General features: G+C 39.3%; 1 protein-coding gene across 3 annotated transcripts; it reads left to right on the top strand.

The window, feature by feature from the left end:
- The first annotated feature begins 29,190 nt into the window (after window positions 1-29,190).
- PTPN12 (protein tyrosine phosphatase, non-receptor type 12) lies at window positions 29,191-135,512 on the top strand. 3 transcript variants are annotated; one of them, XM_025380064.1, is made up of 18 exons: window positions 29,191-29,645; window positions 63,206-63,314; window positions 73,226-73,302; window positions 75,732-75,827; window positions 77,722-77,760; window positions 84,637-84,708; window positions 90,621-90,680; window positions 93,768-93,910; window positions 100,403-100,469; window positions 103,602-103,679; window positions 103,781-103,879; window positions 111,518-111,603; window positions 119,464-120,434; window positions 125,449-125,526; window positions 129,120-129,187; window positions 130,362-130,392; window positions 134,059-134,166; window positions 134,659-135,512. In XM_025380064.1, exons 1-18 carry the CDS (start codon window positions 29,547-29,549, stop codon window positions 134,718-134,720), a joined length of 2,343 nt encoding a protein of 780 aa, XP_025235849.1. In that variant the 5' UTR covers window positions 29,191-29,546; the 3' UTR covers window positions 134,721-135,512. The 3 variants fall into 3 exon arrangements, with proteins under 3 accessions (XP_025235849.1, XP_025235850.1, XP_025235851.1); XM_025380065.1 differs by lacking the exon at window positions 29,191-29,645 and adding an exon at window positions 30,032-30,104; XM_025380066.1 differs by lacking the exons at window positions 29,191-29,645; window positions 75,732-75,827 and adding an exon at window positions 30,032-30,104.
- Window positions 135,513-144,179: the final 8,667 nt, after the last annotated feature.

Raw genomic sequence — 144,179 nt, 5'->3', positions numbered from 1 at the left:
TTAAAGATGCTATTAATTTTACATTTCCATTAACAGAAGGGAATAATAGTATTGTGAATCATCCAGAATAGCATAATTTAAAAGTCATTTACGGTTAGCTTTAGAATATCTTAAAGTATCAGATAATTTCTGAGCAAATATAATAATTTTTGTTGTATTTTATTTTAATATTAAAATGATTCTCCATTCTCTAAGTGGCATTTGTAGGCAATATGATAAACCTGTAAATGTTTTGAATAAAAGAAAAAAATGTAGAAAGTTAAAAGTTGACTCAACCTAGAAATGTTATTACCAAAAATTGCAAATACCTTGTTCAGTGTTGAAACACCACTGTGAATATATAGATAGTGCTTCATGGTGATTAACAGCATCAATGTTACTGTCAGACAGACCTGAAGTTACCTCATGTAAGTTATCTAAGCTGTTTGGATTTTAGTTGCCATTTCTAGAAAAGGGGACTGAAAAATTATACCTGTTTGTAGGAGGTGATTTGTAACAGGTGATTTGAAAATTAAATTAAATTAAATTTTAAGGCTGGGTGCAGTGGCTCACCACTGTAACCTCAGCATTTTGAGAGGCCGAGGTGGGCAGATCATCTGAGGTTGGGAGTTGGAGACCAGCCTGGCCAACATGGTGAAACCCTGACCTACCAAAAATACAAAAATTAGCCAGGCGCAGTGGCACACACCTGTAGTCCCAGCTATTTGGGAGGCTGAGGCAGGAGAATCGCTTGAACTTGGGAGGCGGAGGCTACAGAGAACTGAGATCCCACCACTTCACTCCAACCTGGGCAACAGAGCAAGACTCTGCCTCAAATAATAAATAAATAAATGAGATAATATAAGGAAAGCACACAGTACAGTGTTTGGCATATAATGTTTGCTCAAAACAGCTGATTTCTTTCTTTTTTTTTTTTGTCCTTAAACACAATATATACTCGACTCTTCACTTACAAATAATATACTGGTATATTGTTTGGTATATGTTGTAAATCAAAAGTATCATAGGCTTTATGATTAACAGTGCAAATTCTAAAATTTAAATGCCTGTGTCCAAACGTCAAATCTGCCACTTGCATACTATGTGACTTTGGATATCTGTAAATTAGGATGAATGATAACTAATTCATAGAATTGTTATATGTATTAATTCAAATGAAATAATGCATATAAATGATCAAAAATGTTAGCTACTGTTACCATTCATTAGCTATAGAAATCAATCATCTAATATTGCATTTAGTGGCAGACCAACATACAAGAGAACATTGTTCTCTTGCTACTTCTTCATCACTCCTGCCTTATTTTGGTCTGCAAAATATCCCAAGGTGGAGGTACATCTTCATTAGGCCATGGGATCCTTTCTTTAATGGGACTTTAACAAGCATCCTTAAAGAAACACTCATGAAACTAAGTTTATAACAATGACTTTTTTTGTTAAGTGATGAACCCAGGAATATCTGTTTTGCTGCCTTTTTAAAAAGTCTAATGAGCTTACCTGTAGCAAATAGAAGCACAAAGAGCTGACCCAAGGCCATCGAAGGCAACTTCTCAACAGGAAAATCTAGGCAAAAATCACTGTTATTATTAGTATTATTATTATTGAGACAGGGTCTCACTGTTGCCCAGGCTGGAGTATAGTGGTGCAATCTAGGCTCACTGCATTCTCTGCCTCCCAGGCTCGGGTGATTCTCCCACCTCAGCCTCCCCAGTAGCTGGGACTACAGGCAAGCACCACACACTCAGCTAATTAAAAAAAATTTTTTTTTTTACAGAGACAGGGTCTCACCACGTTGGCCAGGCTGGTCTCAAACTCCTGGACTCACGCAATCCACCTGTCTTGGCCTCCCAAAATGCTGGGAGAACAGGTGTGAGCCACTGCTCCCGGCCTCATTCTAATTAATTTAAAAACCTCATCATATTGGCAGCATTCTTTTTCAAAAATGATAACCTTTCTGTATACCAAATGTAGAATAATCCATTCATTTATTATTCTCTTTTTACAACCTATATTATGTTAGTAGATTCCTACCCATTTTTCAAAGCACAACTAAGATAATATCTCCCCTGTGAGACTGGCACCAACATTTCTTCCATTTCCCAGAAAGAACCAGTCCCTCCCTCCATTTTTGCTTAAATGGTAACTCAGAATTAGTAGTGTTTATTTATACAGCACTTAACACCAACAATCATTTCCTTGTTTGTTTGTTTTCTCCTGTTGGGATGGAGCTTACAAAGGTCTTATTCTGCAGCATATTCTTTGTGTTTAGTTTTGGCCCAACTAATTTCTGTTTTGTGCTTGGCCTGCCCTCCTTTGTAGAGTCTATGCTTTTCTCATTTGGGACATCTTTCCCTTTTTTGAAAGAGATTGAACCTACAATTTGGCTTCTTGACTCTGTCAATTACATGGCTTATTTATTCATTTTCAACTCTTCTTGCTCTTCTGGCTTCTTAGCACACATTTACTTTAGATGGTGACTTTTTTTCTTTGAGACAGGGTCTTGTTGTGTTGCCCAAGCTGGAATGCACTGGTGTTGCAGCTCACTGCAGCCCCGGCCTCCTGGGCTTAAGCAGTCTTCCCACCTCAGCCTCCTTGAGTAGCTAGGACTACAGGCATATGCCACCATGCCTGGCTAAGTTTTTATTTTTTATTTTTTTGTAGAGATGGGTTTCATTTTGTTGCCCAGGCTGTTCTCAAATTCCTGGGCTCAGGCAACCCACCCACTTCAGCCTCCCAAAGTGCTGGGATTACAAGTGTGAGCCACCACGCCTGGCCTGATGGTGACATTTTAAAAAGCCTCTTGGCTTTCTTTAGTTTGGAAATTGAGGAAGAGATGGTGAGTTGACTCTTACACTCCCTCCTTTATATGACAATAGAAACCCCAGTTTTCAGTGAGCACATGATGTCCCAAGGAAAAGACTACATTTCTCAGCAACTCCTGCAAATGAGTATGACCCTATAACTAATTTATTGCCAATGATAGATGTGTGTCAATGCCCTCCACCCAAAAACCACAGGACTATGCTAGTGGTTGAATAAGGTGGGTTTACTGCTTGTTGTTATAAGAGAGAACACACACCATGGGGAACTATGGGTGTTTCAGTAAAGAGGGTATTAGAAAGGCTTTAAATAAGATTTGCCTTGCTTTAGATGATTTTAGGAAGGGCTGAAGGAACCAGAGCTTTACTCCGGATTGGATGCCATCAGGAAGCAAAGGCAATTCTATGATTGGGTATGTTAAAACATTTGATATGAAATGAAACATAGTTAGAGCTATAATTGGTAACAAACCATATTAGGCAGAACAGGGAGATATTTGGTCACTTTGCAGTTTGGACAATGTTCATGTTTTTGTCTGTATTCAGGTATAATTATGGTGTAGTTTTGTGTTTATATTGATCCATCATGATCACAGAATGGCTTTGTCAAATGTTGGTATTCTTTGCAGTTGCATATATTTAATAGGAAAACACCAAGTTTTACTGTGACTGCTCGGGCAGCTCTTAGATGTCAGATGCTGTTTTTCTCATTCGTTTTTTGAGACAGGGTCTCGCTCTGTCATCCAGGCTGGAGTGCAGTGGCATACTCATAGCTCACTGCAGCCTCGACCTCCTGGGCTCAAGTGATCCTCATATTTCAGCCTCCCCAGTAGCTGGGACTACAGGTATGTGCCACTACACCCAGCTAATTTTTGTATTTTTTGTAGAGACAAGGTTTCACTATGTTACCCAGGCTGGCCTTGAACTCCTGGGTTCAAGTGATCTGCTCACCTTGGCCTCCCAAAGTGCTGGGATGAGCATGGTGAGCCACCATGCCTGGCCATGCTTTTCTCTTTCTTACGGGTAAGCAAAGTATGGCAGTTCATGGAAACCTTCTTTATAAGACAGCTGATGGGTCCTTTGCCCCTGATTATCCTTTTTTTCCTTCAGACAGACTGGAATGTGGTTGTGATGACTGGAGTAGTCCAGTTGAAACATGAGGTGACTTTGGGAATGGAAGCTATAAGAGTCCTGGGCCACCTCAGCTCTAGACTAAGCCATTGTTATTTCGGCTTTTTTACTCACAGCTGAAGCTATTCCTGACTGATACAGGGATCCAGTGGTAAGTTATTTTTTCAGTGGGTTTAAGATTGGTCTCGTATCTTTAAGCTGGATAGATTGTCAGATAACTGATTTAAGTGTCAGAACTAATTACCTTTGTACAAATGGAAGGACATCATAAATCTGTATCATTGTAAGTTAAAATACTATGACTTGATGATGACTATTTGCTGAGATACTGTGACTTTTCTAATATGTAATGATAATAACAGTAATGCCACTTTTATTCTCCATGGCGGTTGAGACTAACACTTTTGGCCATAGTACATTGATTTAGGTTTTAAAACATGACACTAAAAAGACAAAAAAAATTAATTTAATTAATAAGTTTAAACATGAGAAAAAACAAACTAGTTAAATTTACTCAATTTGGTCAAAATGTCTGTTTTAAATCTGCTATATCCCTTGATGGTTTTCTGTTACCTGAAGATATTTTCAAGTTGTCTTTTTATTTTTTTAATTACAGACATACATAGTTGTTTCATAGTCTGTGGATCTGTTTCTAATATCTGCTGTTTCCTTTGAATCTTGCTTACAGGACCAGATTTCCTTATGTGCCTGAATATCTTTGTGCATTGCTCATTGTACTTGAAAATTTGTTTTATTTTTATTTTGTGGGGGTTAGGCTCCATTCTACAAAACAGAATGAAAAGGCCAAGAGGGGCAAACTACCTGAGGTCAGAAGTTTGAGACTAGCCTGGCCAACATGGTGAAACCCCATCTCTACTAAAAATACAAAAATTAGCCAGGCATGGTGGCAGGCACCTATAATCCCAGCTACTCGGAAGGCTGAGGCAGGAGAATCACTTGAACCCAGGAGGCAGAGGTTGCAGTGAACAGAGATCACACCACTGCACTCCAGCCTGGGCGACAAAAGCAAGACTCCATCTCAAACAAAAAAACAAAAACAAAAAACCAACCCCTGCCGGGCACAGTGGCTCACACCTGTAATCCCAGCACTTTGGGAGGCTGAGGCGGGCGGACCACGAGGTCAGAAGATCGAGACCATCCTGGCTAACATGGTGAAACCCCATCACTACTAAAAATACAAAAAATTAGCCGGGTGTGGTGGCACGTGCCAGCTACTCAGCAGCCTGAGGCAGGAGAATTGCTTGAACACGGGAGTTGGAGGTTACAGTGAGCTGAGATCACACCACTGCACTCCAGCCTGGGTGACAGCACAAGACTCCATCTAAAAACAAAGCAAAACAAAACAAAAACCAGAATGAACGCTCCCTGAAAAAAATTATTTAAAGTAATAATTTGAGGCCAAGGACAAAGGTATCTTCCTCTAGAGAGGATTTCTGTTTATTTCTGGTAGGGCCTAAGGCTCCTGCCGATTGGAGACCATCTTAATTCAAGTTCAAGGCCTGAGATTCCACAAAATTATCCATTTGATGTAAACCTAACTGGTGTACGGAGCAGTGGTTTATCTCTGGTTTACCTTGCCCAAAAAGGGTATTTTTTTGAATCTCAATTTACTATGTGAGTCTAAATTGCCAATTAAAGTGCCTGTTCTGTTCGCCAGGCACTTTGATTTCTCTGTCCCTGGTCCCACAAGGCTATCAAAATGATAGTTCAAATTTACTAGGGATCAGCACATGCCTTTAGCAAATGGCTTCTCTCCTCACCAACTTCTCGGAGTTCCAATTTTCCCAGGTCTTCAATGTTTTTAAACTTCTACTTTATATTTTTTCCAGCATTTCTAATTACTTTTAGTAGGAAGATTGGTTCAGATAACTTGGCCTACCATTATCAGTCAAAATATTTACTTTATAATACTAAAACTCATTATTTTTTGCTTATTTGTTTTTTCTAAATTTTCTGCAAGTACATACATGTATTACTTTTTGAATAAGAAATAATCAAGGTATTATAAAAGCTATAATGCTAGCAGGGTGTGGGGGGGGCATGCTTACAGTCCTACATATTGGGGAGAATGGCTTGAGCCAGGAGGTTGAGACTGCAGTGAGGCCATGATCATGCCACTGAATTCAAGCCTCTGCCACACAGTGAGACCCTGTTTCAAAAAAAAAAAAAAAAAGGAGCAAAAATACTGTAAATACTCTTAGTCCATTTTATTAACAAATGCCATTTTGACCCCATTGATGGAAAAAATATTACTTCCTTATCATTGGTACTATTTGTCATACTATGTGTATAAGTATATACTTATCATTAGAACTATTTGCCAGAGTAAACAGACAACCTACAAAATGGTAGAAAATATTTACAAACTATGCATGCGACAAAGGCCTGATATCCAGAATCTACAAGGAACTTAAATCAACAAGCAAAAACCAAACAACCCCGGCCAGGAGCAGTGGCTCATGGCTGTAATCCCAGCACTTTGGGAGGCGGAGGCGGGCGAATCACGAGGTCAGGAGATTGAGACCCCTGGCTAACATGGTGAAACCCCTACTCTACTAAAAATACAAAAAATTATCCGGGCGTAGTGGCAGGCTCCTATTGTCGCAGTTACTCGGGAGGCTGAGGCAGAAAGGCGTGAACCTGGGAGGCAGAGCTTGCAATTAGCCGAGATCGCGCCACTGCACTCCAGCCTGGGAGACAGAGCGAGACTCCGTCTCAAAAAAAAAAAAAAAAAAAAACCATTAAAAAATAGTCAAAGGACATGAACAGAGACTTCTCAAAAGAATACACACGTGGCCAACAAGCATATGAAAAACACTCAGTATCACTAGTTAATAGAGAAATGCAAATCAAAATCAAAACCATGGTGAGATACCATCTCGCACCAGTCAAAATGGCTATTTTTAAAAAGTAAAAAAATAACATGTTGGTGAGGTTGTTAAGAAAAGAGAATGCTTATACACTGCTAGTGGGAATGTAAATTAGTTCTGCCACCGTGGAAAATAGTTTGGAGATTTCTCAAAGAACTTAAAACAGAACGACCATTCAAACCAGCCATTTTCACAATAGCAAAGACATGGAATCAACCTATGTCCATCAACAGTGGACTGGATTAAAAAAATGTGGTACATATACACCAAGGAATATTACGGAGCCATAAAAAAGAATGAAATCATGTTCTTTGCAGCATGGATGCAACTGGAGGCCATTGTCCTAAGCAAATAAATGCAGGAACAGAAAACCAAGCCCCAAATGTTCTAACTTATAAGTGGGAGTTAACAATGAGTACACATGGACACAGAGGGGAAAAACAAGTCACTGGGTTTTACTTGAGGGTGAAGGATGGGAGGAGGGTGAGAAGTGAAAAACTGTCAGGTACTATGCTCATCACGTGGGTTATGAAATCATTTGTACCCTAAACCCCAGTGACACACAATTTACCCATGTAACAAACCTGCACGTGTACCCTGGCATCTGAAAGAAAAGTTTGAAAAAAAAAATTTACTCTTACATTGTAAGTCTTGAAATATTTCATTTACTTATATTTTTTGTTTTCTGTGCTTGTATTTTAGAGGTAAAGTTTCTTTCATTATATAGAAAATGCCAATTTTTTGTGAAATTTTTTTCTTTTTTTCTTGTCTCTAATGAATTCATAGACATGAAAAAAAGAACTATTGTCTGACATCACATAGTAGCTTATGTTATTATCTTTTTCATGAATGTGCCTTATTTCCTCTAATCAGTATTAAATGCCTGAAGGAAATCATGTCTTATACATCTTTGCATTCTCCATAGTATCCCACTCAATATTGTTAGGTTAATCGTGTTTCCAAAGTTTTGTGAAACTTTGTGACAATTATTTCAAGCATAAAACCAGTTTAGCAAGAAGCATTGTAAAAAAAGAGAACACACTAATATGTATGGAATAACAGGAAGACATTGCCATGCTATGGTTTTCCTTCCTATATGTACTCTACATTTTGAGTGTGCTAGATACTTTACAGATTGCAGAGCTGATTTTCAGGAAGTTAAGATTATTCAATGCCTGAGTATTCAATTTGAAGACTACGTATGTCTTTTACATATTATATTTCCCATTAATACCTCCAGTGAATGTCAACTGGGAAAATGAGAGGAAACTCAAGTCAGCTGATGGAGGCTTCCTATTAATAACTCTGTAGAAAAGTATAGTAGGGAGTTTGAAATTATTATTGAAGATGAAAATGAGGAAATACCCATAGATTGATTAGATGTACCTGAGACATGTTTATTTAAACATGTACATTCTAATGATAGTATTTTTATTCAGAGAGACCTTTGATAAAAGAGAACCTAGATGAGACAACAAAGTAATTTTTATATCTGGTGACTATACACTCCTGATTTTTCATAACAGTTCCCATTTTAAATATTATGTCTGTTATTAGTGCCCAACATGTCCTACCATGTATCCTGATTTATGACATAAATATGTCACAATATTTATAGGAACATTTAAGACACTTTTGAAAAGTCTCCTGGTGAACTTCATCCAGGTACTTCCAAGAGACATTAAGTGGACTTTAGCAATTGCTCCACAATCCTTCCTAAGAAATTTTACAACTTCATATAAATGTATAGAATAAAACCTCTTGTGCTATCTATTTGGGGTTAATGGAACCACCATTCATTCAGTGGGAAACTGAGAATCATGAGTCCTCCCTCTCAGCCTCTTCACCGAGTAAGTCGCTTATTATGGATTGAATGTTTGTATTCCCCTCAAAATTCATATGCTGAAGTTCCAACCCCCATTGTGATGGTATTAGGAGGTGGGGCCTTTGGCAAGAAATTAGGTTTAGATGAAGTCATGAGGGTGGAGGCCCCATGATAGGATTAGTGCCCTTATAAGAAGAGGAAAGAAAACCAGAGCTCCGTCTCTCTCATTAAGGATACAGTAAGAAGGTGGCCATCTACAAGCCAGGAAGAAAGTCCTCACCAAGAATTGAATCTTCTTGTACCTTGATCTTGGACTTACCAGCCTCCAGAATAATGAGAAATAAATATCTGTGTTTAAGCCACTCAGTCTATGGTATTTTGTTATAGCAGCCTGAGCTAAGACATTTCTATATCTTGTACCATCCCTTCCCAATTGGCCTCACCATTTATCCTCCACAGTAAGCCGGAATGGTCTCTGAAAGAGCAAATACATTTGTGTTATCTCTGCCTTAAGATAATCTTCCGTGACTTCCCATTGCTGCAGCAGCGGGAGTAAGCTCAAATGTCTGCAGGGATAGCTAGGTAACCTAAATATGGAGGGGTGAGCCTGAGGAGACAGAAGACTAGAGAATGTATATCTTTTTAAAGACATTCAAATTCAAGAAGAAAAACCGACACCAAACAAAGAATATTTGTGGGCAAGATTCCTCCTGTGGGGTGAGAGTTTCAATTATTTTAACTTGTTAGCATGGTAGAACAAGTATCTTCATTATCTGGCTCCTATAAACATACATCATCCCCTCCAATTATTCTCAACGGTGTGCTGCTCTCCAAAATTGCCAAGCATTTTTGCCCATGCCACTTCCTCTGTCCAGAATGTCCTACTGGTGAATTTCTACTCATCCTTGAAGGCTTCTTACTTCTGAGAAGTTTTATTTGATATACCTAAGCTGAGATTAGTATTTGTCTTCCGCATTCCAGAACACATATTCATATGCTGTTTAGATATACAACTTATCTCACTGCTATAATTAGCTTTTATGTCTGTTTCATCTAAACACCACACGCATAGCTCATGGTGAGTGTTGCATTCATCTTGGTGTCCCCAGCATTTTACATAGTACCTACGCACAGGCACTTGGAAAACATGCTGGATAGACAGATGGCCTGCTTAACTAAATGAAATGACTGATCCAAACAGTATTTTAGAAGAAGTGCAGTTTTCAACATTTCAAGTGTACAGAGTAGGTCCACCCACCGACAAAGTGTTGCCAAGTGGAAGCCACTGTCAGAAATGTATTAATGACAGACAAGTCTTAGGTGTGATTGGCATACTCATTTATGTGAACAAATGAAGCCAAAGGAAAGCACCCTTAGACCAACCTTCTTCCTTCCCCAGCCACATGGAAAGAACTTGCATGCTAATGGTCAAAAGTTGGAGCTGGGAGTCACAGATTCCCAGTAGAATTTCAGCATTACCATCTAAAAACAGTGAAATTTCAGGCAAGTTACTTAATCTCTCTAAATCTGATCATCTTGTTTATAAAATAAGCATGATAATAGTACTTACTTCATAGGTTATTATAAGGATTAAATGAGAGAAAATATGTAAAGCATTTGGTATAGTATCTGGCACATAGTAAGCACTCGACACATATTGATAATTCTGGTAGGATAGTATTTTGAGATATTCACATTTTTTTCTCCCTTCATTTTCCCCTTTCTTTCTACATCTCACAAAATTCAAAGAGCTAGTCATTTGTTCACTGTCTCAGGGGAGGCATTACAATATGGTAGAAAGAAGACAAGCTTGTAAGATTTCTGCCTTTTATTTCTGAAAGTCCTGGAGAGATTGAGAAGATTCAAGTACAAAGCATCATGGCCAAAAATGAGGAGAATTTCCCCAAGACAAAAACAAAATATCCGCAGGCTGAAGATGAAGGATAGGAGGTTGACAAATAGGTCTGTATTTCTAGGAAAAGAGGAAAGTTAGGCTTTGCTTCCTGAGCAGAGACTAGTGGAAAGGTGCAAGCCCAGTGAAGGAATAGCTACATGGTATGTTGGGGCAAACAGGGACAGAAGCAACCTCACAAGAATTTCCATACTCAAGTGCCTCATGAAACAGCAGGATTCCTGTGCTTCTGGGGTACTATGTAAGCAAAAGACAATGTTTAGACCTAATGGAGCCATGCTTTATTAGTTATATATTCTGTATAACAAATTACCACTTGAAAACTTAGTTAAAACAAGAAACATCTCACATGCTTTCTGTGGGTAGGGAATTCAGGAGCGTCTTAGCTAGGTTGTTCTGGCTCAGAGTCTCTCATGAGGTTGTAGTCAAAATATCAGCCCTGGCTGCAGTCATATGAAGGCTTGACTGGGGCTCGGGAGCCCACTTCTAAGATGGCACATTCATGTGGCTGGCAAGTTGGTGCTGGCTCTTGAGAGGCTTCATTTTCTCATAGGAATCCTTGAGTATCCTCATGAAAGGTAGCTGGGTTCACCCACTGAGAGACATCCAAGAGAACAAGTCAGACATCACCATGTCTTTTCGGATCTAGTGTCACAAGTCACACACCATCACTTCCCTGAATTTTTTTTTTTTTTTTTTGAGATGGAGTCTCGCTCTGTCGCCCAGGCTAGAGTGCAGTGGCCGGATCTCAGCTCACTGCAAGCTCCGCCTCCCGGGTTTACACCATTCTCCTGCCTCAGCCTCCTGAGTAGCTGGGACTACACGCGCCCGCCACCTTGCCCGGCTAGTTTTTTGTATTTTTAGTAGAGACGGGGTTTCACCTGTCAGCCGAGATGGTTTCGATCTCCTGACCTCGTGATCCGCCCGTCTCGGCCTCCCAAAGTGCTGGGATTACAGGCTTGAGCCACCGCGCCCGGCCACTTCCCTGAATTTTATCACAAAGACCAACATTGGTATGACATGCCAGGAGACAACACAAGGGCGTGACTATCAGGAGGTAAGAATCATTGGGGGCTATCTTGGAAGGCACCACACATGACAAATGGGGTGGCAATTGTCTCAGTTCTACTGCTTAATTAGCTGAACAAGATGCCATAATAATACCTGACAACTTGGCCATGTGTAAGGGACCAGAACCTAGAATAACTAGGGGAAGAGAGAAGGCGTAAAGGATTGCTCTTTGTCAGTCTGGTGGGATTATAGGCACAAAACAGAATCTAAACAATTAGAGAAAGTAATGTCTTGTTTCTTGCACATTTAAGTTTATGAATAATGGTAGCAATTATCATTATTATAATAAATGAAGGAGTAACTGTATTTTTGCATCATTTTTCCCAAGTGGTTCAGGGTGACTCCAGTTCCACTAGGTCAGTAATTCTCAATCTTGCAAATATAGTAGAATCAACTGGCAATAGCTTCTGATTTAATTGATTTGGAGCAGAGCCATGGAGCTTCCGATTTAACTAATTTGGAGCAGGGCCTGGGCATCAGTATTTTTTTAAGCCCCATGGGTGATTCTAATATGTAACCAAGATTGGGATCCAATGCCTTATGCAAATTCAAGACCTTCTTGCTACTTCAAACATCTATGATTCTATCAGGAGCTCGCCATATAGGAAGCTGGCTCATTCTCCCTACAACTGCCTGGGATTGTTTTCTTCATAAACACTAGAAACACTTGTCAGTAACATTCTACTTGAGAGAGCGGAGCAAAAGCTAAACTTTGCTAAAAATAAACAAATAAAACAGAACCAAGGGCATCTCAGTTGGCATTGTATTCTCTAACATAAAGCAACTCTGCCTTTTGTCCCTATCATCTTCAGCAACTAGTCAACACTTAAGCCTTGTGCATCAACTATAATCTCATAATCTCTCTCTCTTTCTGTCTCACACACACACACCTCCATGCCTCCCCCTCTTTTATTGTATTCTTACTTGACTTCTTTAAGGTATCTGACACTTAAAATATATTTATTTCCCTGGACTTACAAGACCTATCTCTAGTTCTTTCCCTACTTCTCTGACAACTTCTTACTGTCTTTTGCTAGCTTCTCTTTCTCTACCTGCCTCTTAAATGATAGTGTTCCCTAAGATTCTGTTCCTTATTCTCTTTTGATCCCATTCTATATTGTTTTCCATGGGCAAAACTCACTCCCAGCAGTTCCATCTACCATCTATTTACTGAAACTCCCAGATCTTTATTTTCCAGTCAATACTTTTCTTGTGTTCCAGACCTGCATTTGTAGCTTCCTGTTAATTAAGTTACCTCAAACCCTGAATGCTCCTTCAGGTTCTCCACGCCACCTCCTGACATGCTTCTCCTCCTTTAATTCATATCTTACTGAATAGCACAATACTTCTTATTTTTTAATCTGATGGTTTTATTTGCTTTGTTTTTCCCCCTAGCTTTATAGAGATATAATTGACAAAAATTGTGTATATTCAAAGTGTACAATGTGATGTTTTGATATATGTATACATTGTGAAATGATTTCCACAATCAAGCTAATTAACATATCCACAGATATGTTAATATCCATAGATCCATGGAGAGATCTACTCTCTTAGCAGGCACCATGCTTCTAATCATTTAAGGTAGAAACCAGGAATCACCCAGAACAGAGGCTGCAACGCCTGCTTATTGACTAAACTTGTTTTTATTTGGTCCAGGAAGTACTTTAAAAAACTTCAGGCCAACATTTAAGATTTGGGAGATTTCACAGAAGAATACAGATTTAGGCTTCTCTTTAAAAAACAGAAGATGATGAGGCAACACTACACTACACCCTGCCTGCATGGAACAACTGGCTAGAGATGAGTAGCAGATGAGCTTGTGGTTCACGTAGTCTTCATAGTGACCACAAAGGATGCTGAAGCTCCTTTCATTCATTTATATACGTTTGCCTGGCTCTTGAATATATCTGAGATTGTGACTTCTCTCCTTACTCATACCTCTCACCATACTTCCCTCTACAATTGGTTAGGAAGCCCTACAGATTCTAGCACTTCTCTAATCTGTCTTCCTCCTCTTCATCTTGATTGCTACATTCTTAGTTCAGGATCTTGACTTTGCTTATATGCAGCATGTAACAGTCTACCTCTAACTCCATCACTAATCCATTGCTGATAAACCAGTAAAATGAAGTGATGTTATTATCCTGCCTGAAGGCCTTCACTGGTTCTCTACTACCTACACAATAAAGTTCAAATTCCTCTAGTACATGGTACCAGGCCATCCATGCCCTGACCCCTGCCCACCACTCCAGACTTATCTCACTTCACTTCCATAGTAGGTAGTCTACGCTTTACCCCTGCCAAACAATTCTGCTAGCCAGGTGGATTATTTCAAACCTCCGAATCATGTTGCTCTTTATGCCTTAAAAAAATATCTTAATGCTACCTACCCCCCACTTGGCCCACACAACCACCATCTTAACTTCAGATATTCGGTTCAAGTGTTACTTTCTCTTTAAAGACTTTTCTACCTCATTCCCAATCCCATAGGTAAAATGACCATTACGCTCCCACATCCATCCCCCCACCTCCCTCGTCCCCTGTAAGACTGCTATCCTGGCGACTATAACATATTATTGTATCTACTTGTTACTTGTTTGTATACCTATTAGAATGCAACTTCCTTAAAAGTAGTGGCTATCCCTTATATATCCTTATATTTCTAGATCCATGTTTAGTGCATATAGCTGCTTAATAGATATTGCCTGAATGAATTAAGGATTACTTCAAATGATTACTTGCAAGTTAGTTATTGTCTTAAGTAGGTTGATCATTTTTCTGTAATCATGTTTATACTATATCACTGATCTGCTTTTACTCAGGGATTACACAAGGGTAAATATTTTAGCTCAGTTCAAGCAAATTAACTCAATTTTTGAAAAGGTAGGAGTTCAAATCAATGACATATATTTGTATTAACAATGTTTCCCCAGTTTTATTCTTAAGAAAGATATCATATGTTGCCCCTAATACCTGGGGGCAATATGATTGATAAATAATGTTATAATTTAGGCTATTATACCATATGTAGGAGACATATCAGTGTGACTTATGGGTATGGCTTATAAATAACACTGGGTTACAGCTATGCATTCTCTTAATGAAGAAAAGAATACAACAGAAATTGGCCGGGCGCGATAGCTCATGCCTGTAATCCCAGCACTTTGGAAGGCTGAGGCGGGTGAACTGCCTGAGGTTAGGAGTTTGAGACCAGCCTGGCCAATATGGTGAAACCCCATCTCTACTGAACATACAAAAATTAGCTGGGCATGGTGGTGAGTGCCTGTAATCCCAGCTACTTGGGAGGCTGAGGCAGGAGAATCACTTTAACCCTGGAGGTGGATGTTGCAGTGAGCCGAGATCGCACCACTGCACTCTAGCTTGGGTGACAATAGTGAAATTCCGTCTCAAAAAATAAAATAAAATAAAAATAAAAATAAAAAGTTACCATGGAAAAATATACTTTCCACACTTAAATTCAAACTTAATAAGCAGGGCTGCAACATAGGAAGGTTCTGATGAAATACTTTATCTTGGCTATTTCTGTGATAATTTAGCTCTTGTAATACCTTGAGTTCAGTGTAATGGTATCAGTTCATCATTTGAGTTTTTCAAAATGTAGAAGTTCAGAAAATTATGTTGGATTTGTTTTAAGACTAGAACCTATTACGTTGAATTTTTTTAAGCTCTGAGATGGCAGATAATTTCTTCCAATTTGTCCTGTTCTCTTAAAATTGGAGGATAGTTAATTGAGGGTTCCAGTTAGTTAACCTCAGGTGAACTAAAGTTCTATGTTTAGTGCTTCAAATCTTTCCTTTAAAAATGTCAAAAGTATTTATGTATGAATAAAATGATTTCTGAGGTTTGCTTTAAAATAATCCAGTGGGGAGAAAGTGGAAGGGATTTAGATGAAACCAGACTGATGCTGTATCAATAATTATCAAAGGGTGTTAATTTTACGATTCTCTTTACTTTTACACATTTGATATTTTCCACAATAAAAAGTGTTGTTTTGTTGTTATTGTTGTTGTTTTTGAGACAGGGTCTCACTCTGTTGCCCAGGCTGGTGTGCAGTGGCGTGATCAAGGCTCACTACAGCCTCAACCTCCCCAGGCTCAGGCGATCCTCCTACCTCAGCCTCCCAAGTAGCTGGACTATGGGCGCATGCTACCAAGCCCAGCTCATTTTTTGTAGAGATGGGGTTTCACCATGTTGCCCAGGCTGGTCTCGAACTCCTAGACTCAAGCGATCCACATGCCTCAGACTCCCAAAGTGCTGAAATTACAGGCATGAGCCACCATGCCTCGTCTTCACATTCTTTAAAAGTTTTTTTGTTTTTTGTTTTGTTTTGTTTTATAGTTAGTGTATTTTACTTTAGTTATTTTGTTCACCACAAATATATGTAGAAATTGTGGCCAGGCACAGTGGCTTACACTTATAATCCCAGCACTTTGGGAGGCCGAGGCAGTTGGATTGCTTGAGTCTAGGAGTTCGAGGCCAGCCTGGGCAACATGATGAAACCCTGTCTCTACAAAAATACACAAAAAATTAGCTGGGCTTGGTGGCATGTGCCTATAGTCTCAACTACTTGGGAGGCTGAGACTGGAGGATTGTCTGAGTTTGGGAGGTTGAGGCTGAAGTGAGCCAAGATCGCATTACCGCACTCCAGCCTGGGTGGCAGAGTGTGACCCTGTCTCAAAAAAAAAAAAAAAAAAAAATTAAATGCAAGGTCTGAGATTTAGTATTTTTTGAGAAACTACCATGTATCAGACATTTACTATGAACTTGGGAGAGATTTATTAGCTACAAGGATAGATCTCTACATTAAGGAGCTCACAACCTAGATATATAAACAAACCATTATAAGGCAATGTAAGGGCTAAAATATTGTGTTAAATGTATGAAGTGTTACAGGAGCAAAGAAAGACAGAAATAGGCAAAGGGCTGAGTAGACATTCCTCCAAAGATATACAAATAGCCAAGAAGCACATCAAAAGATGTTCAACATCATTAATCATTAGGAAAATGCATATCAAAACCATAATGAGGTACCACTTCGCATCCAGTCGGATGGCTAAAAAATTTTTAAAGGAAAATAACAAGTGTTGGCAAGGATGAGAATAAATTAGAACCCTTGTACAATTTCTGGTGAGAATGTAAAATGCAGCTTCTGTAGAAAATAGTTTGGTTCTCTACAGAAAACCATGATCATAGGAACACTATTCACAACTCCCCAAAAGTGAACACTGCCCAAAAGTCCATCGATGGATGAAAGGATAAACAAAATGTAGTATATACATATAATGCAATATTATTCAGCTTTAAAAAGGCAGAAAATCCTTTCATAAGCTATAACATGGATGAAACTTCAAGACATTACACTAAATGAAATTGGTCACAAAAAGACAACAAAGTGTGAGTCCACCTATATGAGGTATCTAAAATAGTTATAGTCATAGAAACAAAGTAGAATGTTAGTTACTGGGAGCTAAAAGGAGAGGGAAATCGAAGAACATTGTTTAATGAGTATAAATGTTCAGTTTTGCAAGATGAAAAGGTTCCAGAGATCTGTTGCACAACAATGCAAATATATTTAACCCTAATGAACACTTAAAAATGGTTAAGATAGTAAATTTTGTCATGTGATTTTACCAGAATTTTTTAAAGGCAAGATACTGCTTAACATAAGGTTATACATGCACTGGAACAATAAAAATTCTAAATACAAGATAATGGTTATTTCTGGGGAGAGAAGGGAAGAACTCTATAGGCATCTCAACTCTATCCATACTGTTTTCTTACTGAACATCTGAGGCAAATATGCAAATATTAAGATTTGAAACAAAACATTATGCAAGTGAAAGAAGCCAGACACAAGAGGTCACATACTATTATATATGATTCCATTTATATGAAATATACAGAATAGGTAAATCCATATAGACAGAATGCAGATTGGTGATTGCCAGGATGTTAGGCGGAGGAAGGAGTAGGGAGTAACTGTATACTGGGAATAGGGCTTCCTTTTGGGGACATGAAAATGTCTTAGAACTAGATAGATGTGGTAGTTGCACAATATTGTGAATGTACTAAATGCCACTAAATTGTTAACTTTAAAATGGTTAATTACATATTATATAAATTTCACTTCAATTAAAAAAAAATAAGGAAAGGGAGAATTTCAAGGAGGAATGGTATTCACTGAAAAGGGTCAAATGCTGCACAAGAGTTAAGAAGGATGTACACTAAGAGGTCATGAGATTTGGCAAGTAGGAAGTCCTTTAGGAGAAATGTGCCGGTAGTCAGACTGTTGCGGGTTGCATGAGATGGGCAGCAGTTTGTGGGAGTCCTCAGCATTTTGTAGGATAAGGAGAGTCACTGAAGGGAAAAAGACTGACGATAAAGGAGAGGAGATATTTCTACAGCAAGAGTAGGAAGAGACATAAAAGGATAGAGAGGATCAACAGAATCCTAATAGTGGAGGGAAACGAGTAAATTATAGGGATAAATTTGTGATTTTCCAATTTCACTTGGAAAGGAGAAAATGAGTTAAAACTTGATAACTCTTATTTTTTCTAAGAATGAAGAAGCAGGGTGTAGGGCTTGAAGAGAGTGATAAAGTCATGGGAGCTCACCAAAAATGGATAAAAGGGCTGTCTGAGCAGCTTTGAGGGCTTTAGTGGAAATCATAAATATCTCCCTCGCACACACAAACCCACAATTAGAAAGTTCAACTGTTAAAGGCATTGCATGATTAATAGTATGTCTCACAAATTGCTCATTAAAAATAAAACCACTGCTTAGACTCAGCTGTATGACACATGATACTGGATTTGTGAAATATTATGAATATACTTAAAAATAGTATTCATGTAACACATAACAGAAAGATCACTCAGTGAGAACTACGGAAAGAGAGCAAATTGGAATCTACTGAAGAAATATTAAATACCAAACATTCAGCTAGAAAAAGAAATGAAAAAATCTGTAGGAGACAACTTACTACTGAAGAAAGATATAAGTAAATATTTCACCAGAATTTTGAAATAATTGAATTATTTAAAAATTGACAAGGAAAGGGCAGTTAATGATTGCCTTGATAAATTACACAGCTAATTTCCTTTTTTTTTTTTTTTTTTCTGAGATGGAGTCTCGCTCTGTCACCCAGGCTGGAGTGCAGTGGCTGATCTCAGCTCACTGCAAGCTCCGCCTCCCGGGTTCACACCATTCTCCTGCCTCAGCCTCCTGAGTAGTTGGGACTACAGGCGCCCGCCACTATGCCCGACTAATTTTTTTGTATTTTTAGTAGAGACGGGGTTTCACCGTATTGGCCAGGATGGTCTCGATCTCCTGACCTCGTGATCCACCGTCTTGACCTCCCAAAGTGCTGGGATTACTGGCGTGAGCCACCGCGCCCAGCCTACATAGCTAATTTCTTTGGGAAAAAAAAAAAAGGATACACCCTAAAGTTTAAAATAAACTATTTTAAAAGTATACTTTTAAAAAGCAACTGGTAGAGCATATTAAATGGAAATTTAAAATAATTTTAAAACCATAAAATGCTTTGCTAATTGAAAACTGAGATTAATCATAACTAGCTATTAATGGTGAATACCTTTTAACAAATTTTCAACTACTGAGCCAGGTGCAGTGGCTCATGCCTGTAATCCCAGCACTTTGGGAGGCCAAGGCAGACAGATTGCTTGAGCTCAGGAGTTTGAAACCAGCCTGGGCAACATGGTGAAACTCTCTACAAAAAATACAAAAATTAGCTGGGTGTGGTGGCGTGCGCCTTTGGTCTTGGCTACTTGGGAGGCTGAGGTGGGTGGATCAGTTGAGTCCCAGAGGTCAAGGTTGCAGTGAGCCATGACTGTGCCACCGCATTTCAACCTGGGTGACAGGGAGACCCTGTCTTAAAACAAAACAAAAACCAAAGTTTCAACTACTGAATGAACGTGAACATGACTAAAAAATGGGCCTCTTGAAATATGATATTCACTGACAAGGTAAGGTAACCATCAAATGATGAAATATAATATGCACATTAGGTGCCTTGTAGAATTCTATGGGCATTAGAAGATTTTTGCATAATATTATAGTGAATCTTGGAAATGAAATTTCCCTCTATAGATTTTAGTTTAGACTTGCATAGCTGCTAACAACACCAATTATTTGTTTGACTATAGGCTAAATAACAGAGTTGAAAGAAATCTCTTCTTTCTAGTTGGCAACACAGAAACATCAAGTGCAAGATTTTCACAGAATAGTGAATATGATAAAAATATAAAATCATATTGGAACTTTAAATACAATTTTTTAACTGCAGTACAATATATCTAACATAAAATTTATCATTTTAACCATTTTTAAGTGTATAGCTCAGTAACATTAAGTACATTCACATTGTTGTGCAACTATCACCACTAACCATTTTTTTAATCATCTCAAACTATATATTTTATTTATTTATATTGTGGTGAAAAACACATAGATTTGCCATCTTAACCATTTTTACGTGTATAGTTTACTAGTGTTAAGTATACCTGTATTCACATTATTGTGAACAGATCTCCAGAACGTTTTTATCTTGCAAATCTGAAAATCTATACCCATTAAACTCCCCTTTTCCCTTCTGCCCCCAACCCCTGGTAACTACCATTCCATTTTGTTTCTATGAATTTAACTACTTTAGATACCTCAAATAAGTGGAAGCACATTTTTTTAATCTAAAATATTAGCGGTCACTGAAGAAAAGGGATTTTTTGCTTGTTTTGTTTTGCTGGCAGTTTGGCTTCACCTCAATCAATAAAGTGAATGAATTTTATATGGCACAATTATATTTCATAAGCTTTGTTAATGATCCATTCCTGAATACAGAAACCAAATGTCATCATGTTGAAAAACCACTAATTAGATGGTCAGATAGTATTTGACTTCGAAGTTATTTATAAAATTTTAATTTTTCTTTGAATGTTAAATGAAACAGCACAAGAAGTATGAAATAGAAAGGTTAGAAAACAGGGTGGATTTAATGACTGTATTCTCTTGCAGTTAGCATTAATTATTACTGTATGTAGCCTTTGTTGTGTAACACTCTTAAGTTTTCATTGAGTGGAGAATTACCTGGGTTTTAGTTCTAGTTCTGCCATCTATGTGATCTTGGGCAAAAAATTTAATTTCTCTAAAGTTATGCATTATTATCCTTACTAGTTTTCTAATGCATAAAAAGAATATAGGGTTGGGTGCAGTGGCTCATGCCTGTAATCCCAACACTTTGGGAGGCTGAGGTGGGTGGATCACCTAAGGTCAGGAGTTAGAGACCAGCCTGGCCAATATGGTGAAACCCCATCTCTACAAAAAAAAAAAAAAAAAAAAAAAGAGCCAGGCGTGGCAGTGCACACCTGTAATCTCAGCTACTCAGGAGGCTGAGGCTGGAGAATCACTTGAACCCCAGAGGTGGAGGTTGCAGTGAGCCAAGATTATACCACTGCACTCCAGCCTGGGGGAAAAGACAGACTCCTTCTCAAAAAAAAAAAAAAAAGAATACAATAATACCTGACATACCCACTTAAGGGTAGAGTCATAAGGATAAACAGGATGTGATATATGAAAAAGCTCTGAAATATTAAGCTTTGAAATATATATTAAATATTAGAGAAATTTCATCCCTTCTAAACTTCTCTCCATTTTTATGTGTCTTTCTTCTGAAAATTTTATGTTACCGTAGGAAACTAAAAAGTTATGCTCCCTTACTGCCAGTTTCCTATTTATTAGATGACACATTTCAACAAAAAACTTAGATTAAAAAATGGTCAACATTTGCTGGGACTATGGCTAGGAAGAAGGAATAAAAAGGATACCAGGATAAACAAGAATTTCCCTAGCTTCTCATTCACTCTTTCATAACCTCCCACCCAAAAGTCCATCTTAAATACAGTTTCAGAGTATGGAGAGGACTGAGGAATGTAGAATGAAATCACAGGTTAATATTAGAAGTGCCACTGTGGGAGACTCTCAGGAATGGTTTCAACCTTCACCTGCAGTTTCACTTAAATCACACCAGGTATAGAATCATTGTGACTCAGTGGTTTACGCAACAATCAGGAAACTCAGGACCTGTAAGCTTTGGCCATGTGTCTGACATTTGTTTTCCACAAGTGAGCTAATCATGTTCACTCACTGTGCTTCATTTAGCTTTTATCTATTAATGAAGAAAATGTATGAAATTACTTCCCAGGGTTGTAAAAAAAAAAAAAAAAGAACAGAACTCACAGAGAGCTATAAAATGCTGTGAAAGCCATAACAAAGGTAGCTTTTATGAGTATAGATGTGAAAACACCCCAAAAGTTAAAATTTCCACACATTTACAGCATTAATTTTACCTGAGCTAAGGGGAAAAAAAGGTACTATGAACATTAGACAAGTAGATCATCCTGAAACCTCTTTTGGATTATTAGTTTTAAATTCCTTCCCACTCAGACCTTCACAAAAGTAATAAGAAGAGAGATTTTTTTAAAAATATGAAATTTAGCTTTCTTCTCATTCCTCCTGTATTTACCCAGAGTGATGTAGCTACTGAGTAGGAAAAGGGCCTAAAGAGATGACGCAGGAGGTAAAAAAGCACAAAACCCAGAAATCATTAACTGTCTTTAACCAGTTCCTATTTTGAGTTTTGTTTTCCTTTTCTTTTTGAGACAGTCTTGCTTTGTTGCCCAAGGTGGAATGCAGTGGGATCAGAGCTCACTGCAGCCTTAACCTTCCAGGTTCAAGCAATCCTCCCACCTCAGCCTCCCGAGTAGCTGGGACTACAGGTATGCACCACCATGCCTGGGTAATTTTTAAATTTTTTTTGTAGAGATTGGGTCTCACTGTGTTGCCCAGGTTGTTCTCAAACTCCTGGGCTCAAGCAATTCTCCTGTCTTAGCCTCCCACAGTGCTGGGATTGCAGGTGTGAGCCATTGCGCCTGGCCTATTTTGTGTTTTCTATGAGTAAGTATATAGTACACCACCGCTGAAACATTATCTCATTAAGCCAGCACCAGGTGGCTTTCCTAGAAGAGGAAACTGATGCTTAGACAGGTTAAGCGACTTACCCTGAACAAGAAATGGAACAGGTTTTTGAACCTTCATTTCTCTGACCTCAGAGCCCATGCTCTTTATTACGGCCCTACTCTGTTTCAAGAAAAGCAAAATTTACTTATGGAATAAATGTCAACTGAACTTCCCCTGAAAGTTTATTGGAAGTCAGATTACTCTGGAGATTCTCCCCAACTCCCCCATGGCCATATGGGTTATGTTGTGACATACCCACATATTACTGCATGTCTGCTTAATGTTCTTTCCTTTAATTTTTCTTTTTTTAATTTTACAGATATGGGGTTTCGCCATGTTAGCCAGGCTGGTCTCGAACTCCTGGCCTCAAGTGATCCACCTGCCTCGGCCTCCGGAAGTGCTGGGCTTACAGGCATCAGCCACTGAGTGCGTCCCAATGTTCTTGTCTTAATCAGATTCTTTATACTTTCTACTCTCTCTCAAAGCTTCAGATCGCTAATTCTACCCCATGGCATACATTCATCTTCTGCCCTTGCTGCATAATGACTGACTCTAGGTTTCCAAATTCAGATTCCTAAGAGTGAGAACTGATTGGCCCAGACCATCTTCTTATACCAGGACATAGGTTGCTGGCCAGTCTTTATGGGCTGATTAACTTCTCAAGTGCCCACTTAGCTGTGACGGAGGATAGACAGAGCAGTAAATTTCCCTGAGACTATAGTGTAGGTAGGTGAGCTTTCTAAAGCTGGACCTACCATGTGCCATTTAAAAAAATCTCCCAAACAAGATCTGCCTCCTTCCAACCAGCTTTTTTTCCTGAGATAGGGTCTTGCTCTGTTGCCCAAGCTAGAGTGCAGTGGTACAATCATGGCTCACTGCAGCTTGGAACTCCTGGGCTTAAGCAATCCTCCTGCCTCAGCCTCCTGAGTAGCTGGGACTATAGGTGCATCCCATCACACCTGGCTAATTATTTTATTTCATAGTGACAGGGTCTCCCTATGTTGCCCAGTCTGGTCTTGAACTCCCAGGCTCAAGTAATTCTCCAGCCTTGGCCTCTTGAAAGTGCTGGGATTACAGGTGAGAGCCACTGCACCCAGCCTCCTTTTCCTTTGATTTGCCTGTTTCTATTAAAGATATTGCCATTCTTCCCACAATCTGGGGTTGAAATTCTAAAAGAATTTTAAAATTCAATAGACTTAATTTTGTTGGAAAAGTAATGCATGCACATGGTAAAATATTCATAATATAAATCAGTATACAGGTTGGAAATTGTCTCCTTTCTACCAAAGATTCTCAAGATCCTCCTAGAGGCAACCATAGCTAACAGTTTTTAAAGTATTCTTCAGAAAAAGTCTATATATGTTCAATTTAAATATTATATAACTGGAAGAATACTATAAACACAATGTGTGCCTTGCTTTTCTCATTTACAATAAGCATATCTTCAGTCCTAGTCCATGTTAGCACATATAGATTTTTCCTTCTTTTTTTTAATGGCTTCATAGAACTTCATTGCATATATGTAATTTTGTTTTTTAACCACTGCCTTTTTGTTTTTTGTTTTTTTTGAGACAAGGTCTCCCTCTGTCACCCAGGCTGAAATGTAGTGGTGCGATCATGGGTCATTGCAGCCTTGACCTCCTGGGCTCAAGTGATCCTACCACCCCAACCTCCCAAGCAGCTGGGACCACAGGCACATGCCACCATGCCTGGCTAATTTTTCATTTTTGTAGCGATGAGGTCTCACTGTGTTGCCCAGGCTGGTCTTAAACTCCTGGGTTCAAGGTGGTCCTCCTGCCTCAACCTCCCAAAGTGTTGGGTTTACAGGTGTGAGCCACGGTGTTGGGACTTCAACCTTCTTTCCTGTTCTGTAAATCAGTCACCCCCCAGTTCTATGAGTTCTTTAAAGTCTCTCTCACCTCCATCTGTGTCTTTGTATTTTGCACTTGTTACTTTTTTTTTTTTTTTTTGACATAGTGTCTCGCTCTGATGCCCAGGCTGGAGTGCAGTGGCACAATCTATGCTCACTGCAACCTCTGCCTCCTAGGTTCAAGTGATTCTCCTGCCTCAGCCTCCCAAGTAGCTGGGATTACAGGCACCCATCACCACGCCCCGGTAATTTTCGTATTTTTAGTAGAGATGGGGTTTCACCATGTTGACCAGGCTGGTCTCGAACTGACCTCAAGTGATCTGCCTGCCTCGGCCTCCCAAAGTGTTGGGATTACAGGCGTGAACCAGGGCACCCAGCCTGCACCTCTTACTTTTTTTTTTTTTTTTTTTTTTGAGACGGAGTCTTGCTCTGTCACCCAGGCTGGAGTGCAGTGGCACGATCTCGGCTCACTGCAAGCTCCGCCTCCTGGGTTCATGCCATTCTCCTGCCTCAGCCTCCTGAGTAGCTGGGACTACAGACGGCTGCCACCACACCTGGCCTTTTTTTTTTTTTTTTTTTTTTTTTAAGTAGAGACGGGGTTCCACCATGTTAGCCAGGATGGTCTCGATCTCCTGACCTCGTGATCTGCCCGCCTTGGCCTCCCAAAGTGCTGGGATTACAGGCGTGAGCCACCGCGCCCGGCCACTGCTTACTTTTATTTTTGTTGCTTCATGTATTGGCTCCTAATATCTCTCATTCCCTTCTCTCTCATTCACAATTTATCAAAAAAAGTACCAGATTACTATTTTCCTCATTTCCATAATTTTGCTTCTATCCTCAGAAACCTCTTGTGGCTCCCATGCCTACAGTATCAACATTCTCCAGAGCCTAGTCTACTTTGGAGCTTTCACATCTATACAAACGTTCTACTTCAAACTTCTGCTTTGCCGTCTTCGTGCTTATCACTTCTCTTGCCTGGGCGTTCTACTTCCTGTTCAAACCTAATTTAACTTACCCTTCAAGGTCTACCTCTGTGACCACCTCATCCTGACAGCCCGGTCCACAATTCTCTCTCCTCGGAACTGTTAGACCACTCATTATCTGTATCACTCTTTCACATTTATTAACTTAAAGTAACTAAGAGTTTATTGTTTTTCCTGTCTCCTGAACTAAGATGTTCATTCCTTAGGAGTAGGAGCCGTCTCTAAGACATTTTTGTATCTGACACACACGGCATAAACCCTCATATGTTGATATGTTAAAAAGCCATATGTAGATTGAAACAAGACCTAAATGTATTAAAAAGAAAAAAAGCCACTTTGAGAAGCCGGGGCGGGTGGATCGAGGTCAGGAGATAGAGACCATCCTGGCTAACACGGTGAAACCCTGTCTCTACTAAAAATACAAAAAAATTAGTCGGGCATGGTGGCGGGCGCCTGTAGTCCCAGCTATTCGGGAGGCTGAGGCAGGAGAATGGCGTGGAACCCGGGAGGCGGAGCTTGGAGCGAGCTGAGATTGCGCCACTACACTCCAGCCTGGGCGACTAAAGGAGACTCCGTCTCAAAAAAAAAAAAAAAAAAAAAAAAAAGAATTGAAATCCTTGGAGATAGTTTACACAAATTTTCCCAAACCTAGCAGTAGATGCCAAAAGTAGCCGCTGAGAACTGAAGAAACTCTCAAGTGTTGCAAGAAAGAGAGAGAAGCTTGCCAGTAAGAGGAAACATGTTTAAAAAGACTAAAAACACCAGCCAAAATGGGACTCAATACCTTAAACAAGTAACACTTCTTACCCAACACTATACCACACGGTAGTAGACTGTTAGACAACTTGTCCAGCATATCATCTTTACCGATCACTGTCTGGTTGGTACATTGTTTTGAACCATCAAAAGCGGAGGTACTCCTGATCATCTTTCCATTTCTCTGCTTACAGTCGAATTTCTCTCCCATTTCTGAGGGGAAAGGGCCATTTACAGTGAGCATGATCAAGCCGTGATTCTGGCATTTCCTCACAGCTGGTGAAACTGAGTCTCAGTATCTGGTTAAAGTAAAATACTGCAGGCCCTTTTTTCAAATAAAGTTTACCTTAGAAATTAAATTATTCCTCTAAGTGAATTTTTGAAATACAGAACACAACTGTATCTCTTTGCATGCACACACGTATATAAATGCATAGGAAAAAATTTGGAAGGGCATAACTTGAAGTGCATTTTTTTTCTTTTTTCTTTTCTTTTCTTTTTTTTTTTTTTGAGACGGAGTTTCGCTCTTGTTGCCCAGGCTGGAGTGCAATGGTGCGATCTCGTTCAATGCAACCTCCCCTTCCCGGGTTCAAGCGATTCTCCCGCCTCAGCCTCCTGACTAGCTGGGATTACAGGCATGCGTCACCACGCCCGGCTAATTTTTTGTATTTTTAGTAAAAACGGGGTTTCAGCATGTTGGCCAGGCTGGTCTCGAACTCTTGACCTCAGGTGATCCTCCCACCTCGGCCTCCCAGTGTTGGGATTACAGGCATGAGCCATCGCGCCTGGCTTTACCCTCCTCCCTCCCCGAGACGGAGTCTCGCTCTTTCACCCAGGCTGCAGTGTGGTGGCACGATCTCGGCTCACTGCAACCTCCACCTCCCAGGTTCAAGCGATTCTCCTGCCTCAGCCTCTGGAGTACCTAGGACTGCAGGCGTGCACCACCACACCCGGCTTTGTATTTTTAGTAGAGACAGAGTTTCACCATATCCGCCAGGTTGGTCTGGAGCTCCTGACCTCAAGTGATCCGCCCACCTCGGCCTCCCAAAGTGCTAGGATTACAGGCGTGAGCCACTGCACCCGGTCTGACGTGCCTATTTCTGGGGTGGATATATTAGTTGGATTATTTTAAGAGAAATATTTTCCTTTTTTTGAAGAAGTAAATAAACTGTATCCTGTTACACCTATTTTCTTTCTTTTTCTTTTTTTTTGAGACAGGGCCTCACTCTCGTCGCCCAGGTTGGTGTGCAGTGGTGTGATCACGGCACACTGCAACCTCCGCCTCCCGGGTTCAGGTGATCTTCCCATCTCGGCCTCCCAAAGTGATGGAATTATAGGCATGAGCCACCGCGCCCGGCCTACACCTGTTTTCTTCTATGAGTTTTTCACTAAATTCCATAGTGCTCCTAACTTTCATCTAAGAAAGTATTCTACCACTGATATTTCCTATTATAACCAAATTCCCTGCTCTGTACAAAAACGTTTGTGGGTATAAATGATGAAAGTCAGTTCACGGATCAAATCCTTCAGTTCTGTCACATTGTGAGAGGCCACTGTTGTGAAAGTAAAATAACTTGTGTTCTAGTTACGGCTCTGCTAAGAATACTCTGGGGGATGTCAGGAAGTCGCTTTATTTGTAAATGATGAGTTAGACCAGAATAAATTCTCTGATAGAAGTTTACAAGCCAGGCACGGTGGCTCACGCCTAGAATCCCAACGCTTTCGGAAGTTGAGGGGGTGAGGATCCCCAGTGCACAGAAATCTGAGATCAGCCTGGGCAACCTAGTGAGACCCCTTCTCTACCAAAACTAAACAAATAAATAATAAATTTTAAAAATGTATTAGCTGGGCTTGGTGACGTACTGAGGTAGGAGGATCCCTTGAGCCCAAGAGTTCAAGGCTGCAGCGAGCCGTGATCATAGCACTGCACAATGGGCGATAGAGCAAGACCTTAGCTCTGGAAAAAAAAAAAAAAGATTTAATAGATTTATAAATAAAGTCCATTCTACTGAGGGAAGTCTCTTATTCAGTTATGAACTGCTGCGAACCTAAAGGCAGGAAGGCAAATTTCCTTCAGTTCGGCAAACACGAAGATCCCACACCCGCGTCATCTGGGAAGAAGGCACTCCGAACCTCAGGCGCTCACTCGCCAGGTTTAAGAGGATGCGCAAATAATAAAAGTCCTCTCACCCAGGAAGCGTTTCACTTCCCTTAGCTGAGCCACACTCCAAGGTGCCGAAGCCTAATTGCTATCCACTCTCACCAATCCGTTACCAAAATGAGCATCTACCTGCTGCGAACGTGGCGGTGACACTACTACAGTTCCCAGCCTGCCTCCAGCCAGCCCTCGCCCGCCCCCACTCCTGGACTCCACAGGCCGTGACTTGTAGGCCCAGTCCACGGCTGGCGGCGGTGCGGGACTCCTGAAAACTGCTTCTCTTCCCTAGTAGGCAGTGAGACCGCAAATTCCAGCAGAATCCTACTCTGACACACTACTGCTTGCCCGGCTCTGAGTCGCATTCCCTCCTTCGGAGGAACCAACTCTCCTCTCGACGCTACTCAGACCTCTGAGATCCCTGAACGGGGCCACGCCCCGGAAGTGGAGTCAGGTCTCCAGGCCGCCCGCTGAAGTGCCTTCCAGCCACTCCAAGCGGGGCTGGGGCCGGCAGGGCGGGCTTGGGGGCGTGGCCGGGAGGCGGGCGGGGATGGATCAGCAGGCGCGGCGCTTGGGGCGGAGCCGCAGCGCGAGGCCGCGCATCTGGGTGGCGGCGGGGACGCGCCCGTGGGGAGAGGCGGCTGCGGCTGCGGCTGCTGGCGGGGGGGGGGGGGGAGGAAGAACCGGGAAGGGGGGGGCAGGGCGAGCGGAGAGCTAGCTGTGTTCCTGAGGCGGCGGCGGCGGCGGCGGCGGCGGCGGCGGCGTCTCCGACGGAGGAGGAGGGCGGGGAAGGAGGATGGAGCAAGCTGGGGGTTGGGGTTGGCGCTAGCCGCAGCGGCTCGCCTGGTACTGTGGGAGAGCGGCGGCTGCTCCTGGAAGTTGTGGTGTCGGGAGCCCAGCCGGTGCCGCCGCAGCAGCCGCCTAGGGCAGTGGGGAGGAGCAGGGAGCCGCGGGGCTTGGCGGGGGTCGGGAGGGAGGGACGTGCTGGGGAAACGAGCTGGGGAAGACGGAGCGGGCTCTGCGCCGGGGGGGCGGGGGGGGGGGGGGCAAGCGACCGCAGCCGGGGGGACGCGGGAGGATGGAGCAAGTGGAGATCCTGAGGAAATTCATCCAGAGGGTCCAGGCCATGAAGAGTCCTGACCACAATGGGGAGGACAACTTCGCTCGGGACTTCATGGTGAGTCTCTCCCCTCGCTGTCGCCTTGTCTCGCCGGCGCCGGAGCCCATCGCCGCCTCTCCCGGCCGGGCCGCCAGTGCTTTGTGTACCTCTGTGAGGAAAGGGGCGGAGGGGGCGCGCACCATCCCGGTGGGCCGGGTGGTCTTGGAAGCCGGCGGGAATCGAGAGCGCCTCCCGCCGTGGCCTCCTTTCTTCTCCCATGTTCGCGACCCCCGCGCGGGCGCCCGGGACGCGAAGGGAGCGGCCGCGCGGCCGAGCCTGCAGCCTGCACCGCGGCTCGCGACCACCTATTGTTTACCCGGCCGGGAGCCGGAGACTAGTGAGGTGCAGGCCGGGGGGTGCTCGCGTTTCCACATCTCCCCGCCCAGTCCGCTCCTCCCAGGAGGGTCGAGGCAGGGTATCTGGCTGTGACCGGGAGGAGTGCAGATCGTGGCTGACAGAGGAACGGGGGGAATTGAGGTTGGCACTAACTCCTGGGATCCCTTTGCTTTAGATGGTCTCAAAGCGGGCAAGGTAGGACTTCTGCCGTTTCTGGGGTCGCAATCATGATCTCCAACGCTTGGGAAAGGATTGTCCATAAGGAATCTCATGGGTTTACCTAATTTCCATTTACCCGCGTCCCGCTTCTCCTCTCCTGAGACCTAGGTTTAAGGTGATCTTGGGGTCCGGTTCCGGGGATAAGTGTGGGTGGGGGGATTATCCTGAAGGAAACCGACTTCGGACTCCTCAGGGGATATTGCCGAAGGCGAAGGGGATGTGACTATCACTTCCTATCCGGGGTGGGGGTGGGGAACTTGGGAACAATAGTCCTGGTGGGGCGGAGGCGTCGCTACGGGCCGAAGCCCTGAACTGGGAGATAACCTTCCCAGGGCCCCCCCCCCCCCGCCTCCGCCACCCCCCACTTTCCGCCCTCTGCTTGTGCAGGCAGGCTTGAGAGGAGGTGAAGGTTAAAAGTCTTGTTCATGAAACTGCTCTAGATACACTATTGCTCTAGCTCACTATGAGGGGGTCAGATCCGAAGGCGTGGGACCAGAAGTCGACTTCCTATGTTACCCACCCCCCCCCCAACCCCCGCCCCTTTTATTTTTCTGCTGGACAATGTTCCCTCTAGGGTTGTTTCCCGGCTTAGGAGGCGGTGGTTGCGGCTGCTGCTTCTACGGATATTGCGCAAGACTGGGGCGTTGGAAAGCCTGTAGGTCTGGGGAATGGAAAAGGAAGTGGGACTTTGGGAAGTGGTTGCTCCTTAGTCTTGGCGGGGGTTGGGAAGGGGAAATCAGCTAGGGAAAATTTTTATCCTGGGTAAGGTACACCTCCAAGAATAATCACTTAACTCTGAAACCTGATTATGAAAAGGATACACAGTTAATATCTGTAAAATGAATGGGCAGCAGACATTGGCTAGTTTTTATTTTTTATTTAAAAAGTACAGTAGTTTTTATGGTGGAGGTGATATGACTTAGTAGTGAATACTTTTTCACGTTTTAAAGAGACCGGTCCAGTAAAGCTTAGCGTTAAATTTTTAACTGCTTATAAAATAGGTCCTTGACCTTACACAATATTATACTAGTATCGTTGAGCTTTGTGATTCCCGCCTCCCCAGACCAATAATTGAGGATGGAAGTAAAGTTTTCTCAGTATCTTTTGAAGATTGAAAATATAAGTTAAATAATCTAACTTATTCCTTATTAAAAATAAAAATATTGCTTATATTTAAACATTTGCTCTTGATATTTAGCCTATGTATTTTTGAAAAATTACTTTTTGATCTGAAAGGGTTAAGGAAAAGAGGGTATTTTCCTTTTTTACTATTGAACTTTTATTGTCTTAGTATCTTTTGAATGGTGTCATTTACAGCAACTGGATGCAGTCCCCTTTTTACTACTTTCTAGCGAAAGTAGAAGAAAATACTTTGAATATTTAAGGCGTTTAAAACTAGCTTTTTTTGTTTTTGTTTTTGAGACGAGTCTTGCTCTGCGCTCTGTAGCCCAGGCTGGAGTGCAGTGGTGCAATCTCAGCTCACTGCAACCTCTGCCTCCCAGGGTCAAACGATTCTCCTGCCTCCGCCTCCCAAGTAGCTGGGACTACAGGCGCAAGCTACCACGCCCAGCTAATTTTTGTATTTTTAGTAGAGATGGGGTTTTGCCATATTTGCAGGCTGGTCTCAAACTCCTCATCTCAAGTGATCTACCTGCCTTGGCCTCCCAAAGTGCTGGGATTACAGGCGTGAGCCACTGTGCCGGGCCTAAAACTAGTTTTTTACCATCTTACTTTGGTTATGGAAGAAGAGATGGTGTGGTCCCTGGTCATTTCTTGTTTGCATGCTAGTCACCTTGTTATCCCTAGGCATATACCGACAGGGAGGAGCATTGTTTGGTGATGCGGGCCATCAGGACAAGTGCCCAGCCTCTGAACTCCTGTATTGGAGAAGTAGCCTTAGGGTTCATGCTTTGGGGATGAGTCAGGGATTCCTATTGGAGAGTTCATTTCTTTCTTTCTTTCTTTCTTTCTTTCTTTCTTTCTTTCTTTCTTTCTTCCTTTCTTCCTTTCTTCCTTTCTTCCTTTCTTCCTTTCTTCCTTTCTTCCTTTCTTCCTTTCTTCCTTTCTTCCTTTCTTCTTTTCTTTTCTTTTCTTTTCTTTTCTTTTTCAGATGGAGTCTCGCTCTGTTGCCCAGGTTGGAGTGCAGTGGTGCAATCTCCTCTCACTGCAACCTCCACCTCCCAGGTTCAAGCGATTCTCCTGCCTCAGCCTCCTGAGTAGCTGAGATTACAGGCGCATGCCACCACGCCTGGCTAATTTTTGTATTTTTAGTAGAGATGGGGTTTCATGGTATTGGCCAGACTGGTCTTGAACTTTGATCTGACTGACTTTGTGATCTGCCGCCTCAGTCTCCCAAAGTGCTAGAATTACAGGCATGCGCCACCGAGAGTTCATTTCTCAAAGACTGAATGAGTTTCCTTTTTCTTCCGTGATACCTAGGTATAGCTAGGTGATTCTTCACTGGAGATTTGATGACTAAGGCTATTCTTTTATAGGGCTTGTTTTTTTTTTTTTTATTTCCTGACTTGATAAGCAATAGCTGTAATTAAGGCAGCTGGTAGTTGGTGTTGCTTTTTCCCCTGACTGGAAGGCTGGAGAGGAACTATGTTCCCCTGGCATGGAAAGAGAAAAAAAAGATTAACTTATAGATTCTAACTATTATTCTTAAATTCTGATGTTGATTAAAAATGCATTTTAAAATCTTAACATTTTATGACTGAGCCTTAGAGTTAATGTGGCTGATATAACTGTTCCATTATAAAATAATGTTTATTCCAAATTTGGAAATTAATAGAATAATAATAATGCTTTACACTTAGACCACAGTTCAAATGAATACTCCACTTGCCTGACTCTGGTGACAATGCTCTTTTTGCTCTATCCAGCCGTCCTATAGTCCTATCATTTAAAGGCTACGTCTGTTAATATTTTGTTTTGTTTTGTTGTTTTGTTCTGTTTTTGAGATGGGGTCTCACTCTGTCACCCAGGCTGAAGTGTATGGTTGCGATCCTGGCTCACTGCAGCGACAGCCTCCGTGGGATCCCACCTCAACCTCCAGAGTAGCTGGGACTACAGGCCCGCCCCACCAAGCCCTGCTGATTTTTGTATTTTTTGTAGAGACAGGGTTTCCTCATGTTGCCCAGGATGGTTTCTAATTCCTGCCTCAGCCTCAAAGTGCTGGGGTTACAGATGTGAGCCACCATAGCTGGCCTACTACTTGGTGACTATTTTATATCTTAATTCCATTTCTTTGTGGTTGAGTATTTAGGTCATTCTACTTTCTGCTGTTACATATAATAATTTTGTGATTAAAATTTTTGCGAAACTTTTACATTTTTCACTGTTGCATAAGATAGCTTCCTGGGAGTACTAGGCAGAAGTATATAAACATTTAATACATGTTCATAAACTTGAAAAAGTTTTGTCAGTTTATACAACTGTCAGTAATGTATGAGTGTTCATATTATAATTTTCTTGATCTTTATTTGATGGTTGAAAACTGGTATCTTGTTTTAACTTGAATTTCTTGATTACTATTGAGGATAGAAATTTTCCACCTGTCATTAACTATTCTGTGAGTGTCTATTACTGGCCTTGGTTGTGCCCCATACTGTTAAAGAGGAGACAACTAAGGTACCCAGACTGTATAGAACTTTGTTTCCTAGATGGTTATTTGCATGTTGAAAACATGCTAATTTTGCTAATAAATTAGCAAATAGCTAATTTGTGGCTGATCAGAATTTGATCTCAATTATCTCTACTTTTAGTATTTACAAACTGAGAGATAAATGTATAAAGTAGAGTGGTGCACATTCATGTTTCACAGACCTAGGTTTTACTCCACACAGACTCCCTCTGATGACTGGGGGTTGGGGAGGTGGTCCTGGACCATACTTTGAGAACCAGTGAGCTAATACATGGTAAATGATAAAGGTGATGCTGGGAAAGTTAGAGGTCTTTTTGTGAAGGATCTTATGTCTATGCTATACTTAGATTTTATTCTACAGACCGATAATAGCAATTCTGGACAGTCTGCATTGTAACTCCTAGAGTCATGGAGAAAGTAGGGAGGTGTTAAGAAAATAGACATGCTGGCCCACTCCAGCGTCATTCCCCCACCCTCACCTTCTCCAGCCTGCTCCTTGAGTTGTACTCTGAACCTTCACTTACTCAGATAGGTTCTGGTAGAAAAGGTGAGAATCATTAGTCTGGGCTTCTGGAGCACTGCTGAGTCGTTTAAGAAAGGTAAACAATCATTTGTGTTTTACAAAGTTGAGTCTGATGGCAGTATGAAGAGTGGCATTTTGGAAGCTGTCGAAATAGAAGAAGTGAGATGTGAGGGCCTAAAGTGAACTGAGATGGGGAAATAGAGTATATAACACATCTGATAAGAATTAAGAAAGGAGTCTCAATGATTCATTAGATGGGGGTAGTAAAGAAGAAAAGAGTATAGTATTATGACTTGCAAAATGTCTAGCTTGGTATCTGTCACCCAAGGTAGAGAATACCATTTGGTAGAATAAGGAGTGAGGGAGGAGAAACAAGTAGAGGAGACCAAACAACATTGTAGGAGGAAGTTTAGGGGAGAAGAGGATACATTTAATTTTCAACATGTGAAAACTGCGCGTTGCCTCTGAGACATCCAGTAAAAATGTAGAGCTTAAGATTTCTGACAGGATGGAGTTAAAGATGTAGGCATCATCATATAAGCATGTAGGAGATAGTTGACATCATGGGAGTGAATGAGCTTATTCCAGCAAACTTATAGAGTGACCAGCTTTAGGTTGAAGAACATCAGTCTTAAAAGAACAGCCAAAAGAAGGATATACTAGTGATTGTTCCTGAGAAGGAGTGTTCAAGAAGGAGGGAGGAGAACCAGAGATGTCAGAAAAGCCAGGGAGAGTTTCAAGAAAGGAGTTATTACCAGAGTCAAATAATGCTGGGAGGACCGGTAAGGTGAGGTTGAGAAAGTACCCATTCCATTTGGCACGTAGGAGTGCTTTGGTGACTAGAAAAAGCAGTTTGGGTTGGGGTATGGGAAGAAGCCAGATTGTAGGGTAAAGGGTGGGTTTAGCGTCTTTCCATTTTTTTTTAACATTTTGAAAGTAGAGAGTAGGAGCTAGAGGAAGACTGGTTGAAGGAGAGTGTGCCCCTCCCACTGCCTTTTTTTTTTTTTTTAAGAAAGAACTAGAGAATATTTTTCATATTATTTCTTGTCTATGTGTATATCCTCTTTTGCCTGGAAAGATATTATGTTGCAGTCTTGATAAACACAAAAATTTTCATCATTTGTTTATTCAGTGTTGTGGCTTGCAGGTTTAAAAAAATTAATAATAGCTTTATTGAGATATAAGTACCTACCATAAGATTTACTCATTTAAAGTGTACGATTCACTAGTTTTTTATTACATTGATGAAATTATGCAACAGTCACCACAATCAATTTTAGGACATTTTCTTCGCTTTCTGTACCCATTAGCAGTCACTCCCTGCTTTCCCACAAGCCCCAAGCAACCACAAATCTACCTTCTGTTTCCATAGATTTAAGTATTCTGGACATTTTATATAAATGGAATCATACAATATGTGGTGTTTTGTGACAGACTCCACTTAACATTATTTCAGGTTTCATCCACGTTATAGTATTGATCAGTAGTGCTTTTGGCCTTTTTATGGCTGAATAATATTCTATTGTATAGATACCACATTTTGTTTATCCATTCATCATGTTGATGGGTATTTGAATTCTTTCCACTTTTTGACTAATGTGAATAATGCTACTGTGAACATTTGTGTACAAGTTTCTGTGTGGACACATTTTCAGTTCTCTTGGGTATATATCTAAGTGTGGAATTGCCCAGTCACGTGATAACACTATGTTTAACATTTTGAGGAACTGCCAGACTGTTATCCAAAGCTGCTGCACATTTTACATTCAACCAGGAGTACACGAGGGTTCCAGTTTCTCTACATCTTCACCGATATTGTTGCTGTCTTTCTGATTATAGGCATCCTACTGAGTGTGAACTGGTATCTTCTTGTGGTTAGCTTATAAGATTTTGTATGTCGTAATTTGTCTTTCAAAACTAGAGTGAAATATTTTCCAGTCCTTGCATTTGAGCTAATCTTAGTGCTTACCCAGTGCCACTGGTTTAGTAATATGGTTTTCTTTTCCATCCTTCGATGAGTATTCATCTAAACATATTTATATCTTAACTAACTTCAGAAGTGGAAGTGAACTTTTTTTTTTTTTTTTTTTTTTTTTTTTTTTTTGAGACAGAGTCTCGCGCTGTGTCACCCAGGCTGGAGTGCAGTGGCGCGATCTCGGCTCACTGCAAGCTCCGCCTCTCAGGTTCACGCCATTCTCCTGCCTCAGCCTCCGAGTAGCTGGGACTACAGGCGCCCGCCACCACGCCCGGCTAGTTTTTTGTATTTTTAGTAGAGACGGGGTTTCACCATGTTAGCCAGGATGGTCTCGATCTCCTGACCTCGTGATCCACCCGCCTCGGCCTCCCAAAGTGCTGGGATTACAGGCTTGAGCCACCGCGCCCGGCCGGAAGTGAACTTTTAAGTAACTCTCCAGACATGGTTCACTGAGACAGTAAACTAAAAATTTAAGCGTTCTCAAGAATGTTTTACTGTATTTACTTTCAAAATATATTAACTTTTTTCCATCAATATTTGACATTTAACTTGGAAAAAGGATTTTTAAAGGATGAAATTGAAAGTAAGACATTAACATTTAGATAGATGTAGGTTTTTTGTTCATATGTTAAATACTTCTGTGTTTCTATAGCACTCAGTTTGTTAGATTCGTAAACATTTACATTTCTGTCTTCCCCAGACTGAAAACCTCCCAGGCTAGAGAATGGGACTTAATTATCGCCGTATCCCCATTGCTTAATATAGTGCTTGGCATTTAATAGGCACTAATGTCCATTGCGTGTGCAGACATTGTAGACAAGCTTAATGCTGTAAGACAGATTTATTCTTCAGGTGAATTCTTCAGTGGTCCAAAGGTTTGTCTTTTAGACGGCCATGAGAACTGCTTCTTCCCCTCCTACACAGATATATTCACGTAACTCTAGTTGTATTTTCAGTATCCACTGAAAAAGAAAATACAAGAGCTACATTGAATTCAAATATTTTAAATAAATATGATTTTATTAGCTGCAATTTCTTAAGGTAACTTCTGTACTTGTGCATCCTATACCCCATGGATAATACTTTGTTGATATTGTCTTAGAGTATTAATAAAATGTCTTCTTTTAAACTTTTGGCTTTGGACTTAATAAAATCAAGATATCATGTCATCGGTATCTCTTCAAAAATGGTGAATTTGTGGACGTTTAGAGAGTGATTATAAGTGATAACTGTTGTTCTCTACTTGCCTCTAGTTTCTTTCCTCATCCAGTTCATTCAATATATCATATTCACTTTCCTTAAATACTACTTTCAAGTGGCGGCATCTGTAGGCTAATGGAAACCATACTGGTTGTACAATCAAGAGATGTGGGCTGCACTGGAAGCATGGTTTAATTTTTATTATAAAAAATATAAGTTAAAAGACTCATTGTTCCCTTTTATGACCATTACAATTATTGGAAATTTTAAATGCATATTTTGAAAGTCAATTCAAAACATCTGATCCAAGTGCTGCTTCTACATCACCTGGAAGCTTCACCCAATTTTGTAACTTTGGTCCTAGTTGAGAATCACAGGTCTATAGGATAAAGTCTGTACTGCTTAGCCTGGCATTCCAGAACCTTCTTAACATAATGTCACATTACCTTTCCAGTGTTAAACTCCTATACTCTGTGGTATGTATCCTCTCTTCCCTTTGAAGTAAGCTATTCCTGGTCCTTGAGCATACCTACTAAATGAATGAAATCTTGCTTATCTGTGGTTGTACTGTTGAACATACTTTTTCCCTCAGAAAGCTTCCCTTTTATTTATTTACTTTATTTATTTATTTTTGAGATAAAGTCTTGCTCTGTTGCCAGGCTAGAGTGCAGTGGCACGATCTCAGCTCACTGCAACCTCCGCCTCCTGGGTTCAAGCAGTTCTCCTGCCTCAGTCTCCGTGTAGCTGGGATTACAGGCGCCTGCCACCACACCCAGCTAATTTTTGTTTTTTTAGTAGACATGGGGTTTCACCATGTTGGCCAGGATGGTCTCCCCTTTTATTTTATAAACCAGTACTTGGAAGATGAAAAAGCTAAAAATTTAAAATGACTTCACCATGTTCACCAAAAACTTGGAAGCAAAAATGTGATTAATTCTCACTTTCTAGAATAAAAATTTAGTACAGTTTATCTTAAAGCACCTTTTCAAATCCTTTGTAAAATTTGATCTTTAATGCCATAAGAAAAAAAGCCTTTCATTAGATTGGAGTTGAAAACTTGATAAGGTAAATCAGGTGATATGCAATTTCTAAACCACTAGTCTTTTCCAAATATGAGTTGAACTCCTCTTTCAGCATTTTATATTTCGTGTAGTATTTAAGTTTTTTTAGATTCATGCAGTCAAATCTTGACAATTATCTCCTTCCTTCTGAAATCACACAAAAATCTTGTTTTCATTTATACAATATTGTAGGGTCGGTGGCTGGCGTATGGCAGATATAAGAAGCAAACAGTAGTTGCTTCCTAAAAGTTTTTTTTGGAGAAAGTGGAATGTGGACTGTATTAGTCCATTTTCACACTGCTATGAAGAACTGCCCGAGACTGGCAGTTCTTCATAGAATTTATAAAGGAAAGAGGTTTAACTGACTCATAGTTGAGCTTGGCTGGGGAGGCCTAAGGAAACTTACAATTCTGGTGGAAGGCGAAGGGGAAGCAAGGCACCTTCTTCACAAGATGACAGGAAGGAGAATGAACGTCGGAGGAACTACCAAACATTTATAAAACCATCAGATCTCGTGAGAACTCACTATCAGGAGAATAGTATGGGGGATTATAATTACACAGGAATTATAATTCAAGATGACATTTGGTGAGTACACAAAGCCTAGTCATATTGTGGACCACGTTAATCTCAGAGGCTTTGAGAAGTGTGCTAATATCTACATTTCCTATAATAACTTTTTTTATATCTAACTGGCATTTAAAAAGAGATTTTAACAACATTTGAGTGACTGCCCTGATAGGCTCTGAAGGAACGCAAAGATTTGTCTCTGTCATCCATCCATGGTCTCTATCATTTATCCATTCATACAGAAGGTATTTATGGAGATACCAGAGTGCCCACTATGCCCTAGGTACTGTGTTTTTGAATTGGCAGTTGAAAATATGGCAGTCACTCTCTTCAGGAAGTTTACTAATTGAAGAGACTTGTGAGAAGCAGCAGGACTTTTCCTGGGGGCAGTGGGTGGGCTTCAGGGGAATCTTTGAACCCTTTTAAATTATATGTAATACTTTTTGTGTGTAAGCCCATTTTAGGGGGAAGAAAGTTCATAGCTCTTAGTTTCTCAAGGGGTTTGGGTCCCAAAAGCCTTAGAACTTATAGACTAGTGGGAAGATAAGGAGTTTAGGAGCTATACAGTCATTAATTTCTATCCTGGCCCTGCTGTGATTCTGAGCAGATTATCTAGAGAAGTTGGGGCTGTAATACATACCTGGAAAGAACAAGATAATATATGTAAAGTTTCTAACGTAGTACATAGAAGGTAGTTGAAGGAATTTGAGATGACATATTGCTGCAATGGAAGTATATTCGGAATTTAAACTAGAGAGACAGGAGAGCCTAAATCTGCCTGAATAGATCATGGACAATTTCCACAAAGATGCTACACTTGAGCTGGTTTTTGAAGGGAGAGTTTGTCAGGTGAACTAGGTGAATAAAAGGCAACAACACTTTCACAGACTTGGAGATAAACAGAGATAGAACTGTGAGTTTTAGATGGGAAGGACAGGGTCAGTGTGTCTAAAATAAGCAAATCTAATGTACCCAAATACAGGATTTCCAAAGGAATATCAGCTTAAATGCTATTTTGAAATTGGCCTGTGTTTCTGAGTGTTTTGATGAGGAGTGTTTTGATGTTCCATTATTATGGCATAGTTGTTTGCTCTTACAGTAGGACCTTTTAAAAATTGAGTCCTTGTCACATGGTAAATGTTCTTAAATCTAGTAATTTTACTTTATTTCAGGTATATAAAGTTGTACTCTCTCTGTTTACACAGTTCTTAGATGACTAGATTAGTGTTTTTCATTGGCATCTATCAGATATGTTAAAAGTGCCCTGTGGAAAGAAATTACATTTAAAAAGCCTTCAGGACTAAGGCAGCTTTTTTATAATGGTGGGTCTCTTGCTTAGTTTGGATTCCTCAGCAAATTGAGCTTTCCGTAAGATGACTCTGAAGAGGTTTTAAGACTATGCATCTGTGACCAGAACCAACATGAGAAAGGAAAGGAGTTCTAGGTCACATGCTACAAAACCATGAAGAATAGCTTTTCTAGACATCTTCTTCCCCATTGTGTATGTTGGTTTTACTCCTGAAGTCATAAACTCTTTAGTGTTATAAGGAACATAAAAACTGTTTAGAAATTAAGGAGCTTATTACAGGTCTTGCCATAGAAAGGTGGCAGAACTGGGTTAGACCCAAGTTAGGAAAGCAGATGCTTTTTCTATGATATGATGCTGCTTAGGCCAACATTTTCAGTCTTACGGAAGAAGTCAATAAAGCCCCGCCCCCTGCCCCCCAAAGTAGAGCATAAATATCCTCAAAATTACCAAAAAAGTTTTCTGTCAGTATAGATTTTTGGTTGCAGCCTACTCTCAAAGTAGCTTAAGTGAAGAGAGAATTCATTGAAATGGAATACTGTCCTTGAGCAGGTTGAAGCATCAGAACCAAGAAATAGAGAGCCTCGGTGACTCCTCTCTCCATGCCAGCCGCTGTGTCTTTCTATGGTTTTCTAGTTTCCATGTCTCTGGGGCTGCTTGGATACTTCTCTTTGCTTCTCTGTACACTTGCTTTACTCTTCTCTTACCTCTCTCTGCATTTTGACTTTCACTGTTTTGGCCTGCATGTGCTGAATAAAGGCATCCCTTATGGTAATCTAACCTGTCTCATTCACTTTTATCTCAGATTATGGGAAGAGGTCAGAATGACTAGAATTGCTACATCTTGTTTTCAATTTCCTGAAGAAAATAACCAACTTGCCAGTGAGGTGGGTGTTGTATAAGGTGGTGAGCTTATTCATATGTGTATGGAAGGAAGGAACTTTTTTTAGAGAAAGGAAGGGATGGCTTGATAACTAGGCAGGCAGCCCAAAGAGTGTCTAGTAGAGAATCCCTGAAGCAAAATTGAAAAAAAAAATTACTATTTTAAGGTTTCAGCTCCATATGAACTCCACCCACCTTCTTTCAGAGAAGGAAAAAGAAGCACAAAGAGTCCTTGTGACTTGAGAGAACCATTTGTTGGCTCTGGCAGAGCATTATTTCACATTTACAGTTAGACATTAAACATCAGGCAAAATTTTAAGGTTTCTGTTTAGCAAACTAAAATTAAGATTATCTATAAGCTGCTTATTTATGGTACCCAATATTTAAATTATAATTTTCCAACATTAAAATATGGAACCTTCTTGCAAGGAAATCCTGTTTTAAAGTTTGGGGTTTTGTTTTTTTGTTTTTGTGTGTGTTTTTTTGTTTTGTGTTTTAAGAGATAGAGTCCTGCTTTATCGCACAGGCTGGTGTGCAGTGGTGTAATCATAGCTCACTGCAGCCCTGACTTCCTGGACTCAAGTGATCCACTCGCCTCCCTCCTGAGTCGCTAGGACTACAGGCATATGCCACCATGCCCTACTAATTTTTTTACTTTTTTGTAGAGATGAGGTCTTACTATGTTGCCTCAGCTGGTCTCAGACTCCTGGCCTAAAGTGATCCTTCCATCTTGGCTCCCAAAGTGCTGGGATTATAGGTGTGAGCCACTGCGCCTGGCCCTAAAGATCATTTTTATCAAAGTAGTCACTATGATTTACTCCGTGATCATATGTCAGAAATATATCACTATCTGAAAAACTTAACATATTTTCTTCATAGTAGATTTTGCATTATTAAAATTAACCTAACTATAGTTCTTTCAGTTCATGAATCATCTAAAATTTATGTGTTACTATATTCATTGTGTTTGCCTGTCTATTAGCGTGTCTGTCTTTGCGCCTGTGTGTCTGCCTGCCTGCCTGCCTGCCTTTGTGCCTCCCTTTGAAATTCTATTTGCCTAGTCACCTTTCTCTACCTACTCTGTCAGTTGGTTGTCTGTGCCCAAGATTTATTAATGTGTGTTAATAATGGATAGCAGAAATAGATTGGAAGGTACTTTGTAGTTTAGAAATGTCCTGTAACTTACACCTAGTTGTTTGTAATTCATCTAATATAGTAAATAGATTCTACAAGGGGACTTCAGAAAGCTCATGGAAAAATGGAATTAAGTAAATAAATGTTATTTATAAATAAATTTGTAAATAGATTAAAATTAAAAATATAAAGTTTATTTCTCAACATAAACTCCATCACTTTACTTTTATAAGTGATGATACACCAGCCATTTTGTTTATCCCTAATAACTGAGGGTCCTAGAAATGTAACCATTTCAAAGCAGTTTTTTTTACATTATTAACTGAATAGTAATGAGTGCCCTTTAAAGATTTTTTTGAGATTGGAAAACAAAAAGAAGGCAGAAGGAGCCAAATCAGGACTGTAAGGTGGATGCCTAATGGTTTCCCATCTGAACTCTCACAAAATTGCCCTTGTTTGATGAGAGGAATGAGCAAGAGGCATTTTTGTGGGTAGAAAAGGACTCTGTGGTGACACTTTCTCAGATGTTTTTCTGCTAAAGCTTTGGCTGACTTTTTCGAAACACTCTCATAATGAGCAGATGTTATCTTTCCTTGGTCCTCCAGAAAATTAACATGCATAATGCCTTGAGCATCCCCAGAAACTGTTGCCATGAGCTTTGCTCTTGACTGGTCCACTTTTGCCTTGACTGGACCACTGCCACCTCTTGGTAGTCATTGCTTTGATTGAGTTTGTCTTCAGGATCATACTGGTAAAGCTATGTTTCATTTCCTGTTACAATCCTTTTAAGAAATGCTTCAGGATCTTGATCCCACTTATTTATTTATTTATTATTTTTCATTTTGTTTTTGAGACGGAGTCTTGCTTTGTCACCCAGGCTAGAGTGCAGTGGCACGATCTCTGCTCACTGTAGTCTCCACGTCCCTGGTTCAAGTGATTCTCCAGCCTCAGCCTCCCAAGTAGCTGGGATTACAGGTGTGCACCACCACACCCGGCTAATTTTTGTATTTTTAGTAGAGACAGGGTTTCGCCATGTTGTCCAGGCTGGTCATGTTGTCCAGGCTGCACTCCTGACCTCAGGTGATCCACCTGCCTCGGCCTCCCAAAGTGCTGAGATTACAGGCGTGTTTAAAATTTCCATTGAAAGCTCTGCTCTTGTCTGTAGCTATCTGGGTGCTATGGTTTTGGCACCAGTTGAGTGGAAAGTTTGTTCAGCTTTAATTTTTCAGTCAGAATTGTGTAAGCTGAACAACTTAAGATGTCTGTGGTGTTGGCTATTGTTTATGCTGTTAATTGCAAGTTCTCTTCAGTTAGGGCACGTGACAAGATGAATTTTTTTCTCAAAAATCAATGTGGGTGGTCTGCTACTACAGGTTTCATCTTCAGCATCACCTTGTTCTTTCTTTAAAAGAGGCATCCATTTGTAAACTGCTGATATTTGGGGCATTGTCCCCATGAACTTTGCTTCACCATTCTTCCATCCAAGCTTTACCATAAATTTGATGTTTTGTTCTTGCTTCAGTTTTTTAGCAGAATTCATGTTGCTCTGATAGGGGTTCTTTTCAAACTGATAACTTACAGTTCTTAGTGCTTCAAATGAGATCCTGTTCATCAAACATGTTATAAGAAGTTAGTATGAGTTTATTTTGGTGCAAAAAACATTGAAATCCATGCATAGTTTTTTTCATGGTACATATTTTCCATGAACTTTTTGAAGACCCCTTGTATGAATGCCAAGGAGAGACGCAGGGTGGGTGGATATCAGTAATAGGATTTTGCAACTGAAATAATTACCATGTTCAAATATTTACCTCCACACCCATTCACTGACATTATGAGATGGTGCACAAAAGTAAAAAGTCTAGTTTTAAAATTTACTTTATAATTTAGATAGAAGATTATTAAAATTTATTTTTAAGAAACAGAGTCTGTCTCTGTTGCCCAAGCTTGAGTGCAGTGGCACAATCACAGCTCATTGTAGCCTCAAACACCTGGGCTCAATGGATCCACCTGCTTTAGCCTCCTAAGTAGATAGGACCACAGGCATGAGCCACTGCTCCCTGGTAGATTACTTTTCAACTATTTTTTTTTCCCCAAAAATGCAACTTAAAGTACAGGATGAATATTTAACCAGTACATTTAATTTCTTGTCATTGCTTTATTATATGCTGTTTTTGTATTATTTACAAGGTCTCAGCATCATATGTATATTTTCAAATATGTTCTAAAATGACCTCATCGTTTATTTCTCTAGTTGTTAAAGAAGGTATAGAGGTTTTATTATTTTTTTAAATAGGATGTAGGTTGGATTAGATCTATGAATTATTATTTTGCCTTTAAAACAGGTTATAGATAAGAGAGGGAAAGGTAATTTGGTGACACTACTGGGCAGGAGTCTTAATTATTTAAAGAGAGTGTAAACGAAGGAATGTACAAAAGTAAAAATAGGCAGGGAAGAAAAGACCTGATGGAAGTAACATATCTTTGTCATATGTTTGATTTTAGGAAATTGAGTGTCTAGGATTATAGTGGACAGTCCAATTATATGGGTTACAACAGGTATATATGTATTAGACCTGGCCATTACTTACTGTGTAATGTTGAGTACATGATTTGAACCACTCTCAGTCTTAGCTTCTTTAAAACAGAAGTAGTTTGTAATGTTTGAATTAGTAAGAATAAAGGACACAGTGTCAGATGTTGTTCTAAATAAATGATAAGAAGGAAGCATTATTAGGGCATTAAGTGAGAAGTTAAATAAATGGGAGGGGAAAAAGGCAACACCTTGCTCTTTTTCTCTTTTGGACCTTTTTGGTGACAGACAAAAAGAATGTGTATAGTATATTTAATCATCTGAAAATACAGAGTTGAGCATCCCTAATCTGAAGTTTAAAATGCCCCTACGTCCAAAATATTTTGAGTGCCATTATGGTCTGAGAGCAGACATTGTGTATGATTGCTGTTTTAAATTTGTTGAGATGTATTTTATTGCCCAGAATTTGCTCTGTCTTGGTGAATGTTTCATGTAAACTTGAGAAGAATGTGTATTCTGTGGTTGTTGTCTTATGTAGTCTGTAGACGTGCATTATATATCCAGTTGATTGATGGTGCTGTTAAGTTCAACTGTGTCCTTACTCATTTCCTGCTGGCTTCATCTGCCCATTTTTGATAGAGGAGTACGGAAGTTTTCAACTATAATAGAGGATTCGGATATTTCTCCTTGCAGTTCTGTCAGTTTTGCCTTACATTTTTATGCACAGTTGTTAGATCCATACAGATTAAGGATTATAATGTCTTCTTGGAGAATTGACCCCTTTATCATGATGTAAAGCCACCCTATCCCTGGTAACTTTACTTGCCATGAAATTCGCTTTATCTGAAATTAATAACTAGTCTCACTTCATTTTTGTGTTAGCTGATATATTTTTTTCCATCCATTTGCTTTTAATCTATGTGTGTTTGTATATTTAAAGTGGATCTCTTTTAGACAACATATACTTAGGTCTTGGTTTTAATCCACTCTGACAATCTTTTAATTGGTACATTTAGACCATTGACGTTCAGAGTGATTACTGATAGCATTGGATTAATGTCTACCATATTTGCTACTATTTTCTGTTGCCCTTGTTCTTTGTTCTATTTTTTTTTGTCTTCTACTCTTCTTCTGCCTTTTGCAGTTTTAATTCAAAATATCATATGACTGTCCTTTTTTAGCATGTCAGTTTTACTTCTTTTTGTTGTTGTTGTTGTTCTTTTCAAAAGAGACAAGGTGTCACTTAGTTGCTTAGGCTGGAGTGCAGTGGCATGTCATAGCTCACTGTAACCTCCAACTTCCGGGCTCACGTGATGCTCCTGCCTCAGCCTCCTGAGTAGCTAGGACTACCAAGTGTGTGCCACCAACCCTCAAGCAATGTTATTTATTTTTTATAGTGAGCAGGTCTTACCATGTTGCCCAAGCTGTCAAACTCCTGGCCTCAAGCAGTCCTCCTGCCCTGGCTTCCCAAAGTATTGGGATTATAGGCATGAGCCACTGTGCCCAGCTGGGTGTGTTTATTTTTTTAAATGGTTGCTCTGGCATTCGCAGTGTACGTTTCCAGCAAATCCAAGTCCACTTTCAGATAACACTGTACCACTTTATGGATGGTGAGATTACTTTATAATGACAAAATAACCCTAATTCTATCCCTTGTATCATTGCCGGCATTATCTCACTTACAAATAAATATAGACACACAAGCATACGTATTTTGAATAAACGGTCATCAGATCAATTAATAAGAAAAATAAAAGTTTTAATTTTACTTTCATTTATTCTTTCTCTCATTTCTTCTTCCTTTCTTTATGTAGATATGAATTCCAGACTAGCATAATTTTTCTTCTCTCTAAAAAATTTCTTTTAACATTTCTCACAAGGTAGGTCTGTGGCAACAAATTCCCACCCACCTCAGCCTCCCAAAACATCAGGACTACAGGCATGAACCACCTTGCCCAGCCTTAATTTTTGTTTGTTGAGAAAGTTTTTATTTCTCTTTGGTTTTCGAAGGATAATTTTGCAGGGTTCAGGATTCTAAGTTGGTGGGGTTTTTTCTTCTTAATAAGATATTTTGTCACTGTCTTCTTGCTTGCCTAGTTTCTGAAACACAGTCAGATGTAATTCTTATTATACTTGCTTCCCTGTAGGTAAGATGATTTTTTTTCCTCTGGCTTTTTAAACGACTTTGTGTTTATCTTTGATTTTTTTGTAGTTGGAAAATGATATGCCTACATACAGTTTTTCTGGCATTTATTCTGATCAGTGTTCTCTGAGCTGCTTGGATCTGTGGTTTGGTTTCTGGCATTAATTTGGGGAAGTTTTCAATCATTATTTCAAATATTTCTTCTGTTCCCTTCTCTTTCTGTTATTACCCTTATGCATATTTATGCATATTTACATCTTTTGTAGTTGTCCCCACAGTTTTTGCATATTCTGTTCTGTTGTTTCAGTTTTTTTCTAGTCTTTTTAGTCTGCTTTTTAGTTTTGGAAGCTTTTATTGAGATATCCTCAAGTTCAGAGATTCTTTCCTCAGCCATGTCCAGTCTACTAATAAGCCCACCAACGACATTCTTTATTTTTGTTACAGTTTTTAAAAAAATCTCTAGTGCTTCTTTTTGGTTATTTCTTTGAATTTCTATCTCTTTGCTTATATTGATTGCCCATCTATTCTTGCATACTATCTACTTTATCCATTAGAGTTCTTAGGATATTAATCATAGGGTGTTTTTTTTGTTTGTTTGTTTCTTTGTTTGTTTGAGACAGGGTTTTGCTTTGTCTCCCAGACTGGAGTGCAGAGATACAATCATAGCTAACTGCAACTTCCGCCTCCTGGGCTCAAGCAGCCCTCCCACCTCAGCCCTCCCCAGTAGCTGGGACCACAGGCATGTGTCAACATGCCTGGCTAATTTTTCGTATTTTTTTGTAGATACGGGGTTTTGTCACGTTGCCCAGGCTGGTCTCCAACTTCTGGGCTGGAGACCTGCCTACCTCTGCCTCCCAAAGTGCTGGGATTACAGGCATGAGCCACCCAGAGCCAAGGTCTCAGTCTTTTAGAGAGCTTGTTTATAGATTTTGAACTATATCCTGTTTCTCAGCACCTCACCCCCAGGATGGCTTGAATGACCTATAGTTGGGTATTTTCCTTACCTGATGTAAATAAGGCTCTGCTAAAACCCCAGCAGGTTAGGCTCAGGTTAAATCATTTCTCCGTAAGGCAGACCTTGTTAAGAAGAATGGAATATTCCACCGGGCACGGTGGCTCACGCCGGTAATCCCAGCACTTTGGGAGGCTGAGGCTGGCGGATCACAAGGTCAAGAGATAGAGACCATCCTGGCCAACATGGTGAAACCCCATCTCTAATAAAAATACAAAAAAGTAGCCGGGCGTGGTGGCGCGTGCCTGTAGTCCCAGCTACTCGGGAGGCTGAAGCAGCTTGAACCCGGGAGGCGGAGGTTGCAGTGAGCCAAGACCGCGCCACTGCACTCCAGCCTGGTGACAGAGCAAGACTCCGTCTCAAAAATAAAAATTAAAAATTAAAAAAAGAATGGAATATTCTGGTGTGTTGCAAAATGGCTCCTCTTTCTCCTGCTGCTGGAAGCATGAGGGGATTTTTCTCTTGATATTTACTGTGAGAACCTGGTAGAGCTCCTGGAGGTAAAACAAAAATGTGGGGGCCCCCTCTGATTGGGTACACTTGGAGTTTTTGTTTGTTTGTTTAGAGCGGTCTCGCTGTTGTCCAGGCTAGAATGCAGCGGCACAACCTTGGCACACTGCAGCCTCAACCCCTGGCCTCATGTGATCCTCCCACCTCAGCCTCCCTGGTAGCTGGGACTACAGATGTAGCCACCACACCTAGCTATTTTTAAATTTTTTGTAGAGGTGGGGTCTCACTGTGCTTGCCTAGGCTGGTCTCGAAACCCTGGGCTCAAGAGGTCCTCTCGCTTCCACCTCCCAAAGTACTTGGATTGCAAGTATGAGCCATTGCACCCAGCCTCCCCTGGAGATTTTAACCCTCATAGTCGTTCCCACTGTGCCTCTAGCAATTCATCAATTTCAGTTCAGGTTTCTTTTTTTTTTTTTTTTTGAGGCGGAGTCTCGCTCTGCCGGTGCCCAGGCTGGAGTGCAGTGGCGCGATCTCTGCTCACTGCAAGCTCTGCCTCCCAGGTTCATGCCATTCTCCTGCCTCAGCTTCCCGAGTAGCTGGGACTACAGGCACCTGCCACCACGCCTGGCTAATTCTTTTGTATTTTTTAGTAGAGATGAGGTTTCACCGTGTTAGCCAGGATGGTCTCGATCTCCTGACCTCGTGATCCACCCACCTCAGCCTCCCAAAGTGCTGGGATTATAGGCTTGAGCCACCGCGCCCGGCCAGGTTTCTTATGGAGGTTTGCTGTGTGAGTGTTTCTGCTCTGATTACTTGTGATTCTCTGTATTCACCTTCTGTCTCTCCAGTTTGGGGGCAGCTGTTTGACCTGTGACTTCTCTTAAGGATCTGAGAAAAGTTGTTGATTTTTCAGTTTGTTTAGCTTTTTACTTATTCTTAAGATTGAGTGACAGATTTTTTTTTACATCTTTTTTTATTGTGATAAAATGTATTAATACAAAACATTTATCATTTAAGTGTACAGTTATGTGGCATTAGGTATATTCACACTGTGCAATTAGGAATCTTAAAAGGGAAAAGTCACATACTGTTAAAAGGGTCATACAAGGCTTTATAGAAAGGATTTTTAAGATGAGCTTCTATATATCAATTAAAAGAACATTTCAGTAGAAACATGAGAATATGGTATGATAATTACCAGAAGAAAAATGCAATTAAGTGCTGAACACAGGAAAAAAATCATCAACCTCGCCAATAATCAGAAAAATTGAAGTTAATCATTGTTAACTGTTGGGGGAGTAGCTACCAAATTTGATGAAAACTCAAAAATTGATGATAATTCAGAAATTGAGAGTAGCGACTGGGTGTGGTGGTTCATACCTGTAATTCTAGCAGTTTGGGAGTCTGAGGCACGCAGATCACCTGAGCTCAGGAGTTTGAGACCAGCCTGGCCAACATGACGAAAGCCCATCTCTACTAAAAATATAATAATTAGCTGGGCCTGGTGGTGGGCGCCTGTAATCCCAGCTACTCAGGAGGCTGAGGCAGGAGAATCACTTGAACCTATGAGGTAGAGGTTGCAGTCAGCCGAAATCATGTCACTGCACTCCAGCCTGGGCAACAGAGCAAGACTCCCATTTCAAAAAAAAAGAAAGAAAGAAATTGAGAATAGCAAATATTGGTAAGGATATAGAAAACTAGTGTTTCTAGGTCCATTAAGGGGAGGGTAAGCTGGTGAAGCCTATTTTGGAAGGCAGTTTGGCCACTTGTAGTAGAATTGATAAATGTATGTACTCTTTGACCCAGCATGTCAAGTTTAGGGATCTTTCCATAAAAATACTTGCATATGTGCATAAAATAGTATGTCCAAGTATGCAACAATTTTTGTGAAACAACCTAAAATAGCTATTAGTAAGGAGACGTTACATAACTGGTTACCTAAAAGGAAATAGATGTGGAGGGGAGAAAGTTTTGCTTTTTCATTTTATACCTGTATGCAGAAAAGAGTGACATAGCAGGCCTAAGACTACTATCCTTAGAAAGGCCTGCTTATGATGTTATCCCTTGGCTGGTGTCTGGGAACTTAGACTTTTGGGAGAATTTCCATTATCCCCTGATAAGAGTGGTTCACTGTGCCCAAATTGTACAAACAATGTGGTTTATGGGCTGGGCCCAGTGGCTCAATCGTGTTGTCTCAGCCCTTTGGGAGGCTGAGGCAGGAGGATTCCTTGAGGCCAGCCTGGGCCACATAGTAAGACCTCCTCTCTACAAAATATGTTTTAAAATTAGCCAGATGTCATGGTGTCCACCTGTGTAGTCTTAGCTACTTGGGAAGCTGAGGCGGGAAGATAACTTGAGTCCATTAGTTTGAAGTTGCAGTGAGCCATGATCATGCCACTGCACTCCAGCATGGGTGGCAGAACAAGACTCTGTCTCTGAAAAACAAAAACAAAAGATAATATGGTTTATGTTGAACATATATTTTTTTTCTGGGAGTCTGGAATTTTGGTATATTGTTAGGCAGAGTGCCTGTGTAACCAGCCTCCAATAAAAGCCATAGGCACTTTATTTCTAATGCACTTCCCTTGTGGACAACATTTCACACGTGTTGTCACAACTTATTTCTGCAGGACTTAAGAGGGTCCTGTGTAATTTCATTAGAAGAGGATTTTTGAAAGCATGTGCCTAGTTTCTACTGGACTTTGCCTCTTGTGCCTTTCTCTTTGCTGCTTTCACTTTGTATCCTTTAGCTGTAATAAATGATAGCTCTGAGTATGGTGATATGTTGGATCACTTGATATGTTGAGTTTTTTTACATGTGTGTATTATCTGACCCCTTTATTGTGCCCATTTTCCCTTGATGGTGAAAGATTGACAGCTTTCCTTGGTAACATTGTAGGTGATATAATGAAGAAGTGAATCCAAAAGTAAGTGTCTTTAGGTATGTTATTTAGGACGAGGAGATACTACTTTAGGTAAATTATTTTAAATTACACTTCAGTTTTTCATTACCTTCATGTCAATAGGATGGTAAACAACAGATGTTAAATTTCAAATAGGATTTTAAGTTTATGCTCTCTAATTTTATAAATTATATTACATAAACTTAATGAACTGAATGTGAAAATAGGGTGCCAATTCACTGTGTGATGTTCTGAATGGGTTATCAATGCCTATTATGTCTAGCAGACTTGCCCTGCTTTATTGAATGTGTATTTGGAAGACACTAGGCTCTGTGGAGGAAGAAAAAGAAATAGATTATTGTCTGTGAGGCAGTGAATTATAATCTTGGGTGGTGGCAGCATTGGTAGTGATGGGATAAAACGTGTAAACATGATAGATATAAAAGGCAGGAATGATAAGTACTATATGACTAGGACATGTTTTTGGAATATATGCCTCATTAGAGCAGGGATTTTGTCCTGTTCACCTCTGTATCACTAGCACCTAAAACAGCCCCTGGGCATAGGATAGGTTAGGTGAAGTTAATGTGAAGCCAGCCGTCATCATAAAAGTGATAATTGAGTCTGAAGAGGAAGCTCTTTTTATTATAAATATCTGAATCCAGTGTGTCAGCAAACTTAAAAATATTTTTTGGGAATATCATAACAGTTAATTCATGAATAGGTCAGAGCTGTCCAATGTTATATGAATATTGTGTGACCTGGTAATCTGAGATACTTTAACGGCACTTGCCTGCAGCTAGCTGTTCTTTTTGATACTGGATAGGACCTTTAATTCTGTACAAACAACTATAGAGGGTTTCTTTCCATTTAAAAATTTTTTTAAAATTGTGGTAAAATACGTGTAACATAAAACCTATCATCTAAGCCATTTTTTAAGTGTACAGTTAAATAGTGTTGAGTACATTCACATTGTTGTATAACCAATCTCTAGAACTCTTCTCATCTTGGAAAGCTAAAACTCTGTTCCCATTAAACCACCCTCTTTATTCCAAATTCATTCTCCTCCTTCTTCCAACCCCTAGCACCATTCTATTACACTTTCTGTCTGTATGGATTTGACAATTCTAGGTGCCTCATATAATTAGGATTATAAAATACTGTCTTTTTGTGACCGGTGTATTTCAGTTAGCATAATGTCCCCAAGGTTCATCCATGTTGTAGTATGCGTCAAAATCTTCCTTTTTAAAGGGTTGAATAATACTGCATTGTATGTATATACTACATTTTGTTTATCCATTTGCCCATTGCATGACACTTAGAGTTGCTTCCACCTTTTGGCTATTGTGAATGCTCCTGCTATGAACATGGTTGTACCAATATCTGTTCAAGACCATGCTTTCCGTTCTTTGGGGTATATACTCAAAAGTGGAATTGCTGAATCATATGACAATTCTACTTTTACTTTTTGAGGAACCACCATACTGTTTCCTATAGTAACTGCACCATTTTACATTTCGCAGCAGAGCACAAGGGTTCCAGTTTCTCCATATCCTTGCCAATACCTGTTATTCTGCCTTTTCTTTTTTCTTTTTTCTAAATAGAGATGAAGTTTTGCTGTGTTGCCCAGACTAGTCTTGAACTCAAGTGGCACAAATGATCCTCCTGCCTTGGCCTCCCAAAGTGCTTGGGTTATAGGTGTGAGCCAGTGTGCCCAGCCTACTTTGGTTTTTTGATAGTAGCCATCACAATGATTCGAGTGGATTGCTAAGTCATATAGGAATGTAAAATTGTGTCTGTTGAATCATCTATATGAAATACTTCATAGGAACTGAAGCTATTAAGATTTTGATGCGTGTTGGAGATTATTGGTGACTTGCTAAAAGTAATTTTAGTAGGGTAATAAAGGAAAAAAATGAAATTTTCAGAGGGTTCAGGAGTTAGTGGTTCACCAGGAAGTGTAGTTTCTCTTTAGAAAGTTTGGTCAGCTGACCACAGCATTGTGGCAGTCTGGCCTTGCAAAAAATAACTTTTTTCCATATACTGGTAAATAAGTACTGAGCTCTCTTAAACTACACAAGTGACTCTTTTCCTGTACTATATTTGTTTTTGCAGAGAGAAGTGTGAATTCTGAACCTCTGCTACTAATTTGGGAGTCTTTGTTTTATTTTTGTAATTGGAGGTAAAAAGAATTGATGTAATTGTGGCTTAATATGTTAACACTGGAACTTAATATTCTCAATTTTACTGTATTTTTATTTTATTTTATTTTATTTTATTTATTTATTTATTTATTTATTTATTTATTTATTGAGACAGAGGCTCACTCTGTTGCCCAGGCTGGAGTGCAGTGGTGCAATCTCGGCTCACTGCAACCTCTGCCTCCCGGGTTCAAGCGATTCTCCTGCCTCAGCCTCCTGAGTAGCTGGGATTACAGGTGCACGTCACCACACCCAGCTAATTTTGTTTTAGTAGAGACGGGGTTTCACCACCTTGGCCAAGCTGGTCTCAAACTCCTGACCTCAGGTGATCAGCCCACCTCGGCCCCAAAGTGCTGGGATTACAGGCATGAGCCACTGCACCCGGCCTACTGTATGTTTTTATTATGTATTATGAGATAATGAGATTAGTGATGGATTCCTTTGTAATACTTTGGGTGTCTGGGTTTGGCAGAGTATGCCCCTATGAAGACTAAGTGGGACTATAGTGATTGTGTTTTCTTAAATCAGAGTCAGGATGCATAACCAGATGAAGGAAGACATAGTCAGGAGTCATACTTTTAATATCTAGATTTTGGAGTTTTAGGCTAATTTACTGTAGGGACAAAGTATTTGAAATTGGGATTGGCGGAACATCAGTGGAACCAGCAATTGCTAAGTTAAATATATAGAGGGACATTAGATAACAGATGATGAGGAAATGGGTAAAAGAAAGTGAGGACCTTGTGAGTTAAAACAAAAATAATCAAACCTGGAACACTTTCCATTTATTGTATTGGATATCTTCATTTCAATAAAATTAATGTATATGACAAAATTTTAATTTTACTATCCTCCTAGTTCAAGTGGGATTCTACTTTTATTTCCATAAAAATATGCTTTCAGGATAGGGAAAGGGTAAACTTGCATTATAAGTTTGTATTTTCTCACCAAGGGACAGGAGAGAAGAAAAAAAATCATTTGCTTATTGTCTAGGCTATGCAAAAGAAAAAGAACAGCCTTGTTTTTTTATTACATTTTTTTCATTTAGTGTATGATTTGCCATATTTATTATTTTAAAACATAAAGTCTGTAATACAAGGTTTTATTTAAAAACATTCTCAAAATTAAGGACTATTGCTACACACATTCAGGGAAGATTATCTAGCTATATTGGAGAGATCTCCTTTGCTAGTAGTTGATGGAACCTAGGAATTGAACCCCAGCTTCTCTGACTTAAAGCTGCCTTATTGTGAAGTAGAAATGAAGTGTAAGCAATATATTCTTAAGTATACTGGTCAATTTTGATTTACATAGAAGACCTAAACAGTTTATTTACTCTCTACTATTTGTTAAGGGGTTATGCTGATAGTAGCTAGTACTAATAGAAGAAGATATGGTCTAAATCAGGGAATTCATGTTCTATCAGGGATGGCATATGTGCATATCTAAATAATTGCTGTACACTGGGATATGTTCTAGATAAGAGGTGTATATAAAGTAGCTAGAGATGAGGTATATATAAAGTAGATAGAGAGATGGTGGGCCTAAATGCCAGTACTACTATCAGGAAAAATTTCATGAAGATGATTTCTGTATTGGGCTAGTAGAAAGCAGGGAGTTTGCTTGGCAGACAATTGGGGAATAAGTAAAGCATAGATTTTGACATGAGCAAAGCACAGAATCATTTTATTACCCCAAGACTCATAAGACTGGCCCTGTTTACTTCAAAGTTACTTTCTTTATTATCAATCCTGAGTTAGCTTCAAATGAGGAGGCATAGCCACGCATTTCTGAAAAAAAAAAATGGGAGAGAATTAGTCTGTTATACAGCAGTGGGTGAACAGTGAGCAAAGATAGGAAGATGAATTTTGATAGGCAGAGTTGCATATTTTGCAACTAAAGGTAGACATTGCAGTTGTGTAGTTGAAAGACCCTTTGGTTATTTTAGCTGCTTATAACCATTATTGTTAGTGATGTGTGTTTTTTCTTTTTTTTGAGGTAGAGCTCTGTTGCCCATGCTGGAGTGCCGTGGTGCGATCTCGACTCACTGCAACCTCAGCCTCCTGAGTAGCTGGGACTATGGGCACACGCCACCAGGCTCGGCTAATTTTTGTATTTTTTAGTAGAGATTGGGTTTCACCATGTTGGCCAGGCTGGTCTTGAGCTCCTGACTTAAGTGATCTGCCCACCTCGGCCTCCTAAAGTGCTGGGATTATAGGCGTGAGCCACTGTGCCTGGCCCATATGCATATTTTTATATAAGTGTGTTTGTAAAGTTAGAGAGAGAACAGTGATAATACAGTGTTACTTTGAGACAGTGTAGTGTTACTTTGGCTGAAGTTATACTCTGATTTTACTGTATGCTGCTATTAATTTGTATTTGGGGTTTTAAGAAATTTTGGTTGGGTTATCATGCACCTTGTAGGGTAAAATTAACACTATTAAGATGGTGTGGTTTTTCTGACTGAGGACAGTTAAAATTTTTAAATATAAAGCCAGATGAATTTATTTATTTAACAGTGGTTATTGAATGCGAACTATGTCCCAAACCTGCCACCTTTTAAAATTCAGATGAATTCTCCAGTAACTGCCTCAGAAATTTTCTGGAGCAATTAGATAAAAGGAGTATGATTTTATGGGTTAGGTAGCCTTAATGTTTTGCCACAACATAACTCTTAAGCTTAAAGTAATTTCCGTTTTTGTTTACTATACAAGGTATAGTTTTAATATTTCTATATCCTTATGTGCGTATTTACTAAAAGTTGTGTCTTATGAAACTCATACTGTGTTTTGTTGTTGTTGTTGTTTTTGTTTTTGAGATGAAGTCTCATTCTGTCACCAGGCTGGAGTGCAGTGGCGTGATCTCGGCCCACTGCAACCTCAGCCTCCCGAGTAGCTTGGATTACAGGAACATGCCACCATGCCCAGCTAATTTTTGTATTTTTAGTAGAGATGGGGTTTCACCTTGTTGGCCAGGATGGTCTCGAACTCCTGATCTCGTGATCTACCAGCCTTGGCCTCCCAAAGTTCTCGGATTACAGGCATGAGCCACCGCACCCAGCTGAAACTCTACTGTGTTTAGGGCAGTGGTGTGTGGTCTAATAACAGAGCATGAGAGATCTTCAACTTTGATATTTAATTTCTATATATCACATCTTACTCCAAAAGGAATTTTAGTTAGCTTAATTTCCATTTTAGTGCTGTTTCTTTTTGTGTTAATTTATTGTTTTCTTAATTGTCCTGATTTAAAATCCAGCCAACAAATTAATTTAACACTTGTCTGTCTAAATGTATTTTCACTTCAAAGACTGTTCAGTGAATATGAAGAGAATTAGCTATATTTTGCTAACAAGATTTGCTGATGGGGAGAAGAGCAAGATAAAAGAACAAATCAAGGATGAATGTTAGATTTTTGGCTTGAACTACTGTTGAGTAGTGGTGCTATTTGAGCATGTTTGTGATGCCCATTGCACATCCAGTGGACAGGCCAATAGACAGCTCTTTCACTCTGGAGAGATTTAACAAACTTCAAACATTCTCAGGAGCTTAGATGAACAATGAATTCTTCCACCCTTCTAAGAACTTGAATCTTGACACACAAATGGATATCTTAAAGTCACATTGCATGTGATATTGGAGGCTTTTGAGAATCCATTTATCGATTTAGGATTAGGGGAATACAAATTCAGTGTTTTAAGAAATAAAATAAAAGCTGTTTAAAGCAAAGTGAATATTAAACTTGAATTTTGTTTGCATCAACAATTCTAAATATTAAAAATGTTTCTCTGACGTGTCTGAGAAGACTCAATAAATAATTCTTCAATTTGTAATGAGAGTTTTGCTTTGCATTAGCTATTGGTCTATAAAGTCCAATAAGGTAGTCTAATCTCTGCCTTCGGTTTTATAGATTAGTGGACAAGACGGACAAGTACTGAAATACTTATGAAATACTTTTAAATGACAATAGAACAATGTAGTATGGACTCATTGCAGAGGGCTGAGGAGCAGTAAAGGAGGGAAGGTTCAAGAAAGCCTTCATAAAGGAAGTAACACTTTAACCAGAGCCCTGCTCACCAGTAAGAGCAAAAATTGTGCAACCTTGATGTTTAAGAAGTGGAGGGTTACTGCTAGTAGTGGTGGTGGTGAGTAATTCTATATGACTGAAGCATCAAACTCTAATAAGAGCATTATAAAAACAGGCTAGAAAATTGGACAGGCAGCATTCAACATATCTTATAATTAAACATTTGGTAGTTTATGTTCGAGGTGATAGACATATAGGAGAGTTTTTAAATGTGGGACTAAAATGGTCAGACTTGATTTATTAGAACAGTAATAAAGGAATGCAGTTATTTTTGGAATTCATTTATGTGACTTTTTAAAGACCTCTGGGGTAGGCTGGCACAGTGGCTTGTGGCTGTATTCCCAGCACTTTGGAAGGCTAAAGTGGGCAGATTGCTTTGGTCCAGGAGTTCGAGACCAGGCTGGACAACATGGCGAAACCCTGTCTCTACAAAAAATACAAACAATTAACCAAGCATGGTGGTGCATGCCTGTAGTTCCAGCTACTCGCTGAGGGACACTGAGGTGGAACAATCACCTGAGCCCAGGAGTTTAAGGCTGCAGTGAGCTGTGATTGCACCACTGCATTCCAGCCTGGGCAACAGAGTGAGACCCTATCTCAATAAAGATCTTTAGGGTAGACTTAATTGCAAATGTCTTTCTTAAAGGATTTGTTTGCTTAGCTTTTTTTAAAAAAAAGTCACACATGATAAAGGGTGTGGTGGGTACTTATAACTTAATACAGATATCATTTAGCTATATTTTTGCCCAGTTAATACAGTAAATGATTAAAAATTATTTCTTGCTTTAGGATTATATGAAATAATTATATTACATAATAAATTAATTATTAGTGTTTAGTGCTATTCTCATACAGTCTATGAATAAGGTTTCTTAGTATATTATATCATGTTTCTCAATAATACCTAATTTTTTTCTGTTTCTTTCCTAGTAATGGCTTCGTCAGAGACAATATAATAGTGGTCAGGAAGTTAAAATGAAATTATATGTGTAGATACTTTCTGTTTCATAGAGTTTAAATGAACTTTGGTGCTACTTCTATTCAAGAACTATTTAGACATTAATGTTGATGTGTTTTAAAAAAAAAAAAAAAGGCCGGGCGCGGTGGCTCGCGCCTGTAATCCCAGCACTTTGGAAGGCTGAGGCGGGCGGGCGCTTTTAGTCCCAGCTTCTGGGGAGTCTGAGGTAGGAGAATGGCATGAACCTGGGAGGAGGCAGAGCTTGCAGTGAGCGGAGATCGCGCCACGGCACTCCAGCCTGGGCGACAGAGCGAGACTCCGTCTCAAAAAAAAAAAAAAAAAAAAAAAACTGCTCTAGATCAAATCAGATCTTAATCTGGCAGTAATTTTGTACCTGCAGAGTTTATAGTTTAACAGGGTAAATAAGAAGTATTCTCTTTATGTATTTATCATAAAAGTAAGAAATGTAAGTGTTCTAAGAGTACATATTAAGGTAAAAGAATTCAGAGGGGAAGATTATGTCTGGATGAAGGGCATCAGAAACTCTGTAGGAGCTAGGGTTTAAAATTAAAAGATAAGTAAGATTTGGAGGTGTGTAAGTGGGGAGACCACCAAGAGGCAAAGAGAAAGCATAAACAAAGACACAGAAAGATGATTATCATGGGATTTTTTTTTAAGTAGAATCTTAGCAACTTTTAAAAAGGCAAATTATCAGGCAATTACCACGTCAGACTACTGAATCAGAAACTTTAGGGGTGAGGCCTAGCAATGTGGTCCTCCAGGTGATTCTGAAGCACACACAAATTTGACAAACTGCTTTGCAATTTCAGGCAGATAAATTGACTGGAATACGCAACTCTTTCTGATCTTTGATCTAGGAAAGGTTTTAAAGAAATAAATCTGAAGTAATAACATTTAAATAGTAATTAGTTCAATAATAACAGTTAACATTTATTGAGTCATTTTATGTACCAGACCTTTTGCTGAGTGAAGGTTATTATCTCTGTTTTATAGATGAGATACAGAGAAGTTAAATATGTTAATTGTCACAGAGCTAAGAAAATACCAGATCCAGAATTTTAATTTATGTAGCTTACTATAAAGCTGACATTTTTTGGTGGGAAATAAGTTCCAACTTGAAGATACCTTTTTAAAGTGCAAAACAAAGTTTTTACTTGTTTTACGGACCACTTTTGTATCTCTGATGGGCATGAAAATTGCAAAGAATACTACTTTTGTAGATTTTTGTTTTAATAGAGCACTCTCCATTTTAAACTTTAATATAGAAAGCATTTTAAGAAATGGTGTGCTAGGCTTTAAGAAAACTGGACAAATGAAAATCCAAACTTAGATAAGTTTTTGGACACAGAAGTTCTCAAGGTTCATTGTCTGAGAAATGTAAAGTCATTTCACATAAAAGCTTTGTTTTGCACATTTCTCAAAAACATAATTTGTCATGTAAAAGAAGAAAAGTTTGGAGTGGGCTGGGCGTGGTGGCTCACACTTGTATTCCCCAGCACTTTGGGATGTTGAGGCAGGAGGATTGCTGGAGCCCAGGAGTTTGAGACCAGCCTCCACAACATACATGGGGAGACCCCACCCTACAAAAAAAATAATAATAATTAGCTGGGTGTGGTGACATGAGCTGTGGTTCCAGCTACTTTGGAGGCTGAGGCAGGAGGATCATTTGAACATGGGAGTTTGAAGCTGTGGTGAGCCATGATCATGCCACTGCATTTCAGTTTAGACAACAGAGTGAGACCCCGTCTGTGAATGAGTGAATGAATGAATGAATGAATGAAAAAGAAAAGCTTAGAGTGATTGTACCAGGCATTCCTGAGATACGTTCACATTTTATAATTAAACTCAACCACTCTTTGTACTTATATTTTTTCTCACCGACATTGACCTAAGATATATTCCTTTTCCCTCTGTGTTTCTGCAACTATTTAAGTTGATATCCTTCTCTAAGTCAGATTCAAATATAATATTTTGAAATGCACTGATACTATAAATATCTAAAAATACATCTTTTCAGATACTTAATCTTGGAGCAGAGAAAATACAAAAGTTTTAATTAAATATGCAAGATGTGTATATAAGTAACCATGAGGATCTTTGTTAATATGGAGTAACGACATCATAAACAATCTTTTCTACTTTCCTTTTTTATTTACGTTCAATTTTTTGAACAGGCAATACAGTCATACAGTCCAAAAACTGTGAAAAGATATATAGTAATGTCCCATTCCCATCTGTTTCCCTTAGGTACCCATTTCTCTTCCTCATAGACACATCCTTTGTTAATAGTTTTTCTTCCAGAGATGATACATGCATATGTACAAGCAAATACAAATATGTTTTTATTTCTTTTTAACACCAATAGTAGTATTATTACATATATAAATACTACACTGTATATATAATGTAATGTACACTATTATGTTTCCTGCTTTTTACATTTATACTCAATATGTATTTTTCAGATATTGTCATCTCACTATATAGTATAAAAAGCTAACTCATTTGTTTTTCAGCTCTCTCATATTTGATGGTATGAATAAAACATTTAGCCAGTCTTTTATTAAGAGGTTTCTTTGATTGTTTGTAGATTTTTTGCTATTACTAACAGTGCCGCAGTGGTTGGGCGCGTGGCTCACACCTGTAATCTCAGCACTTTGGAAGACTGAGGCGGGTGGATCACCTAAGGTCAGGAGTTCAAGACCAGCCTGGACAACATAGTGAAACCCTGTCTCTACTAAAAATACAAAAATTAGCTGGGCCTGATGGCACGCATCTGTAATTCCAGCTACTCAGGAGGCTGAGGCAGAAGAATCGCTTGAACCCGGGAAGCAGAGGTTGCAGTGAGCCGAGATCGCACCACTGCACTCCAGCCTGGGCAACAGAGCAAGATCCTGTCTCAAAACAAACAAACAAACAAAAAAAGTGCTGTGGCATGTAACTTTGAAGATAAATCATTTCATGTGTGTCCCATTTTTATCTGGAGGACAAAGTTGTAGAAGTACAGTTCTTGGATTGAGGGGTACATTTGTAATTACCAAATTATCCTCCTTAGGGGTTGGTTGGGCTAATATGTTGTTTTCCACCAACATTGTATTGAAGTTCTGATTTCCCGTACTCTCATCAACAACCAATTTACGTGTGTTTTTTTTTTTTTTTTTTTTTTTTTTTAGTTTTTATAGAGACAGGGTCTTGCATTGTCAAGCAGGCTGGTCTTGAACTCCTGGCTTCAAGCAGTCCTCCCACTTTGGCCTCCCAAAGTGCTAGGATTACAAGTGTGAGCCACCATGCTCAGCCCCCACTTACTTTTGAATACAGTTTTTCCTCTGACACACGTATATATTTGGAGAACCCTATTACCACAGGAAATCACAAGAAATAGCATCATAAATGTGGGGAATTTTACTTTGACATTGTGCCAGTGCAGAGTAAGATTCTAGTAAATCTTCATCATAAAGAAAAAAATGTATAACTGTTGTAGGTCTCTAGTATTGTGATGATAAAATTTAGTAGTTTTTCAAAGAAAAAGAAAAGGTTTATAGACAGTTTTAGTTCCTTAAATATCAGCATCACAAGTAGCAAAAATAAAGTAATGAGAAAGTTAAATTTTACCAGACTTATTTTTCATTTTATTTGTATTTAATAATTTGTTGAATGGTAAAACCAAAATGCTTTCAATATGTCTTGAGGCCTGAAAGAAAGTTCCTTTGAAATTAAATTTCAGCAATGTGGTTGTGTAGAATTTAAACAATTCACAATACTGACTTTCAGTGCTTCTGAAAGCAGGAAGTGTATTACTGACACACAGAAATATTCCAGCCTAAAGAACATCCCTACTGCCATATGTGGTAAGAATTTGTCACTAACCCACAAACTACTTCTGTAATGCAGTGAATAAGCAGAATTGGTCTTTGTTGGACATTTCCAATTCAATATGAAAGAACTTTGTTTTGCAATGTCTTGTACGTAATTATTAGCTTATGCCTTGGGAGAAAGCCTGGCACATCATGGGTGCATGCTCATGGTTTATTGAGAGAAGAAATAAAGAAACCTGTACATAATTCTTTTAGGCATGATTTTAGAACTTGGTTATTGTGACCCTTAGTTAAAACACTGAAATTTCTCAAATATGTTAAAGACTGAGTTAAATATTCTGACTCAGTTTATTAATGATATCTTTAAATTATATTACTTTTATTCTGTTTTCTCTCTTTGCTGCTTATGTGAAATAAATATGAATCTTATGTTTCCACTTATGCTATAAAAGAAATTATCCTTGGGGTTAATTATTAAGGGATGGGAAAATTAAGAGGTCAGAGACAGGAAAATGAGTTGTGAGGAATTGGGGTCACCAGATTTCATTAAAAATTTTAAAATATCACTGTTTCTGTAAACTTTAATTTTTATTTTTTGTATTTTAAGCGGTTAAGAAGATTGTCTACCAAATATAGAACAGAAAAGATATATCCCACAGCCACTGGAGAAAAAGAAGAAAATGTTAAAAAGAACAGATACAAGGACATACTGCCATGTAAGTTTCAAATGCTCTTGACAAAATACATAGAAATGCTAATTAGCCTTTTGTAACCTAACTAGTTTTATTCTTCCTGACTTTCACTGTTAAGGAAGTAGTAATTAACCTGTCTTTCAAAGTACACGAAAAAGATACAATTCTTAATTTTGCTTTTTGTTTTTCCTTCTGATCCTAATTTTTGTTTAATTTTTTCCCTTTAAGTATCTTAGTTGCTGTAATTCTAAATTACTTTTAAATACTGTAAATCCAAGTGAAAATATCTTTTGTGAACTCTCTGTTCAAAGATGTTATTTCATTAAAATAATAAAGACAACTGAATACATTTTATAAAATGCTAACAATATTGATTTTTCATATATCTATTCACAAGAACCCTAATTGATTAATTATGCATGAGAAAATGAAGCCTAGGATGACTCAAACATCTGTGTACGTACTATTCTCAGCAATCTGAGTATGTGTCTCTAAGTATATGTCTTAGATTGATTGCATTACATTCTAATATTTTAATTATTTATTTATTTATTTATTTATTTATTTAGAGGTGGGGGTTCTCACTGTGTTCCCCAGGCTGGTCTCAAACTCCTGAGCTCATGTGATCCTCCCACCTCAGCCTCCCAAAGTGTTGCGATTACAGGTGTGAGCCACTGCACCCTGTCTGTATTCTTAAATAGCATAGTTTTCTGGCAAAATAACTTTAACTCTGAAAGTATACTTAAAGTGTGCCATCACTTTATCCAATAAAAGCTATACGTCACACTTGCTATCTTTTAAAGCTGCCAGTCATCTTTCTTCTCAAGTAGTTTGAAATATCTACATTCCATTACGTCATTTCCTCAGTTCTCATTCGGTCTTAAAGGTTTTTCTCTCTAAAGTGTTCTTAAAGTTCTTGGTGACTTTTTTTTTTTTTTTTTTTTTTTTTTTTTTTTTTTTGTGACAGACTCTTGCTCTGTATCCTAGGCTGGAGTGCAGTGGTGGGATCTCGGCTCACTGCAACCTCCACCTCCCAGGTTCAAGCGATTCTTGTGCCTCAGCCTCCTGAGAGCTGGGACAGCTCTAATACAGGTGCCTGCCACCACACCCAGCTAATTTTTTGTGTTTTAGCAGAGACAGGGTTTCCCCATGTTGCCCAGGGTCCAGTGGCTTTTTAATTGCCAGATTTGTTTATTCTAACAGGAAGGATATTGATTATTCAAGAATGTTGAACTATTTTGATGCCATTGATCAATCCCTATTTTTGAAATTTTCTTCTTCCATGATAACTCTTTTAAAACACCTCTTCCCTCTCATCTCTTTCCCTCTTTTCTCCACTAACTTCTTTGCCTCAATTTAATCCTTCATTCTTGTGTTGTTCTATATTATTATCAGCTGTGGGATGTGTGGATAGCCTGTGTTGGCAGAATTAACAAGTGGCAACATCGCATAATGGTAAAGCGTTCTGATTCTGGAAGTTGAAATCCTGACTCCACCACTTGCTAGCTATATGACCTTGGACTGATCCTCTCTGTGCCTTGGTTTTGCCATCCTTAAAATGGAGATTATAATAGTACTTTTTAGGATTATCTGCACAATAGACAGGTTAATATTAAATGCTTAAAAGTGTACTTAGTGGCCGGGCATGGTGGCTCATGCCTATAATCCCAGCACTTTGGGAGGCCGAGATGGCTGGATCACGAGGTCAGGAGTTCGAGACCAGCCTGACCAACATGGTAAAACCCCGTCTCTACTAAAAATACAAAAATTAGCCAGATGTGGTGGAGCGTGTCTGTAATTCCAGCTACTCAGGAGGCTGAGGCGGGAGAATTGCTTGAACCCAGGAGGCGGAGGTTGCTGTGAGTCGAGATTGCGCCGTTGCACTCCAGCCGGGGTGACAGAGTGAGACTCCATCTCAAAAAAAAAATAAAATAAAATAAAAGAGGTACCTAGCACGTAGTAACCAGTCATTAAGCTTTTGCAAAATATAGTCCACTTTTCTTACCCGTTGTCTTAGTCTGTTCAGGTTGCTGTTAGAGAAATACCATGAACAGGGTCGCTTATTAATAACAGACATTTGTATCTTAAAGTTCTAGAGACTGGGAAGTCTAAGATGAAGGCACCGGCAGATTTGCTGTCTGGTGAAGGGTCACTCTGGTTCATACATGGTGCCTTCTCACTGCACCTCACATGGTGGAAGGGGCAAACAAGCTCCCTTGGGCCTCTTTGTTTAGTAAAGGCTGGTAATCCCATTCACAAGGTATGACCTAATCGTCTCCTAAAGGCCCTACCACTTAATACTATTGCATTGGAATTTATGTTTTAACTTATGAATTTGGGACGGACACAAATATTCAGACCATAGCACCAGTCTGCCTCAGAATAGGAGATGACATGGCTTTCTGGATACTTTGTATTAAGCAAGATAATCTTAAGGTGATCCCAGATTGCTCTGGAATTATTAACGCACACATTCAGTCCACTTTCTTTTTCTGTCATCTAGCTGTAGGTTTCTGTTTGCATATGCTGTTTCTTTTTTTGTTTTGTTTTTGTTTTTGAAACGGTGTCTTGCTATGTTGCCCAAGCTGGAGTGCAGTGGTGCAATCTCCGCTCACTACAACCTCTGCCTCATAGGTTCAAGCTATTTTCCTGCCTCAGCCTCCCGAGTAGCTGGGATTACAGGCACCCGCCACCACACCCGGATAATTTTTGTATTTTTAATAGAGGCAGGAGTTCACCATGTTGGCCAGGCTGGTCTCCGACTCCTAAGGTCAAGTCATCCGCCTCCCTCGGCATTTACTCATTTTACAAAAAACTCTGAGGGTGTACTATATGCTGGGAATGCAACAAAAACCAGACTGGCAAAATCCCTGCCCTTGTGGAGCTTATATGTTTGTCAAGGCGGTGGACAATACAAATTAACATATGTGGTCTGACATGTGATGGTAATTAGTGTTATTGAGAATATAGTTGGAATGTGGGGTAGGGAGAAAGCAGAGAATAGAAGGGGAAGTTTACAGTTTGACTAGGGGTAGTGGGAAAGGTTAGTGGTGTACTGTTAAACTGGTCCTCTGAAAAATGAAAGTTCTGATTTGTATGGTTTGCTGATTTCTGTGATAAATGGATTATTTACCATAATCATCACAGCAAAACTCTGAGGTAAATACTGTTATGTGCCATTTTGCAAACAGGAAACTGAGACAAAGAGGTTAAAAAGCTTGTCTCACAGTTAAATAGTGTGGGGCAAGAATTTAAACCCAGGTAGTTTTAAAGCCTTCACTAGGGTGATTTTGCCCCTCAAGGGACACTTAACAATGTCTGGAGAGATTTGGTTGTCACAACTGGGGTATGGGAGTGGACAGGCTGCTAATGGCATCTAACAGGTAGAGGCTAGGAATACTACTACACATCCTGCAATGCACAGGATGCAGCCCCCTTCCCCAAACAAAGACTTCTCTAAGCCAAAATGTGTGAATGTCAACATTGGGAGACCTTGTCCAAGAGCTCGAGTTCTTTCTTAATCACTGTGCAATAATCAGAGTGACAGTGCCTTTTTTCCTTTAAGTTATCTAAGGTTTGATAAGTAGGTCTCCAGTAAATTTCTAGTTATTTTGATTTGGATTTTGTGTGTGTGTGTGTGTGTGTGTGTGTAAGACAGAATCTCACTTTGTCGCCCAGGTTGGAGTGCAGTGGGCGTACTGCAGCCTCTGCCTCCCAGGTTCAAGCAATTCTCGTGCCTCAGCCTCCCAAGTAGCTGGGATTACAGGTGCCCGCAACCATGCCCAGCTAAGTTTTTGTATTTTTAGTAGAGACGGGGTTTTACCATGTCAGCCAGACTGGTCTCAAACTCCTGACCTCAGGTAATCCACCCACTTCGGCCTCTCAAAGTACTAGGATTACAGGTGTGAGCCACTGCACCCGGCCTGGAAATTTATATTGGAAGTAATTGTACTGAGAGATATGTGCTTATTTACTGCTAGATAACTATTTAATTCATTGCCTGAGTGCAGTGGCTCACGCATGTAATCCCAGCGCTTTAGGAGGCCAAGCTGGGCAGATTATTTGAGCTCAAGAGTTCAAGACCAGCCTGGGCAACATAGCAAAACTCAGTCTACACACACACACATACACACACACACAGCTTTGTTGGGTATGATGGTGCACACCTGTGGTCCCAGCTACTCAGAATGCTGAATTTATCCATTTTAATTGCGCAATTCAATGATTTTTTTGAAAAAGTAAACTCAGAGTTTTGCAGCAATTAATGCAATCTAGTTTTAAGACATTCCCATCACCCCCAAAAGATCTGAGTCTTCAGCCCTGGGCAACTGTTAATCAGCTTTCAGCTTTCTGTCTGTATAGATTTTCCTGTATAGTCTTTTGTGTCTAACTCTTTAACACATTTTTTTTTTTTTTAAACGAAGTCTCCTTCTGTCACCCAGGCTGGAGTGCAGTGGCACAATCTCGGATTAACACCTCCCAGGTTCACGTGATTCTTCTGCCTCAGCCTCCTGAGTAGCTGGGATTACAGGCGCACACCACCATGCCTGGCTAATTTTTTGTATTTTTAGTAGAGACAGAGTTTCACTATGTTGGCCAGACTGGTCTCGAATTCCTGACCTCATGATCCGCACCCCCTCAGCCTCCCAAAGTGCTGGGATTACAGGCATGAGCCACCACGCCCAGCCTCTCGTTAACACATTTTAAAGATTCATTCATGATGTAGCATGCATCAATAGTTCATTCCTTTTTGTTGTTGAATAATATTCCATTGTATGGATGATGAACATATTAAATAATGCTGCTATGAACGTGTCATACAACTCTCTCTGTTGACCTATGATTTTGTTCCTCTTGGATGGATAGCTAGCAAAACCATGGAGAGAAATAATTGCTTTCATTTTTTTGATACTTAGATTATTTCTAAATGTGCTTAATGAGAGCACCGGTCTGGCCGGGCGTAGTGGCTCACGTCTGTAATCCCACAACTTTGGGAGGCTGAAGCGGGCGGATCACTTGAGGTCAGGAGATCAAGACCAGCCTGGCCAATATGGTGAAACCCCACCTCTACTAAAAATACAAAAATTAGCTGGGCATGATGGCACATGCCCGTAGTCCCAGCTACTCAAGAGACTGAGGCAAGAGAATCACTTGAACCTGGAGGCAGAGGTTGCCAAGATGGTGCCACTATACTCCAACCTGGGTGACGGAGCTAGACACCGTCTCAAAAAAAAAAAAAAAAAAGAGCACCAGTGAAGAATATTAAAACAGCCACACAAGTTCTTTCTCGCTACTTCTAGTTCCCAGCACTTTGCCGGGTGTTAATGCTGGCCCAACATCATGGGTGCTGTGGCTTTCTCCCTAAAGTGTCACAGGAGCTAAGGGTGCTGCTTAACAAACTACAGAAGACGCAGGCAGGTGAAGGACACCCGGTCTGCTGTGGCAGAAAAGCCAGCTGGGAGGGCGGGGAGCAATCCTGAAAGTCCTGGATGACCCCACCATTGAACAGGGCTTGGTGTGTCATTGCTTCTAGGCCTTTTCAATGGACAGAACTGGGATGGATATCCACTCGTTTATTTGAAATCATGCATTTGTTCCATACTCCAATTCCAAGCCACCCCTTCTTTGCTCTATGGTCAGGTGAGTGAGAACAGGCGGCTACATTTTCAGCCTTGTTACTCACCACTTCTTTCTTCCAGTAGTCCCATGTTGCTTCACACCTCTTCAGTACATGTACTTATTTAGACCCAGAGCCTTGGCTTTGAAATCAGACAGCCCCAGTTTCAAATGTGGCGCTGCCATCTCAGTTTTGTGATTTGGGCATACCTCTGTGCATAGCGATAATAACTTCTATCTCCATGGGTGTGTGGTGAGGATAAAATTCTTTGCTTAGAGGAAACGTTCATTCCATGGTAGCTATTTTTTATTAATTCTATATTTTTGAGCCTATTATGCTATCTATAATGCCCTATTTTGTTTTCTTTTTAATCAATTGGCAAACTTCTCATTCCCTGAGACCCAGCTTGTCACAGCTCTGAAGACTGCTGATATCCTCAAGATGTTCCTTACTCCCTTTCCTTGCTATTACTTTACTATGGATATATGAACAACATTATTGTGCTTATTACACGCAATAAATATTTGTTGGATGAATGATACTAAAATTCACATTTAAAATGCCAAAAAAAATCAAAATACACATGATATGCTGTGTAAGTAGCATAATGTTGATTTTAAAATCTAATATGCTGTGAGTACATAATAGAAAGCAGTGACTACCAAATTTGCCTATGGAATTTAAATGGGGAGTTTTAAAAAGGGTATTTCTGTGCCCCATTTTTAATTTACTGAATTAAACTTACTGCAAGATGTAGTACTCCAGAACTCTTGGATTTTAATTTGCTTTCCCCAGCTGTTGAATGATTGGGGTAGATGAAATAAGATTGGCAAAATGTTGATAATTATTGAAGCTGGGTAATGGATATACAAAGATTCGTTATACTATTCTATTTTAGTGTATGCTTAAAATTTTCCATCTTCGAAAATTTTTTAAAAAAGGAAATTACCAGCCTGCATGTAGCCAGCCTGGCACCAGTCCTAACTATCATTTGGGAGCAATTGTTCTCATTTGGATTTAGGGTCACCTGAAACTTTACTGAGAGCCAGTGGTAAACCAACTATTGTATTCTGCCTTTGAGATACTTTGAATAGAGGCTAATATGCCATGTGAATAAGGGTAATTAACTGAGACCCCCTATTAGTGGCAAACATGGTAAGAGGAAGCTTCCTGTAGTTATTCAGCCATCATTATCCTAACCACTGAATATTCTATTCTCATTTTCCAGAAGCATAGCTTTTTTTTGTATGTGTATTTCCTATCCCAAATGGCATATAAAAAGGGGGATGGGACATGTAAGGTGGCATGAAATAAATGACAGAGCATTGACAAACATGTTGTAAACGTTCTGTTTCTTAGAATACAGTGAGGAGATGAATAATTGCGCCAGAAGCAAGTATATCCTCCTTATATGTCTCTTCTACAAATTTCTGAAGAATATTTTTTTAAAAGTAAATTTATCAATTAAATTAGCAGAACTGGGCCTTAGTGCTATGTATAAAATTTGAGCCAGTGAAAAATAAATTAGTGACTATTAGTTGTTCTTTAATACTTTGCTAAGAAGTTTATTCATGTCTGTTAACATATCAGTGTTTCCTTTTGTATTTTAACTGCCTTTGATATTCATTCATTGATTAGAAGGGATTATAATGTGATAATAATAATGGCATTTTATATGTTATATGTTACGGTCCCTTCTAATCCATAAACAACGAATACTAGGGAATTCTACTTCTTTAGGGTTTCATAATCTGAAAGCATCTAACCTCAACTACTTACTAACTATAAAAGAGAAAGGCAGTAACTTTCCCTTTTGGTAACCAAGCAATACCATAAAATACCAAGTGACCAAGGTTAACATCACAAGTACTGAAACATATGTATATCATGTATCCCCTGATGTGTTGTATTGAGAAGGACACAACATCATTCAGTGGTATTACCAAAAATTCATAACTTCGTTCCAGTCATTTAAAAAAAAATTAGAGAAACTTTTTTTAGGTTGAAGGAGACTAAGGAGAAATAAAAATTATTATTATTATTATTATTATTATCTTGAGATGGAGTCACACTCTGTCATCCAGGCTGGAGTGTAGTGGCGCGATCTCAGCTTACCACAACCTACCCTTCCTGGGTTCAAGCAATTCTCCCACCTCAGCCTCCCGAGTAGCTGGGATTACAGGCATGTACCACGATGCCCTGCCAATTTTTTTTGTTTTGTATTTTTAGTAGAGATGGGGTTTCGCCATGTTGGCCAGGCTGGTCTCAAACTCCTGACCTCAGGTGATCCGCCCACCTTGGCTGGGATTACAGGTGTGAGCCACTATGCCCGGCCACTAAAAGTTAAATTTGATATGAGATCCTTGAAAGAGAAAAAAGATTAAAAAACACTGATTTGTAGTCTTGTTTAATTAATAGTTTTATAACAGTGTTGATTTTGTGATATTATTGATCATTGTCCTATGGTTATATAATATGTTACTATTAGAGGAAGCTCAGTGAGAGGTATATGGAAATTCTCTGTGCTATTTTTGCAGTTTTTCTATAAATCTAAAGTTAGTTCTAAATAAAAAGTTTTAAACATCAGCACAAACTGGAAAAAACTATTTGCACTTCCTGTGACAGAGGGCTGATTTTTTCTTTTTACATAGATTTCATAAAAATCAGTAGGACAAAACAGACATGGAAAAATGGGCAAAGGATATAAACAAGTGGTTTATGGAAAAAGAAATACACATAACCAGTAAATATATTAAAACATACAATCCTTTGCATAATACAATAAATGGAAATTAAATCTAGATCTTTTTACTTTTTGGTTTGTCAGTGACGAAAAGTTTGGTAATACCCAGTCACCCTTATTAAATAACCCTGTATAAATTGTTACATACCTTTTAGAAGGCAAGTAGCAATTCCTCTGTTAGGAATTTACCCTACAGCAATCCTGGTAACAGCTATATATACATTAGTGTTCACTGTAGTAATGTTTTTCATAGAAAAAAAAATGGCCCATTAGCAGAGTAGCTAAATAAAGAATGAAGCATTCACAGGATGGAATTCTCTGTTAAGCTAAAAAGACTGAGATAGGCTAGTGCAAGCTGAGTGCGGTGGCTCACACCTGTAATCCAAACACTGGGAGCCTGAAGCAGGAAGATCTCTAGCTCAGCAGTTTTCGGTTCTAATGAGCTATGATCGCACCGCTGCACTTCAGCCTGGGTGACAGAGTGAGACCTTGTCTCTGTATTTTAAAATAATAGTAAAAATAATAAAGTAAATCTTTTTGTGCTTTGGGAAGAGTTCCAGGATATACTATAAACTGAAAAGTAATGATACAGAACAGCATGTATAGGATGCTTGCATTTGTGTAGTAGTTTTTCAGAGTATATAGCTATATGTGTAATAAGTACACTTGGAAGGGGAAAAAAAACTTTAATATAGTATCTTGATGGGAGAGAGCCCTGGAATTGAAGGGCAGGGGAGGCTTTTCATTTTATACCTTTCTTTAAGGTCTAATTTTTTAAAATTATAAACATATTCCTTTAAAAAATAAATCAATAAAAATGTAAAAGAAAAATATACTTCATAAAATTTTTTGTAAAGATTTTTACTCTAAGCTACATTACCTAATAACTATTATTAGCCAGAGCAGTGTTGAGCACTTTTTATATATAATCTCAATTCATTAATTTGTTATAATTTACTTTTTATAGTTTCTTGTGAAATATGAAAGTTAGATTTTTTAATAAGAATTTTAGCATATGGGCTTCTGTATCACTGGTTAGTATTCATCAGCCACCTGATATGTTTGTTAAAGGCTGCAGAGGCTGAAATACCTAGACTCTGCCCTAGTAAATCAGGGATAATGTCCTGGAATTTGCATTTTAAAAGAGTTCTAGAGATGATTCCTATTGCAACTTTAATACACTGCTTTACGTCACTGGTGGTGGTGTTTTTTTTTTGCTGCTGTTGTTGTTTTGTTTTGTTTTAAGACAGAGTCTCACTTTGTTGCCCAGGCTGGAGTGCAATGGCGCAATCTTGGCTCACTGCAACCTCTGCCTCCCAGCCAGGTTCAGGTGATTCTCCTGCCTCAGCCTCCAGAGTAGCTGGGATTACAGGTGCCCGCCAGGTGGTGGTTGTCTGAAAATTTATTTTATTTCCTTTCAGTGTAATGTTAGAAATTACCCTACTGATACCTAGAGTCCATTTTCATCCATTGTTTTTTAAAGTAAATGTTCTTAAGCTGTCTAACCTTACTTACACTTCATTAGAAAATACCTGTGTGTCAACCATACATATTTTATGTATTTTTTTCTTGTAGTTGATCACAGCCGAGTTAAATTGACATTAAAGACTCCTTCACAAGATTCAGACTATATCAATGCAAATTTTATAAAGGTATGTACTAACTTCATATGGTGTTTCTCTGCCATATTAATGTCTTTCTACATACTAGTTTTGTAAAACCTTTTTGAATTGCTCGGATGTGGTACCAGCAGCAAAAGAAATAAAAATAAAACCACTGCCCTGGCACGTTGTTTTTATATGCTTTCCTTCTAGTCTCCTTATTCATATAGATAAATAGTTTGTACTTAGTTTTGTTATAGCAGAGATAACATTTTCTTTTTTATTTCTTCTTTTCCATGGAAGTCTTACCTATTACTAAATTATTTTCTCAGTTATCCCTTTGGGTTTGTGTGCACAAATGAACATGATCATTCCCTGTTGTTGACCCATATAGGTTGTTTCCAGATTTTTAAAATAATAATATTGCAGTAAACATCTTTGTTCTTTTGAATAATTTTCTAGCATAAATTACTAGGGGTGGGATTACTGGATAATACTGATTTAAAATTCTAGAACATAGCCTTAAATATAAAACTTTTGACAGTTGTCACTGTTTCGGGTGGCAACCCAAAATCCAACGTTAAATAGTCTCTTTTTTATAACCTTTGTTTGGATACCCTTTGATGAAAAGCAGTCGAATTCTTTTCGAGATGGAGCCTCGCTCTGTCGCCCAGGCTGGAGTGCAGTGGCTCTTTCTCAGCTCACTGCAAGCTCCGCCTCCCGGGTTCCCGCCATTCTCCTGCCTTAGCCTCCCGAGTAGCTGGAATTACAGACACCCGCCACCACTCCCAGCTAATTTTTTGTATTTTTAGTAGAGATGGGGTTTCACTGTGTTAGCCAGGATGGTCTCGATCTCCTGACCTATGATCAGCCCACCTCTGGCTGCCAACGTGCTAGGATTACAGGCGTAAGCCACCGCACCCAGCGTCAAGTTCTTTATAGTTATCAATAGAGATAGATGCAAACTGCCGCTTGATTCAGTTTAAATAAAAGGCTTTTTTTCCATCAGCTAATCTGTGTTTTTGAATCTTTCAAGTGATATGATAATGTAATTTTCAGTTATTTTATATATGGTGTCTATACATATTTTCATATGTTTTTGTTTTTTTTTTTTTTTGAGACGGAGTCTCACGCTGTCGCCCAGGTTGGAGTGCAGTGGCGCGATCTCGGCTCACTGCAAGCTCCGCCTCCTGGATTCACGCCATTCTCCTGCCTCAGCCTCCTGAGTAGCTGGGACTACAGGCGCCCGCCACCGCGCCCGGCTAGTTTTTTGTATTTTTAGTAGAGACGGGGTTTCACTGTGGTCTCGATCTCCTGACCTTGTGATCCGCCCGCCTCGGCCCCCCCAAAGTGCTGGGATTACAGGCGTGAGCCACAGCGCCCGGCCATGTTTTTGTTGATAAAAATGTTAACTGATCAAAGTTTATGTAAGGCCAGGCACGGTGGCTCACGTCTGTAATCCCAGCACTTTGGGAGACTAGGCGGGTGGATTACCTGAGGTCAGGAGCTCGAGACCAGCCTGGCCAACATGGGGAAACCCAGTCTCTACTAAAAATGCAAAAATTAGCGGGTCGTGGTAGCACATGCCTGTAATACCAGCTTCTCGGGAGCCTGGGGCAGGAGAATCGCCTGAACCCGGGAGGTGGATGTTGCATTGAGCCGAGATCACGCCACTGCATTCCAGTCTGGGTGACACAGCGAGACTCTGTCTCAAAAAAAAAAAGTTTATGTGGTAAAATTAATATCTATGTCAATATTCAGCAGTCATGGTTTTAAACAAAAATTTCTTATTTAAACAAAGTTAAAAACCAAAATCAATACCTTAAATAAAAACTAATAAATTGATAGTTTGCTATTTCAGATGTTGTCAGTGTTCATATTCTTTTATAAGGGTGTTTGTTAAAAGTTATAGTTTTTAATTACGCTTAATGACACTGATTCATTGTATGAGTCAGTTATGTGCCAGTTTAGTAGTTTAGTCAGTGACCCTGTTTGGTATATTCTCATGTTCATTATTAAAAACGTGTATGGTAGATGCCTGATAAACTTCAGAGTTGAATAGATAATGGAAGGTAGCTATGGAAGAAACTAAGAAAGAACTCTTTACTCGTTTTAGTATTGTTTTATAATCAGAGCATGCTCTATATTTCTGCCACAGTTAGCTTTGTTAAGTAGGTATCAGGGCTTTTGTTTTTAATGCCTAGATAAGTAATAATTTTTAATTGGCATAAGGCAGTTCTTAAATACCTATTCTGTGCACCATATCCAGTAAACACACAAAAGTAATAGCAGTCATCAAAAGCTTAAGTGGATTGAATATATTTTCCCATGCTTTAATATACTATGAAAGGCACATTATTTAGAAATGGTTTAAGTTAAAACAACAGTATTACTAATACAATTTGAAACCTTTTATTTTGGGTAATGAAATATTTTTGGTAATCAAAATAAATGTGAAATTTGCTTTTAACCATTTTTAGGGCGTCTATGGGCCAAAAGCATATGTAGCAACTCAAGGACCTTTAGCAAATACAGTAATAGATTTTTGGAGGATGATATGGGAATATAATGTTGTGGTAAGTAATTTACTTTTCACAATAAATTTTGAGAAATACATATGTAATGATATAGGATGCTTTACTGAATAAGGAATGAGGGGATTTTTTAAAAATCCATAATTATGTTTACTTATTGCTGATGTTTACTAAAAAGATGGGTACATTTTTAGGGTGTTTATTAAATTTTTACAAACTAGGCTAAATATTTGAAGAAGAAGGTGTGATAACAATTTAAATTTTGTCCTAAGTTAGTAATGATACAACTATCAAACAACTTACAAAAATCAGAAAAGGATTAGTGCTCTAATAGGTCAGTAAAATACTTGATAGTATAGTTATACTCATTTAAGTTCCTCTTCTCAGAAAATATATATAAACACATAACTGTAAATAAACTATAAATATACAGTGTAAGAGAATTTCATCCGCCCCTGGAGTTCATTCATTGCCCTCTTACTCTTTTGGATGAAGGGAAATAATGTGCCCTTAGATTTGGAAGCAGAGAAATTAGTTAGAATACTGCAAAGAGCTACCCTATACTGCTCTGTAGTACTCTTGAAACCTAACCATGTGCACTGATACTTTTCTTTGTGTGGATGTGGAAAATCAATAATGTGGAACTTTCATTTTTGTCTTATGGCTTTTTTATGGAATTGTAGTGATTCTAAAGCATTGATATCCTCTGGTCTTTGAAAGATTAATAAAAGGGGGGCACTTTTCCAGTTATTTGTATTTGCTGTACTTCACTTTAAAAACTAGATGTGCTTGGGGATTGACTGAGAAAGAGCATGAAGAAACTTTCTGGATGATGGAAACATCCTGTGTCTTGATAAGATTTGTGTTGCACAGATGAGTGCATTTGTCCATACTCGGAGAATGTTCACTTTAGGATTTGTGTATCTCATTATATGTAAAATTTGCCTCAAGGGAAAAATACTGGAAACAATATAAAAATTATATTCTAGATTGGCCGGGTGCGGTGGCTCATGCCTGTAATCCCAGCACTTTGGGAGGCCGAGATGGGCGGATCACGAGGTCAGGAGATTGAGACCATCCTGGCTAACACAGTGAAACCCTGTCTCTACTAAAAATACAAAAAATTAGCTCGGTGTGGTAGCGGGCACCTGTAGTCCCAGCTACTCAGGAGGCTAAGGCAGGAGAATGGCGTGAACCCAGGAGGCGGAGCTTGCAGTGAGCTGAGACCGCGCCACTGCACTCCAGCCTGGGTGACAGAGCGAGACTCTGTCTCAAAAAAAAAAAAAAATTATTGTGTTCTAGATAATAATATGCATGCTGAAGTATTTTTGGGGAGAGCGTACTGATGTTCAAAACTTAACTTTGAAATGCATTTTTGAAACGGATTGATAGAGGGATAGCTATGTGATGAAACTGGTGAGATGTTAATGATAGAATATAGATGATAGCTATACAATGTTTACTGTAAAATTCTCTCAACTATGCTGTGTGTTTGAAAGTTTACATTATAAAACGGGGCAAAGCAGGTGTGATCACCTTTTAAAATTGTGTTAAATGCATTCAATATTTAATTAATTATAAATGTATTTTTAATTAATAGTGCTATTTGTAATTAGGTAAATATCCTAAAAGTGGTATTTTAATATAATTTCAGAAGTCACAAAGTAAATCTGTAAGATTCACATAATTTAAGTCAAACCAAAAAAATCATGTTAACTGGAACCAATTTAATTTGTTGCTATATAGTTAGCCTTTGTTTGGAAAGTCTAATTTTGATAACTTCTTTAACTTACACATTTAATATTGAAACTACTTTTTTAGGCAAGCCAATTATACTTCTCAGGGTGCAAAATTCTTGAAATCTGTATTTTATTAAAAAGTAAAATTGTGTTTAACTGATACATTCTTTATCTCACTTCCCACCATCACTTTTTAGATCATTGTAATGGCCTGCCGAGAATTTGAGATGGGAAGGGTATGTACAATCTATTCCTCTTATTATTTCATTTTTGGGGATAAATATTCTTGGTCTTTCATTATTATAGTCTGAACATAAGCAGTTAATGTAAATACTTGTTTTATATTGGGGTTCTGCTGTTGCTTTTTTTTCATACAAGGGACAAAATAATCTCTCAAGCATGTTGTTTTCTTTTATATTTTGTAAGTATATTTTATCACACACAGGCATACCTCAGAGATATTATAGGTTCAGTTCCAGACCACCACAATAAAGCAATTCAAACAAATTTTTTGTTTTTTTAGTACATATAAAAGTTACATTTATACTGTATTATAGTCTGTTAAATGTTCAGTAGCATTATACCTATAAAACACTTCATGCCTTAATTTTTTTTTTTTTTTCCTAGACAGGGTCTCACTCTGTTGTCCAGGCTGGAGTGCAGTGGTACGATCTTGGCTCACTGCAACCTCTGTCTCCCAGGTTCAAGCGATTCTCCTGCCTCAGCCTCCTGAGTAGCTGGGATTTTAGGCATGTCCCACCACACCCGGCTAATTTTTGTAGTTTTAGTAGAGATGGGATTTCACCACATTGGCCAGGCTGGTCTCGAATTCCTGACCTCAGGTGTTCTGCCGACCTCGGCCTCCCAAAGTGCTAGGATTACAGGTGTGAGCCACTGTGACCGGCCTTCCATGCCTTAATTTAAAAATAATTTATTGCTAAAAAACATTAATGATCATCTGAGCCTTCAGCTGGTTGTAATCTTTATGCTGATCAAGGGTTTTGTTGACGTTGATGGCTGCTGACTCATCAAGGTGGCATTTGCTGAAGGTTGGGGTAGCTGTGGAAATTTTTGGTAAAAGACAGGACCAGGAATGGTAGTTCACATTTGTAATCCCAGCACTTTGGGAAGCGGAGGTGGGAGGATCACTTGAGCCCAGAAGGTTGAGGCTGCAGTGAGCTATGATTATGCCACTGTACTCCAGCCTGGGCAGAGGGAGTCTCCACCTCTAAATACGTAAAATAAGAAAACAGTGAAGTTTGCCACATTGATTGTCTCTTCCTTTCATGAAAGAATACTCTGTGGCGTGTCACGCTGATTGATACCAACAGCAATTGCGGTTCTACCCACAGTGGAACTACTTTGAAAATTGGAGTCAGTCCTTTCAACCCCTTCCACTGCTTTATCAACTAAGTTGATGTAATGTCCTAAATCCTTTGTTGTCATTTCAGCAGTGTTCACAGCATCTTCACCAAAAGTATATTCCATCTCAAGGAAGTAGATTCCATCTCAAGAAACCACTTTCTTTTCTCATCCATAAGGGGCAACTCCTCATCCATTCCAGGTTTTATCATGAGATTGTGGCAATTCAGTTCCATCTTCAGGCTCCACTTCTGATTCTCTTGTTGTTTCCACCACATTTGCAGTTACTTCCTCTACTGAAGTCTTGAACCCCTCAAAGTTATCACGAGGGTTGGAATTAACTTTTTCCAAACTCGTATTAATGTTGATATTTCGACCTCCCACGAATCATGAATGTAATTAATAGCATCTAGAATGCTGAATCCTTTCCAGAAGGTTTTCAGTTCACTTTCCCTAGACCTATCAGAGTAATCATTATTTATGGCAGCTTTAGCTTTACAAAATATGTTTCTTAAATAATAAGACTCGAAATTACTCCTTGATCCATGGGCTCTAGAATGGATGTTGTGTTAGCAGGCATGAAAACGTATTAATCTCCTTGTACATGTCCATCAGAGCTTTTGGGTGACCAGGTGCATTGTAAACAAATATTTTGAAAGGAATTTTTTTTTTCCAACCAGTAGTCCCCAGTAATGAGCTTAAAATATTCCTTAAACCATGCAATAGGGATGGGCTGGGGGTGGGGTTGAAAAAGCAAAAACAGATCTGTAAACAGATGTGCTGACATCCAGGCCTTATTCCATTTATAGAGCACAGACAGAGTTCATTTAGCATGATTTTTAGAGCCCTTAGGATTTTCAGAATGGTAAATGAGCATTAGCTTCAACTTAGTGTCACCAGCTGGCTTAACCCCTAACAAGAGAGTCAGCATGTCCTTTGAAGCTTTGAAGCTAGGCATTGACTTATTTTCTCTAGCTCTGAAAGTCCTAGATGGCATCTTCTTCTTTCAGTATAAGGCTGTTTTATCCATACTGAAAATACGTCATTTAGTATAGCTTGTTTCATCAGTGCTCTTAGCTCAGATCTTTGGGTAACTTGCTGCAGCTTCTACATCAGAATTTGGTGCTTCATCTTGCACTTTTATATTATGGGGACAGCTTCTTTTCTTAAACTTCATGAACCAGCCTTTGCTAGCTTCTAACTTTCCTTCTGCAGCTTTCTCACACTTCATAGAAATGAAGGAAGTTAGCTCCTTGCTCTGGATTAGGCTTTGGCTTGTAGAAATGTTGTAGCTGGTTTGATCTTTTAGACCACTAAAACTTTCTCCCTGTAAGCAATAAAGCTGTTTGACTTACTTAATTGTTTGTGTGTTTCCTGGAGTAGTTCTTTTAATGTCCTTCAAGAGCTTTTCCTTTGCGTTCTAAACTTGGCTGTTTAGTACAAGAGGCCTACTTTCTGCCTATCTCAGTTTTCAACATGCCTTCTTCACTAAGCTTAATCGTTTTTAGCTTTTTTATTTAAAGTGAAAAGTATGTGACCCTTTTCACTTGAACACTTTGAGGCCATTGTAGGGTTATTAGTTAGTCTAATTTCAATACTGTGTCTCAGGAAATGGGAAAGCCTGAGGAGAGGAAGAGAGAGGGTACAAAAGCTTGTCAATGGAACAGTAAGAATGCTCACAACATCTGTTGATGAAGTTTGCCATTTTATATGGGAGCAGTTTGTAGCACCCAAAAACAGAGTAGTAACTTCAAACATCACTGATCAGATTACAATAGCAGATATCATCATAATGAAAAAGTTTTGAATACTGCAAGAGTTTCCAAAATGTGACAGACCTGAAGTGAGCATTTGCTGTTGAAAAAATGATACCAATATACTTGCTTGGTGCAGGGTTGCCACAAAACTTCAATTTGTAAAATATGCAGGATCTGAGAAACACAGGAAAATGAGGTATTCCTGTACTTAACAATAATTAATTATGTATTGTTACTTAGTAATCTTCAAATATTCAGTGGTATTGTAAGTAGAATACCATCTGTGGACTGAAATAGAGAGGTATTTTTAAATAGGAATAAAATTGAACAAGTGAAAATACATTATAAAAAATCTGGTTATTAATATATGGTTTGAATTTTTGTTCATTTGTTTGTTTGTTTTGAGATGGTGAGACAGAGTCCTGCTCTGTCAGTCAGGCTGGAGTGCAGTGGCACAATTTCAGCTCACTGCAACCTCCATCTCGCGGGTTCAGGCGGTTTTCCTGCGTCAGCCTCTTGGGTAGCTGGGACTACAGGCACCTACCATCAAGGCTCAGCTCATGTTTGTATTTTTAGTAGAGGTGGGGTTTCACTGTGTTGGCCAGGCTGGTCTCAAACTCCTGACCTCAGGTGATCCGACTGCCTCTGTCTCGCAAAGTGCTGGGATTACAAGCATGTAATCCCATGTAATCCACCACACGAGGCCTGAATATTTTGATGAGTCTGTTTGTTGATACCACAATATGTTTTGTTTGTTTCCTATCTTCAAAGCTGAGAGAAGATAATTTCTTACCCTGATTTTCTAACATTGGTATTTTTATGCTATGTCAAAGTAAAATTTATTTCAAAACTATTCTGGTGTCCTACAGCATCATATTCTGTCCTCACTGTAGGAAGTAATGATAGAGTTACAGATAATTTGTATTTACATAAAACTTATAAAGTGTGGTCTTCTATAAATGTGACATACAAATCAAACTTACAAATTACATAGTGATTTTATTCAAAGTTTTTTATACTAATGTAATTAATATAGTTAAAATTATCTTTAATTTGTAAATATGTTAATTTTTTTCAGTAAGTAATATATTGCAAAAGATACATCTTTCAGTTATGTTGCATAAACAGTAGGGAAACCTTAATTTATTCCATTACTCCCAACTATTTCCTTTGTCAGTATTAAGTAATGTTGGACAGAAAGTGAATAAAATGAGAAAATATAAAAACTGAGAAATTATTAAGTAATCAAGTTATCTAAGTGTTGTCAATATGTACGTTAATATTAATCAATTGTCTTAGAGAATTTAAATGTCACTCTCCTAATGTTTTAAGTTACTGATAAGGTTCAGGATGTATTTCTTTTTTCATTATATTAGTAAGCTCATAGTATATATCAAGTTATTGATGAAAAATCAAGTAGGCTGGGCACGGTGGCTCACACCTGTAATCCCAGCACTTTGGGAGGCCGAGGTGGGTGGATCACGAGGTCAGGAGATCGAGACCATGGTGAAACCCTGTATCTACTGAAAATACAAAAAATTAACCAGGCGTGGTGGCAGGCACGTGTAGTCCCACCTACTCGGGAGGCTGAGGCAGGAGAATGGTGTGAACCCAGGAGGCGGAGCTTGTAGTGAGCCGAGATTGTGCCACTGCACTCCAACCTGGGTGACAGAGCGAGACTCAGTCTCATTTAAAAAAAAAAAAATCAAGTAGTATTGAGTACAAATTTTTTGAAGCTGAGGTTTTTGTAATTCACTGTGTCTTGTTAGTAATAGATTATGAGTGAGTTAGGACCTATGAAATTATCTGATAACCTTGACTTTGATCTTGACTTTGAATATGACCTGGTAGAAAAAGCATAGATAAATAAATCAGACAAACCTACCTTACAAGCATTTTGACCATGGTGCAGTACAGTTCACTCTGAGCTTCAGTTTCCTCACATTTGAAAGGAAATAATACCCACCTTGCAGTGTTAGAGATTATGTATATGTGATATTTAACACATAGTTTTTGATATCATTATTAGTTTTATACCAGGAATATAAGTAACAATATAATCTTATTACTGCTCATCTGAATGAGGGGCATTGTTAGTCACACTGCTTTCTGTTCTTCCCTAAATTAATCTCTTACAACTTGTTTTCGATCTGTTTCAAGGTATTAACGTTTTGTCAGGTAAGAGATTAAAAAGAATTTTTTTAAACATTTCAGAAAGAATTTAAGGTCCAAGTGTAGTGGCTCACGCCTGTAATCCCAGCTACTTGGGAGGCTAGGGTGGGAGAATTGCTTGAGTCCAGGAGTTTGAGATCAGCTTCGGCAACATGGCAAGACCCCATCTCTCTTTTTTTTTTAATCTTTTTTTGTGTATGTGTGTGTGTGGGGAGAGACAGTCTTGCTCTGTCACCCAGGCTTGAGTGCAGTGGCGTGATCTCAGCTCTTTGCAACCTCCATCTCCCAGGTTCAAACGATTCTCATGTCTCAGCCTCCTGAGTAGCTGGGATTAAAGGCATGTGCCACCATGCCTGGCTAATTTTTTTGTATTTTTGAGTAGAGACGAGGGTTTGCCATGTTGGCCAGTCTGGTCTTGAACTCCTTGCCTTAAGTGATCCATCCACATTGGCCTCCCAAAGTGCTGGGATTATAGGCATGAGCCACCGCGCCCGGCCTCCATCTATTTAAAAAAAAAAAAAATAGCTGGGTGTGGTACCACACGCCTGTGGTCCCAGCTTCTCAGGAGGCTGAGGTGGGAAGATCACTTGAGCCTAGAAAGTAGAGGCTGCAGTGAGCCCTGATTGCACCCCTGCACACTCCAGCCTGGGTGACAAAGCGAGACCCTATCTCAAAAAAAGAATTTAATTTTATCATTTTTCTGTAAACGTCTCTTGGAAAATGAGATTTGGAAGTTACCTGTGTTTTTAAGCCTCTAAAATATTAGCTAACCCAACATACCAGACAGTTCTACTTTGTTTCTCTGTGAGCATTACTGTCAACTTATAGTTCATTCAACCTATTGGTAATAACTCCATTTACTATATTTGAAACTGTGAGGATTTAATTAGGAATTCATTAACCAATGCTTTTCCCACTGCTGAAAAGGTTTATTTAAGCTAGATGGTCACTTAGAGACTTGGATTTTATTGGGCCTTGATACAAAATGCATCATTTCTTAACATCTGAATCATTCTATCTTCCGTAAAGTTAGGCTTTTCATTCACTAACCTGATTTTCTGAAATGATGAGGTGCTTGATATTAGAAATTGATGAAAATTTAGTATTCTTTTTCTATACCTGTTTAAAATAGGAAGGTAAGAGGAGAAATTATTTGACTACACTTTCTGTAATCTCAAATAAAATTGGATAGTTAAAATAATACATCATGTTTGTGTAGGGGTTTTACCATCTATGGTACATTTGAAATACACTCTTATTTAACAAACATGCAACAACTCTGTAAGATAAGGATTATTATTCCTGTTTTTACAGATAAAGAAACTGAAGGTCAATAAAGAAGTAGAATTAGTACTTGCAAAATTCTTCTGATTCCAAGTAGAATACTCTTTCCACTTCATCACATATTTTACATTTAATGAGAATTCAGCCAGATATTTATAGAGATTGTCATGTTACAAGCGATAAAACTTGCTTAGCAACCTTTATACCAAATGGACCTCCTCGTACCAGACACTTTTTTAAAATTACTTTTTCTTACCTAGAGGAGGATCTTTGGTTTACTATGTAGAGCTGGCAGATAGCAATGAACAGTTATGCACTTAAGTCAGTAAGGTTCTTATGACTATTCTTGGAGAAGACACAGTAGCCTATTTTTAAAAACAATTGGGTAAGTCTAAGCTCTCTCATCTCCATGCCTACTAATGTGAGTTTTTCTGTTTTGGGGAAGTAGAAGTAAGCAGAACCCCAGGACACAAAATATTTATAACAGTTTAAGAAAAATTTATATGAATTACTTACTAATTTTTTTTTGGATGACAGAAAAAATGTGAGCGCTATTGGCCTTTGTATGGAGAAGACCCCATAACATTTGCACCATTTAAAATCTCTTGTGTAAGTATCCATTTTTATAAACACTTTTTTTCAGAAAATTGGCATGCTAAACTGATGAATAATTAAATTATAATGTGGTATGAACCCAGGTTTATAGATGCCAAGGACTCACAAACCTATACTTACATTTTAAAAAAGTATTTGTTTATATACTGCTTTTAAATTTGGAAGCTTTTGGGATGACTTTTCATAAATGTATATTTTCCTTGTATCTTACTATATTAATTTTGTGTTAACCTTTGTATATCAATTGATAGTAAGTGTTTACATGTAAATGAAGTAACTGTACTTTTAGTATTTGGAAATAGTGTATTCATTTCAAATTGATTAAATGGGAAAGACTTGATAACTGGAGTATAGTGTATCATATTTACCCTTCATATCTAATTGTGGTCTCAAAAATTGTTATAATTATGTATAAAGATAAGTTTAAGAACTACCATACTAGAAGTAAAGATTGGTCCTTTCTGGCAGATTGTTTGATATGAAACTTAAAATGTTTTCTTAATATGTAATGACCTCTGGAAATGAATTAAATTCAAGCTCAAAAGCTAACACAGCAAAAATCTGAGAAAATGAATCAAAAAACAAAAACATTGAAGGAAATAAGAAGAGTAGGAAAAAGAAAGGCATGGACAGAAAGAAGGAAAATGTAAGTGAATTTTAAAATAAAAGCAATAGTTTTCTTTAGGTGCCATAAAAAGACTGTAATTCAACATAACATAAAAATTAATTAATTTAGGCCAGGCCCGCTGGCTTATGCCTATGATCCTACCACTTTGAGAGGCCAAGGCGAGTGGATCACTTGAGGTCAGGAGTTCGAGACCAGCCTGGCCAACATGGCAAAACCCCCTTTCTACTAAAAATACAAAAATTAGCTAGGCGTGGTGACGGGTGCCTGTAATCCCAGCTACCCAGAAGGCTGAGGCACGAGAGTTGCTTGAATCTGGGAGGCAGAGGTTGCAGTGAGCTGAAATTGCACCATTGTACTCCAGTCTGGGCAATAAGAGTGAAACTCCATCTCAAAAATAATAATAATAATTAATTAATTTGCCTATATCAGGGTTCTCCAGAGCTTCAGAACCAATAGAATAAGAGGGTGTGTGCGTGCATCTGTGTGCATGTGGATACATTTAAGGAGATTTATTATGAGGAATTGGCTCAGGCAGTTATAGAGGCTGGCAGGTTCAAGATCTGCAGGGTAGGCTGGAGATCCTGGAGAGCCAATGCTGCAGTTTCATTCTGAATGCTAATAAGCTGGAGACCCAGAGAGCTGATGTTTAGTTCTAGTTTGAAAAGTCGGTTGTAGAATCAGGATGAGCCGGTGTTGCAGATGAAGGCAGCCTGCTGGAGAATTCTGTCTTGCTTCATGAGGCTGGTCTTTTTGTTGTATTCAGGCCTTCAACAGATTGGATGAGGCCCACAAACATTATGGAGGACAGTTTGCTTTACTCAGAGACTACCAATTTAAATGTTAGTCTCCTCCAAAAACATCTCACAGAAATAACTAGAATAATGTTTGACCAAATATTCTGGGCACACTGTGGCCCTGCCAAGTTGACAGATAAAATTAAGTATCACATTCCCTATTGAGAGTTTCTTGTTTTTGACTTTGTTTTCCAGGATTAAATGAAATATAATTTATGTGGTTTTACTTGTCATTGCTGAGTTCAAGAACTCCATAATTTTATGACTTAGTTATACTTATGACTGAATTCCTCTCATACATACCCAAAGTTTAGTGCTTTCTAGGTTGACATAAAAACAGACAGGACCAAATCTGTATTATGCTGTCTACTTTATAAATCAATGTTGTTTTTATAATAACTATAACTCACTATTGAATTTTTGGATATAATAGTCAATATTCTTAAGGTGCTGATCAGAATTAACTATTTGTGGGGTAAGTGTAAAAATTTTAGGCCAGGTGCAGTGGCTCTCACCTGTCATCCCAGCACTTTGGGAGGCTAAGGTGGGAAGGATTGCTTGAGCCCAGGAGTTTGAGACAAGCCTGGGCAAAATAGTGAGACATTATTAACATTTTTTTAAATGTTAAAAATCCTACTGCATTTCATTTTATTTGGCTTGAATAATACCAAATACACACCACACTGTCTACTTCAGTGAGGAAACAGCAGCACTCCTTCACCAATCCAGAAATAAATCTGAAATATTAGATTCCTCGACAGCATAGAAACCTAGTTTTATGTAGTGTGGTTGTTTTGGACATTTGTAAATTTATTTTTAAAGTTTTATTTATTTGTATATATCTTTTTGAGACAGGATTTTGCCCTGTCACCCAGGTTGGAGTGCAGTGGTCTGATCATGGCCCACTGCAGCCTCAATCCCCCGGGCTCAAGTGATTCTCTCACCTCAGCTTTCTGAGTAGCCAGGGCTGCTGGCATGGGCCACTACTAATTTTTGTCTTTTTGTAGAGACGGGGTCTCCCTGTGTTGCCCAGACTGGTCTTGAACTCCTGAGCTCAAGCAGTTTGCCCACCTTGGCCTCCCAAAGTACTAGGACTACAGGCCACCACACCCGGCCAAACATTTGTAAATTTAGATATAATAAGATAACTATAGTGAATATTGCAATTCAAGAGAAAATACAGTGCTTAACATTCAACAACAAACCAGCTTGAAATTTTTGAATATTTGGGAGTCAGGAATAGTAAACAATTTACAATAATGGATATAGGGAAGAATGCAATAGTTTTATAATGTAGAAAATGAATTGGTTCTTGGGGGATAGTTTTCCAATTAAACTAAAATATATATTCTATAAACAGTTCTCAAAGAAAAAAAACACAGAGAAAGATTTATTAAAAAGAAAAAAGTAGATAATTTGAAAGGTCTCTAGATAAGTGATTTGGTTTGATTTTGTTAGTAGTGACTGGTTTAATTTGTCAGCATCAGGATTGATCCATGCTGAAGAAACATTTTCTTTGATGATTTAAGAATGGAAGGTAATTTGTTTGTCTCATAATTGATTCAGACAACTCAGGATTTGTTATCATTGACTTAACTGCAAACAAAAATCAAATTTATAAATAGCATGTTGGTAAAAATATTCATAGTAAGTCATTTGACTACTGGGCAGTCAGAGTTTGAGACTGAGAAATGACAGTCTTTTCTGGAGCTCTCTCTTGATGTGGGATGAGGACAAGGGTAAAGTCATGGTGAAAGGGTGAAGACTGGTTAGCAGGAGCTCAATCATATGTTGCCACATGTAACCACTTAGACTTGATGTCAGCACACTACCCATGGCTCAGATCTAGCCCACTGCCTGTTTTGTAAATAAAGTTTTGTTACGACACATCTGTGCCCATTAATTTATGAATTTTTCTATCACAATAGCAAAGTTGTGTAGACAAAGACTTTATGGCCCAAAAAGCCAAAAATATTTACTATCTGGTCCTTTACAGAAATATTTGAAGAAGTTCAAATATTATTTGAAAAGTTCAAAGTAAAATACTATGATTTTAAAAATTAAAGCAGGTATAGTAGTATTATTTTTATTAATAAAACAATATACACCATTGTTCTTCATAATCCTTGTTCTGAACTATTTGTGGTTTTAACCAATAAGGCAAAAAGAATAATTTGCTTAGTGATAGACTGATGTAGATTCATACTTTGACTAAATCACAGCGAGAGACCTTTTAAAGTGGTTATGTTATCATCAACCACAATAATAATAATAATAATTTGGGGTGTTCTTCCCTTTTCCTTCTTCAGTTGCTATCCAGTTAATTGAAACTTGAATGTTAGGGAAAATCATGCGTTTTGGAAAGGTAAAATGGTTGAAGATGGGATATGGTGGTTGGTACTGAGGAATGGCATTCTATTTATATTTACATGATTCTGGGGGTGGTTACTACTTTGCAGATACTTTATTGGGTGATAGATGCTTAAGTAATTCATTTAGACACTTTTTTTTAGGTATAAGTAAAACTTACAAAAGCAAATTGATGTTTTTTTCTTTACTGTCTATACAAGTTTTGTTTTTTGTTTTTTGTTTTTTTTTGAGACGGAGTCTCGCTCTGTGGCCCAGGCTGGAGTGCAGTGGCCGGATCTCAGCTCACTGCAAGCTCCGCCTCCTGGGTTTATGCCATTCTCCTGCCTCAGCCTCCCGAGTAGCTGGGACTACAGGTGCCCGCCACCTCGCCCAGCTAGTTTTTTGTATTTTTTTTAGTAGAGATGGGGTTTCACCGTGTTAGCCAGGATGGTCTCGATCTCCTGACCTTGTGATCCGCCCGTCTCGGCCTCCCAAAGTGCTGGGATTACAGGCTTGAGCCACCGCGTCCGGCCTATACAAGTTTTTTTAATGAACTTTTTTTTTTCTAGTTTCTTAGTGTAGTAAGTAATATGATTCCCAAATTCACTTTTCTTACATACTGTTTGGGTCTATCTGTTAGGAGACTTTATCTAATAGGAGACTTTGTTTTAAGGCTTGTTTGTTTGTTTGTTTTAGTGTTTTCATTTTTTGTTTTGAGACAGGGTCTCACTGTGTCACCCAGACTGGAGTGCAGCAACGTGATTGCAGCTCACTGTAGCCTTGGCCTCACTGCTGGGCTTGGTGATCCACCCACCTCAGCCTCCCAAGTGGCTGAGACCACAGGCCTATGCCTCAATGCCCAGCTAGTTTTTGTATTTTTTTTGTGGAGACAGGATTTTGCCATGTTGTTCAGGCTGGTCTTGAACCCCTAAAGCGATCCACCCACCTCAGCCTCCCAAACTACTGGCATTACAGTGTGAGCCGCTGCCTAACTTTTTCAAGACTTTTTTTTTTTTAGAGCAGTTTTAGGTTCACAGCAAAATTGAGAGGAAGGTACAGAGATTTCTTATATACACCCTGTCCCCACACATGTAGCCCTCTCATTATCAACATTCCCTTCCAGAGCGGTCTCTTTGTTACAATTCACAAACCTACACTGACAAGTCATTATCACTAAGAGTTCACAGTTTACATTAGGGTTCATTCTTGGTGTTATACATTCTGTGGGTTTGAAGAAATACATGGTGACGTGTTTCCACCATTGTAGTATCTTACAGAATAGTGTCATTACTCTAAACGTCCTGTGCTCCACCTATTCATTCATTCCTCTCACTCCCTTCCCAAACCTAGGTAGTCATTATTTGTACTGTCTCCATAGTTTTACCTTTTCAAGAAGTCATATAGTTTGTTTTTGTTTGTTTGTTTGTTTTGAGACGGAGTCTCGCTCTGTCGCCCAGGCTGGAGTGCAGTGACACTGTCTGAGCTCACTGTAACCTCTGCCTCCTGGGTTCAAGCAATTCTCTTGTCCCAACCTCCTGAGTAGCTGGGATTACAGGTGCACGCCACCACGCACAGCTAAGTTTTGTATTTTTGTAGAGATAGGGTTTTATCATGTTGGCCAGGTTGGTCTCAAACTCCTGACCTCAAGTGATCCACCTGCCTCAGCCTCTCAAAATGCTGGAATTATAGGTAGGCATGAGCCACCGCGCCTGGCCCAGAAGTCATATAGTTTGAATCATACAGTATGTAGCCTTTTCAGATTGGCTTATTTAACTTAGTAATGTGCATTTAGGGTTCATCCATGTCTTTTCATGGCTTACTAGCTTTTTTTTCCCTCTTGCCGTTATTTTTAATTGACGCATAGTATCAATACTTATTAATGGGGTACACGTGATTCTGGTACATGTATGTATAATTTAAAATGTGGAGTGATCAAATCAGGATAATTAGTGTGTCTATCACTTCAGACATTTACAAATTGATGACTTTTAGAGTTTTAAAATAATTATCAGGTACATCTGGAATTTTAAAGGTTAATTTTATATTGTGGACTTTGACACAAGTATTTTATTTGTTTTGATGTGTCTTTTTGTTTTAACGTTTTCACTGACTTACAAATGTTTGTCTTTATTTAGGAGGATGAACAAGCGAGAACAGACTACTTCATTAGGACACTCTTACTTGAATTTCAAAATGTAGGTATTTACCATTTATAGACTGTCTCTAAGAATAGTTTTCAGGTCAGGTACAGTGACTCATGCTTGTAATCCCAACACTTTGGGAGGCTGAAGTGGGAGGGTGACTTGAGTCCAGGGGTTCAAGACTAGCCTGGACAACATAGTGAGACGTTGTCTCTACAAAAAGAAAAAAGTCAGCTGGGCATGGTGGCATGTGCCCGTAGTCCCACTCACTCAGAAGGCTGAGCCTGGGAGGTTGAGGCTGCAGTGAGCCATGATTGTGCCACTGGACTCCAGCCTGGGCAACAGAGCGAGACTCTCAAAAATGGTTTTGAGAATAGAGAATAGTTTTCAAAGAGAAGATATAGAGAGGGAGGGGAGCATGGGCTGAAAAGCCACCTATTGGGTAGTATGCCCACTCCCTGGGTAATAGGATCATTTGTATTCCAGACCTCAGTGTCATACAATATACCCATGTAACCTGCACATGTACCCCTTTATCCAAAATAAAAGTTGAGGCCAGGTGTGGTGGCTCACTGAGTGTGTAATCCCCAACACTTTAGGGGGCTGAGGCGGGTAGATTGCTTGAGGCCAGTAGTTCAAGACCAGCCTGGCCAACACGGTGAAGCCCCATCTCTACTAAAAAATACTAAAATTAGCTGGGCATGGTGGTGCACACCTATAATCCCAGTTATTCGGGAGGCTGGGGCACGAGAATTGCTTGAGCCTGGGAGACAGAGGTTGCCATGAGCCGAGATGGCGCCACTGCACTCCAGCCCGGGCAATGGAGCAGGACTCTGTCTCAAAAAAATAAAATAAATTTAAAAACTAAAAATAAAATAAAATTTTTTTAAGATAGAAAATATAATACTTACTAGCACCTAAATGTTTTATTTGGTAAAATGAGTTTGCTAGAAAATTATTTTGCTTTATATCTGCAAAATATAAATAATATATATTATATATATTATTATTTTGCTTTATATCTGCTTTATAGTTTTTTATAAGTAAAAAAAGTATCAGCAATTTTTATTTTTAAAGTGTGTGAACCTAATTTTTATGTCTTTGCAAACTAATCAACTTTTAGCTACTAAAAAAACAAGCTATATAAATAGTATACTATGTTATTTAACATAGTTAATGAAATTAGCTAATATTTTAGTTTTGAAGATGAAAATGATAGTGTGATATTTAGTATCTTGACATTTATGCTTATCACATTACATAATAAAGTAATATTAATTGTAACACACCCTAAATTTATTAAATTTGGAATAGTTATGCCTTCTTTGCTGCAAATATTTTTCCTCTATTGCAGTAAGCAGATTATTGCATTGTTTATATAATTATTACCCTGTTTTACTAGTTTACAATTTGTTAAAGAAACATCACTATCAAAGCTAAGTCTTCATTGAGATATATATTGTTTTCAGTTGAGGCCCCCCACAGCGCCCTGACTTTTTTTTTCTTTGGCAACAGGGTCTCACTATATATTGCCCAGGCTGTACTCAAACTCCTGAGCTCACGCAGTCCTCCCATCTCCGCCTTCCTAGTATCTGAGACTACAGGCATGAGACACCAAACCCAGCTAAATTTTTTATAGTTTATAGAGATGGTGTCTTGCCGTGTTGCTCAGGCTGCTGTCAAATTCCTGGCCTCAACTATCTTCTTGCCTTTTGCGTTGACCACCCAAAGTGTTGGGATTACAGGTGTGAGCCACTGAGTCTGGACTAGTTGCTAATTTTTTAATCTACAGTAATAATAATAAGTACCTTAATGAATTTCTGTAGTAGATCAGGCATCTGAATTCTCCTAACTGCATAATATCCAGATACTGTTATGTCCGTTGCACATAGATGAAGATACAGAAGCTTTAAGAAGTTAAATAGCTTACCTGAAGTTATTTAGGAAATGGCAAAAGTAGAATTGGAGTATGGTTTGCTTAGATTTCGAGTATTGCTCTTTCTGTTAAACGCCTACAGTAACCATTCTCAAAACATTTTTTTTTTTTTTTTTGAGACGGAGTCTCGCTCTGTCGCCCAGGCTGCAGTGCAGTGGCGCGATCTCGGCTCACTGCAAGTTCCACCTCCCGGGTTCACGCCATTCTCCCGCCTCAGCCTCCGAGTAGCTGGGACTACAGGCGCCCGCCACCACGCCCGGCTAGTTTTTTGTATTTTTAGTAGAGACGGGGTTTCACCATGTTAGCCAGGATGGTCTCGATCTCCTGACCTCGTGATCCACCCGCCTCGGCCTCCCAAAGTGCTGGGATTACAGGCTTGAGCCACCGCGCCCGGCCTCTCAAAACATTTAACATCAGTACTCTTTTACATTCTTCAAAGCTGTTGAGGATCCCAAAGAGTTTTTGTTTCTGTGGGTTATATCTTTCAGTATATACTATATTTGAAATTAAAACTGAGAAATTTTTTAAAACCGTGAATATATAAGCATATATTGTATTGGCTGTTAAAGAATAAGGCAAGTAAATTGTAGTATTATTCTGAGAATTATTTAAAACTCATAGACCCCTCAAAAGGGTTGAGGGGAGGAAGTGCCCAGACCATGTATTGAGAACCACTAATCTGTAAGAAGACAAGTGAGTTTGGGATTGGACAAATTCATGTCTCCATTCTTTTTCAGTTTAATGTTCTATTAGTCTTCTGATTACAATGGATACTACTCTAACCTACTCTAACATGGTGCTTATGGTATATTGCTCATCCATTTAATAGTGTGGATTAGTTAAATAGTATATATAGTGTAATGTTTAAAGTATATGCTCTGGAAGTAGAACCTGCCTGGTTTAGAGCCCACATTTGTCACTTCTTATGAAAGTTTGGGCAAGTTATTTTATCTGTATATCTCAGTTATAAAATGAGGATGGTATTAACAGTACTTTCCTCATGGAAATTAAAGTGTTACATGTGAAGCCCTTAGATATTTGGCACGTGGTAAACAGTAAGTGTCAGCTATTATTTATTTGAGTCTTTTTTAAAAGCAGTGCTAAATGCCACACAAATCTCTTAGAAATGGCAGTTTAAATGAGCTGTGCAGCTTTAAACTTTGTAAAGTATTTTCATAATTGTTGACTTTCTGTTTTTCTTGAAGGAATCTCGTAGGCTGTATCAGTTTCATTATGTGAACTGGCCAGACCATGATGTTCCTTCATCATTTGATTCTATTCTGGACATGATAAGCTTAATGAGGAAATATCAAGAACATGAAGATGTTCCTATTTGTATTCATTGCAGGTACGAAAGAATGTTCCAAGTTTATAAATACAATATTTTTATTCAAGTTTTATTTAAGTTTGATGTTACACAAGGTTTTATTTCTGCATTAATATGATAGTAATCTTGAATTTCTCCTAGCTGTGATATAATGTTTGGGACCTTGTAAATTGATATGGTCTCATTTGGTTGACAGACCGCTTAGAGTATTGTTGCATTAAAACACAGAATCATCTATTTGAAAATAGTATTCACATGGTGGAAAGCTGTAGCACATACTCTTCTCATATGCTCTGATTAGAGCATATAATCTCAGATCCTCATCTTACTCTACTTTTTAAAGTCAATATAGTAGTATTTTCTTTTAATCAATTTCCCTGAAACAATGACCAAGCAATTTTCATTCCTGATAAACATTGACATGAGATTTTTAAAAACAGGATATCACTCTGATGCCAAGTCTGGAGTGCAGTGGCACAATCATAGCTTACTGTAAACTCCATCTCCTGGCCTGAAGTGATCCTTCTGCCTCAGCTTCCCAAGTAGCTAGGACTACAGGCATGTGCTACCACGCTGAATTAGTTTTTTTTTAATTAAAAAAATTTTTTAAAGAGACCAGGTCTTGCTCTGTTGCCCAGGCTGATCCGAACTGTCCTCAAGTGATTGTCCCGCTTTGCTCTCCCAGAGTCTTGGGCTTACAGGCATGAACCACTACACCTGGCAACATGACTTTCTTTTTTTAATGTATGTAAGATGTATATACATAGGTCTTATTGATCTAAGATATCATCAATTCTAAGACACAATTATTAATGTATATTAACAGTAAAAAAATCACTGCCAATTATAAGGGGAAAATGTCATTTGTAAAAAGCCATTGGTGGTAAGATACATACCAATCTCAGAGCTGTCACATTGAGTTTAAAAAGTGTGTTTTAGATTTGATGAAAAACTAAATGCTGTTTTTATTCTTGGGGAACATCAGTTTCCACGTTTGCACCACTGCCTATCATATCATGAAATTTTATAATTTATAGCTACTGAAAAATTTAAAGCAGGAAGCCAGCATTCTTAGAGTAAAATAATATGAACGATTGATACACATTTACTAGACATTTTTTATTAAGTTATGTTTTATAGTAGATTACTTCATTATAAGCATTACATAAAATTCAGTGATTACTGACCTAGTTAAGCTACCTCTGAATGTGAAAGTACGAGTATAGGTGCACCTACTTTAAATTATGTGATAGAAATATTTTCATTTATTCAAATAATATTTGAAGTTCAGTTAGGTTTTGCAAAATTACTCATTTGGATGTGTTAAGAAATCATGTAAATTCTGCCTTTGACTTTGGGGGAATGAACATGAGATTTGTTTATTCTTGGGGGACAGTTTGTATTCTAGAAGGGGGGTTAATTGTATAATATATTTTAGCTAAGAGAAATCAGTTTAAGATAACCAGCTTTTCTTAATCTAACCTTTTGGCTTATTTCTGTCATCTGGTCATTCTCATGATACAAATAATACAAAGCTAAATACATAATACATAGGTAACACATTAATATGTAATACAAAGCTAAATATACATAGTACGTATGCACATATATGTATACATTATATATAATACATAAAACAAAGCTAAATTTGTGTCATGGATTTAGGAGTGTAATGGAAAATACCCCTTTAAAAGGAAAAGCACAAAACTGAATTAGTCAAGAAAATACTAAATGTTTGCAGTAAGTGTCATGGCCGGATGTAGTGGCTTAGTGCTTTGGGAGGCTGAGGCAGGATGATTGCTTGAGCCCAGAAGCTTGAGGCTTTAGTAAGCAATGATTGCTCTACTGCACTCCAGCCTGGGTGACATAGTAGACCCTATCTTTTTTAAAAAAAGAATATAGGTATCATTTTAATATGGGTGATACAGGATATTTTGAAACCTAATTTTTGGAATTTCATTATATAAGTATGGGTTTCTACATAGTAGAAGCTACTTTTGAATCCTTAGGCAGTTTTTCTACTCTAAATTTTTTGTTTACATTAGATTCTTCTAAAGGCCTTATAGTCATAGTACTTATTTCATAAGGCAACTATCAATTTATTCCTCTAAGGGACTTGTTATCTGCATTCACATTTGTTATAAAAAGGAAATGAGATTTTTCAAACTTAGAGATTTATTTTTTATTATTTACATAATTAAAATATTTTTTCAGTGGAGTCAAAGCACTGAAGATAGTTTTCTTATTCACTTGGTTTGATTGTAATGCTTATAATTAATGAAGTAAAAGGGCTACTTTTATTCATGGGCCAGGAAAGTAACTTGCTGGTGGAGATGTGGGAATCAGTTAACAACTTGGTTCATTAAAACAAATTTTTTCTGTGTTTAGTTCAGTGGTTAGTTGACCATTTAATTAAGTAGAATTGACCAGTTAAAAATAAACAATATGTTTAATTATAGAATTAAAAGATAAAGAAATTACTTTCACTTGACTTCTTATAAGTTAGTTAAAATAATTTCCTGTTCAATCATAAATCCATTTGTATAGGAAGGCTTTTTATCAAAAAATAAATTGACCATTAAATATTTTTAGACAATGAAAACAATATGTTAACTGTAATGACTTAGAAAACACATCCATAAAAGCAAGAAAATTATTTTGCTTTCCACTAGTTCCACTGGAGATATAACCATTGTTAAAACTCGAGAATGTGTCCTTTCAGTGTGTGTGTGTGTACATACAGTATTGTTTTGTTTTGTTTGATGGAGTTTTGCTCTTGTTGCCCAGGCTGGAGTGCAATGGCACAGTCTCGGCTCACTGCAACCTCTGCCTCAACTATTTTAAACAACAGTGTAAAAGCTCAGTGTCCACTTTATTTTTTGTTTTTAATTTACTTGAGTGGCCATCTTATTGTTAAATCTTTGAGCACATCTGCAATTATTAGGATAAATTTATTACTGGATAAATACCCAGAAGTGAGATTTCTTGGTCAAGGATATAAACTTTTAAAATATTTTAATGAGTATTTTTTAATGTGTTATCCAGAAAATTGATGCTACTTAATTCTACCGCTGGCAGTATGTGAGAGTACCTATTTCCCTATACCTTTCCCAATACTGGGTGTTCTCTTTTCATTTTTATTTTTTTATTTTATTTTATTTTATTTTTGAGACGGAGTCTTGTGTTGTCACCCTGGCTGGAGTGCAGTGGCGCAATCTCAGCTCACTGCAACCTCCTCCTCCCGAGTTCACGTGATTCTCCTGCCTCAGCCTCCCGAGTACTGGGATTATAGGCACACACCACCACACCTGGCTAATTTTTGGTATTTTTAGTAGAGACTGGGTTTCACTATGTTGGCCAGACTGGTCTCGAACTCCTGACCTCATGATCCGCCCGCCTCCGCCTCCCAAAGTGCTGGGATTACAGGTGTGAGCCTCTGTACCTGGCCTTTGTTTGCTTTTTAAATGCCTCTGTGACAGACAAGGGTTTTGGTGGGGTTTTTTTGTTTGTTTGTTTGTTTTTGAGACAGAGTCTTGCACTATCGCCCAGGCTGGAGTGCGATGATGCAATCTCGGCTCACTGCAATCTTGGCTCACTGCAACCTCCGCTTCCCGGGTTCAAGCAAATCTCCTGCCTCAGCTTCCCGAGTAGCAGGGATTACAGGCATGCACTACCACGCCCGGTTAATTTTGTATTTTTAGTAGAGTTGGGGTTTCTCCATGTTGGTCAGGCTGGTCTTGAACTCCTGACCTCAGATAATCCACCCGCCTCGGCCTCCCAAAGTGCTGGGATTACAGGCGTGAACCACTTTGCCCAGCCTCATCTTTTAATAATTATACAAATTCTTTATATATTGAGGACATTAACTTTTAGTCATGTTGTAAGTACCATGGTTTTTCCTGTTTTCTGCCTGTTTGACATACATAAGTTTCATTTTGTCATGTCAGATTTTTGAATGGTTTTTGTCCATTGAGTTATTATACATAGAAAGTCTTTCCCTAACACAATAGTGTATATATTTTGCATATGTTTTTAGTACTTTCATAGATTTACTTTTTAACATTTATTATTGGATAAATATCCAATATATTTATATCCTATATATATATTTTTTATCCACCTGGAATTTTTTTACGGTTAAGGTATGTGATCAGAATTTAATTTTTTGCTCTTCATTGATAGCTAACTTTTCCTTTGCCACTTATTGAATGGTCTCATCTCCTCTGGAGAATTCACTGTTATGTAAGAAATGTTACGTGTACTCAGATCTGTTCCTGAACTTTCTGTGGTGTTTCATTGATCTGGTTATCTGTATCTTTATATTATACTTTTAACTATCAAATTTTAGATATATATAATTTATCCCAGTAACTCAACTAAAATTCTGTAAATGTTTTGATGCACAGAATTCACAAGTATCAACAACTAAAAATTAATATAATTGATGATGTTTATTATTGAGGTTTTAAAAATCATTTTAGGTTGCTTATAGTGTACTTTTATCAGGAATTTTAGGTTACATGTTTAACAAACCACTGATAGGTATACATTTCAATATATGCATTAAAATGCTACACAACTTTGTGGGGTTGTTTTGCCAAAAATTATTCTGGTGATGTCAGTAACATCTTATAATTACTCATAGTGATTTTCAATTCTAAGATGCATAAGCCTTTCTCTAGTTGAGAAGCAGTTACTTTAAAATACTTTTGTCATGTGTTTGTTTGTTTGTTTCTTTTTTTTTTTTTTTTTTTTGAGACGGAGTCTTGCTCTGTCACCCAAGCTGGAGTACAATGGCATGATCTCAGCTCACTGCAGTCTCTATCTCCCAGGTTCAAGTGATTCTCCTGCCTCAGCCTCCCAAGTAGCTGGGATTACAGGCGCCCGCCACCACGCCCGGCTAATTTTTTTTGTATTTTCAGTAGAGACAGGATTTCACCACATTGGCTAGGCTTGTCTCGAACTCCTGACCTCAGGTGATCTGGCCTCCCAATGTGTTGGGATTACAGGCGTGAGCCACTGAACCCAGCCTGTCATGTTTTAAAATAAAAAAAACCTATAGTATGTTACTGTACATTCCCCAGTTTCCATTAGTTTTTTGGGATATGAGAGCATATCATTGTCTTGTTCTTTTCATGAAATCAGTGCTGTTGCTCAATCCATTTTCTAGGGCTTATAGCATTCTTCACCTTTCCTACACATTCTATAGATTGAAATGATGTACCGTTTCCTCCTGTACTCTAAAACAAGAGCCTTTTTTTTTTTGAGTTGGAGTTTTGCTGTTGCTGCCCAGGCTGGAGTGCAATGGCACGATCTTGGGTCACTGCAACCTCCACTTCCCCAGTTTAAGTGATTCTCCTGCCTCAGCCTCCTGAGTAGCTGGGATTACATGTGTCCGCCACCACACCCAGCTAATTATGTGTTTTTAGTAGAGATAGGGTTTCACCATGTTGGCCAGGGTGGTCTCAAACTCCTGACCTCAAGTGATCCACCGGCCTCAGCCTCCCAAAGTGCTGAGATTACAGGTGTGAGCCACTGCACCCAGCCACAAGAACCATCTCGAGCATAGAATAAATATGTCTCTGTAAGACGTTGTTAGCTAGTCACGTTTTCTGATGTAGCATTAGACTTCCAGAGTGACGACTTAGTAGCTATTCTGTGAGTCACTTACTCTTGGAAGTTCCGTAAATTAATTTTTGTTTTTCTTTTTGAGATGGAGTCTCACTCTGTTACCCAGGCTGGAGTGCATTTGTGCCATCATGGCTCACTGCAGGCTCGACCTCCCAGGCTCAAGCAATCCTTCTGCCTTGGCCTCCCAAATGCTGGGACAACAGGCATGAACCACTGCGCCCAACCCCTTAAATGAAATGTTTAAAAGATAGACAATAGGCCCTCCTTATTCAAGACTTCACTGTCCTCAGTTTCAGTTACTCATAGTTCAAAAATATCAAATGGAAAATTTCAGAAGTAAGCAATTTGTAAGTTTTAAATGCTGTACCTTTCTGAGAAGCATAGGGAAGTATGTCCTGCTTGAGAGATAAATCATCCTACGGTCCAGTGTGTACACACTGTAGACTCTACCAGCCCATTAGTCACATAGTAGATACTGCAGTTATCAGATGGACTGTCATGGTGTCCCAGTGCTTATGTTCACATAACCCTTATTTTACTTATAATGGCCCAAACCTCAAGAGTAGTGAGGTAGTGAGTAGTGGTAGATTGTTATAATTGTTCTAATGTATTATTAGTTATTGTTGTTAATCTCTTGTTGTGCCTGATTTATAAATTAAACTTCATCATAGGCATGTATGTATAGGAAAAACCATAGTGTGTATGTATACGTATTCTATGTTACCAATGTTGCCGTGAACACACTATAAGTTGTATTTTGTTTACTAAGTAGAATTTTGTCAAATTTCTTTTCGTTTCTGAATGTTAACATGTCCATCCACATTTATTTTATAGTTGTTTTATCACAAAAATCAATTTTTTTTTCAAACTTTATATCCTTAGTGCAGGCTGTGGAAGAACAGGTGCCATTTGTGCCATAGATTATACGTGGAATTTACTAAAAGCTGGGGTAAGAATACTTTTTTGTAGCATTATGTCCAATTTATCTATTACGATTTTCAAACAATTATTAATTGTAGTAAATTATAGTGCGTATTTTATTATACATGTTATTTTTTCCAAAGTAATTTTATTAAGTAAGAAATAAAGGCAGTGAAGTCCAGGCACGATGGCTCATGCCTGTAATCCCAGCACTTTGGGAGGCCAAGGCGGGAGGATCGCTTGAGCCCAGCAGCTCGAGACCAGCCTGGGCAACATAGGGAGACCTCCATCTCTAAAAATAATTTAAAAATAAAAATGATTTAAAAAAAGAAATAAAGATAGAAAAAAGGTATAATTGCTGCATATTGCCTTGATGTGATGCATTGGTCAACAGTGTAAGAGTGTCCTAGGTGAGTGAATACTTGCATTAGGATATAAACTGTTACTGACCTTTCCAATACTGAATTTTCATTGCCTTTTTTTCTTCCTTTTTTTTTTGTTTTTTTTTTTGAGATGGAGTTTCACTCTTATTGCCCAGACTGGAGTGCAATGGCGCGATCTCAGCTCACTGCAGCCTCCGCCTCCTGGGTTGAAGCGATTCTCCTGCTTCAGCCTCCCTAGTAGCTGGGATTATAGGTGCCTGCCATTACACCCAGCTAATGTCTTATATTTTTGATACAGAGTTTCACCATGTTGGCCAGGCTGATCTCGAACTCCTGACCTTAGGTGATCCACTCACCTCAGCCTTTCAAAGTGCTGGGATTACAGGCGTGAGCCACCGCGCCCGGCCCATTGCCTTTTATATTTATTCTAGTTATAAGTGTATTTCATTCAGTACGTATTTATGCCTTCTGGAGACGTTATAGTATTGTAGTCTGTGAATGCTGACTTTAGCCAAACTGCCCAGATTATAATTGTGGCTTTCTCATTTACTAGCTGTGGGATCTTGGTCAAAATACTAATCCCATACTGTCTCTATTTCTTCATCAGAAAATAGGGGTCATAGTAGTAATGCATAAGAATTAAATAAATTAACTTTTGTGAAGTTCTTCAGAACTATGTGTGGTAAATAGTAAGTACTCAGTTTATTGTTAGTGTTGATTACTGTTGCTGTTGTGATTGTTTTCTTACTACTGCTTTTTCCAAGAAATAGTGTTTGATACTGTGGATGATACAGAGATAAATAAGATACAGCGTTCATGATAGATTTGAAAAACAAGTCTCTTCATTATGTACACATTTGATTATTTTGCTGGTTCCATAATGTGTTCACTTCTAGAGAGACACCTTTAATATAGCTTTATAGTTTCCATGAATCGTTCATCTTTGTCTTGTACAAAGTAGAATTAATAAAATGTTTCTTTTTTCTTTTTCTTCCTTCTTCCCCTTATTTCTCTTTTTTCCCTGCCATCTCTCCATTTTTTATTGTTACAAGGAAATATTTACATGTTAAACAGTTCCTTAAAATGCCCTCTGGGGTTAAATATTTTTTCCTCAAAAACTATAATCATCTAATTCTCAAATGAAAATGCTTAAGTGAACAAAATTTAACTGAAATTCTATCGCATTTTAACATAAAAGTCAAAGATTAAAATTGGAATGGGAAGGGACACGTAAATGCATGCTAGCAAACAAAACAAATATCTGGTCATTTTAAAAGTTGTGTATTTTGGCCAGGTGCCATGGCTTATGCCATAATCCCAGCACTTTCGGAGGCCGAGGTGGGCGGATCACCTGACGTCAGGAGTTTGAGACCAGCCTGGCCAACATGGTGAAATCCCATCTCTACTAAAAATACAAAAATTAGCCAGGCATGGTGGCCAGTGCCTGTAGTCCCAGTTACTTGGCAGGCTGAGGCAGGAGAATTGCTTGAACCTGGGAGGCAGAGGTTGCAGTGAGCTGAGATTGCGCCACTGCACTGCAGCCTGGGTGACAGAGCAAGACTCCGTCTCAAAAAATAAAATAAAAGTTGTGTATTTTGAACATAGTTCTCTTTTTTTTTTTTTTTGAGATGGAATCTTCCTCTGTCGCCCAGGCTGGAGTGCAGTGGTGTGATCTCGGCTCACTGCAACCTCCAACTCTAAGGTTCAAGTGATTCTCCTGCCTTAGTCTCCCAAGTAGCTGGGATTACATGCATTCGGCACCATGCCTGGCTAATTTTTGTATTTTTAGTAGAGATGGGGTTTCACCATGTTTCAGGCTTGTCTCAAACTCCTGACCTCAGGTGATCTGCCTGCCTTGGCCTCTCAAAGTGCTGGAATTACAGGCATGAGCCACCGCACCCAGCCTAGGTTAAATCTTCATGTAAAAATCTTATGATGTATGTAAGAACTTCCAAGCAGCAAACCTGGAAACCATTTTTAACCCTTCCATCTTAACCATTCCAAAATATTCTTGTTGATAACCGTTCTGATGTTTCTGCTTCTGTAAACCACCAGTTTCTCACTCTTTTAGACTGTCCTCTTCGCTGATAGAAAAATTGTGTGAATATCAGATCTTCTCATGTCAACGTTGCCCATTGCAGTAGTCCCAATTCCATATGCACAAAAGAACTGTTTAGGTTGTTTCATAATTAGTTCCCCAAGATGGAGCCAAAGGATCTATATTTTTACCTAGGTCTTTTAGCTGGTCCTTATATAGCCAATCCAGGAGATACTGGCCTATAGAATAAATTCAATCTCTTTTTTATGTTCACAGTTTGATCCCAAATGTCCTTATTTTCTCTCCTCCTTTGAGTACTTTCTCCTTCTTTTAGTCTTAGGCTTTATTTACATCAAACTTCTCAATTCCCAACATAGATTATACATTCAGTCTGCTGTGCTTATGTATATTTCCTTCACTTTTTATGGGATAACCTTCTTTTGATATCCAGCTATGTTGTAACTCCACACACTCATCAGTTAGCCATAGCCTCTTTATTCCCTGTATACTGCAGTCATACTTTGGCTGGACATACCTGTCTCCCCAGCTTGAATGCTGAGGGTCAAGAACAGTTTTGTTTCTACAGTGCCACGCACAGTGTCTGAGATACATTAAGTGGTGTTCAATAAATGTTTGCAGTAAACTACCAGGTATTTAAGTTTTATGTGATAAGCTGAAGAATATTTTACTATTTTCTGAATAGATGTACAAAGTTTATGTATTAAATTTTCTGTTTTAGAAAATACCAGAGGAATTTAATGTCTTTAATTTAATACAAGAAATGAGAACACAAAGGCATTCTGCAGTACAAACAAAGGTATAGTTGTTTCCCTTTATAAACTGCTATTTTATAAATGCTTTCTTCTTTTTTAAAATGTTTTCTTCTTTTTATTTTTTAATCATTTTTCTCCCTTGTAGGAGCAATATGAGCTTGTTCATAGAGCTATTGCCCAACTGTTTGAAAAACAGCTACAACTATATGAAATTCATGGAGCTCAGAAAATTGCTGATGGAGTGGTAGGTGTTATTGGCCTATACATTTTAGGAAACTTTTACTTTTTGTTAAGATGTTATATTTAGCTTTTTTTTTTTGTCATCTTGTGTTTTGTCTCAGGACACTTAACATTTTTACTTAAACTCATTTCCTTCTTATTTGTATCTCTATTATGATGGCTATTTAATGACTCCAATATAAGATAAATTATGTTCTAAATGAAATAAAGTTAGGAAAGATCTCATGTCAAAAATCATATAATTCATTAACATTTTACTTTTTTTAAAAAATTGCATTGTTCTCTTTACTCTTCCCTTCCACCCCCACCTAAGTAATTCTGCATTGATTCTACTTGAATTTTATTTTGTATAAAGTGTTTTCGTTATTTGTGTTTATGCTTTTCTTTTCTTTTCTTTTTTTTTCTTTTTTTTTTTGAGATGGAGTTTCACTCTTGTTACCCAGGCTGGAGTGCGATGGCGTGATCTCGGCTCACTGCAACCTCCAACTCCCAGGTTCAAATGATTCTCCTGCCTCCGCCTCCTGAGTAGCCGGGATTACAGGCGCGCGCCGCCATGCCCAGCTAATTTTTGTATTTTTACTAGAGGTGGGGTTTCGCCATGTTGACCAGGCTGGTCTCGATTTCCAGACCTCAGGTGATCTGCCCGCCTTAACCTCCCAATGTGCTGGGATTACAGGCATGAGCCAACATTCCTGGCCTTGTGTATATGCTTTTCAGTTAAGCAGAATTCAAAAGAGCCACCGTTAACTCCCTTTTGTTGTGTTGTAATTCAGTGTTATTTTAGCCTTATAGCATCTTATTGGATATTCAACTTCTAGACCTGACAAAAATACTGTATTCTTTTAGTGTTCTCTTTTCTGCCTTTGTTTTCTAACCAATTGTCTTATTTCCCTTCCATATATCACCACCTTGTCCCTGAAGGTGCTGAGCTTTTTTTTTTTTCTTGTAGAATTTTACATCTTTATCATTGAGTCTATAACTATTACATTGTTAAACCGAGTATGAGAAAATAAATTGCAAAATTTATAACCTTCATTTTCCTTTTCTCCCTTTAAGTGGTTTTGTCAGTTCCCAGAATATTTGTTTGAACTTCCTTGGTTTTCCAAATGAGAGATTTATTACCAAATGCTGATCTCAGTTTGTTAAGATAATCTAATATTGGTCCATGAGTTTTAGGAAATATGCATTTCTTTTATTAGCCAAGTGACAATTTCAGGTTTTTAAGTTTTATGTGACCTCATTCTTATTCCTTCATTAACATAGGAATTATTGTGCAAGGAAACCTCCTACAATGCCTTTAGCTTAATTAAATCCTGTTATGACATGTTCTGAATCTAGCCAAATATTTTATAATGTAGAATCTAATGTGTTTTTTGTTTTTTTGTGTTTTTTTTGTTTTTGTTTTTTTGGTTTTTTGGGTTTTTTTGAGACGGAGTCTCGCTCTGTCGCCCAGGCTGGAGTGCAGTGGCCAGATCTCAGCTCACTGCAAGCTCCACCTCCCGGGTTCATGCCATTCTCCTGCCTCAGCTTCCCGAGTACCTGGGACTATAGGCGCCCGCCACCTCGCCCGGCTAGTTTTTTGTATTTTTTAGTAGAGACAGGGTTCCACCGTGTTAGCCAGGATGGTCTCGATCTCCTGACCTTGTGATCCGCCCATCTCGGCCTCCCAAAGTGCTGGGATTACAGGCATGAGCCACCGTGCCCGGCCTGGTTTTTTTTTTTTTTTGTGACGAAGTCTCACTCTGTCACTGAGGCAGGAGTGCAGTGGCGCAATCTCTGCTAACAGCAACCTCTGCCTCCCAGGTTCAAGCAATTCTCCTGCCTCAGCCTCCTGAATAGCTGGGATTACAGGCATGCATCACCACACCCAGCTAATTTTTGTATTTTTAGTAGAGATTGGGTTTTGCCATGTTGGCCAGGCTGGTCTCAAACTCCCGACCTCAGGTGATCCACCTGTCTCAGCCTCCCAAAGTGCTAGGATTATAGGTGTCAGCTACTGCGCCTGGCCATTTATAATATTTTGTATAATTTAATCTAAGTTGAGATATTTAATATTTCAAAAAACTGAGTAGGCTATAAACACTTTTCTTTAATTTTGGGGGTTTTTGTTGTTGTTGTTGTTGTTTTTGAGGTGGAGTCTCACTCTGTTGCCCAGGATGGAGTGCAGTAGCGTAGTCTCGGCTCACTGCAACCTCTGCCTCCCAGGTTCATGTGATTTTCCTGCCTCAGCCTCCCAAGTAGCTGAGATTACAGGCGCTCACCACCATGCTCAGCTGATTTTTGTATTTTTAGTAGTGATGGGGTTTCACCATATTGGCCAGGCTGGTCTTGAACGCCTGACCTTAAGTGATCCACCCACCTCAGCCTCCCAAAGTGCTGGGATTGCAGGCATGAGCCACTGTACCCAGCATCTTTAAACTTTAATTGAAAAGTATTTGTTTTATTCCATGAATTCAAGATTAATTTCAAAGCTAAAGTTTTTGTATCTGGAAATACAGGTTTTTAGGCTGGGTGCGGTGGCTCATGCCTGGAACCCCAGCACTTTGGGAGGCCAAAGCAGGCAGGATCACCTGAGACCAGCCTGGCCAACATGGCAAAACCCCATTTCTACCAAAAATACAAAAAAGATTAGCCTCCCAGACTGACGGGTACACCACCTTGCCGAGTTTATTTTTTTATAGAGACGAGATTTTACTATGTTGCCCAGCCTGGTCTCAAACCCTCAGACTCAAGCAATCCATCCACCTCAGCCTCCCAAAGTACAGGAATTATAGGAGAAAGTTCTTTTATTGCAGTATTCAGTATTTAGGTTTTATTTTGTTTCATTTTGTTTGAGACAAAGTCTCACTGTTTTGCCCAGGCCAGAGTGCAGTGGAACAATCACAGCTCACTGAGCCCTCAACCTCCCGGGCTCAAGCTTTCCTCCTGCCTCAGCTTCCCAAGTAACTGAGACTACAGGCACGTACCACCACACCTAGCTAATTTTTAAAAAAAATTTTTTGTAGAAATGTCTCACTATGTGCGACGGTGGTCTCGAGCTCCTGGGCTCAAACAATCCTCCTCACACCTCAGCCTCCCAAAGCACTGAGATTACAGGCATGAGCCATTGTGCCCAGCCATTGTTGTTTTTTTTTTTAAAGCTTTTAACTATATTTAAATAATCTCCAGAAAATATGTGATAAATATTGCATCACCTTTTCTTCTTTTTCTCATTAGATCCAAGTCTGATCTTTGTAAGGTTTTATTCCATTAAATCAATCATTTTTTAATACCCTGAAATCTATACTAGCATTATAATTCTATCATAGGCTCTTTCTGTCTGACAGGTCAGAGCTTTACAGGAATATAACAAGAAAGTCGTACTTTGTAGGAGATGAGATGAAATAATACCCATAGTAGATAAAGTAGTTATTTCAAAGTAGTTACTTCAAACCTACTTTCTTGCTCATTGCATGGTACATAGTAGACATAAACTAAATGTTTGAGAGAAATATCTCCATAGATGAATGGATAAATAGTAAAAAAACAGATAGAAGATGGATTATCATTCCAGATAACTTTTTAATACTTTCCTCTTAAGAAATCATGTTTTCTGTCAACTTGTAAATATAGGTGACTCTTTTTAGAGGATGGCTGTCTGTGGTTGCAGACCATTAATCTTAAAGAAAACGTGGAATCTGAAAAATTGAGAAAAATCATCTTAGAACTGTGTGGTGGAATAAAATGACTTGAAAGGTGTATTTACTATTTAGAAGCTATGCTGTGAGAAGTAAAAATAAGTCCCCACTTACTACTTTTCTGACAGTTTAGTTAATAGGTAAAAGTTCTGTTTAAATGTTCTGTGTTCCAGAATTATTTTTGTAAAAATCTTAGTTTGATATACTAGTTGGTTATTTAAGACTTCAAAATAAATAGTATTTTTTAGAGATATTTACAACTACAGTGACTTCCTGGAATGAGAGATCTAAAGAGAAAATTTGTTCTGTAAGCCTGTATCATATTGCCTGAGGATTTAGAAGTACCTTAATACGCAAACGTCTGTTAAGTTGTTTATCATGCCTTTTTATCTTATATATAAAGGACACCATTACAAGAATTGTTGGCCGGGCGCGGTGGCTCAAGCCTGTAATCCCAGCACTTTGGGAGGCCGAGACGCTGGGATCACGAGGTCAGGAGATCGAGACCATCCTGGCTAACACGGTGGAACCCCGTCTCTACTAAAAAATACAAAAAACTAGCCGGGCGAGGTGGCAGGCACCTGTAGTCTCAGCTACTCGGGAGGCTGAGGCAGGAGAATGGCGGAGCTTGCAGTGAGCTGAGATCTGGCCACTGCACTCCAGCCTGGGTGACAGAGCCAGACTCCATCTCAAAAAAAAAAAAAGAATTGTCAACACCAGTATTTCAGTTCTAGAATGATTAAGTAATAGCATTCGTAATTTGTGTTATGGTCCTTTTATTGTGTTTGTATAGTACATTTTAGATGTGATAATGAATTCTGGATTTTTTTTTTCCCTAAAATATAATTTTTTTATTTTTAAAGCACCCTGATTTATTATTTATTTTCTTCTGCAGCTGGTAATATTCTTAAATATTAGATGATTTGTTTCTTAATGTTTTTGTAGCCTTTCAAAAAGCTGCTATATGGAAAATAATAGTATACAAGATAACTTTACAAAGTTCTGTTTAAAACAAGAGAACACAGGCTGGGGCTGTGGTTCATTTCATGCCTATAATCCCAGCTCTTTGGGATGCCAGGGCAGGAGAATTGCTTGAGACCAGGAGTTTGAGACCTGCCAGGGCAGCATAGCGAAACCCCATCTATACAAAACATTTTTTTTTTAATTACCTGGGTATGGTAGCACGTGCTTGTAGTCCTAGCTACTTGGGAGACTGAGATAGAAGCATTGCTTGAGCCCGGGAGTTCAAGGCCACAGAGGTTTCATCGTGCCACTGCATTAGATTAATTCCTAAAATTCTTTTCCATTTCAAAAGTTGGGATTGCTTCAGCAAGTTGTATACATGACAAATGTGGATTCAAAAATTATAGGTAATACAAGAGAGTCAGAAGATGTAGGTGTGTAGGAGACATAATCCAAGAAGAACATTGTGAAGTCCAGTGACCAGGAGGTTTTGTACATGCTGTTTAGTTAGTGGCTCTTTATTGAGTTGCAGTTCTGCGTTGCCACATTGATTCCTTTCATCAGAGGAAACTCAGTATGTTCTGAAAGCTAATCTCTCCGAGAAGTTCTCTTTTGGTTCTTCCTGTTAATGGCTTCGTCATGCTCTTATTCACCCAGAATGAGGAATCTTTCATGAAACCTTTACTTTGTCACATGTAGCGTTTGCCTAAAATGTCCTTATTATGTCTTCTCTTTACCCTTCCACCTGTTTTCCCTCTTCCAATCCTCATTCTTTTTTTGTCAGAATCTTACCAATCCCTTAATGTCATTCTACATTTTACCTTAATATTGTCAACTTCCTTTTTCTCAATTATCTTCTTAATATTTTCAACTATAACTTTTTTTCTGATTTCATAGCTTCATAGTACTGATTATGCCACTTTGGGGCTGTTAGTATTACCCTTCTACTTTTTTCTGGGGATTTTACCAGACTACGTTTTGAAGTTAAAGATAATACCATGTCCTTCTTACATTTTAGTTTCCTCTGCATTGCCGACTTTGTTCAGTGCATTTCACATAGATATCCACATTGCCTTACCTGCAGCTCCAAAATCCAAAGAAAACATAGTTTTGTTTTATTTTTGTAAATTCAATATTATACTCACTTGGCAACAAAATATTTCATTGACATGACATGAGTTTGTTTATGTGTGCTACAAAAAAAAAATGCCGTTTTGTAGGTTAGAAACAGTTAAAATAGAGTTTCATATGGTTTGCCTTTAATTTTTATTTAACCTACTTAATGCACATTTTGGTACAAAATATCAAGTGTTTCAGAATTATGGTTATATCATTAATGGAAGTAATAAGCAGATGATCAATAATATGTTGGGGTTTTTTTTGTTTTTTTGTTTTTTGAGTCAGAGTCTTGCTGTATCGCCCATGCTGGAGTGCAGTGACACGATCTTGGCTTACTGCAACCTCTGCCTCCCAGGTTCAAGTGATTCTCCCGCCTCAGTCCCCCAAGTAGCTGGAATTACAGACGTGCACCACCACGCCTGGCTAATTTTTGTATTGTAGTAGAGACAGGTTTTCACCATGTTGGCCAAGGCTGGTCTTGAACTCTGGACCTCAAGTGAGCCACCGCGCCCAGCCTAGAGGGTACCTTTTTGATGCAGAGTCTTTAAATTCTAGTGGTACCTGAGGATCTGAAACTTTGGCGGCCAAAAGTCCTGATTTGCCTAAGGCACACCAGTTCACACTAGTTGTCTAGGTATAATAATAATGCTCCTTTTTCACTCTCAAAAGAGCCCTGATTTGGACAATAAATTATATGGTGACCCTACCTATAGCCAGATATTTCTGCACCAAATGCCTGATTTTGGTGGGTGGCTTTAATTAAGGATGAATGCTTTAAGTCTTCTGACGTAACTCTGTTGTTCTGGTCAGGAAGTGAGATGTATAGAACTTCTAATTCATCAGATTACATATAAGGAGATAGGGTGCACTTAAAATTGCTAGGAAGTTGAGATCTCTAGTTTTTTAATTGGAAATAATTGAAGTAACAGTTACAAAGCTGTCATGATGGACATAGCAGAAGTGCCTTTTAATTAAAAACAATGATAACAAAACAAAATGCAACTACAGTTTCAGAGTTCCTTAGTTGATAGTATATGTAAAGATGGCTGTTTTCTAAAATTATCTGAGATGTTGGCAAATTATCTGAGATGTCTTCTGGACATAACATATCCTAGAATTAAAATACCCTAGCTAGATAAATATGAGATATGTTGATAGTGAAACTAATTCAAGGCAGTATTTTCATTTTACCGCTCCCCTAAGGTTCTTATACCTGTATTGACTCTGAAACATCAATGTTAATGATGTTATTGGTCCTCATGACCAGCAAGAACCAAGGATATTCCTGGGATGGGCTCTGTCTGCCTTTTTGAGGTCCATTTGGGTAGCCAGTGATATAGGAGCTATTTTCCCTAATGGATTAGCGCACTCCATATAGTGACAGTGAGAGTAAGGCAAGAAATGGTTAAAATGAATCCTAGGACCACCAGTTTAAAAGTACTAGGTAGTAATGGGGAGTCATAAAATGATACTCCATTACTCCATAAATGGTATAAGCCTTATTTGTTGGCTCTTTTTTCTGTCTGCATGTATTAAGTTTCTAGTGGTAGTGATGGTGGGGCAGGGAGATACTACGTTCTTTGATCCACATTATCTTGGGGAATCTGTTTTTTTACAGTAGCATTTGAGATGTGTTGAAATGCTGCTGTACACCTTGATCTTTCCAGTAACTGTGATGCATTGTTTTTTTGATACAGTCTCTTCATTGAAGTCTGGTCCTTCAGGCTAAAATATAGAGCCAGAATATAAGACTTTTTTTTTTTTAACTTGGCACAATTGGCATTGTGTTAAGGATTGAAAAGCACAGAAACAATTTAGTTGAAACATGAGGAGGAAAAATTATTTTTCTTTTAACCTTAGTGAAGTATTTTTTCCCTTGACAGAATGAAATTAATACTGAAAACATGGTCAGCTCCATAGATCCTGAAAAACAAGATTCTCCTCCTCCAAAACCACCAAGGACCCGCAGGTATTGTATGTCTTTGAACATTTTCTTTAAAAGCATACTTGTTTTTACTCACTGTTAATTAAAATGACAAATTCTGAATATTTCTACATTACTTTTATAACTTTTATTGTCATTGTTTTGTTAGAATGTGGCATACATATGACAACTGATTTGTTACCGGTTTATTAAAAATTTGGTTTCATTTTGGATAAAATTTCAATAATATACTGTAGTAGAATGTGGATACTACCATGAATTGACTATAGTTTATGTTTTGATATGTGATATAACTAAAATTTTAGTTATGTCTAAAGATTTCCATTTTTCTCCTGATGACTAAATATGCTTACCAAAAATTGCATGCATGTTGAAGAAGTGTGAAGATATTTAATAACGTTACTAGCAAAGATGAGTTTATTTCTTGCTTTTCTACCAAGCTCATTTATAATAGTTAAAATCATATATATTCCTATCTTTCTTTTCCTTTCCTTCTTGTTCAGGGTAGCTGCTAAGTCAGTAACATGGTAGTATGGAAAGAATACAGAGTTAGAAGAAGATAGTTTCAACTCCTTTTTAGCCATTTAGCTCTGGGATCTAGGATTAATTTATTTAATCCTGGGGAGAAGGAGTTAAGTATTGTCCTAAGGATTAAATAAAAAACTATTAGAATATTTTATAATGTCTTTCTTGCACATAGATCTGCCAAAACTTATTGACTTCCCATCAAAATAAAGTCTTTTATACAGGATACACCACTTGTTTCCATCTTAAAACTTTGGTGAAAGTTGGGTTAAATGGCCAGGGTCATGTCTTAGCACTGAGTTGCTAATTCCAAGAGATCATTCTAATGAAATAATCCCTCTTAACAAAAGAAAAAACCTACAGTTTCCCTCAGTAACTGAAGGTTTGGTTAGAATCCCTCCACACCACAGGAGCAATTTACTCTCATTTTGACCATGCAGGATTCTAACTGCCTGGGAAGGAACCTGCTGAGTACAGAAAGAGGAAGTATACTCTGGTATAAAGAGGCTTTTTACATAAATAGGTCCCATTCCAAATTTTAACTTTCACATTTGCTTCTGAATGAACTTCAACAAGCCACTTCTCTGAAAATTCTTTACTTCATTATAGTGAGATATAGTACTAGTATTCTCCATTGTTAAGAATTAGTGATAATGTATATAAAGCATGTAGTTAAGTGTTGTGGTAGTTATAGCCTCTGGAATACCTTTGCATACTTCTCTGAGGAACCTCAGGAAGCCTGTGTATAGATGAGGTCAGGTCTTAACATTTCAATGTTCAAGATGTTAGCTATGTGCTAACAAAACTTTTAGTAGTTCTTTCCTGTTCGATTTCCACTTTGGTATCTACCAAAATTGGTTGGCATTTTAGCCATCTGTGGAAGGTAGCCAGTTTGAAACCTATAAAATATTAGTTCTCTAACTTCTCTGTTCCACATAGGAGCCCTAGGATCTTAAAAGAAACTACTGGCCCTAAAAAAAGGAACATTTTTGCTGCCCTCTTAATTTGGTTTTTGAGATTGAGCCAATGTAGATGTTTTCAGTCTACACTGATATTTATGATTTGTATGTTCTTCTACCTCTAACTACATGTAGCAGCAATCTCTTCTTAATTTTATAAGAAAAAAAAAAGAGTAGAATACTTGAATTTAAAGCCTTTTTCCTATACCTGTTCAAAAGTTTGACTTCTGTTACTCTCTAATAAAAAGATAATGAAGAAAACAGCAAATGAGTATTAAGAAAAAATATTCAACTCAAGACAGATTTTTATTAGGCATACATTCCAGAAGTTCTTTGTGTGTGATTTTATATTACATGCATAGGTCACCTTTTTTCTTCTTCATGTAATGGAGTCAAATGCCAGAAGGTCATCGTGTTTTACAAAGAGAACCTTGTGACTTCTAAGTTGGGATGAGTTTTAGAACTATTGTAAATTGATCCAACATAACTGAAAATAAAATCACAAAATCATAAGATTGATAAGTAAAATAGTGTATTTTGTTTTTCAGTATGGCTACAGTAAACACATTAATTGTTTAAAGTACACGATGGGGCCAGGCATGGTGGCTCATACCTGTAATCCCAGCAGTTTGAGAGGCCAAGGCAGGGGGATCACGAGGTCAGAAGTTTAAGACCAGCCTGACCAATATGGTGAAACCCTGTCTCTACTAAAAATAGAAAAATTAGCCAGGCGTGGTCGCGTGTACCTGTAGTCCCAGCTACTTGGGAAGCTGAGGCAGGAGAATTGCTTGAACCCAGGAGGCAAAGGTACCAGTGAGCCAAGTTCGCACCACTGCGCTCCAGCCTGGGTGAAAAAGTGAGACTCTGTCTCAAAAATAAAAAAATAAAAATGAAGTACATGTTGGCTGGGCATAGTGGCTTCTGCCTGTAATCCCAACATTTTGGGAGGCTAAGGCGGGCAGATTGCTCAAGTCCCTATTTACGTATATATAAAATATATGTGTTTTGTGTATATTTTATTTTTATTTTTATTTTTTTACTTTTTAAACATTTTTGTTAAAAATAAGACACACACACATTAGCCTAAGCATACACAAGGTCAGGATCATCAATATCACTGCCTTCTACCTCCACATCTTGTCCTGCTGGAAGGTTATCGGGGCAGAAACACACATGGAGCTGTCATCCCCTATGATAACAATGCCCTCTTCTAGAATACCTCCTGAAGAACCTGCCTGAAGCTGTTTAACAGTTAACTAATTTTTTAACAATTAGAAGGAATACACTCAAAATTAACAACAAAAAGTAAGTACAAGCCAGGCACGGTGGCTCACGCCTGTAATCCCAGCATTTTGGGAGGCCAAGGCAGGTGGATCACCTGAGGCTGGGAGTTCGAGATCAGCCTGGCCAACATGGCGAAACCCTGTCTCTACTAAGAATACAAAAATTAGCCGAGCTTCTTGGCAGGCACTTGTAGTCTCAGCTACTTGGGAGGCTGAGGCAAGAGAATTGCTTGAACCCGGGAGCTGGAGGTTGCAGTGAGCCAAGATTACGCCACTGGACTCCAGCCTGGGTGTGACAGAACCAGACTCCATCTCAAAAAAAAGTACATAAGCCGGTAACTGTTTTCTTTATTATTATTATCAAGAATTATGTCCTGTACGTAATTGTATGTGCTATACTTTTATATGACTGACAGCACAATAGGTTTGTTTATACCAGCATCACAACAGACATGTGAATAATGCATTTTGCTACAAATTCATGGGAATTTTTTAGCTTCATTATAACTTTGTGGGGTCACCATGGTATGTGTGGCTCATCATTGACTGAAACATCACGTGTCTTCCGGTCATTTTTAATATTCCAATTCGTTTTCTTTTGTTTTGTTTTCAGACAGAGCCTTGCTCTGTTGCCCAGACTGGAGGGCAGTGGTGTGATTATGGCTCACTGCAGCCTCGACCTCAGTTGAACCTCCCACCCTGGACTCCCAACTAGCTGGAACTACAGACACACACCACCATGCCTGGCTAATTTCTGTATATTTTTTTTTTTTGGCCTCCCAAAGTGCTGGGATTGCAGGTGTGAGCCACCATGCCCTGCCAGTATTCCAATTCTTCCAGTTCTTAAAACTGAACAGAACTAGAAATGATTGGGCATTTGACAGAAGCCTCTAATATGAGAAACAGAGGAAATGGAGACAATACAGAGTAAAATGAAAAAGATAGGGGGAAAAAAGAAACTTAACAGTCCACTTCTCTCAGTCATTGGGAAATGAAACCATGAAATAAGACCTGTGGGTAATAAGTAAGAAGCTCTTAGAAATTAAGAATATAGGCGAGGCGCGGTGGCTCACGCCTGTAATCCCAGCTCTTTGGGAGGCTGAGGCGGGCAGATCACAAGGTCAGGAGTTCGAGACCCACCTGGTCAATAGGGTGAAACCCCTGTCTCTACTAAAAAAAAAAAAAAAAAAAAGTTAGCTGGGTGTGGTGGTGTGTGCCTGTAGTTCCAGCTACTCGGGAGGCTGAGGCAGGAGAATCACTTGAACCCAGAAGGTGGAGGTTATAGTGAGTTGAGATCACGCCACCACTCTCCAGCCTGGGCAACAGAATGAGACTCTTGTCTCAAAAAAAAAAAAAAGAAAGAAAGAAATTAAAAATATAATACTATAAATTTAAAAATTAAGCAGAAGTTTGGGAGATAGTCAAGGAACTATTTCAAGAAAATGAATAGATAAAGAGAAAGTAGGAGAGAAAAGATGAGGAAATTAGAAAGCAAAACTAGAAGATCTGTCACTGAACTAATAGTAGTCTAAAAGGAGAGTTGGGAAGAAGAAATTAGCCAAAAAAAAAAAGTATTAGAATTAAAGGGCATAAATTTTTATATAGAGGGTATATACCCAAGTTTCAAATATAAAGGATAAAAATAAAATTGTTAAAAAATAAATATTTTAAATTAAGTATTTTAGAGTAAGATAAAAATAATGCTGAAATTTGGAGTAAGATTTTTTTCAATTAAAAACTTTGAAAATACTCGATTAACAAACCCATATATCATATTCGATATCTGTCAAGCTCTGTTCTAATTGTTGTTCAGATGTTAACTCATTTAATTCTCCGAACTACCCTGTGAAAAAGGCACTGTTGAGGATATATGGGGTTTGTTAATCAAGTAAATCTCTAAAATACTGGTCATGAGGCTGGGCATGGTGTTTCACACCTGTAATCCCAGCATTTTGGGAGCCCGAGGAGGGTGGATCACTTGAGGTTAGAAGATCAGCCTGGCCAACGTGGCAAAACCCTGTCTCTGCCAAAAATACAAAAATTAGCTGGGCATCATGGTGCATGCCCGTAGTCCCAGCTACTCATGAGGCCGAGGCAGGTGATTTGCTTGAACCTGGGAGGCAGAGGTTGCAGTAAGCCAAGATCGCACCATTGCACTTCAGCCTGGGAGACAGAATGAGACTCTGTCTCAATAAAAAATAAGTAAATAAAATACTGATTATGGAAAAGTGGTCTCATGTACATATCGGGAAAATAATACACCTCAATTTATATCAAAATTTTATTTCATCCTTTTAAAACTCATATTTTCTATTTGTATTATGATACGTTCTTAGGATAAGCTATTGGTCTTTGTATATGCTTTATAAATTGTAGGAGGTGCCTACAATTATTTTTTATTTTAGATTGCAAAAATTTGATAGCTACTCTTTCAGATTAAGAACCTACTTGCAGGCCAGGTGCAGTGCCTCACACCTGTAATCCCAGCTCTTTGGGAGGACATGGCAGGTGAATTGCTTGAGTTTAGGAGTTTGAGATCAGTCTGGGCAACAAGAACATGGCAAAATCACATCTCTACAAAACATACAAAACTTAGCCAGGGTGATAGTGCACACCTGTAGTCGCTGCTACTTGGGAGGCTAAACTGGGAGGATGGCTTGAGCCCTGGAGGCAGAGGTTGTAGTGAGCCAAGATTGTGCAACTGTACTCCAGCCCAGGTGGCAGAGTGGGACTCTGTCTCAAAACAAAATAAAGAAGAAGAATCTACTTGTAAAACTTCAACAGATATAGGAATATCTTATGAGAGTATTGCTGTCGTTGTAATATGATCTATATTCTGGAGATATTCATTTATCTTGTCATGTCCTATTCTAGGAATGTTGGAATGTGTCTGGAGAATCTGAACTTCATAGATAAAATTATTTATTTAATTAATTTATTTATTTTGAGACAGACTCTCGCTCTGTCACCCAGGCTGGAATGCAGTGGCATGATCTCAGCTCACTGCAACCGCCACCTCCCGGATTCAAGTGATTCTCCTGACTCAGCTTCCTGAGTAGCTGGGATTACAGGCGCACGCTACCATGCCTGGCTAATTTTTGTATTTTTAGTAGAGACGGGGTTTCACCATGTTAGTTAGGCTGGTCTCGAACTCCTGACCTTGTGATCCGCCCACCTTGGCCTCCCAAAGTGTTGGGATTACAGGCATGAGCCACCATGTCCAGCCCACAGAGTCTCTTTTAAGGGGAAACCTGGTGTACCATGTGATTACTGCCAATTATCTGGTTGGATAATTAAAAGGTTGATCACCTGCGGGGGAAAAAAAAAAAAAAAGCAAAAACTCTGAGGTGGGATCCTGTGGCTCACCCCTGTAATCCCAGCACTTTGCGGGGGCCGAGGCAGGCAAATCACTTGAGGCCAGGAGTTCGAGACCAGCCTGGCCAACATGGCAAAACCCCGTCTCTACTAAAAATACAAAAATTAGCCAGGTATGGTGGCATGTGCCTGTAGTCACAGCTACTCAAGAGATTGAAGCACAAGAATTGCTTGAACCCAGGAGGTAGAGGTTCCAATGAGCCAAGATGGTGCCACTGCACTCCAGCCTGGGTAACAGAAGGAGACTCTATCTCAAAAGAAAAACAAAAACTTGAATATACAAGCCCTCAAGAAGTTTGCATCATATAAAGTTCTTAAAAAGCAACAAAGCCTGGGCAACATAGTAAACCCTATCTTTTTTTTTTTTTTTTTTTTTTTGAGACAGGATCTCATTCTTTCACCCAGGCTAGAGTGCAGTGGCATCATCACAGCTCACTGCAGCCTTGACCTCCCTAAGCTCAGGTGATCCTCCTACCTCAGCCTTCCTAGTAACTGGGACTGTAAGCACACACTGCCACACCCAGTTAATTTTTTGTATTTCTTGAAGACGCAGGGTTTTGCCATATTGCCCAGGCTGATTGTGAACTCCAAGTAAGTCACGGTGCGCAGCCTCTCTCTCTCTCTTTTTTTTTTTTTTTTTGAGACAGTCTTGCTCCGTCGCCCAGACTGGAGTGCAGTGACACAATCTCAATTCACTGCCATCTCCATGTCCCGGGCTCAAGCAATTCTCCTGCCTCAGCCTCCCAAGTAGCTGGGACTACAGGTGTGTGCCACCACACCTGGTGAATTTTTGTATTATTAGTAGAGATGGGGTTTTACCACGTTGCTCAGGCTGGTCTCAAACTCCTGAGCTCAAGCGATCCACTCACCTTGGCCTCCCAAAGTGCTGGGATTACAGGCGTGAGCCACGGTGCCTGGCCCCCATTTCTTTAAGGAAAAAAATAAAGGCAACTAGAGGGTGTAACCCACCCAAACAAAGGAGTATACCCAGAAAGAGGAAGATGGGACCTGGGAAACAGGAGAATCTGAAACCAGAGAGAACATTAGCTCTGTGGTGGCTTAGGGAACCAGTAGTCCACACTGGAGCAGGAGGCCAAAAGTTACTAAGAAGGATGTGTGTGGTATTGATAGTTACTGTGTGTGTTTGTCATTATTGAGAGGAGGTATACCAATCTGCAAGAAAGTTAGAAGAAAAGCTGAGTAACTGATGGTGCATAGAGAGCTAAGCAATCAGAAACCCAAGGCAGTCGTTAGGGGAAAACAAGACATTGTAGAAGAAAAGATATGAAATCATAGTGTCATAGATGTGAATAATATCTGCAGTCATATGACTGAGGTAACGAAAAATTACAATATAACAGTATTGGAAAGATAGAGAAGGACACTTCCACAGTAGGAAGTCAGTAGAAAATATGCGAAATAGAGATCAAGAAATAACTTTTGAAATAGTCTGAAATACAGAGGTAAATTTTAGAAGCAGCTGTAAAAAAAAAAAAGGGTTGAAAGTGGATGCCTCTGGCTAACAGGAGGGCTACGGGGCAGAGACTATGTTTTTCATTAAAAGTCTTTTTAAGCAGTATATGTATTACCTTGATGAACATTAAATTTTCTTAGTCTGAAAAATTACAGTTTTCACAACCAGATTCTAATGGCTCTTAATATACTAGTCTTAGCTACATAATTCTCCTGTATCAACTTGTTTAACAGTCTTAAAATGCCCTTTTTAAATATTTGTTTTTCAGTTGCCTTGTTGAAGGGGATGCTAAAGAAGAAATACTGCAGCCACCGGAACCTCATCCAGTGCCACCCATCTTGACACCTTCGCCCCCTTCAGCTTTTCCAACAGTCACTACGGTGTGGCAGGACAATGATAGATACCACCCAAAGCCAGTGTTACATATGGTTTCATCAGAACAACATTCAGCAGACCTCAACAGAAACTATAGTAAACCAACAGAACTTCCAGGGAAAAATGAATCAACAATTGAACAGATAGATAAAAAATTGGAACGAAATTTAAGTTTCGAAATTAAGAAGGTCCCTCTCCAAGAGGGACCAAAAAGTTTTGATGGGAACACACTTTTAAGTAGGGGACATGCAATTAAAATTAAATCTGCTTCACCTTGTACAACTGATAAAATCTCTAAGCCACAGGAATTAAGTTCAGATCTAAATGTCAGTGATACTTCTCAGAATTCTTGTGTGGACTGCAGTGTAACACAATCAAACAAAGTTTCAGTTACTCCACCAGAAGAATCCCAGAATTCAGACACACCTCCAAGGCCAGACCGCTTGCCTCTTGATGAGAAAGGACATGTAACGTGGTCATTTCATGGACCTGAAAATGCCATACCCATACCTGATTTATCTGAAGGCAATTCCTCAGATATCCACTGTCAAACTATGAAAACTGTGAGTTTAACACCAAGTCCTTCAACACAAGTTGAAACCCCTGATGTTGTGGATCATGATAACACTTCACCACTCTTCAGAACACCCCTCAGTTTTACTAATCCACTTCACTCTGATGACTCGGACTCAGATGAAAGAAACTCTGATGGTGCTGTGACCCAGAATAAAACCAATATTTCAACAGCAAGTGCCACAGTTTCTGCTGCCACTAGTACTGAAAGCATTTCTACTAGGAAAGTATTGCCAATGTCCATTGCTAGACATAATATAGCAGGAACAATACATTCAGGTGCTGAAAAAGGTAATAATATAGTGTCAAATACTTAAATGTCTACTATGTGCCAGTCACTGTTTTAAGCACTTTAGCTTTATTGATTTATTATGTTTTGTTCCATACTATACCATAGAACCTATAGCAAAATCTGTCTTAGATACTAATTTTTTAATATAAGCTTTTAATTTATTGTTAACAATTTGATCACATTATATTACTGGGTGTTTCTAAAATATTTTAGTAGTTATAACTGGATAATTTATTTTCTTTTTCTTCTCTATTATAGATCTTACTATTTTTGTATTGGTCAAAAATTTATCTGGCTGAATAATTAGAAATAATTTAGGGAAGAATCACTTAAAATAACAGTGGCAAAAATACTGTGGAATGTCTTGGTTGGCCATATAATGTCACCCATGTTTCTCCTAAATATCTAGTCATCTTTTTACTGTTCCTTTAAGTACAGATTACCTTTTTTTGTTTGTTTGTTTTTACTGTCTTCACAAATGCTTCCAAATAGGGTTGTTTCCAACCCTGAGTTTAACCCAGGAACAATACTGCAAACTGCTCAGTAGAATATGGGCAGTTTAATTCATTCAGTAGTGAGTGGGCTATGTGCATACCTAGTCATCAAAGCTATTATTTAAAGAATTACTATTTTTTTTAGCACTCTTAGCATTTCAAGATAATGCATGCACTCAATTCCCAAAGTGTATTATTGCTTCTTGAAACTCCTCTTTGATCTGCTAAAAGTAATGATGGCTACCATCTTAAACAGACCCTAAAGTTGAGAGTAAACATACAAATTTTAAAGCTATTTATTGATATATTGATTATCGGTGGTCACTTACCTATCAGTGAACTTTGGTAGTGACACATACAGACTGCTATTTATAATGTGCAGGCAAAATAAGTACTGTGACCTTGAAATATATATATGTATATACATATATATATATATTTTTGAGACAGTCTTGTACTGTTGCTCAGGCTGGAGTGCAGTGGTGCGATCTCAGCTCACTGCAACCTCCGCTTCCCGGGTTCAAGCAATTCTCCTGCCTCAGCCTCCCAAGCAGCTGCGATTACATGTGCCTGCCACCATGCCCAGCAAATTTTTGTATTTTTTTGTAGAGTCAGGATTTCAAAATATTGGTCAGGATGGTCTCGATATCTTGACCTCATGATCCGCCCACATTGGCCTCCCAAAGTGCTGGAATTACAGGCGTGAGTTACTGGCACCCTGCCTTGTTGTTTTTATTTTTTTTGAGACAGAGTCTCACTGTCACCCAGGCTGGAGTGCAGTGCCATGATCTTGGCTCACTGCATAAAACCTCCGCCTCCTGGGCTCAAGCAATCTACCACCTCAGCCTCCTCAGTAACTGGGATTACAGGCGTGCACCACCACACATGGCTAATTTTTGTGTTTTTAGTAGAAACGGGGTTTCGTTATGTTTGCCAGGCTGATCTCAAACTCCTGGCCTCAAGTGATCTGCCCACCTAGGCCTCCCAAAGTGCTGGGATTACAGACGTGAGCTACCACCCCTGGCCTTGAAAGATTATTTTCTATTTCTGACCCATTATATGCCACCCATACTGTAGTGCTTTTGTTTTCTCTAACTCACATATACTGTATTTTTTAACTTGTGAGAGTGTATTTAGTAGAATAGATGACAGTCTTTTTGAGACAGAGTTTTGCTCTTATTGCCCAGGCTGAAGTGCAATGGCACGATCTTGGCTCACTGCAACCTCTGTCTCCCGAGTTCAAGCGATTCTCCTGCCCCAGCCTCCCGAGTAGCTGGGATTACAGGCATGTGCCACCACGCCCGTCTAATTTTTTGTATTTTTAGTAGAGACGGGGTTTCACCATGTTAGCCAGGATGGTCTCGATCTCCTGACCTCATAAAATCCACCCGCCTTAGCCTCCCAAATTGCTGGGATTACAGGCATGAGCCACTGTGCCCAGCCAGGTAACAGTCTTAAACTAGTTGCTTAAATTACAGAATTCTCTTTTCTTGATTTGTCTTTGTTTTATTTGAAGGATCTTTAGAAGATCATAATTAGCATAATAGATATTACTTTACCAGTTTACCATAATTTTAAATTGCTAATGTCTTTTGTTCCTCAACTTCAGAATTTGAAATATAACTGCTCAGCTATAACTATGTAAGAAAATATGTAGATAAGAAATTTTCATTTTGGGCTTTTTTAGTATATCAAGCATGTGGTATATTGTACTTAGGAAGTTTTATTTTTTTTGTTGTTGTGTTTAAAAAAAAAAAAAATTACTGGAAGTAGAATTTGGTGAGGGCCAGAAAGATACATGATATGATACGCTCATTAAAAGTTACTACTACATGACAAGTCTATTGGTGGCTCATGCCTGTAAATCCCAGCACTTTGGGAGGCTGAGGCGGGAAATTCATTTGAGCCCAGGAGTTCATAACCAGTCTGGGTGACATAGTGACACCCAATCTCTACAAAAGATAAAAAACTAGCTGGGCGTGGTGGTGCACACTTGTGGTCCCAGCTATTCTGGAGGCTGAGGTAGGAATATCACTTGAGCCTAGGAGCTCAAGGCTGCAGTGAGCCATAATTGTATCACTGTACTCTGCCTGGGCAACAGAGGGAGACCTTGTCTCAAAAAAAAAAAAAAAAAAAAAAAGAGTAAGATATAGCTAAAAGCACCCTACTATGTGCCAGCTCATTTCTGTTTGTTTGGTTTTGTATTTCAAAGCAAAAATCACTATAAATATGATTTCTGGTTTCTTTTTACTCAACCTTAACTGTTATTGGTTGATATTAACTGAAGATTTTCCTGTGTGTAAATGTTCTTTGTTGCAGCGTAACTACAAGTAGTCTTACTTTTAATGTGTTGCCAAATTTTTACCATATAGATTATTTACTTTATAGATTGTTTATTTACCTTACAGATTATTATTTCCTTTGTAGATCATTATCTTATAGAACCATTGGCACCAGAATTAGAGTTTTGGGGGGGTTTTTTGGTCCTAGAACTTGTTAGTGAATTACAGTCATACATTTCTTAATGGCAGGGATATGTTCTAAGAAAAGTATGTCATTAGGCAATTTTGCCATTGTGTGAATGTCATAGAATGTATTTACACAAACCTAGATGGTATGGTATACTACACATCTGGGCCATACAGTGTAGCCTCTTGCTCCTAGGCTATAAACGTGTATAACATATTACTGTACTGAACAATTGTAACACAATGGTAAGTAGTTGTGTATCTAAACATAGAAAAGGTAAAAATGTGGTATCATAATCTTACAGGACCACTGTTGTTTACGCCATCTTGTTGATGAAAACGTCATTATGTAGTGCATGACTGTAATGGAATAATTTTGTATTGATACCTAAAAAGCTTTTGCATAAGTTACTGCCTGACAAAAATTCCTGGCTATCAATTCCAATTTCAGTCTTGACTTAGCCCTCCTGAAAGATTTCTCAGATTCAATTACAGAAGGCCCCATACAGGGTATGATTGGCAAAAGCCTATGTAAAATATGCAATATCTGGTTAGATAACCTCTAAAACAAAAGTTTTTAACAGGAAAAGCAATCCAGAGTTCCAGGGAGAAACATGCATTTACAAAGCAAGGGCCACACTTAGAAAATAAAAGTTTTTAAGGGTGAGAACTGTCATGAGAGAAAAACAGAGTTTCTGAAAGATAACTGATAGAAAAAGGGCTGAACTGCCCTTTTTGTTTTGTTCATTTAATTTATGAAATGGTACCAGAATGCCAAGATTATGTGTCCCTTCCTTCCGACAGCCATCTCTTCACTGTGCGCTGTTAGTAACAAGAGGGCAAGGAGACATATGGTGATGACTCAAACTACCACTACTGGATAAGGTAGATAGTTCTTTAGTGGCAAGAGAGAGTTCTGGTACTCTTTGTAGATGTATCAAGTATTGGACTGGAGCTCTTCTTTCAGCAGGACCCAGAGGCTGTATTTTCTTGTGTCTCCAGCTAAATAAATGTAGGAGGGGCAAAAGCAATCATACTCACCTCATGTGTGTTGAAAATTGAAAAGACCTATGCATAGCCTATCAGGTGTGGTAAAAAGTAGAGTATCATGGCAAAACTGTGTGTTCATTTAAGAACAATGGGCAAGGCTCAAGATGAAATAATAATAGGACCATCACATTTCTTTTTCTTTATCCCACCCTCCCCAACCTGAGAGTTCACACACAGAAGTGTATCCTCATATTTTCTTTCTGTGCTTCCAGTGAAAACTCAAAGATCAAATGCACTCATTTACCTTAAGCCATAGTAAAGCTAACCAATGAGGCTTACTTAATGCACTATTTTTCCCAAGAGCTAATTTTGTTTCTACTAGTGAAAAACCTGTATATAGCTTCAGTCAGCATTCTCAATGTGCCACTGTACACAAAATCTTCAGCAATAAATAAATGAAGTTTTTTTAAACTTTAATAGCCATATCTTTACCTGTTCTGGAAAAATAACTAGTATTTCCAATGTTATTTCAGCTATTGCTGTTTAAAACATGACTGAGGTACACAGTTAACTTTAAAATGAGTCCAACTTTAAAAGTGAATAGGACACATGTTACGTAATATGGCAAAAATCATGAAAGGTGTTAAGCAATTGAATCCTGTTTGGTAAACACTGGCTTAGGCGTTTCATAACACAAATGACCAAAGCTTTCCTTTTTGTACACAAAGCATCATCAGTAAGATCAGTAGAGAAGTCACTTGCCAGCTGACTGAAGATTCCCTTCAGGCTTGGAGAACTGAATGATGTCTGTAGAGTGGCAGGAAAGTCATGGGAGAGAGTCATTTTCTGTATGCAGTATCTTTGCTCAATAAGCATCATAATTCTTCCTGATAATGAGTTGAGTGGAAATGGTTTCTTGCATTTTTTTGTTTTACATTTTTAAAAACTGATCTAGATACTTGTGACAGGAAATTTTAGAATGTCAAGAAAGCTCTCTGATTTTGTTTAGCTAACATGTTAATTTTTAATAATTTGCCTAAATTTTTATGTGTTTAATTTAGATGTTGATGTTAGTGAAGATTCACCTCCTCCCCTACCTGAAAGAACTCCTGAATCTTTTGTGTTAGCAAGTGAACATAGTGAGTGTCTCTTTTGCTTTTACATTTACTTTATATTCTAATAATAAACTCTGAAAAACATGCCTGATTTTAATCTATGAGCTATTGTGCTGCATAATTAAATTCAAAAACAAGTAAATTGATATTGACATGCTTTTAATTCTTTGAGAAATGCTTTTAAATGATTTTTTTACTTAAGATTGATAGAAATTACTGCATTTATGTGAGATATCAGATTGATAGAAATTACTGCATTTATGTGAGATATCAGAATTCACTTAACTGAAATTATAGGCCGGGCGCGGTGGCTCAAGCCTGTAATCCTAGCACTTTGGAAGGCCTAGGTGGGTGGATCACCTGAGGTCAGAAGTTCGAGACCAGCCTGGCCAACATGGTGAAACCCGTCTCTACTAAAACTATAAAAATTAGCTGGGCATGGTGGCCGACGCCTGTAATCTCAGCTACTTGAGAGACTGAGGCAGGAGAGAATGACTTGAACCCCGTAGACAGAGATTGCAGTGAGCCAGGATTGCGCCATTGCATTCCAGCCTGGGTGAAGAGCAAGACTCCGTCTCAAAAATTAAATAAATAAATAAATACGGCCGGGCGCGGTGGCTCAAGCCTGTAATCCCAGCACTTTGGGAGGCCGAGACGGGCGGATCACGAGGTCGGGAGATCGAGACCATCCTGGCTAACACGGTGAAACCCCGTCTCTACTAAAAAAATACAAAAAACTAGCCGGGCGAGGTGGCGAGCGCCTGTAGTCCCAGCTACTCGGGAGGCTGAGGCAGGAGAATGGCGTAAACCTGGGAGGCGGAGCTTGCAGTGAGCAGAGATCCGGCCACTGCACTCCAGCCTGGGTGACAGAGCGAGACTCCGTCTCAAAAAAAAAAAAAAAAAATAAAATAAATAAATAAATAAATAAATAATAAATACAACTATAAAGCCAGATGCAGTGACACATACCTGTAATCTCAGCACTTTGGGAGGCTGAGATGCACGGATCACCTGAGATCAGGAGTTTGAGACGAGCCTGACTAACATGGAGAAACCCTGTCTCTACTAAAAATACAAAATTAGCCAGGCGTGGTGGCGCATGCCTGTAATCCCAGGTACTTGGGAGGCTGAGGCAGGAGAATCACTTGAACCTGGGAGGCAGATATTGCAGTGAGCCGAGATCGTGCCATTGCACTCCAGCCTGGGCAACAAAAGCGAAACTCCGTCTAAAAAAAAAAAAAAGCAATTATAAGTGTATTTGCAGTCTGGTGTATTTTCATTCAGTAAAAGTAACACTTATTGGCTCATGTCTGTAATCCTGCCACTTTGGGAGACCAAGGTGGGCAGATCACGAGGTCAGGAAATCGAGACCATCCTAGCTAACACAGTGAAACTCTGTCTCTACTAAAAATACATAAAATTAGCTGTGCATGGTGGCATGCGCCTGTAGTTCCAGCTACTCGGGTGGCTGAGGCAGGAGAATCGCTTGAACCCGGGAGGCGGAGGTTGCAGTGAGCCAAGATCATGGCATTGCACCCAGCCTGGGTGACAGCAAGACTCAGTCTCAAAAAAAAAAGTAGCACTTATTTATGAAGAGATTAATTGCTTTCCTTAGGTTTAGGTCAGTAAACATTTCTGTTGGGTGGGCGTCACTGGATTGGTGTTAACTGAAATACACTTAAGACCCCTGGAGTAGACTGGGCACATTGGCTCACACCTGTAATCGCAGCACTTTGGGAGTTCAAGGCGTGAGGATTGCTTGAGCCTAAGAGTTTGAGACCAGCCTGGGCAACATAGTGATACCTCCTCTCTACTAAAAATGAAAAAACTATCCAGTTGTGGTGGGCGCCTGTAATCCCAGCTGCTTGGGAGGCTGAGGCAGGAGAATTGCTTGAACGCAGGAGGCAGAAGTTGCAGTGAGCTGAGACCATGCCATTGCATTCCAGCCTGGGCAACAAGAGCAAAAGACTCTCTGTCAAAAAATAAAATAAAATAAATAAAAGATTAGCCAGGCGTGGGGACATGTGCCTGTAGTCCTTGCTACTCAGGAGACTGAAGAAGAAGGATTGCTTGATCCCTGAAATTGGAGGCTGCAGTAAGCCATGATCGTGCCACTGTACTCTAGTTGGGTAACAGAGTGAGACCCCGTCTGGGGAAGGAAAAAAAAAAGACCACTGGAGTATCAGAACTGGGAGAAAGTGATCATACTTTAAAACATTGATAATGTACTTCTCCCTATTAATCCTCTAAAAAAGAGTGCAGAAACAGCTAGATTATATTTAACAGTGTCTCATGCTCAGTGGAGGTGCTCACTAGTCTAAGTACATTTTACCAATATATTAATTTTGACTGATTTTTGTTTTGTTTCGTTTCGTTTTATTTTATTTATTTATTTATTTTTATTTTTTAGACGAGTTTCTATCGCCCAGGCTGGAGTGCAGTGGCGCAGTCTCGGCTCACTGCAAGCTCCGCCTCCCAGGTTTGCGCCATTCTCCTGCCTCAGCCTCCTGAGTAGCTGGGACTACAGGCGCCCCCCACCACGCCCAGCTAATTTTTTTGTATTTTTTTTAGTAGAGACAAGGTTTCACTGTGTTAGCCAGGATGGCCTCAATCTCCTGACCTCGTGATCCGCCTGTTTCGGCCTCCCTAAGTGCTGGGATTACAAGTGTGAGCCACCACGCCCGGCCTCGTTTTGTTTTATTTTGAGATGGAGTTCCACTCTGTCACTGAGGCTGGAGTGCAGTGGCACGATCTGGGCTCAGGCTGTTCTCCTGCCTCAGACTCCTGAGTAGCTGCGATTAGAGGCATGTACCATCACTCCCAACTAATGTTTTTTTGTATTTTTTAGTAGAGATAGGGTCTCACCATGTTGGCCAGGCTGGTCTCGAACTCCTGACCTCAAGTGATCTGCCTGCCTCAGCCTCCCAAAGTGAATTTTGACTGATTTTAAGATAAATGTTGAAGAACTGGGCAGTGGCTTATGCCTGTGATCCCAGCACTCTGGGAAGCCAAGGCAGGTGGATCTCTGTTCCATGTTGCCCTAGGAGTTTGAGACCAGCCTAGGCAACATGGCAAAACCCTGTCTGTATAAAATCAAAAATTAGCCAGGCGAGGTGGTATGCACCTATAGTCCCAGCTACTCAAGAGGCTGAGATGGGAAGATTGCCTGAGCCTGAGAGGTTGAGGCTGCACTGAGCCAAGATCACACCTGGTCAACAGAGTGAGACCCTGTCCCAACAACAACAACTAAAAAGAATGTTGAAAACAATGAAGCAGTATACTTCACTTGTTTAAGTCTGTCACATTATCTCTAGATTAAGCAGTATACTTCACTTGTCTGTCACATTATCTACAGACTATAATAAACTCTGATGACTGAATTCATTTACTTAGGTTTTGAAGGAAGGAAACATAAAAGAATGTTCTCAAATTAATAGAAACTACAATTTTTTTTTTTTTTTTTAGAAACTTCAGAAATATGCTTACCCAGAAACTACAGAATTTTTGTGGAAGTGATAGTTTCTAAAATCTTTAGGATCTGTTTTTTATTTTACTTTAATGCAAAGAAATATCAAAAATTCAAGGTGTTAATAACGATAAGATTTCATTTTTCTCAGATACACCTATAAGATCGGAATGGAGTGAACTTCAAAGTCAGGAACGATCTGAACAAAAAAAGTCTGAAGTGAGTCCTTTTGGAATTGGAACGGTTATAGCTTAACATTTTTACTCTTCTGTTAACTAATCTCGCATTTGTTGAAATAGCTGTCATCTTAAGATCGTTAAATATAGTTTGTAATTTTTAATCAGCATTTCTTATGCTAAGATTTCAGATGAAAAGCACATATAAAAGGTAGGATCTGAAATTTTTTAAAAGGGTAACCTGATCTACATACAACTATCACTTTAAAGTATTATTTTCTCAAGCTGTTTTTGAAATATGTAAATTATGTCATGTTTCAAATAATTTTGAAGGTATGAATGAAATAGGAGTTACTATTTTCAGGGTCCTAATTCTTTCTTACATTTCTAGATGCTTCCCATTATAACACTAGGCACATAGTCACTTCTTTTGTTTTTTTCTGGCTACCTGGCATTTCTTTGACATTCGAGAAATGTTTCGGCAATTAAATATCTTGAGGGCGTGCCATGATGGCTCACGCCTGTAATCACAGCACCTTGGGAGGCCAAGCAGAAGGATCACTTGAGCCCAGGAGTTCAAGACCATCCTGGGCAACATGGGGAGACCTTATCTCTACAAAAATTTTAAAAATTAGCCAGATGTGGTGGCGCATGTCTGTGGTACCAGCATTTTGGGAGGCTGAGATGGGAGGATTGCTTGGGCCCCAGAGGTCAAGGCTGCAGTGAGCCATGATCGCACCACTGCACCGCAGCCTGAGTGACAGAGTGAAACCCTGTCTCAACAACAACAAATTTGTCCATAGGAGACAGCATTTTTTATTAACATTAATACTTTTTTATATTTTCTCCCATATTTAATATCTCTGGAATTGAGTTACATCTTATATTTGATTCTAAAACATGATGTATTTTAATTGACACATAAAATACAATAATGATATAATCAGTAATAGTGGCTGGCAAAACATAGCTGTATGTTCCTTCATGCAGTAGCCCGTGCTTTTCAGCGCTCATCCAGAAACATTTACTCCAAGTAGAAACAGTGTAACATTTAAAAATTTTAAGCCTAATTAAAAGCACAATTGTTTGCTTTTCCTCTGATGCTGAAAATGATAGGCCTTGATTTCTTGGGATATATATCCATAACAGACCCAGCTTTCTATTATTTGTATATAAAATGAATGTATTGTAATAGATATTAAATGTCTTCCTCCTAGGGCTTGATAACCTCTGAAAATGAGAAATGTGGTAAGTCGTTAGATTTTTTTTTTCCTTTTTACTATAGATTTTATAGATTAATTTCTACAAAATATCGTGCTTCATAGTTCATGCTATTTAGTTATTTCTGTATGTGAAAATGTCTAGGACAGCTCTTCTAGAAGCTTAATATTGTACTATAATTCTTCCAAATTAATTATTACCACCAGATAGTAGTATTGATCTGGAAAATCATGGGAGCATTTACTATCAATAGTTACATGGGAAAGAGATTTTTAAAAATATTTTCCTGTTTTTTATTTTCTGTTTTTAAAAACACCTGGAAGTTAGATCCCAACTTACATAAATGCCCCAAATTTACCTACATAATGGAATTGGCTTTGTAGAAACCTATTGTTTTAGAAATCTTCCTTTTAGTACTTTTTCGTTTATTTGCGAAGACCAATAGAATTATATAGCTCAAACCAGTGTTACAATGCCCAGTTTGAATTTTTTCCTACCATATTCCTATTACTGTCATATCGTACTAAAATAGATCAAGTTATTATTAAAGTCAGTGACCACGTAAGTAACTCATTAAACATCCTAGCCTGTATAATGTCTTCAGTTCACCTCTTGCCTTTGCCCCTACCCTCCATTTCGCTTCAGCTCTTCTCTCAAGATTATATTCTGGATCTTGGCCTAATGGGTCTGTTCCATCTTATAAATGATATTACTTTCTATACCTTTTTATAAAGAAAATAGCAGGGCTGGACACAGTGGCTCACACCTGTAATCCTAGCACTTTGGGGAGGCCAGGGCAAGTGGATCACTTGAGATTAGAAGTTCAAGACCAGCCCAGCCAACATGAGTGAAACCCTGTTTCTACTAAAAATACAAAAATTAGCCGGGCATGGTGGTGTGCGCCTGTAATCCCATCTGCTCCGGAGGCTGAGGCAGGAGAATCGCTTGAACCTGGGAGGTGGAGGCTACAGTGAGCCAAGATTGTACCCCTGCACTCCAGCCTGAGTGGCAGAGTGAAACTCCACCTCAAAAAGAAAATAGCAGGCCGGGCGCGGTGGCTCAAGCCTGTAATCCCAGCACTTTGGGAGGCCGAGACGGGCGGATCACGAGGTCAGGAGATCGAGACCATCCTGGCGAACACGGTGAAACCCCGTCTCTACTAAAAAATACAAAAAACTAGCCGGGCGAGGCGGCGGGCGCCTGTAGTCCCAGCTACTCGGGAGGCTGAGGCAGGAGAATGGCGTAAACCCGGGGGGCGGAGCTTGCAGTGAGCTGAGATCCGGCCACTGCACTCCAGCCCGGGCGACAGAGCCAGACTCCGTCTCAAAAAAAAAAAAAAAAAAAAAAAAAATAGCAGAAGCTATAGAGCCAGGCCAGCCTGGACTGGAATCCATCTAACTCTTACATGACCTTTACTTCACAGAGAAAATGGAGGCTGTTTAGTCTAGGATCATCATTTCCTCCTAGAACATGGCTCTGAATATCTCACCACCACTAGTCTCATATAAATGCCTCTCCTCTTTGTCTCTATTGTACATTATGCATAATTTTATTTAAAAGCTTATCACACTGCTATAATAATTAATATATCTCTCTGTGTCTCCTACTAGACCAGGGTTTGACATTGCACGGCCTATAGCCCTGATGTTTGTTATGCCCTTGAGCTAAACAAATGGCTTTTATGTTTTTTTTTTTTTTTTTTTTTTTTTTTTTTTTTTGAGACGGAGTCTTGCTCTGCCGCCCAGGCTGGAGTACAGTGGCCGGATCTCAGCTCACTGCAAGCTCCGCCTCCCGGGTTCACGCCATTCTCCTGCCTCAGCCTCCCGAGTAGCTGGGACTGCAGGCGCCCGCCACCTCGCCCGGCTAGTTTTTTGTATTTTTAGTAGAGACGGGGTTTCACCGTGTTAGCCAGGATGGTCTCGATCTCCTGACCTCGTGATCCGCCCATCTCGGCCTCCCAAAGTGCTGGGATTACAGGCTTGAGCCACCGCGCCCGGCCGGCTTTTATGTTTTTAAAGAGTTGTTTAAAAAGAAGAACAATGAAACTAACAAAACCAAAGAAGAGTATGTGGCAGTGATCTTACGTGATTTGCAAGACCTAAACTACTTATTTTCTATTTTATTGTTCTCTAGCTTTATTTTCTTTAAGAAGTTTGTGGGGCCTGGTGTGGTGACTCATGCCTGTAATCCCAACACTTTGGGAGGCCGAGGCAGGCAGTCACAAGATCAGGAGTTCAAGACCAGCCTAGCCAACATGACAAAACCGCAACTCTACTAAAAATACAAAAATGTGGCGAGCACCTGTAATCCCAGCTGCTTGGGAGGCTGAGGCAGGAAAATCACTTGAACCGGGAGGTGGAGGTTGCACTGAGCCGAGATTGTGCCATTGCACTCTAGCCTGGGTGACAAGAGCAAGACTCCATCTCAAAAAAAAAAAAAAAAGAGTCTGTGGGCTCCTTTCCAGACTGTAAGCATCTTGAGGATGGGGATTGTCTGTTATTTTACTTGTATTCCAAGTTTCCAGAAAGGTTCCTCATGGAGGTATGGGGTATGTTCAAGACTGTGAAAGAATGAATGAATTATAGTAGTTAATTTCTTTTGTTACTAATGTTGAACATTGGTAATTAAAGAGTGAACTACAGTGTAAACAACATAAAACTTTAAAAGTAGTTATTAGATCTGGCGTCGTGGCTCACACCTATAATCCCAGCACTTTGGGAGGCCAAGGCAGGCGATGACCTGAGGTCAGGAGTTTGAAACCAGCCTTGAGCAACATGGTTAAACCCCATCTCTACTTAAAATAAAAAAGTAGCTGGGCATCATGGCTGCCGCCTGTAATCCCAGCTACTAGGGAGATTGAGGCAGGAGAATCCCTTGAACCCAGGAGGCGGAGGTTGCAGTGAGCTGAGATTGCGCCATTGCACTCCAACCTGGGCAACAAGAGGGAAACTCTGTCTAAAAAAAAAGTTGCGTTGTTATTTCAGGTGGAAATATTTCATTAATTAACCTTGACCTTGTTGATTTCTTTTTTTTTTTTTTTTTGAGATGGAGTCTCGCTCTGTCGCCTCGGCTGGAATGCAATGGCACGATCTTGGGTCACTGCAAGCTCTGCCTCCCGGGTTCACGCCATTCTCCTGCCTCAGCCTCCCGAATAGCTGGGACTACAGTTGCTCGCCACCATGCCCAGCTAACTTTTTTGTATTTTTTTAGTAGGGATGGGGTTTCACCGTGTTAGTCAGGATGGTCTCAATCTCCTGACCCTCGTGATCCACCCGCCTCAACCTCCCAAAGTGCTGGGATTACAGGTGTGAGCCACCGCTCCTGGACTGACCTTGTTGATTTCTATACAAAGGCATTTCAGTTGCAATTATTCCCTTAGAACATAGGCATATAGTATAGCTACCTTAAGGGAATGTAATATGTCAAGACCTAGATTTAGGAAATAAAAATAATAAGAATCCTCACGTTGCAGAAGTACTCACTGCAGATTTCTGTGTGACCACAATAATACCTGACATGATTTTCTGTGCTCACTACGTTTGTATTTATATTGATCTTGACCTATAAAATTATGGTGCCCAGGAGAGAAAATTTTCTCTTTTCATGCTTGCCAACATTTAAAAAATTAAAGAGTTGTATATATATGATGCTACAAAGCATGGTGATTAACAAAGGTTTTGTGTTGCTATTTAGATCATCCAGCGGGAGGTATTCACTACGAGATGTGTACAGAATGTCCACCTACTTTCAGTGACAAGAGAGAACAAACATCAGAAAGTCCAACAGAAGCCACAGATATTGGTAATTTCTTTAATAAATAATTTTTAGTAAGTAGTTAACACTGGCAAGAATGAGAAAAGCTCATTTGCCATTGTGAAGTGACACTTGCCAAGAATAAAGTATATGATTTTCCAAAGTTGCTTGGACTAGTCATGAAATAAATGAAGCACTTAATTCTATTTCACATTGAGATTAAAAACTAAAATAGAAAACTGCAGTATATTAAAAAAATCTTTTGTGTTGGACAGACTAAATTATCTTGGATGTTTTTCTTACATTGTGATAAAATTGGTTTATTTTCAGCATAAGATTTTTAAAAGAAGCAATCATTTTCAGTTACCCCAGATAAATTTACAATCGTTTTGCATTTACAGAGTTTTGTTTGGCTTAAATTCTAAATTCCCTTGTGGAAATTTATTTGTTTCAGAAAATCAGAATGTCTGTGGACATGGTTTTTAGTAGTTTAAAAGTATTTCTGAACACTGACTAGTTATTGTGGTATTTTCACTGTAGGTTTTGGTAATCGATGTGGAAAACCCAAAGGACCAAGAGATCCACCTTCAGAATGGACATGATTCAGGGAGCTAAAAGACACTTTTAAGTTATACTGGAAAATTCAGGTGCCACTGAAAGCCAGATTTATAGTATTCCATCTTTAATATGTGGGACTAACAGCAGTGTAGATTGTTACCTTAATATTTTTTGCTGGGACCATCTACCTGCCTTATACTATACTTAGGAAAAAGTATTACATATGGTTTATTTTGAAACTTCAAGTATTATTGCCTTAATGTCTCTTAACCCTGTTACACGCTGCTTGTAGACATGTTAATATAGTAATACTTTTATGATATATTGAGTTTAAGGACTACTCTTTTTCTGTTTTATCATGTATGCATTATTTTGTATATGTACAGGGCAAGTAGGTATATAATTTGATAAAGTTGCAATCGAAATATTATTAACAGAAGATGTAAGAAATTTCTGCATGGTCTAAATCTTTGTGTACTTTATTTGTAAATTATTTGCCCTGGAGTTTTAGAAAATAGTTTCTGAATTTTAAACTTGCTGGATTCATGCAGCCAGCTTTGCAGGTTATCAGAGATCAAAGATTGTAATAATAATACATTTTGTAAATTGTAAGCAAAGTTATTTTTATATTATATACGGTCTAATTGTTCATCCTAATTGTTCTTGTTTTCATCTAGTCAGAGATTCAGTAAGTGCCTTGGAACAATATTGAATTCTCTTAGCTTGTGTGTGTTTCTTTAATATTTGAACTCAACTGGGATTAGAAGACTATCAAAGTACATGTATGTTTCAGGATATTTGACCTGCCATTAAAAAAACAAACAATTTTACAGTGCCTACTTGTTGCCTTGGCTTTTCATTTCTCATTCCTAGGAAACTGGACTTAACTATCAGCCTTCTTGCTGGCTCAGTCTTGGTAGGAAATGAATGTGAATGGGGTTTAATCTCTTTTTTTTTTCTTTTTTTAGACAGTATCACTCTGTCACCCAGGCTGGAGTACAGTGGTGCCATCTCGGCTCACTGCAACCTCCACTTCCCAGGTTCAAGTGATTCTCCTGCCTCAGCCTCCCAAGTAGCTGGGATTACAGGCACCCGCCACCACGCCCAGCTAATTTTTATATTTTCAGTAGAGATGGTTTCACTGTGTTGGCCAGGCTGGTCTCAAACTCCTGAACTCAGGTGATCCGCCCACCTTGGCCTCCCAAAGTGCTGGGATTACAGGCATGAGTCACCATGCCAGGCCTAATCTCTTAATTAGGGAATAGCGAGTACCTTCTGCCAAAAACATGGCTGTGCCAATTCTAAATACTTATTGCCCCTAGGCATTCCTCATCCTTATCATTACTAGCCTACCAAAGTCCTAGTAGAAAGCCCAACAGAGGGGGCCAGATGGGGTGGCTCACGCCTGTTATTCCAGCTCTTTGGGAGGCCAAGGAGGGCAGATCACTTGAGGTCAGGAGTTCAAGACCAGCTTGGCCAACATGGTGAAACCTCTTCTCTACTAAAATTACAAAAAAATTAGCTGGGTGTGGTGGCACATATCTGGAATCCCAGCTACTAAAGAGGCTGAGGCAGGAGAATTGCTTGAACCTAGGAGATGGAGGTTGCAGTGAGCCGAGATTGCACCACGGCACTCTGGTCTGGGCAACAGAGCAAGACTACATCTCAAAAAAAAAAAAAAGAAAAAGAAAACCAAACCAAGGGGATGTTGGGAACAAAAACTGGTTTCTTATCCCATGACTGGAGCACAGATTCCATTCCTCAGTACTAAGTCTGAATTTTGACAACTGTAGATTGGAGTTGTTGGATGTCTGTATTTTCCCTCTGCATACGAAAGAATGAAGAAATTATGAAACTAAAGTACATGGAAAACCTTATATGAGTAGAAGGGGGATTATTGTGGAGGAGAAAGTAATACTACAATTTCTTGTTAAATTTGTTTTAAAGCTAACTCATCTTCATGTTGATCCCTTAGATTTTTTTTTTTTTTTTTTGAGACGGAACTTTGCTCTTGTTGCCCACGCTGGAGTACGATGGTGTGATCTTGGCTCACTACAACCTCTGCCTCCTGGGTTCAAGCAATTCTCCTGCCTCAGCCTCCTTAGTAGCCGGGCTTCCAGGTGCCCACCACCAAGCCCAGCTAATTATTTTTGTATTTTTAGTAGAGATGGTGTTTTGCTATGTTGGCCAGGCTGATTTTGAACTCCTGACCTCAGGTGTACCCGCTTCAGCTTCCGAAAGTGCTGGGATTACAGGTGTGAGCCACCACGCCTGGCCAATCCGTTAGAATTTGAAAATATTCTGTATGCTTTGGTAATAAGGAAGTGGTAATACAGTGGATGCTTGACATTCTCAAGACACAGGCACTCCTGTAATCTTTTCCTAATACAATGTAAACTGAAATAAAAGCATAACTGAAAAAAATTTTAGCCCCTTCACACACTTGATGAGTTATTGTAGAGTACTAAAATCATAAGGATTTTTGTGGTTGGGATGGAGTTTCTTGGAATACCTTCACTGAAGTATACATGTATTCAGAAGTAAGCAAAAATCATATTAATTGCCAGGCGCAGTGGCTCATGCCTGTAATCCCAGCACTTTGGGAGGCCAAGGTGGGCAGATCACCTGAGGTCAGGAGTTCGAGACCAGCCTCAACATGGAGAAACCCCGTCTCTACTAAAAATACAAAATTAGCTGGGCGTAGTGGTGCATGCCTGTAATCCCAGCTACTTGGGAGGCTGAGGCAGGAGAATTGCTTGAACCTGGGAGGCGGAGGTTGCGGTGAGCCGAGATTGTGCCATCGCACTCCAGCCTAGGCAACAAGAATGAAACTCCATCTCAAAAAAAAAAATCCTATTAATCATTGTAAAGAATATCACCTATGTGAGTGTGACCACTGCCTAGGTCAAGCAATAGAACAGTATCTGCAACTGAGAAGCCACCTCCTTAGGCTTCTGAAATTTGTTCATTTTCATATGTGTAGCAGTTATTTGTTCTTTGTTTTTTGAGACAGGATCTCATTCTGTCACCCAGGCCGCAGTTCAGTGGTGTGAGCTTACTGCAGCCTTGACCACCCAGACTCAAAAGATCCTCCCACGTCAGCGTCCCAAGTAGCCGGGACTACAAGCACACACCACTACACCTGGCTAATTTTGTTTATTTTCTGTAGAAAATAAAAGCCTTACTATGGGCCGGGCACGGTGGCTCATGCCTGTAATCCCATCACTTTGGGAGGCCAAGGCGGGTGGGTCATGAGGTCAGGAGATCCGAGTCCATCCTGGCTAAAACGGTGAAACTCCGTCTCTACTAAAAATACCAAAAAATTAGCTGGGCTTGGTGGCGGACACCTTTAGTCCCAGCTACTCGGGAGGCTGAGGCCGGAGAATTGCTTGAACCTGGGAGGCGGAGCTTGCAGTGAACTGAGATCGCGTCACTGCACTCCAGCCTGGGCGACAGAGCGAGACTCCGTCTCAAAAAAAAAAAAAAAAGTCTCACTGTGTTGCCCAGATTGGTCTTAAACTCCTGGCCTTGAGTGATTCTCCAGCCTGGGCCTCCCAAAGTGCTAGGATTCCAGATTGGAGCCACTGTGTGGCAGCCATGCATGTATCTTTTGGCAAACACAGGTACATATATCTGTTGGATATATATTAAGGAGTGGAATTTTGAGATCACAGAGTTTGCATGTTTATTTCAGCTTTAGTACATACTGCTAGTTTTCTAAATTGATTTTTCTAATTGTTACAAATCCTTGCTAACACTTGATATGGTCAGTACTTTTCATTTTAGCCATTCTAATGGGTATATAGTGGTATTTGTCTTACCTGAATGTCTGTTTCTTTGATGATTAGTGAGGTTGAGCAGCTTTTCACATGCGTATGACCATGTGGATATCCTCTTCTGTGAACTACATGTTCAGGTCTGAAGCAGATACTATTTGGTAGTATCAACTAAAACTAAATATAATGCATATCCTAAGTTTAGCAATTTTGTACCTATTTTTTTTCTTACACGCCTGTAATCCCAGCACTTTGGGAGGCTGAGGCGAGTGGATCACCTGAGGTCTATAGTTCAAGACCAGCCTGACCAACATGGAGAAACCCTGTCTCTACTAAAAATACAAAATTATCCAGGCATTTTGGCACATGCCTGTAATTCCAGTTACTCAGGAGGCTGAGGCGGGAGAATCACTTGAACCCGGGAGGCAGAGGTTGCAGTGAGCCGAGATCTCGCCGTTGCACTCCAGCCTGGGCAACAAGAGCGAAACTCCATCTCAAAAAGAAAAAAAAAAAGGAAAAAAATCTCTCCACCGTAAGTACTATCGGTTAACTTTCTTTTGGGAGCCGTTTTTCACAAAGAGTATTTTTTACTTTATGAACATTTTCTACATATATTGATAAAGCAATAAAGCCATAATTATATGTAAGTGCTGAGCTAGACTCAGTCACTAGGTAACTGACTTGCTCACTTGTTAACAGCCTCATAGAATATGTGGTTCAGATTTTTGCAAGAGCAAAATTATGTGACTCTATGTTCTAAACCCTTGGGGCCACTTAAAATAGTAGTAACTATGAATGTTAAATTCTTGAATGTAAAGAGTTTACTGTGTATCAGTTTGCTTTTTTATATTCTGAAATTTAATTTACTGTAGATAGAACATTCAGAATTCCTACTTCTATTTAGATAATTAAATGGATATGAGGGAATGGGCAGGTCCCCTAGTTCCCAAGATTCTGGCTTGGAAAGGAAAAATTATCAACTTTGGATATGTTGAGTTTTAGGTAGCCAATACCTTCAGCATCAAAGAAGTGATGTCCAGTCCACAGGTAGAAATATATTTGAAGTTCAGAAGAAAGGTCCACTTTGAAGATCAAGATTAGGGCATTAATACAGACATGAATGAAACCATGAGTGCACAAAACCCCAGAGAGAATAAATGAACTATTTGATATTTAATTGAATTTTTGCAGTTATATGGTGTAAATCTTTACATTTCTATTTGTCAAAACATGATTTGGGGTAAACATGGCCAACATCCCCATGCCAGTCATCTGAATCATTTTGTACTCTAAGTTCTCATCTCTTCAATCAATCTACGTTCCTCACTACCATCAGGCTAATGTTGCTAGAAGGCCAACCTGGATCTGCTCTTGACTTTGTAATTGTTACTTCTCCCTAAAAAATATTTAATGGTTCTTTATTGCCTGCAGTAATGCTTCATCAAAACATTCAAAACCCGACCAGGAGCAGTGGCTCATGCCTGTAATCCCTACACTTTGGGAGGCTGAGGTAGGTGGATCGCCTAAGGTCAGGAGTTCGAGACCAGCCTGGACAACATGGTGAAACCCCGTGCCTACTAAAAATACAAAACTTAGCCAGTCGTGGTGGCAGGCGCCTGTAATCCCAGCTACCTGGGAGGCTGTGGCAGGAGAATCGCTTGAACCCAGGTGGCAGAGGTTGCAGTGAGCCAAAATTGCGCCCTGCAATCCAGCCTGGGAGACAAAGCAAGACTTAATCTCAAAAAAAAAATCAAATCAAATCAAATCAAAACCTGGCCCAGGTTCTCCTGCACTAGAATTGAGGTTCCATGATCCTACTCTGGACCTGAATTAGAGAGGAGCCAAAGAATGTATATTTTAGACAAGCAGCATAGGTGATTCTGTTGCATAATAAAATTGGAGAACACGACCTACAGGATCAAGTCCAGACTCCTGAGCAGATCATGCAAGACCTGTTGATCTTACTGCTGCTGTCCTCCCTGGCTTTTTCTCTGGTCACATCTGTGCTCCAACCACGAACTACTTACAGTTTCCAGAGCCGCCCAATCCCCTTAGTCATCCTATACCTTACCTCTTAACATCGTTCTTTGTCCTGTTCTGGGGAGCCCTACTCATCTAACAAAATTAGTTCAAGTATCATTTCCTGTATTAAACTTACCTTGTCTTGTCTCCCAACAAGTCAAATCAACCATTTCCTCTTTGTTTCTGTACTGTTTAAGTACATTTACTTAAACTTCTTGCTCTACTAACCTAGCCTCTTTGAGAAATGACCGTGAAATTTAGTGGAAATATTGGCATATGTAGACTCAGGTAGCTAAGTGTGAAAAGTAGGACTAATTTTGAATATAAGTATTTTCTTTCTTGTTATTTTTTGTTGTTGTTTGAGACAGAGTCTTGCTCTGTCGCCAGGCCGGAGTGCAGTGGCGCGATCTCGGCTTACTGCAACTTCTGCCTCCTGGGTTCAAGCGATTCTCCTGCCTCAGCCTCCTGAGTAGCTGGGACTACAGGTAACCACCACCACTCCCGGCTAATTTTCTTTTTTTATTTCTTTCAGTAGAGACGGGGTTTCACCATGTTGGCCAAGATGGTCTCCATGTCCTGACCTTGTGATTCGCCCACCTCTGCCTCCCAAAGTGCTGGGATTACAGGCGTGAGCCACTGTGCCCGGCCGTTTTTTATTATTATTATTTTGAGACAGAGTCTCACTCTGTCACCCAGGCTGGAGTACAGTGGTGTGATCTCAGCTCACTGCAACCTCCACCTCCCGGGTTCAAGCGATTCTCCTGCCTTAGCCTGCTGAGTAGCTGGGACTACAGGCACACGCCACTACACCTGGCTAATTTTTTTTTTTTTTTAGTAGACACTGAGTTTCGCCATGTTGGCCAGGCTGGTCTGGAACTCCCATCTCAGGTGATCCGCCCACCTCGGTCTCCCAAAATGTTGGGATTACAGGCATCAGCCACTGCGCCCAGTGTTTTTTTTGTTTTGTTTTGTTTTTGTTTTTTGAGACAGAGTTTCACTCTGTCGCCCAGACCATGAGGTCAGGAGATCAAAACCATCCTGGCCAACATGGCTGGAGTGCCATAGCGCAATCTTGCCTCACTGCAACCTTTGGCTCCCAGATTTAAGCAATTCTTGTGTCTCAGCCTCCCAAGTAGCTGGAATTACAGGTATGCACACCACACCTGGCTACTTTTTGTAATTTTTTAGTAGAGACGGGATTTTGCCATGTTGGCCAGGCTTGTGTTGAACTCCTGGCCTCAAGCGATCTGCCTACCTCGGCTTCCCAAAGTGCTGGGATTACAGGTATAGCCTGAATATAAGTATTTTCTTAAATATGGTCCTGATCCCAGGTGTGGTGGCTCGTACCTATAACCCCAATGCTTCGGGAGGCTGAGGCAGGATCACTTGAGGACAGGAGTTAAAGGTTGCAGTGAGCTATGATCACATCCCTGCACTCCAGCCTGGGCAAAATGAGACTCCATCCCCCTTTTTTTTTTTTTTTTTTGTTAAGATGGAGTCTCGCTCTGTCACCCAGGCTGGAGTGCAGTGGCACAATCTTAGCTTACTGCAACCTCTGCCTCCTGGGTTCAAGCAATTCGCTGCCTCAGCCTCCCAAGTCGCTGAGATTACAGGCGTCTGCCATCTTGCCTGGCTAATTTTTTTGTATTTTTAGTAGAGACAGGGTTTCACCATCTTGGCCAGGCTGGTCTTGAACTCCTGACCTTGTGATCCATCTCCCTTGGCCTCCCAAAGTACTGGGATTACAGGCGTGAGCCACCATGCCCTGCCTTTTTTTTTTTTTTTTCCGTGAGACGCAGTCTTACTCTTTCACCCAGGCTAGAGTACAGTGGCACAATCACAGCTCACTGCCTCCTTGACCTCGCAGGCTCAAGCGATCCTCCCACCTCAGACTCTGAGTAGCTAGGACTACAGGTGCATACCGCCGTGCATGACTAATTTTTGATTTTTTATAGAGATGGGGTCTTGCTATGTCACCCAGAATGGTCTCCTGGATGCAGGTGATCCTCCTGCCCCGACTTCCCAAAGTGAGACTCCATCTGTAAAAGTAAAAGTATTGGCCACTCACGGTGGCTCATGCCTATAATCCCAACACTTTGGGAGGCCGAGGCGGGCGGATCATGAGGTCAGGAGATCAAAACCATCCTGGCCAACATGGTGAAACCCCACGTCTACTAAAAATCCAAAAATTAGCTGGGTGTGATGGCTCGTGGCTGTAATCCCAGCTACTCTGGAGGCTGAGGCACAAGAATCGCTTGAACCCAGGAGTCGGAGGTTACAGTGAGCCAAGATTGCACCACTGCACTCCAGCCTAGCAGACAGACAAACAAACAAATAAATGTCTACTGAATCGATGACTTAAATCCAAGACCATAGTACATGTTGAGGTAGCTAGTCCATATCTGGTTTCGATTTATATTCCCAAAAGAAGTCTATTAATAGACTTCTATTAATAAGTCTGTATTTTCAAACTTAATACCTCTTTACCTATTTAAAACACATAAATATACCCATGGAATAAAGCTTAATGTAGGTTGTTTACACTCTTGTCCCGCTCCTGGAGCCAGTTTATAAGCAGAGTGGCTAAAAGGATCATCTACTGGCCAGGTGCGGTGGCTTAAGCCTGTAATCCCAGCACTTTGGGAGGCCAAGGTGGGCGGATCACGAGGTCAGGAGATCCAGACCATCCTGGCTAACACGGTGAAACCCTGTCGCTACTAAAAATACAAAAAACTAGCCAGGTGTGGTGGCGGGCGCCTGTAGTCCCAGCTACTCGGGAGGCTGAGGCAGGAGAATGGCGTGAACCCAGGAGGCGGAGGTTGCAGTGAGCCGAGATCACCCCACTGCACTCCAGCCTGGGCGACAGAGCAAAACTCTGTCTCAAAAAAAAAAAAAAAAAAAAAAAAAATCGCCTACTAACGTGAGTTATTTGACGAGAATATACCCATAGTCTCCAAACTTTATATCTGACTCCTCTGTAAACATCTATACATGTTTTCTAAAAATTACATATTACATTTTTTGGCCAGTGTGGTGGCTCAGGCCTGTAATGCCAGCATTTTGGGATGCTAAGGCAGGAGGATTGCTTGAGCCCAGAAGTTAAGAGACCTCATCTCTACCAAAAATAAGAAAATTAGGCCAGGTGCGTTGGCTCACACCTGTAATCCCAGCACTTTGGGAGGCCTAGGCGGGTAGATCACTTGAGGTCAGGAGTTCAAGACCAGCCTGGCCAACATGGTGAAACCTTGTCTTTACTAAAAATACAAAAATTAACTGGGTGAGGTGATACATGCCTGTAATCCCAGCTACTTGGGAGGCCAAGGCAGGAGGATTGCTTGAGCCTGGGAGTTCAAGGTTATAGTCAGCTGTGATCCCACCACTGCACTCCAGCCTAGATGCCAGAGTGAGATCGAAAAGAAGAAAGAAAAGAGAAGCGAAGGAGAAAGAAAGAAGGGAGGGAGGGAGGGAAGGAAGGAAGGGGAAAGGAAAGGGAAAGGAAGAAATGAGAGACAGAGAAAGGAAAGAAAGAGAAAGAAAAAGGAAGAAAGGAGGGAAGGTAGAAAGGGAAGGAAGGAGGGAGGAAAGGAAAGGAAGGAAGGAAGGGGAAAGAAAAAAAAATTTCAGAGTTAAACTAAAAAGAGACAAATCTATGCTTAAAGGGGAGCAATAAAATGAATTAATGCAATCTGAAGCTTTTGAGAGAAA

The sequence above is a fragment of the Theropithecus gelada genome, chromosome 3, assembly GCF_003255815.1.
Source record: "Theropithecus gelada isolate Dixy chromosome 3, Tgel_1.0, whole genome shotgun sequence".
Lineage (NCBI taxonomy): Eukaryota > Metazoa > Chordata > Mammalia > Primates > Cercopithecidae > Theropithecus > Theropithecus gelada.
This window is presented reverse-complemented; position numbering and strand designations above follow the sequence as displayed.

Excerpts from the sequence above, each read along its gene's own strand:
- PTPN12 (XM_025380064.1), top strand. The coding sequence starts at position 29,547 with ATGGAGCAAGTGGAGATCCTGAGGAAATTCATCCAGAGGGTCCAGGCC. Across the intron at positions 29,646-63,205 it reads ACTTCGCTCGGGACTTCATG|CGGTTAAGAAGATTGTCTAC; the intron begins GTGAGTCTCTCC and ends TTGTATTTTAAG. Across the intron at positions 103,680-103,780 it reads ATTCTGCAGTACAAACAAAG|GAGCAATATGAGCTTGTTCA; the intron begins GTATAGTTGTTT and ends TCTCCCTTGTAG.